We start from the raw sequence: 144,179 nt of genomic DNA on the forward strand, positions 1-144,179 counted from the left end.
TGAGGAAGGTCATACTCTTGCCCGCCCCAAGTATTTGTCAACAGACTGCAAGTTGCAAGGAGATTTAATTTTATCTACATTTCTTCACGTCACTATGACTAGATATATACAAGACCTAACTAGTATAAATGGAGCATATCATCAACAAGTAAAAATGGTAAATGCGAAGCTTTGCCATTAGAGGAAAGCACATATTATCACCTCACTGAGAAGACTTTTATGAAGTACTGCTAACCACTCACACTGCTATCAAAATAAAGGGAAAATCCTCCTGGAATTACACAAGTCTTGCCAACATATACACCATGATCAGCACTCCCAGGACAAATAGAAGACCATTCCTAAGATGACCTTAAAGTAAAGATTTCCCAGGCAAATTCCCAAGTCCCAGAAGCAGACAACATCATGAGATAGATAGCTTTTCCCAAGATCACAGATCAAGAACCTTCACTTCCACCTATTTTCTCCCCCACTGGGTCTCCCTACTCCCAGTGGGAACTAAGAAAGAGGGAAAAAAAATCTTCCTTTTAACAAAGCCTCCCCTTTCTTTAGCCACTTATTAAAAGGGTGATTGGAGGGGTGCCTGGCTGGCTCAGTTGGTGGAGTATATGGGACTCCTGATCTCCAGGTTGTGAGTTTGTACAGAGATTACTTAAAAATAAAATCTTCGAGGAGATTGCTTGTCTCAATCTATCCTACTCTCCCTCTGATCCTCTGCTATGGACTTTCAAACTGTGTCTCACTTAACTCTTGTTTTCTCAGCAGGTTATGCAGAACTGACACCCCATTAAATCACTTTTCCAAACCCTGGCCACATTAACTAATCAATCTGATTGTTGGTTATGCCAACATCTAGATCTTGCAAAAGAACCTGAAATTAATTTTTATTCCTGCGAATATGACCAACTGGTGGACCAATTTGGGAAAATGGATATATGACAGGGTATGGCATCCATGACCAAAAATACACATCATTCTTCAGTTTTTGGTGAGTCAATTGTACACGGAAAAACCTCTATGGAAGCTCAAGGACTGTCCTTTGCTCAAAGACATTAGAAGGGAGTTTTTTTCCTTTTTATTGAAAATCTCGATGGTACTGGACTTTTCCCACATGACATATCAAGTCAATACTACAATCAAACTTTTTGGTCTGATTCCACAGGTGGCATTCTCAAGCTTCTCATGAAGGTCAGAAATCATTTCATTACTGACTCTTATGGTACAGACACTTACCAAACCACCAGATTTTACAGCAGGTTCCCAGTGTAACCTGGGAGCAGCTGAGTTGCCAAAGGCCAAAGATCACATATGGGGAAACCAAAAATTTGCGCTAACCTAATCATATAACAAAACCATGCCTTATTGCTGCTGAGGCCTAATTGCAGGCCTCCTATATCCGATTATTTCACAACCTGTTCTTCTAGAGACTGACAGGAATACACAGAAGATGGAGATGTGCAGATGCCAATAAGGCAAGTGACAGGATACATCAGACCCCAACTTAGTAGGTCAAAAGTTTCATTCTGATCTCATCCATGAATGGTACTGGTCTTTTTTTTTTTTTTTAAGATTTTATTTATTTACTCATGAGAGACACACACACAGAGAGAGAGAGAGAGAGAGAGAGAGAGAGAGAGGCAGAGACACAGGTAGAGGGAGAAAGCAGGTTCCATGCAGGGAGCTGGATGTGGGGCTGGATCCTGGGACCCCAGGACCCCAGGATCACACCCTGGGCTGAAGGCGGCGCTAAACCGCTGGGCCACCCAGGCATCCCGGTACTGGTCTTTTTATCTTATGTGATGATAAGGTATACAAAGAGTTCCACCTAGATGGTCAGGATGATGCGGACTCAGATTCCTGATACTCTCTGTCCTGGTACTCCACCTTAACTGCCAGCCCAATTACAAACTTCGGGTCCTTTGGTCTTAAAGTAGTGCCACATGAATACACTAAACAAGATGTAACAGAAAACTGGCTTGTGCATCACAATTCTAAGTTCTTTTTCAATATTGGGCTCCCTTTTCCCAGGCTTTCAAACTTTTGAGTTGGAAAAGGCAGTTCTAAATCTTTCCACAGAAATATAACAGGATTTCAGTATCATTACACACACATTGGAAGCCCTTCTATCATCAGTTAATAGTTTAGGCTTTCTGTTATACTCCAAAGTTACCTCTCCCTAGACACACTGACAGCCCCAAAGGAGGAGTTCAGGCAATCACTGGTGAAGAATGCTACTTCTATGTAAATTGCTTGAAACAAATAGTGTTTAACCTGCACCTTTTGAAAGACCAGATAAACACTCTCCATCAGATAAATGAGGTTCAGCCATTCTGTTGGGCTGACCTATTTCTAGGGATAGGAGGCTGATTTAACAGGATATGAGGAAATGTGCTTCGACTTATTTCCTATGTATTCTTATCCTAACCTATTCTTTCCCTTTGCAGATAGATCCATTGCCACTTGGCTGCTAACTTAATTCTTTTTTTTTTTTTTTCTCCACAGCCACCAATTCAGCTTTCATGTAAAACTTCTAAGGAACTTTCAGACAGAGGAAATGAAGGAGTTCAGAGTGTGTCACCCCAAAATACACTGCTTTGGCATATTGATTAAGTTAAAGGAGCCTGAGAAACAGCAGGTGCAAGAGGGCCACTCCGACCTTCCTCAATTCTTCCCGACAGGAGATCAAACTCCCATGTGAAAGGTGCCTTCCCTCTATGAGGAGGAAGAAAAACATTCTTATCACCAGAGATGGGGAATCAGGCTGAGAAATCTGTACAAACAAACCTTGGTACCCTAATGCTTATCTCCCTGTCATTCTTCACAATTTACCACCCCTGACCCAAACCCCTTTACCTGGTTTGACTCTTTATCTAAAAGGAGTAAAGCTTTCTGTTCTGGTCACTTCTTTTATCTTCATTCTCTTGTGAAGGTTCTCATGTGCACATAAAAACCAAAAATTAATAGACCTTGAGTGCTTTTCCCCTGAAGTCTCATCTTATGTCAGTTTAATGCCTAGGCCCTGCTGGAGACCCAAAGAAGGTAGGTAGAGGGGAATTTTTCCTCACTTACAATGGCCATTTTCTTTCTGCTAGCACTCTAATCTCATAGGGGGTCACATTCCCAAAACCTTGGGGTTACCCTTAAATTCACTCCCATGAGGTACATGCCACAGTCTCAGGATTTGCTCTCGGGCCTCCTTAGAAGCCCCGGCTCTTAGTTACGACGTCCACCTCATTATAACTGCTTCAGGAATAAATAGGTGTAACGTGCCATATACACAACACAAACCCTATCAGAGGGGGCCCTAAACCCTTGGCAATAAGGACCCGAAAGAAATACAGGGATAAGGAAAGGTGACCGTGGGCAGTTCCTGGGTGGGATCCAGCACCTGACGTCCGCGGGACTTGAGGGTGACTTCCTTTTCTTCCAGTGAAACCTGTCTAACCAGCTTTCCCTCAGGGCGCAGCAGAGCCGAGGGGGCGGCCCCGCGCACGCCGCGGCCGGGAGGAGGCCGAGCTGCCTGCCGAGCTGCCTGCCGACCGTCACGGAGACAGCAAAGCGCCGGAAGGCGCCTGCGCGCCGGAAGGAGAGGGGACCAGGCCCGTTTCCGGGGAGGGGAGCGCGCATGCGTAGGCGGCACGCTGTGGCCGTTTGAGGGCAAGGCGAACCCGGAAGTGCGGGACCTGAGGGATTTCTGGCTGCGGCGGGACGACGACTGGTGGGTGATGGAGGCGGGCGCGGCAGCAGAAGATGGTCGGGACGGCCCCCGGGAGCGGCTACGCTTGGGCGAAGCTGGGAGGCAGCAGCAGAACCACGAAGTGCGGCCTCAATCCACAGCCGACCGGTTTCCGAAACATTCCTACTGGCTGGATCTGTGGCTCTTCATCCTCTTCGACGTGGTGTTGTTCATCTTCGTGTATCTTTTACCGTAGTGAGTACTCTGAATGCGGAGTTGAACGGGTAGGGAGCCAGCCACTACAGTGTGGGCGTAGGCCAGGTAACTGAATTCCAGAGAACAGGGTATGCCCAAAATAATAAGTCAGCTGGCCAAGTGGCAGAGTCGACTGGGGGTGCTGGGGGTCGGGATGAGACTGGAAGTAAAGTGTTCTTCCTGGGCACCTTAGGGTCTTCAAAGAGGTGTGGAAGGAACTTGGCTTCATAATTTCTTCTTCTTATGTTTTGGAATGAAACCACCTGGAGTTGGGGGCACCTGGGTAGCTCAGGTCATGATCCCCAGGGCCTGGGATCCGCGACAGACTCCCTGCGGAGCGGGGAGCCGGCTGCTCCCTCTCCCTCTGCCCCTCCCTTCCACTTGTGCTCTCTCTTAAAAAAATAAAATCTTACAAAAGAAAAAAAAAAAAAAAGAAACCAGCTGGGTTTGAGTTCCTCTAGTACCGCAAAATTAGAGATACTATTTAGCTTTTCTGAGCTTCATTTTTCCCATTTACCACTTGGGACCGGTAGTAACCAGGTCATAGGGGTGTAGTGAGGATTAAATGACATAGTACTTGATCCAAAAGCGATGTGCATGTTTGCCTGGCAGCAGTAAGCGCTCAACGAAAGGTGTTGGTGGCTGTACTACACAGTTTGACGTCCCGTAGGCCAGGTAGAGATCTCAAACAGGTCCAGATATGAACGCTTAATAACGTCTTACTAAGACGTTATTTTTCAGGGTCCCCATTTCGGTAAATGTTAACTCACTCTGAAAAGACAGTTTTGGAAAGGGTAAGGGAAGGAAGGATAAAGAAACGGCAGGGGAGCAGAACAAGAAGAGGGAGACAGGACTGAAATGATGAGGGAAAATTCAGGAGAAGCTGAAGAGAGAACCTGTGGAAAAGCAGCGCCGCTCATTTGGTTGGACATTAGGGAGCTCGCTTGGACTCCAGGGTTGTTTGCTTAACCATAAGTTAACTTTTCTCCATCATTATGCTTAAGAATTTGTAATCCTTGATAGGCAATTGTATCTTCCTTCCCCACCTCCAAAATTTTGGCAAAGATTTGGGCCTAAACTCATTGTATCTAAGGCCCCATTGTTGCTGGTCTCTTGGCTAGTGTGACAGATTGGAAGGCAGAAGGTTGAGTGGGTGAATGGAAGAGATGGGGATTTCTATAAAACCCTCTGCCCAACCATTAGAGTCTCCACTCTCCTCTGCTTCGCCTTTTTTTTGCTAAAGACTGATATCTCAAATATGTTTTCTTTCCTTTTTCTTTTTTTAAATGACACAAGTTTTAAGTTTTGGGTAGAAAATGGAAGCCTTAGGAGGTATACTCCAGGCTTTCTCTCTCTCTCTCTTATCAACATATAAATCATTTAGGAATAGGTAAATGACTGAGACAACCTGGATTTTCAGATATTGGGGTAAAGTATTAAAATGAGGAGACATTGTTGACAAATATTTGGTTTTTACAGAATGGTTTGCCTGATGTCTAGATTAAGAAGTTGGTTCCTGGAGTGGATTCTGAGAATGACTACAAACCTCTTGAACAAAGAAGACAGGATTGTGCAACAGAATCTCAAACTGAGGGACTTTTCTTTCATTTTACAAACTCTTATTATTCCTTTTGGGGACTATATTAAATGGGTAATGATCTCACCCATTCACAGCTAAATTCTTAAAACTAGACTCTGATTCATGTTTAAAAACTTTTCAAAATCTGATGGCTTTACAGGGGCTGAATATTAAAACATTTCTATGTAAAGGTTTAGTGTATTCATTAAGAAATATAGTAATGTCTTGCCTTTAACATTTTAAGGATTAGCCAGATTAGTATAATACAAAAATGTAAAATATTAAAGTGAAATATTTAAAAACAAATTACTCAAAAGGGAAGGATTTTGAGAAAAGGGAGTTAAGAGCTATACAGAAAATATAGGCCCACAATGTCCTAACCGTAAGTACCAGTTTGTTAGATTAAGTGGGCCTCTGTGATGGCTGCCAGATTGTTAATAATCTCAGAGAAAGTATATAAATATAATATCCAAATATCCAACATGGGAAATCTAGTGTGCATGTCCTCTTACCTTTGTTTTCTTTTCAGTTCTTGAACTCCCCTAAAATAAGAATATGTCTGAAACCTATTTATTGTGATTGCATTAAGAATGCTTGTGGCCAAAATGTGTTTTTTTATATAATGGTTATATACCTTAAATACTTCAGCAGAGTCATTTCAACAAATATTTGAGCACTTACTCTGGGCCAGGTACAGTACTGAGCAAAAAAGACAAAAATCCTTGCCTTTATGGAGCTTACATTCTTTATCTAAATGTTAGTAAGAATTTACATTCTAGGAGTGATCAACTAGTGTTTAATCAGAAAGTTAACACTCCCAAAGCAGCTACTAAAAGCCGTCAGAAGCTATTCCTATTACATAACAGATACTCCTTTAAGTAACAGATGTTAGAAATGGGCTCTTTTTGAAATTGGTGACATTTGATACATGTGAATTGCCTAAATATTTTGAAGACATTCCCCTCCCTTAGAAACAGGGCATAGATCTGGTAAACTTTATATCCTTTCCCTCTTAGAATAGCATTTACAGTGAAATGTGGGACTGATTTTGGTAGATTTTAATTGCCTATTGCCCACTACAAGGTAACAGTAATGCCTATGGGGTATTGTTGCATCTGTCTGGAGTGAACCTTTTATGCAAAAATTGAAGCACCTAAAGAAACACAAAACTGAAATTACATTGAGTATACCAAACAGTGCAAACTTTTTCTGCTGATTGCTAATAATTTTGTCCAATAAATGTTTATTGCCTAGCTAACTTTGGTCTCATTTGGATTTTGCACTTGTTTAAACTACTTGGTAGGTAGCAGGGTTGTGAAAGGATCAGCAGTTCTCATGTAGCTTAATGTTGGTTACACACAAAGATTTATAGTCTGTACTACCTTTCTGAGCCTAAAATCAGCCCACCACCACCACTAAATATTAAATATTCTGAAAATGATCTTAGTGTTATGACATAACTATAAATGATGCCAGTATAAGGGTTGAATCTTTTCTACAGCTGATGAATAAGAAATCATACCTATCACCTGTGCCATCTCAAGTAGTGACTGCTTATAGAAACCACACTTGAAGGCTAAATGGGTAAAAGGCCACTGGGTCAAAGGGTGAGGGACACCAAGAAAAGTTGGCAAACTTGCTATGACAAAAATAAAGAATAACAGAAGTGTGATTTTAATCTGATAAATTCTGTTGTAAATTTCAAAAACTTAATTTCATATAAATGAAATGATTTTTTTAAAAAGATTTTATTTATTTATTCATGAGAGACACAAAGAGACAGAGACACAGGCAGAGGGAGAAGCAGGTTCCCTGTGGGGAGCCTGATGTTGGCTCCTGCCCTGAGCCAAAGGCAGGTGCTCAACCGCTGAGTCACCCAGGCATCCCGAAATGATTATTTTAATAACCATTTGAAATGAACTGGCTGACTAGTAATTGTGATGAAGTTTTCAGGAGTCTGTTAATCTGAAAGTTTAGAATAGAAACCTCTCCACATATCTAGTCCCTAAATGGCATGGGAATACATTCAGAGACTACAGGATATTTTATTTAAGGTCATTAAGGTTACTTATTGTAGGGCAGCCCGGGTGGCTCAGTGGTTAGCGCCGTCTTTGGGCCAGGTTGTGATCCTGGAGACCTGGGATCAAGTCCCACATCAGGCTCCCTGCATGGACCCTGCTTCTCCCTCTGCCTGTGTTTCTGCCTTTTTGTGTCTCTCATGAATAAATAAATAAAATCTTTTTTTTTTTTAAAAAGGTTATTTATTGTAAATTACGTTCTAGGATAAGAGTCATCAAACTATGGCCAATGGGCCAAATATAGCCCACTATCTCTTTTGATCAGGCCCATGGGCTAAGGATGATTTTTACATTTTAAAGTAGTTGAAAAAAAAAGACTATTTGATGCCATGTGATGAAAATTGTATGAAATCCAAATTTTTTAAGTTTATTTATTATTTATTTATTTAATTTATTTATTTATTCATTCATTCATTCATTCATTCATTCATGAGAGACAGAGAGAGAGAGAGAGAGGGAGGCAGAGACACAGGCAGAGGGAGGAGGCTCCATGCAGGGAGCCCGCCGTGGGACTCAATCCCGGGTCTCCAGGATCAGGCCCTGGGCTGAAGGCAGTGCTAAACCGCTGAGCCACCTGGGCTGCCTGAAATCCAAATTTCAACGTCAGTAAAGTTTTATTGGAAAGCAAATATGCCATTCTTTTGCATACCGTTTATGGCTTCATTCATTATAGTGGCAGAATTGAGTAGTTGTTTGTTACAAAGACCGTATGGTCCACCAAGACCAGATTTTTTACTATCTGGCTCTATAAAAGTTTGCCAACTCCCAAAGGAGCCCTGCTTTGGACCTCATGACAATTATGTACTTAGGAGCCTTTAGTGAGTGATAACATTTTATGATTAGTGATACTCCCAAGCACCCTTGAACTTTAAGTCGACTTAATTTCTCATAAAATGCGTAACTGACGTGGGGAGAAGTCACAGTTCATGAATGCACAGAGAAGTCCAACCATGTTAACTTAAAAATCAGTTTATCTTAAAAAAGAAATTCTGAACCAGAAGAAACTGATTTCACAGAAAAATAGAAGACAAGTATTTTAAACATTACAACAATTATTGGTTGCATTATTTCAGAAGTTACCATAATTTTATAATCAGAAGAAAACAGCTATAAAAATTAGGTATCCTAGGAATAAAAATTTTACATGTGAATGATTAGTTAGTAATTATGCATTCAAATCTATATTTGGAGTGTTGAATCTACAAAAACAGTTTCTAGTCTGTTAGTACTCTTACATGATTTGGGTGGTTACGACTGGATAGTACTTAAATTAGATCTATTTGATGTTACAACTCACCCATGAGTTGAAAATACAAATCTATTGAGACTGCTGTTAAATATAAGAAATTAGTTTATATGTTTCAAATAATACATTTTTAACTGGACATCTTGACCAAATAGAAATTTTTAAAAAGTTACACAGAAAGTTGTTAAAAATACTTGAACCCATTTTCTAGTATTTTACAATGTTATAAAAGCAGTCATTAAATACACTGATATTTCAAATACAATTTTAAAAATTTTACAGTATTTACAAACCTTCCATACTAAAAGTTATGTTAAAAATGAGCTTTCTTAAAAGATAGTTTAATATAGTTCATATTCAAGTATTTCTAAATTAAGAGAATATAAAGTGATAATTACCTACTGTTACAGTTAGAAAAGGCTAGTAAAAGCTTCTCTAGGTGGAAGACAATAATTGACCAAGATTTCATAACTGGGTGAGATTAGGTTTTTACAAGCAATTATTTTACTTATTTAAGTAAATTATTTTACTTAGGAATACTAATTTTAAATGATTTACATTTTAGAATATTTTAACAATGTATCAAGTTGGTAAAAATATCAAATTTACTAATTTATAGAGTTGAGTTATATGTATGAAGTTTATTAATGTAAACAAATTTTTAATTCTGTAATTTTCCATTTTTTTAAGTGCAATACAAAACTTAGCCATATCTAGTTTACCAACTTAATACAAAATAAAATGACAACTAATGAAAAAAGGCAACTAATATAACTTAATTTCATTTATAAGGTCATCATGATAATGGAAATTTCATTTAAAAAAAAAAAAGCCCTCTCCATGAAAGGGTGAAAGGACTTTTTGTTTAGAGTAGAAAAATGGGAAGTATGCTCAAATTAATATATTTCATTAAAATTAAACCCTCTATATGAAAGTAGAAATTGAATCTGGAAACATATTTGTAGTCTCAAGAATCTGAGTATCACTAAAATGGGTTGACAATCTATAAAGAGGTAAGATGATAGCAGGGAAAATTTAGGCAGTCACAGTGAGATCCCCCTGAAGGCCCTAAGTTAATTCCTAACACTGGTTATTAGCAGCCCAAAGTGAACCAAACCAAAATAAAACTTTTCACATTTCATATAAAATTAGAAAAAATGTAACATAAATATACTAGTGTTAAGAATTTCACTTATTTTTAGCTTACGTGTCTGAAGTAAGCTTATCCATACATATGACAGTCAAAGGCCTAATTTATGTTAACCAGGCATTCTGAAGATAAAAGTTCTAGGGACAAAATTGAGTTTCTTCTATTCTGACCCTAATTTAATTTAAAAACTGTTTTATTATTAAGGCTTTTGTTTTCTTCCCCAAATGCTATCAATTTCATGGGTTGATAATTCTAAGACACTTAAAGGGATCATATGTAGTAGACTATCACAGAAGTCAAAAACAAATGGGTGAAGCCCTCTTTTGGTTGGTTACCCATTAGAAAGTGCTTCTTCATAAAGCAAATACTGGTTTGACTACACAAACTTGTATTGACTGGTATTTTTCAATTAGCATAGTTTATCAATCTACATACGTGAGTATTGGTTAGTTTAATACTTATGGGTCTGCTAGCCACACATAAAGGAACAAATTACAGTTTTATTCAACTACAGCAGTGACTTCTTGCATACCCTCTGGATTTTCTATTTTGCAGGCAAACCAAGACTATTCAAAGGGAATTTCTAAAATCTCCAATAAGTTGATCATCACAAAACAATATATATAGAAAGTTAAAGTAATTAAAACTTTAAAAATGCCACAGTTTTAGTTTCATGTATCACCAGGTTGGGTCAGTCAATTCCTATTATATTTTCATGGCCTCTGAAAAGTATCAGCTTACCATTTTCATCGCTCATCTATTACAATGTATACTAGGTTTGTATCTCTGCTCAGAAGGACAGTTTGAACCAAGACTGTTGTGTAACACAGGTGCTATCCTTCTTTCACTCTTAGATAGTACATCATCATTACAAAAGCCACTGCTCTCTGGAACACAGAGCTTGGGTCTCTGATGGTATTTCAGTCTGTATGTATCTGTCATGCAGCTATCAACTGAGAAGTAGGTAGTTAATGAAATGGTCTCATTTGGACAGGTAGAACTAGAGTCTATTTCTGGTTGGCAAAATGCATCAACAACCGTAGCCAAGTCTGCCTGAAAATCTTTAGTTGAAAAGCTGGACAGGTAGTTTGGTGTGTTGCCAACAGGCTCTTTTACTTGAAGTGCTTCCCTAAGTCTTTCATCATTCATATATGTACCCTCTTCTGAACCTGGTTCTGAATCCAGACTTAAACTGTGCTTTGGAAGACTAGAAGAATTAGCTTTAAACATCTCTGTAAGCTTGACATTAGGTGTGGATTCATTTTTCTCTGACTGTGGCACACTGGTTATAGCATATTTCTTTGGTGGCAAAGGAGGCGGTGGATTATGGCTAACAAGTTTTGGCATCTGACAACCATCAGGTCTGCAGGTTGAGTGAACTGTATGTTCCCTGGATAGAGAGTTCTCAGAGCAACATTGTTCCATCGTAGTTTGCTGCTGGATGAGGGGAGCAGTTTCTGGCTTTAACCCAACAGGTCTCATGTGTGAAGACCACAATGATGGTGAGACTATTTCATTACTGTTCATTCTCTTTCCAGAAGCAGAATTGTCGTTGTGAAAAAGTAAACCTGTTCTCTCAGAATTTTCTGTATTAAGCCACTCAGAAAATTTGCATTCACTTGAGGTTTCAAGTTTCTGTTCACCTGACTGGTGGATATGCTCTCTTGCTGCATTGTCCTTGAGTAACTGTGGACCTGATGAAGGGAATAACTTTCCACTGATTTCACGTATATGTGATCTGTAACATAAAAACAAGAACAAAGCTAAAACACCTTATACAAATAGGCAAAAATGGAGGATAAACAAACATTTGTCCTGTAGTTTAATTTCTCAATATACACTCATTTTTATAACATAACAGAAGTGGGAAGATATTTGTAACCATTAGCATTCTACACTCTGAATCCAAAATTTATGCCAAAATATACAAATGCCTGAAACACCTGTCATTACCAAAATTAGATTTCCAATAATTAAAGGCATAATTAAAAAATTTCATTTCAACTTACAAACACTGAAATTACATTTATTTGTGATAAAATGTAGCACAGACCTAAAAAAAAAAGTTATAAGCAAATACATAAATACCCTAAAAATACTTCTACCAACATTACAAAGTTTATACCAATAGAGACAACTTTAATTTTGACATATGCTATAAAAGGATGGTATATTAAAAAGTTTAATCAAAATTACCTTTATTTAGATAATAATTAACTTTTGAGATGAAGATACCACATTGAAAATAATTTTTTGTCATGAAAATAGTTTTTCTCAGATGAATTACACAGAATTCAATCAGAGTGAAATGATGAAAAGAGTTAGAGGCTTTGATAGATAAGTAGATATCCAAATTTCACTCAATGGCTTTAGGCAAATTACTTATAAAAACCCCCAATTTTCTCTTGTAAAATATCATCTACCTCTTAAGAATGCTATGAGGATTACAACAATCATGTAATCATGTATTGTACCCAGTACTCTGTAGGCCCCCACCCTTAGGCCTATATCCTTTTAGTGGTCCTCAATAATACAGGCATCATAATATTGTAGACCCATTGTTTTTAGAGTAGGAATATGGACTTATAACCTTTATGACACACAGAGAGTTCCTATAGTAAATGCATTTAATGCAAAAGATTTTAGTATTTCCAAATATCTTTGATTACCTTTTTATCAAAGGATTTTTCATTTGTAGATGTGACTCTGGGTGGAACTCATGAGATTTATAGCCTACTTCCAAATTCTTGAGTTCTTTTCTAAAGCCTGAGGCTAGGAGAAAAACAAAATTATTTAAATGATCTTTTATAACTTACTGCACTTAATACTCCTCCATAATTTATGTAAAGTTTCCTATAAATAGGCAATTCTCTTACAACAAAAATCAATTCTTCAAGACTCCACTCAAAGAATACCTCTTATCTGAATACTTTATATAAAATGGCTGTTTCTATTATCACTTGAAAATATTAGCAATGCCCAAATAGCAGTATTGCTGTTAAACTTTATGGAGCTGTGTGTTTCCCCTGTTACATAAGACACAGTTTTTGCTAACAAAGGGGCAAGGAAATCCTGCATTTGAAGACTTGTGGATTGGGCTGAAGCCTGGATTCACTACTTATTGTCTACTAACTTTAAGCAAACCTCTCAATCCCTTATGTTTCCTCATTTATATGAGATAATGACACCATTTTACCTTCCTTACAGGAATATTAGGAACATCAAAATTAAAATGTATGGGAGGGTATTATGATTAACATGTAAAATGTTAATACCAGCACTCACTAGCTACCATTCATTGACTGCTGACTCAAGTTGTAAAAGGTTGATAATAATTACTTCATTTAATCTTTGCAACTGAACACCAATTTTACTTGAAAGACAACAGACAAACTCTGGTTACTCAGACTTGTGTTATCTGGCAGAAATTTTCTTGAAAATTAAAGAAGTGTATCTCATTTCAAGGAACACAACTAGCATTATTTATTGCCATTGATAAAAGTCAAGCTTTATTTTTTATTTTATTTTATTTTTTTTTAAATTCAAGCTTTAGATGAAAATAAGAATTTTGGAAAACTTGCATCCACCACCATGAGTTTTTAGCTTCCCAAGAATTATTATAAAGACTTTCTGCAGCCCTGGTGGCTCAGCGGTTTAGCACCACCTACAGCCCAGGGCCTGCCTGATCCTGGAGACCCGGAATCGAATCCCATGTCAGGCTCCCTGAATGGAGCCTGCTTCTCCCTCTGCCTGTGTCTCTGCCTCTCTCTCTCTCTCTCCTCTCTGTGTATTCTCATGAATAAACAAATACAATCTTTAAAAAAAAAAAAAAGACTTTCTGCTAATATTTGTTGCGATGTTTTTTTAAACATCTTTTAAAAAGATTTTTAAAATTTACTTATTCACGAGAGACAGAGAGAGAGGCAGAGACATAGGCAGAGGGAGAAGCAGGCTCCATGCAGGGAGCCTGATGTGGGACTCGATCCTGGACCCCAGGATCACACCATGAGCTGAAGGCAAGACACTCAACCGCTGAGCCACCCAGGCATCCCTAACAAATGTTTTTTTAAAATAATAAATAAATAAATAAATAAATAAATAAATAAATAAATAAATAAATAAATAAATAAATAAATAATAAAATGTATCAACTATACATCAAATAAAAATAAAATATACATCAAATGTATATTTTACATATATATATATAAAGAAATGTATCAACATTTGGAAGATTGCATAATTTAGCAAACCAATATTCTCTAAATGAGGATATATGGATGTTACAAAATCATGCATGAGTAAAGTAAATCATTCTTTAAATAAATACTTTAAATTTTCCATTATAAGACTAAAACAGTGATTATTAACATATATAGCCCATAAAAACAAAAGCTCCTTGAGGTCCTCAGTATTTTTTAATAGTATAAAAGATATCCTGAGGTCAAACCACTGCTCCAGTTGGTTGAAAATAGTCTTTAAAAAGATCCCAGTCCCAAATGTTCTATGAAACAATCCACCTAACCCAAGGAAGTTAGGTGACCCAACTAATGCTATATAACTGGTGACAGCATTTAAACCAATCCAGGGCTAACTCCAAACTCTTTCTACCTGCAAGCTCTCTTTTGCATATGCCACTAAAATCCAAGATCATCATACAGAATCTCCTCCTGACGAAACTAGGCCATTTTTTTGAACATCAAATGACATGATATACTTTATTGTGCTGATACCCACAGAGGATATCAAAATATATGGCTTTAGCTTAAATATTCAATTAATTGCCTATACTTCTATACAGTTCTAGTAAGTTTTCAGTATCCTCTCTTATTTTTAGATGGCATTTTCATCATGTTCATTTACATTTCCTTTCATTGTCATGCTTCTCCCTGTACTCCAAATCTATGACTTGAAGATCTCAAAGAAAACAAAATCAGTTATTAAAGCAGCAACTTTATTTTTTAAACAATAACAAAGTACCTTATCTTACATGACTTCTTATCCCTAAGTCAGTCTTCTGGGTATATTTTTAAAAACTACTCTCACTCAAAATTCAACTAGAATCTATAGTTGACCAAAACATCTAAAGATTATCCAGTGGGGGGATCCCTGGGTGGCGCAGCGGTTTGGCGCCTGCCTTTGGCTCAGGGCGCGATCCTGGAGACCCGGGATCGAATCCCATATCGGGCTCCCCGTGCATGGAGCCTGCTTCTCCCTCTGCCTATGTCTCTGCCTCTCTCTCTCTCTCTCTCTCTCTCTGTGACTATCATAAATAAATAAATTTAAAAAAAAAAAAAAAAAAAAAAAAAAAAGATTATCCAGTGGGAAAAAAAATCTATATTTGATTATCATCAGCCTCTGCAAGTTAAACCTTGAATTTCCAAGAAAGGTTATATAATATATATATGAGAATTTAATACCCTATATGCAATATTGCTCACACAGTAAATAATACCTTCCAATAAAAAGATAGTAGAATGAAGAGAACTACAAGTTTGGCATTCATTTGTTTAAGATTTCATACTCCTACATCCACTAGACTGTAGTAAGCTCTTTATTGTTGTACAGTATGTTCCCCTTTCATTGTTTCCCCTAGCACAATATCTAGCCATAAAAGACATCAATGAAAGTCTGGAGAATGAATAAACAATTACATGAAAAACGCAACTGTTTTTCTTCTTTTAAATCACCCCCACCCTGTCCACAATGTTCTGGACTCTCAAAACCAGGACTAGATAAGTATAAACTGAAACAAATTCTTCCTACCTTTCTCCCTGACCTAACTCAAGACTATCAAGTGCCTCACTTGAGGCTTACAAATTTGTAAGTTGAAGTTACATTATAAAATTTGTAGTTGAAGTTACATTATAATTCTCCACTCACTTTTATTTTATTTTATTATTTTTAAAGATTTTATTTATTTATTCATGAGAGACACAGAGAGAGAGAGGCAGAGACACAGGCAGAAGGAGAAGCAGGCTCCATGCAGGAAGCCGATGTGGGACTCGATCCCAGGACCCCAGGATCACGCCCTGGGCCAGTGGTGGTGCTAAACCACTGAGCCACCCGGGCTGCCCTCATTTTGATTTTAATTTCAGAAATGTTTACTGTACCTATCCATAATTTCAAGTTTATTATTCATAAACACCAGAAAAAATTCTTGCTTTTTAAAAAACTCTTTACTGTTATTACTGTTATTAATGTATCCATATAACAGCAGGAGGCAGCAGAGATCTAATAAACATGTTTGAAATTTTAATATCACTATGGCAGGCATTCAACCAAGTGGTCTGACTTCAGAATTCCAACTAAGTTAAAAATAGATGTGTTATTTTTCTCTTCTGCTGACATAGACATCCATGTGTCTTTACTGGGAATTCTGGCTCCAGGTTCTTTGCAAATCTAAAACAGTCCAATTTTTACACTTGGCACACAAGACACCTCAACATCAAGGCAAGAAGCTTTAAAAGAAGCTTTAATTAATAATGCTAATTTTGATAACTTATTTAAAAACAGGCCCAGTAGTCAAAATATATAAATATAAATCAAAATACATATTTCATCTGAAAAGATGACCTATGTTTAAAACAAGCTCAGGTAGCAATAAAAAACTGCTGGTCTAGACAATGTAATCTTCACTCTTGTTGTATAATGAGATTTCAAACTATAACAATAATACTACAATTACAAAGCCTAAATATTCAACAGCAATAATCTAATCAATGATCTGATTTACAATAAAAAATTTTTAATAAAATTTGAATACTTTGGAAAAATCACAAAACTTTAAATGTCTTCTTTACCTTCTTTGTTTCATTTTCATTTTCATTCCACCTCCAGAGAGATCTTACTCCCATCAATTACTGTTCTGTTCCATTCTTATTTTAGCACCTTTCTCTTCCCTGTACAACATTAGTTCCTTACCTCTACAACATAACTGCAAAACTAAGCTCTTGGTTTCATCTTTCTTCTCTAGGTACTACTTCTTTGAACAGACTTTTTTTTTTTACTTCTCTTTTATTAGCTTTCTATTCTACTGTAGTTTCTTAAGACTTTTTAAGATTTTATTTGAAAATAATTTCAAAAAGTTCAGAAAAACTGAAAGAGTAAAATAAGCACAAAGAATACCTGTATATCCTTTACTCAGATTCACCTATTGTAAATGTTAATCTATAATTAAAATTAAATAATTTTAATTTTATTCCATTTTTTTCTGAACCATTTTAAGTTGCAAACATGGCTCTTCTAAACACTTCAGTCCTACCTTAAGCTTGCTTCTATTTTTTTTTTTTTTAATGACTGGGAGACCATAGTGTTTTGTTTTGTTTTTTTTTTAAGATTTTAGTTATTTATCTGACAGAGCATAAGAAGACAAAGCAGCAGGGAGAGGGAGAAACAGAGAGCCCAACGTGGGGCTTGATCTCAGGACTCTGGGATCATGACCTGAGTGTAAGTAGACGCTTAACCCACTGAGCCACCCAGGCGCCCCAACTTCCTTCTATTTCTATTGTTCCTCTAACACTGCTTTTATTCTATCACTAATGACTTAGTAACTAAATCAAACCTGTACTTTTTAATCCTTATTCTGCTCGATCTGTGGCCACCAGTCTTGAAACTCCCCATTTTCCTGGTTTCCCTGTGATAATCTTATCTCCTGTATTTTCTCATACCTTTTAGCTACTCATCATACTTTCCCAAAACTGCTCCTTCTCTCTATCATTAGCCCATCTCTCTTACTTAACAAACCCTAATGTTTTTCCCTTGTTTATTTTTTGCCCTGAAAATTTTCCTGCATGATGCAATCCATGTCTATGGCATTCAATTCCCGTATATGTGTCAAATACATCATCTCTCTTGAGTTGTAGCCATATATCCCTAACTGCCTAATAAATCTATTTACCTAGATGATAAAACAAATCTAAGAATAAATTTGGCATCTCCTCTCATCCCCCCAATGTTGTTTCTTTTTATATTCTTTAATTTGGTAAATGATGTATCTACTTATTTAAGTCCCAAATACAGTTATCCCCAGCTTCCTCCTTTTCCTCCCTTTTGTACATCTGTCATAAAAACTGACTCTGCTGTCTACACATTCTTATAAATACTCCAATCTTCTTTTGTGATATTGGTACTGCCTTCATTTATGCCCTCACCTTTTCTCTCCAGGCTGGTCAGGTAGTTATCTAACTAATTTTTCTCTCACTGCTCCAAATTCACCCTCTATGTTGCCACCAGAGTCTTTCTAAAATGCAAACTGGTATATATTACTCTCCTTGTCCTCTGGTGCCTTTCCACTTACTGTAGGATTTAAAATAGCTTAAATTTTCATCATGATTTGGCTCTCATAATTTCCACATATGCACTCAGCCTTGCATAGACCAAACTACCCATATTCTTCCAATATATGATACTTTCTCCCAACCATATACTTTTGAATATATAATGTCTTCTGTCTTGAATGTAATTTAAAGCATTTGAAATTCTCCTGATTAGTGACCCATATTAAAAGGAAAGCTATAATAACCTAAATAACACTGTGAAATTTCAACAGCATTCCCAAATAACAGCTTGAAGCTGCAGAACCCATAATGACATAGGCAGAGAAATCTATGTATTATTCTTGTCAATGAAGAAATACCAATACAATTATTACAATAGCACTACTATAGATTTTTAGTTCTCTGACGTCAAATAAGCTTGTTTGGATTGTATTAAAAACTCACTTAAATATCAAAAAAATATGAAAATAAAAAAATTTCTAAAGCTCCTTAACTTTCTAATTTTTAAGTCTTTAGCTATTTATAGAAAGTGATTCTTCAGGTCAATATTATAAGTGTGCCCCCAGTTTATAAATAAATAGGAGAAAGCCAAGAAAATTATATGAAATCACAAAGAATTAAATTGTGCCTTACTTAAAAATCCATGCAGGGCATGTTTTTAGCTTAGGGAAAAAATTCCTATACTACTTTAACATGTTCTCAAAGAGCAGAGGAAGGAAATACATAGAGATACCATAAGGCAGGAGCATTAACAAAGATTTTGAAGGCAAAGACCAGCTTAAAGAACTATGATAGAACAAACTATGGGTGTTATATGTTAGCAAATCGAACTTAAAACAAATATAAAAAAAAAACTATGATAGGCTTTGAAGTTTATTAAATAAGAAATAATTTTAACATAATGCAATTTTTGTAGTTAAGTAAGTGGGTTACATAAAACCACAATAAGAAACCACTTCATACCCATTAGTGATTAGTGATGGCAATGATCAAAACAGGACCCCAGAAAATAACAAGTATTGATGAAAATATGGAAAAGTTGGAACCCTTGTGCACTGCTGGTGGGAATGTAAAATAAAACAGCGCAGCAGCTGTTGAAAACAGTGTAGTGGTCCCTCAAAAAGTTAAACACATAATTACCACAGAATCTAGCAATTGCGCTTCCGGGCATATACTCAAAGAAATGAAAGCAGGAATTCTCAGATATTTGTACACCACTGTTCATAAGAGCATTACTCACTGTAACCGAAAGATAGGAGCAAAGCAAATGTCCAGTAGATGAATGGATAAACAAAATGTGTTATATCATACAACATACATTATTCAGCCTTATAAAGGAATGAAATTCTGACACATGCCACAAACTGGACAATTTTGAAGACATTATGTTAAATGAAGTAAGCCAGTCACAAAAAAACAAGTATTGTATGATTCCACTTATCTGAGGTACCCAGAGTAGTCAAAGGCATAGAGACAGAAAGTAGAATGCTGGTTGCTGGAAGCTGGGAGGGAGGGGGAAATGAAGAGCTGTTTAATGGGAACAGAATTTCAGTCTCAGAAGTTGAAAAGAGTTCTGGAAATGGTAGTGATGGTTGTACAACAACCAGTTCTTAATACCAGTAAATGTTCTTAATACCACTGAGCTGTCGCTTAAAAATGGTTAGAGTCGCAAATTTTGTTATGTGTATTTTACCTCAATAAAAGAATTTTTTTCACGATAAAAAATATTTCTAAGTAGATTACATACATACTCTTTTGTATTAAATGGGAAAGCCACTTGCAAAGCTTTTATAGCAATGCATTCTATCAAAAACTCTATGATGTGTTTTTTTTTTTTTTTTACCATCAGGAAACAAGCATCGTGTTTTAAAAAGTAATGAACCTGTGGTTATTGTTCAATCTCACCAACTTCTGCTGCTGATTTCTGGCCAGCCCTTTACTGTTTCCTGTAATACTTGGTTACCAGACTTTTATCAGATTTTTAAAAGAGGCGAGACATTTTATATAGGAAAGGAAGGTTATTTCCTTAATATAAGTGTTTCCTTCTGATATTATACCACTTGATAAAAACAAAATAATTTAACACTTAATCATATTCAATGCCTATAACCTTAAAATAATCTCCACAAAAGCCTTAAAAATGATAAAAATTAAAAGCAAACTTTAAAATTTGTTCTTCATGGCTACTTTTTATTGTGAAAAATTATATCTCTTTTGATCCTCTGAATTCTAACATTTGAAAATAGTGTTTTTAATTGCAACCTCAATAACCTCCTTGCTCATACTTTTCCTCGATCCTTCTCCCCTAAATCCTTCAGGTATATCCTCTTAGTAGCAACCCTAAATTCTATATACAGTCAAACATCTAATTTTGTTTCTTGGCTGCTATATGTGGGTAACAGATCACCTATAATAATGCTACTCCATTAATACATTTACTATTTCCAAACTGAACTTTTCTAACAGGCTGCTTATTCATTTTTCTATTCTGTCCCTGACTCCTGTGGCAGACATTAGGACTGTCCACAGACATTTCAGTTCACCTTCCAAGCATGGGTAAAGACTGCACTTTTCCACCCTCTTTGAAATTACATTTGGCTATTAAGACTTGCCTTGGCCAATGAGATGTGAGTGGAAGCACATGTATCACTTCTGGGTTGAAGTTATTAAGTGATTGTTATGTCCTCCTTCAATCTCATCTCCCCACAATACTGTAAGGATCAAAGAAGCATCCATGGAGATGGAGTCTCACTAGCCTGAGTGACTTCTAGGAAGAGACTCCATGCTGATCTCCACTGGTCATGTACCATGAGCAAAACACAAACGTGTTGACACACTGAAATTCTGAAGTTGTTACCATTGCATAGCCTAGAACCTAGGCTCTCCTAACTGACACACACCCCTCTTTGTCCGTTCCCTGAAGGAGCTATTCCCAACCTTTCAAAGCCTTTAAGCATGAACCTCCCAACTTCCATCCTCATTACTAATAATCTTATCAGTAATAGGACTGTTCCTAGCTTCTTAACTCTTATTACCACAATTTATTCTTTACAGCTACTATAATCTATAATATAGAATATATTTAAAATAGAATTTTACCTTCTAAGTAGTTTTTGCTCTGTTGGGAGGAACAGTTGACATACTCTACATTTATGTTGCTTGTCCTAACATGCTCACTAGAAAACAGAAGAAAACACACACCAAATCCATTAGCTATTGTGAATTACTATTGTAGTTAGAATCTAAGAAAAAGAAAGGAAATAACATTTGTTAAACAATTATATGCCAGTATTTTTCTAGGGATTACTGTGTATTATTTAATTTGCATCTCCATAACAACACTTAAAATGTTATTAACCTCATTTTATAATAGGATATTAAGGTTGTCAAAGTCAAATCAATTTGCCAATACTTAAAATCAAAGTCTATCTTGTTACAAAGTCCTGATCTTCCTACTACTACCCTAAGCTACCCCTTCCCAAGAAGTGTTATGAAATTACCCTGTCAAATAAAAATGTTTTGGGAAGACTTTATTGATTGCAATGATTATTTTAATAAAATACAAGCAGCTGATTTTTGCAAATCTGTTTTTTTAATAATAAATGTGATAATCATAAATAAAAAAAAAAAAAAAAAAAAAGGGATCCCTGGGTGGCGCAGCAGTTTAGCGCCTGCCTTTGGCCCAGGGCGTGATCCTGGAGACTCGGGATCGAATCCCACGTCAGGCTCCCGGTGCATGGAGCCTGCTTCTCCCTCTGCCTATGTCTCTGCCTCTCTCTCTCTCTGTGTGACTATCATAAATAAAATTAAAAAAAAAAATGTGATAAAACACCAGCTAATAACAAATTAAGATGTTTCATTTAGTTGGATTAAAAGCCAATTAAGCTGTGGACAAAAGGTTTCACAGAAAAGGGCAAATATACTGTTAACAGTAACATACAAATATATTCAGAATTATTATTTTTTAAGGATTTTATTTATTCACCACACACACACACACAGATTGGAGCAGAGACACAGGCAGAGGGAGAAGCAGGGAGCCTGACGTGGGACTGGATCCTGGGTCTCCAGGATCACACCCTGGGCTGAAGGTGGCGCTAAAGCGCTGAGCCACCCAGGCTGCCACAAATATATTCAGAATTAAAAATTAATCGAACACAAACTTCAGTTATTTGGCTGCATTCTTTTATATTTGCTAAAGGAAAAATCTCTCTTCCATGCTGGCTTTGAAAGCAGACAATCTCCCCATCTCTGAGTTTACAGATATTAGAGATAGGATAATGAACATTAAATAGACTGAAGAATTAAATAATTAGCTTAATGACTAAGACACAACCAATTTAAATCTATGCTTTAAAACCTCTAGAATGTATTAATAGTTATCAGTGGCAACAATGACAATGTATTTCTGCACTCCTAAAAATATTTCTGGAATCAGGAAATAACTATTTAAAATAGAAACCTGCATATCAAATAACCTACAATATCCCAGGTCTCTTCCCTCTGAAGTCAAAACCTGTATCCCAGGTCTCTTCCCTCTGAAGTCAAAACCTGAAATATCAAATAACCTGCAATATCCCAGGTCTCTTCCCTCTGAAGTCAAGCTCTTTCCATGACCCTTAGTTGACCCCAGATTTTGAAAATTACTTCACATAACTAGAAAATTATGGGGGGAAATCATTCAATTTGTGTATTACCTGCAGGATACTGTTTCTTTAACACCACTGATATCCATTCCTGTACCATTTCCATCAACAACAGGTGAATCCAAATTAGCAGATCCATTGCTGACATGATCACTACTTTCATATCCAGACTCAGTCCTTTGCATCTGCCAATTGTCACCATGAACTGTAGTCTCTTTGAGGCCTTTATTTTTCTCTGCTCCTTTTCCATTAGATTCAAGGGAACTCCTGCTTCCTATTTCCTGCTTCATTTCATCTTCATAGATAGTCATTAAACATTTTTGCTTTGGGTTCTCTTTTGACCAATTGCTAAAACTCTGATCTTTGCTACATTTAGCTTTGTTACTGATATTTGATTTATGTCTTGGACTATGCTGTCTTTTTTCACTTTCACTAAAAATACTATCAACATTTAGTGTTTCTCTCATAGGTTTCCAACCTCGGGTCCGGCTTTTACTGCTGCCACTATAGGTGCTTCCTTTATCCCTAGAATCTTGGCTGCTGTCTGTATCATATCCAGTGCCACTGTCACTCTTAACTTTGCCAGTTACTTTCTCTCCTGGGGCAAGAATTTGGGATTTACTTGAACTCAGTACTTGTGGAGAAGCTCGGCTCTGATGGGCAACTCGGTCATGTTTACATGGTCCTTTTCCTTGACTATGATATAGATTTGGATTTCCATATTGTCTAAAGCCATTTGGGGCAGGAGGTGATCCAGACTTGAAATGCAGAAGGTCTTCATCAACCAAATCTTTAAATAATTAAAGATACAAATGAATATTCTTCAGAGACATTTTTTAGTTACAAGCCACGTACTTTGAGAAATGTTAAGCAGTAATATGTAAATAATAATTATAAGATTTATATTACATCACACAGTAATATGACATTGAAAAGTGTTTTTTTCATTCTCTATGCTTAATATGCTTAATGAGAGGCATTTATAAGTGGTTCTGTAATAATTTTAAAAAGTGACCTCTAACGTAGATCATAATTAAAGGCTTTTTAAAAGCCAATATTCTATCTCACTCAAATTAATGAAAATTAAATCATCATAATAAAAGTACTTTTCAAAAAAATAAGTAAATAAAAGTATTTTTCATCGTTTATACTAGTAAAAATTTAAAATTTGTTAAACCAAATGATGGTAAGAGTATAAAGAAACATTTAATCACTATTACTGGGAGTGCAGACTGGTTCAGTCTTTTAGGAGAGCAACAGAGCCACATCCATCAAAATTAAGAATAAACACACCTTACTCCCATAATTCTCCTGAAAGAATTTTATGCTGTAGCTATAAACAAAAAAGTACACAAAGGTATATATAAAATGATACATACCACTGCAGCAAAAATCTTAAATCAAGTTTTAAAGTCTAAAAAGTATCATTTAAATTATGGTATGGCCGTAAAGAGAAAACCATAAAGACTAAGACATGCTCATAATGAACCACACACTATTAACAGTGAAATAAAAAAAAAAAAAAAAAAAACGAAAAAACAAAAAAAAAAACAGTGAAATAGAGGGAAGGTGAGGGGCTGTAAGAAAAAAAGCTCTTCTCCCTTAATTTTATAACCTTCCTCTTATTTGAATGTACCATATGGGTGACCTGAATTTATCATTAAAAGGAAAGTTAAAACGTCAAAACAAGCACAAGTATTCCGGGCTAGAATTAAATAAGAATTGGAAAAATTTTATATTTATAGATTTAATAGGTGTATTAAAGAAATCCTATTAAGATATATAACATGTCAACAAATATATATAAGGAAATTATATTAAATTGTATTAAAGTTATAAAATTTATTTTAAAAATAAGATTTTAGCAATTCCTTTTCAAATGAACACTTTAAGTTCTTAACCTACCTCTATGTCGGCCCAAATCTTTTCTTTGTCCCCTCTCCAAATCTTTCCTTTGTGATGAAAGGAAGTTCCTCTGTTCAATGGCTTTTAAAGCACATTCTCTGGAAATGTCTTTTATTTTTTCCCTTTGATCATTGTGAGTTAACGTAACTGTAAAAGAAATCATTCTTAAATGATATAAATCATTTTTTAAACTGCTCAACAAAAGTACAAACTGAACTATATAAAAATCTTAAGATGTTATATATTAAAAACAAAATATAAAGTATACAATGAGCTCATTTTTATGTTTTTTTTAAAGTTTTTTATTTATTTATTTATTTTTTATTTATGATAGTCACAGAGAGAGAGAGAGAGAGAGAGAGAGAGAGAGAGAGAGACAGGCAGAGGGAGAAGCAGGCTCCATGCACCGGGAGCCCGATGTGGGATTCGATCCCGGGTCTCCAGGATCGTGCCCCGGGCCAAAGGCAGGCGCCAAACCGCTGCGCCACCCAGGGATCCCTCATTTTTATGTTTAACCAAAAAACTCAATGTGATTTATCCTGACCCTATAGATGCATGTTGCCTTTTAAAACTTCTTGTATAGCTCCTAAAGCTAGAGTAAAAGGAAAAAAAAAGAGATCTTGTGTTGAAATAATAAAAGTAAAGGTAACTGAGTGGTCGCTGTGTATCAGACATTATTAAAGTCTTAACTCATTTACTTCTTTGAGGTGGTACAATTACTGTCTCCATTGTGGATCAGGAAATAAGGCATGGAGAAGTTAAAAACTTGCCCAAGTTCACATAGCTTGTAAATGTAGAACCAGGATTATGAACCCAAGTTGCCTGGTTCTGATGTTGTGTTTGTAATCACATACATAGTTTCTGAGCTTAAAAGTAGTCAGTCATCTTTTGACAAATAGCTTAATCTAAGAGTATGAACGATATTGACGGTAACAGTAATACTCCATTAAGAACTTTTTTTTTTCCATTAAGAACTTTTAAAAGCACTTACTATAATTCTTTGTTGACAATAATTGTTAATTCTAGATCCTACCCACCTTGATTAAATGGGTCACTTTTATGGTTAGACATTATTTCATTAATGGATTTTAAAGGTGCTCATAAAATCAAAGTTCAATGTATTTCTTTTTTTTTCTTTCTTTTTTTTTTTTTTAGTTCAATGTATTTCTAAACCATAACTATACACATCATGCTGCAATGTCTCATTTTGGACCCAAGTCACAGAACTTGGTTTGTGAAAATCAAAGTTGTGGGATGATGATAACGAGGGAGACTTGAATAAAAATGAGGTTAAGTATCAAGTATGATTATAATAACTTTGAACTACTGTTGCATTCACTAATGGAAAATTTAAATTTAGCTCGTATGCTTGTGTTTTTCCTCTACAAGTTAGTAATTAACTCCTAGAAGGAAAGGCCACATTATGACTTTCTTTGGTAACTGTCCAGATTGCCTCCAGGATGCTGTAGCTCTGAGTGTATGGAGAAACCCAAACAGTAGTCAAGTTCCGGCTGTTCGGATCAAACTACAAGTCTGAGAGAAATGCAGAAGTTAAAAGACAAAATCTTGTTATCTAGCAGTTATTTTTTCTTCATGGTCAAGGTGAAGCACTCTTTTTTTATATGGTACTTAGCAGAAATTACAGATGCAGTAAAAAAAGGAAGGGGGAAGTGTAATTACTCAGGGACAATGTAAAAATGACGATTTAAATACATACCTGGTCCTCCACCACCACTTGTTTGAATATGGCTCCGACTAAATGCTAAAATATTATCTGTTTGAAATTTCTGATTTTCTCTCTGTTTCGCCTGATCACAAAATCCATTTTCTTTTGAATGATCTGGCTTATAAATTGAGGGCTTTTCACACCCTTAAAGGACAAACAAAAATGTATTATTCCTATCCTCCTCCCCACCAGAAGAAAAGAAGTTTGAATCTTTTTTTTTTTTTTTTGGCAATTTCTACACCCAATGTGGGGCTCCAGTGCACAACCCTGAGATCGAGGGTTGCATGTCCAACTGAGTGAGTTGGCCAAGTGCCCCTGAATCACTTTTAATACTGGGGATAATTAGTTATTAACTCAAAGGATTGACATTTTTAAAGGATTTCTACATGCTTTGTAATGCATCCAAAAATGGCCTAGCTCCTTTAGACTTTTTTCAGCATTATAACTCACTTTAATTCCCAATATTTACTACTAGAAAGTTTGCAGTCAAGTATCCCCTTCTGTGCTTGTGTGATCACAGAAGTGGGTAGCTCCTGAGTGTGCTTTAGAGGCCACTGGTAAGGAAAGGCTTCCTTATAAAGATTAACTCAAAGTAAAAGAATTTTCCTGAACTCTTCTTCACTGAAACTGAATTTTAAAATTATCCTCAAAATTCATTTTATCTTCAGTAAATTAATACTTAGTATGACTATGATACTAAAAGAACACTAAAAAGAACTTTTAAAAATTACCCATGTTTTCTGCAACGGATTTATAATGTGACCAGTTGATGACCTGCCTAAGCGCATCTTCAGTAGAAACTGCTGTGCCACCTGGGTTTGCGTAAAACAAAAGCAGTGGCTGGAAATGGCATCGGATACATTTGGAGACCACATCCTTCCATCTAGTTCCAACCTTTAAAAAAAAGCCACGATGAATAAGAACAAAACAAAATATTGTAATCAATGTGCTACACATTTGAATAGCAGAGACTAAATTAATTTGTATATTAAAAATTTTTTTAAGAATTCAGGTACTAGCACTTCAGCTGTTCATATTATATGATTACTTTTATTTTAAACTAGTCTAATGAACATCTTTTAAACCATTATAAAACTGATGGGCAAAATTATACACTTACTATATCAACATTTAGACTATCAAATTTTAAAAAGCTTTTCTACATACATGATAGATTGATTTTTGACAAAGATTTAAAGGCAATTTAATGGAGAAATTTAAGAGTCTACTAAACAATGGTTCTGAAACAACTGGATGGCCATTTTAACCTTGGAGAAGGTAAATATTTCTTAGGACATCAAACAGTGGCTCAGTTGGTCAGGCATCTGACTCTTGATTTCAGCTTACATCATAATCTCAGAGTCATGGAGTTCAGCCCTGAGTAGGGCTCTGCACTGAGTGTGGAGCCTGCTTGAAATTCTCGCTTCCTTTCCCTCTGTCCCTCCTCAACCTTTGCACATGCGCATATGCTCTCTCAAAAAAATAAAATTTAAAAAAAGGCAGGACATGAAACAATCCACGTAAGAAAAAAGTCCTAAAATGAGCTTCATATCAAAATAAATTAGTAACTTCTGCTTATCTTTAAAGGTTACCATTGGGCAGCCCAGGTGGCTCAGCGGTCTAGGGCCACCTTCAGTCCAGGGTGTGATCCTGGAGACCCAGAATCAAGTCCCACGTCAGGCTCCCCACATGGAGCCTGCTTCTCCCTCTGCGTGTGTCTCTGCCTCTATCTCTCTCTCTCTGTGTGTCTCTCATGAATAAATAAATAAAATCTTAAAAAAAAATAATAAAGGTTATCATTAAGAAAATGAAAAAAAAAGCCACACACATCTAATAAAGGATTGGCGTGCAAAATAAAGAACTCTTACAATTCATTAATATGAGGATCCAACTTAAAATGGACAAAATATCTGAAGTCACTTCACCAAAAATATATATATAACAATGGCCAATTAGCACACACAGAGGTACTCAAAACATTATTAATCATAAGGGAAATGCAAATTAAAACATCATTGAGAGAACATTGTACATTCATTAAAAGGGCTAAAATTAAAGACTAAAAACATAAAATACTGCTGAGAATACAGAGCAAATAGAACTCTCATACACTGCTAATAGGAATGTGCATTGGCGTAATCACTTTGAAGATCAATCTCCCAGTTCTTTATAAAGTTTAACATATACTTATACAACCCAGAAGTTCCACTTCTGAGTATTTAATATATATATATATATTTTGTTGTTGTTGTTGTTAATTGAGAGAGAAAAGGGGGGGGAAGGGCAGAGGGAGAAAGAGAGAAGAGAGCAGGTTCCACATCCTGCTCAGAACCCAACGTGGGACTCTATCTCATGGCCCTGAGATCATGACCTGAGCCAAAATAAAGAATCTGATACTTAACTGACTGAGCCACCCAGGCACCTCCACTTCTGAGTACTAGCTAAGAACAACGGGGAAAAAATTATGTTCACACAAAGTAGTCATACTTCAAAGGTAAATGGATAAATTGTTACACAGCCATGTAATAGAACACAACAATTAAGCACTGACATAACATGAAAGAAAAAAATTTTTTTTCTGAACATGAATGAATCTTAAAAGGTATTATGCTTGGTAGAGGAAGCCAAATACAAGGAATAGAGACTGTGAGACACTATTCTTACAAAACGGTAGAATGAGAAAGACTAATCTACAGTGAGATCAGTGATCTCCTAGGGCCCAAGATAGGGTGGGGGTTTGGCAGAGAAGGGATCTTTAAAAGTCCTAAGGAGCTTTTTCAAACCACACATATTTAGCTGTTTACCCTTCTTATCTTGGATTCTGAGATACTTGAGGAACTAAAGTAATTCAAAAACAAAACAAATGTAAAACTCATAGTGACTATACACCCAGTTCTTCCTTCAAATTTTGACCATTTAAACTATGTGGATAGTAAGGAGTGCCAAAATGTTGCTACATACTAACTCAAGATGGAACTTGTTTATAAACTGCTCTATCAAAGTACTAAATAACTTGAGCAAATTGTTTATTTTAGAATATAAATACCCTTTTCTCTGGCTTTGAATATAATTTACATGAAATACAACTACCCAGTTACAGTATACCAATGAATTTTGACAAATATATACATGTATCTCCTTTAATAACTTTCTTTGTACCCCCTTTGCAGTGACTGGCAACCGATGATTTAAATTTGTCACTTTGTTTTTTCTGTTTCATGAATTTTACATAAGCAGAATCAGTTGTTGTTGGTTTTTTTTTTTTAAGATTTTATTTATTTATTCATGAGAGACACAGAGTGGCAGAGACATAGGCAGAGGGAGAAGCAGGCTCCATGCAGGGAGTTTGATATGGGACTCGATCCTGGGACTCCAGGATCACGCTCTGGGCCAAAGGCAGGTACCAAACTCCTGAGCCACCCAGCCACCCCCAAAATCAGCTTTTATGTCTCACTTCTTTCATTTAACATACTGCTTTTCAGATTTTTCCACATTGTTACATGTATCAATAGTTCATTACTTTTTTTTAAAGATTTTATTTATATATTCGTGATAGACACAAAGAAAGAGAGAGAGAGAGAGAGAGGGAGAGAGAGAGAGAGAGAGAGAATAAGAGGCAGAGACACAGGCAGAGGGAGAAGCAGGCTCCATGCAGGGAGCCTGACATGGGACTTGATCCTGGGTCTCCAGGATCACGCCCTGGGCTGAAGGCGGCGCTAAACCACTAAGCCACCAGGGCTGCCCTCTACATGTGGTTGAGTCTGTTTCTTGGTTTGCTTTTTTCCTTTTGCTTGTTTCTTAAATTCCACATGTGAGTTAAATCATGTGGTATTTGTCTTTCTCTGACTTATTTCATTTAGCGTAATACTCTCTAGCTCCATCCATGTCACTGCAAATGGCAAGATTTCATTTTTTATGGCTGGGTAATATTCGTGTGTGTGTGTGTGTGTGTGTGTGTGTGTGTGTATACACCACTTTTTCTTTATCCATTCATCAGTTGATGGACATTTGGGCTGTTTCTATAATTTTGCTATTGTAGACAATGCTGATACAAACACTGTGGTGCATATAGCCTTTTGAATTAGTATTTTTTGGAATCCTTTGGGTAAATACCTCATAGTGCAATTGCTGGATCATTGGGTGGTTGGTTCTATTTTTAACTTTTTGAGGAACCTTCACACTGCTTTCCAAAGTGGCTGCACCAGTTTGCATTTCCACCAACTGTGCAAACCATTCTCTGCATCCTAACATCTGCTGTTTCCTGTGTTATTGATTTTAGCCATTCTAACAGGTGTGGGTGATATCTCATTGTAATTTTGATTTGTATTTCCCTGATGTTCAGTGATGTTGAGTATCTATTCATGTGTCTACTGACCATCTGTAGGTCTTCTTTGGAGAAATGTCTGCTCATGTTTTTGGCCCATTTTTTAATTGTATTATTCATTTTTTTGGGTGGTAAATTCTGTAAGTTCTTTATATATTTTGGATACTAACCCATTATCAGATATGTCATCTCCAAATATTTTCTCCCATCCTGTAAGCTGCCTTTTAGTTTTGTTGACTGTTTCCTTTGCTGTGCAGAAGCTTTTTATTTTGATGAAGCCCTAATAGTTTATTTTTGTTTTTGTTTCCCTTGCCTCAGGAGCCATGTAGAAGGAAGTTGCTATGGCTGTCAAACAGGTTACTGCCTGTGTTTTCCTCTAGGATTTTTATGTTTTCAAGTCTCATATTTAGGTCTTTAATCCATTTTGAATCTATTTTTGTATATCGTGTAAGAAAGTGGTCCAGTTTTCCCAACACCATTTTTTTTTAAAGATTTTATTTATTCATGAGAGACAGAGAGAAAGAGGCAGAGACACAGGCAGAGGGAGAAGCAGGCTCCATGCAGGGAGCCCGACATGGGACTCGATCCTGAGTCTCCAGGATCATGCCCTGGGCTAAAGGCGGCGTTAAACCGGGCTGCCCCCCAACACCATTTAAGTGACTGTCTTTTTCTCATTGCATATTCTTTCCTACTCTGTTGAAGATTAACTGACCATATAGTTGTGAGTTCCAAGTTTTCTATCTTGTTGCATTGATCTATGTCTATTTTTATGCCATTATCATATTGTTTTGATCACTACCGCTTTGTATATAACTTAAAGTCCAGAATTGTGATGTATCCAGCTTTGCTTTTCTTTTTCAAAGTTGCTTTGGCTATTTGGGGTCTTTTGTGGTTTCACACAAATTTTAGAATTATTTGTTCTAGCTCTGGAAAAATGCTGTTGGTATTTTTTTAGGGATTATTATTAAATATGAAAATTGCTTTAGCCAGTATGAACATTGTAACAATATTTGTTCTTTCAATCCATGAGCATGGAATGTTTTTCCATTTCTGTCATCTTCGATTTCTTTCATCAGTGTTTTATAGTTTTCAGAGTACAGGTCTTTCACATCTTTGCTTAGGTTTATTCCTAGGTATCTTATGGTTTTGGATGCAATTGTACATAGGACTGATTCCTTGATTTTTCTTTCTGCTTATTTGGTAATTTTTTACTGAATACGATCTTGAAAGGACATATTGAAATTTAAATTTTGGGGTGACTTTTATTGTGTTCCTTTAAAAAATACTGGACTTCATTCCAGCATTTAAGTTATGTGGGATCATCTTGGTCCTTTGAAGGCTTCATTTTAAGCTTTTTATGTCAGGTCCAGAGCAGTATTCAGTCTAGGTATAACTTAGCCCCACTATTAAGATGATACTTTTCTGAGGATTCTATTTGTTAGCTGTATGCATTACAGTATCTTTCCACTTTTGCTGGTGAGGATGCAAACTATTCCTAGCCCTGTGTGAATCTGAAAATTGTTTGACCTCTTTTCCAGTAATTCTTTCCCCCACCTTGTACAGGTCTGCCCCACATATATCAGATCACTCTTCAGCCAAAGATTCACCACTCTATCAGTCTCCAGAAATTTCCCCCTGTGCAATCTTTCTGGTAAGCTGTCCAGTGAATTTTAGCTATCTTGGCCTCCTTCCTGAATTCCGAGTTTGGTTTCCTCAACTCACTAAGACTTCTAGGGTTTATCTGAATCCTGCCCCCCCTGCACTGTACAAACTACCTGTAGGGAGTAAGCAGTAGGCCCATCTTACTTGTTTCCTTTTTTCTGTTCAACTGCCTGCAATCTATCTAATGTCTAAAGTTGTTTCATCTATTTGGTTTTCTAATTTTTATAATATTCATCCTTCACAGAAAGAATTAGAAATCCACTAAATACTGAATATTTGACCTTCTACTAACTTAGTAATTCATAATGCTGATAAATGGCCCTTTTATATTAAAATGAAAGCAAATGGAATTGTACATTTGCTTATAACAATGAAATAACCTGTACGTTTAAATCCATTTACTGCTTAATGATAGGGTTCTCAAAGCCAATAAACCTAGGAATAGTCTTGACAAGATCAACAGTTTTTAAATGTACAAAATCTGAATCTCTTATAGAACTTTTTTTTAAAAATCGGGTATTGGCCTCTACACCACTGAATTGAGAATTTAAGAGTCCAGGCAGTTCTAAGTTTTTTCAAAAGTTTCAAAGGTAATTCTGATACAAACTCCTTATTATAAACCATTACAAGTTTTCTAAATATTATAATTTTTTAAAAAGATTTTATTTATTTGACGGTAAGAGTGAGAAAGAACGCATAAGGAAGAGGGAGAAACAGACTCACTGCTGAGCAGGGAGCCCAACTCAGGCCTCAGTCCCAGGACCCTGGGATGATGACCTGAGTCGAAGGCAGACACTTAACTGAGCCACCCGGGGACCCTAAAATATTATAATGCTTGAATAAATTATTTACCAAAAGGTATAATAGGGATATCTAATTCTAAATACCACAAAGGTTGAAAAGGCAGTCATAATTTAAAAAACAAGCAGATTTTCATCACTAATTATACAAAACAATTGTGAATCATTCACAAAGAAATACAAAGAGCGACTATGTATCAGACACAAAATGTTTCAGACATACAGATCATCTCATCGATAGTTACATATCTGCATTCTAAGATTTATTAGTCACCTTTTTATTATTCTGGAAATGGACTGGTTTAAAAGTTGGCTTTAAAATAAACCAGATTTCAAAAATCAATAAAAGGAAGTATGAACTTAACAATGCTATTATCATTAAGGTCATTTATTATTTTATATAAGAAGTGTTTGCATATGATCATTATTTCACATATTATGTAATATACATTTTATATATTATTATTTCATTTACTCCTAAAAAGTAAAAGTCCGAATAATTATCCCAGTTAGTGGGATCCCTGGGTGGCTCAGTGATTTAGCGCCTGCCTTTGGCCCAGGGCATGATCCTGGAGTCCCAGGATCGAGTCCCACATCAGGCTCCCTGCATGGAGCTTGCTTCTCCCTCTGCCTGTATCTCTGCTTCTCTCTCTCTCTCTGTGTCTCTCATGAATAAATAAATAAAATCTTTAAAAAAAAACAAAACAAAACAAAAATTATCCCAGTTAGTCAAAGTGTCACTTACCTCTTTCACATTTGCATCATCAAAAAATACCCATTTGGAACTCTTGGTATGAAAGGCAAAGGCACAATAATGTCGGCTGGTGTAGCAGATCATACCAACTAGGTGAAGTTCACTATTTTTGGCATTTTCATCAGTAACTCTATAAAAAAGCTGTTTAAAAAAATAATGTACATTTAATTCTGTATTTTTTAAAAATGAGGAACAGTAACTTGATGAGTCACACATTTGACTACCTATGAAAAATATTTCTCATGACAAGCTTCCCTAATCCAATATTATATTAGTAATATACATACATAAACTGGAAATGTGGGATAAATTCAACAGTTCCTAACAAATTTTGATTAAATCACATATTTGAACATACATTGAACATATTATCTTAAAGTTTAATTGTAATATAAAGCAATTCAAAATATATTGATGTTAATAAGCATATTAAGAAATTGGTGCTATAGATGGTTTTTGAATCTTAAATCTTTCTAGGTTAATAGTCATACGTGTCATTACCATACACACACACACAAATCACTTGTCATTCTAGAATGATAATTAGAACATGAGATAGTTTATAATTGAAAACCATTACTAGTCTATGCAAGAAATACATTGCAGTTAGCCTGATTTGATGAACTTTATCAGCATAACATCCCAATGTTATTTCCTTTAGGAAGAAAATTTAGTTCTGAAAAACAGTGTATTATAGTATATGAGTATGTTTTAAAAGAATTTAAAAACAAAAAGGAAGAGAATGAAAACAGTTGAGATACCCCAGGAAGATAAAGATGTGTTGCCAGATTCCGAACAACATCTTCTGTCAAGTCAGAATGCTCAGAATCCCATACTAAACCGATTGTAACAATCTCTGGGCAATTCATTAAAACACGGCGAATTTTTATTTTTTGGCCACAGTTACTCTAAAGAAAAACACAAAGGGCAAATTTTGAAATTATTGAAAAAGATATATCACAGGTAATAATACCTTGCACAGTTCATATTAAACAGTAACGATCTTTACATTTATCAGAAAATTATTCAGCATATTAAAATTGATTTTTATCAAATCATTTGTCTAATTATTGATTAAACAGGAAGTTTATTTTAAATCAAAGTACTTTTCTTTGGCATTTTTAAAATCTGTTAATACAAGAATTCAATCTAAAAATATGAGAAATAAAACACTGAAGTCATTAATATTACATTAGAAAAGAATGGTACCACTTGTAATGTTTAAATGAAGAAAAGAAACTTTCTCTTTAATCAAATGATAGATTTCAGAACCTAAAAAAATTAATCAGGGGCACTTGGGTGACTCAGTCAGTTAAAGTGCCTGACTTTAGATTTTGGCTCAAGTCATGATCTCAGGGTCATGAGATGGAGCCTCACCTATGGCCTCACATTCAGCAGGGAGCCTGCTTGAGATTTTCTCTCTTGGTCTCCCTCAGCCCCTCCCCCAACCTCTGCTTGCATGCTCTCTCAAAAAAAATTAATCAGCAAACACCAACTTAACTCCTTCACAAAGTTTTTATTTTTTTATTTTTTATTTTTTATTTTTTATTTTTTATTTTTTAAAATTTTTATTTATTTATGATAGTCACACAGAGAGAGAGAGAGGCAGAGACACAGGCAGAGGGAGAAGCAGGCTCCATGCACCGGGAGCCCGATGTGGGATTCAATCCCGGGTCTCCAGGATCGCGCCCTGGGCCAAAGGCAGGCGCCAAACTGCTGCACCACCCAGGGATCCCCTTCACAAAGTTTTTAAATAAAGAGTGCTCAAATAAATAGCTCACATGGTATAAAGAGTTGCTAAAAATAACACTGAAAAAATAAATTCTTAAAATTAATTTCATGTATAATTAATATTGGCAAGGTAATTTCTGAATGTCTATTTTCAAATTTACAAACATAGAAGCACACTAATATTCTCCAAACTCTACTTACAGGACATTTCCTATAGTCATCAGTTGTATTTGCTGCTTGCAGCAATTCTGCAAACATTTCAGGTTTAAAACGTTCGTGCCTTTCCATCATTCTTTCTACTTCATTGCTACAAAAGAAAGAAGCAGTCTCAAATGTGTCCTATGAACTTTAAAAAGATCTAACAAATTATACATGAAAAATACTAAGTTATCAACATGGGAATGATTGCTTTTTCTGTCTTAAAACAGGTTTTGTCTGAAAAATTAAACATAAAGTAAATTTCCATACAGTGAAAAATTATGAAATTTGGCAGGTGTATGATGAAAAAAATTAGGTCAAGAACAAAATAACACTAAATTTTACCATTGTTTGGAACTACATGAATGAGGCCATTAAGATGATCCATCCACAGGTAGTTTTAAGTCAACTGTTTCTTTTACATCATTATTTAACAAGTACGGACTTGAATTTAAACTTTGGCTTAAGAAGAACAACAAAGTGTTGGAAAGGCTTCCTCTCTGATCTAAAGTTCTCAGAAACAAAGTTATCATTTTTAGCTAACAGAAGGGCTCTTTGCTAATTAATGTAGAAATTTTTTTATTCAAATAAGTCTCAATTTTAATAAGATCCTCTACATACACATTTGCTACTAAAAATTGAAATAGCACATCAAAAAAAATTACAATTTCTGAAAACCAGAAAAATCTATGCACACCCTCCCCTAATTATACTCTAAACAAACCACCACAAGTTTTCTGTGTATTCCTTCTGCACAAATTACTTGGCTTCGATTTTTTGATGTTAGGTTTTATCTTAATGACTTTAGGCTTCTCAAACACTTAGGCACACTCAACCTAGTAGTGCTTCCTTAGGTCAAACTGAAAATGGACATAAACTGACACCATTCAAATGCAAACTACAGGAACTGAAGTCATTCAAATGAAAACTACAGGATTCCTCACAAACTAATATCAAACTGGAATAGATACAAGACAGTTTAGGTCCAAACCAAAAAAACCAAAACTATTTAGGTCAGGTTTGTGCCTTATGAGTGCTAACCATTTCATTAGAACCTAGGCAGGATATTTGTGCCACTTTTTGTTTAGTCCACCTTAGAATCAAGTTTTTATATATCAAGGTATTAAGTATCTTTAAACAACTATTTGAATATTTCCAAAAAGAAATGTTATATAAGCTCAAATATCTTTACTACTTTACATTTTAGATGCTCTGGTTCTCCTTAGCAGTAATATTAACTGTCCTAGAGCTGGATATATTTTACAGTTCCACGGTTTAATATACAATATTCAGTAACAACTAAATAACACCCATTCTTCTAAACACTTCACAAGTATGTTGGAAAGCACTAAATCTGACAAGCTCATTCAAACTGTACATTCAAAACAGTGTTTTAGTTCACATTAAAAGTGACAACTTATGTAAAGCCTAGAATTTAGTAATTGGTATTCAATACTTATTACCAATTTGAAAAAGTGATTATAGTAGACCTTTAAATAACATGGGGAAAAGGGATGCCAAACCTTATACAGTCCCAAATCCCCATATAACTTTTGACCCCACCCTCAAAATTAACTTCTAATAGTCTAATATTAACCAGAAGTCTTATCAATAATAGTCAATTAACACTTGTATGTTTTATGTATTATATACTGTATTCTTACAAAAAAGCTAGAGAAAAGAAAATGTTATTAAGATAATCATAAAGGGGGCACCTGGGTGGCTTGGTTGGTTGAGCATCCAACTCTTGATCTCAGTACTGGTATTTATGGGTTTTGAGACTGAGCCTTGCATCGGGCTCCACAAACAGCAGGGAGTCTGCCTGTGATTCTCTCTCTCTCTCTCTCCCTCTCCCTCTGCCCCTGCCTCTACTCATACATGGGTGTGTGTGCGCTTTCTCTCTTTAAAATCTATACATAAATCTTAAAAAAAAAAAAAAAGAAAATCAAAGGAAGACACTATGTTTACAGTACTGTACATACATTTATTGAAAGAAAAATCTGCACCTAAGTGGACGTGTGCAGTTCAAACCTGTATTATCGAAGGGTCAATCACAATTAGAATTGAAAGTCTGGTTTCTTACAATTGGTGGTGTGGAATAGGGAGAGACTGATGGGCTCCAATTCTTGTCACATAAAATACTGCCTCTGAGCGCTGTCATTTTATATGAGAATTTCAGAGTAGACTAAAGTTTTACAGTTTTTAATGTGTGGCCTATCCTTGTTTAAACACCATCCTAATTTTCATATAAAATGAAAAAAAAATGAACATATAATTCCCTAAACCAATGTTCCCCATCTTTGTATATATTAAGACACTAAACACATTCAAATAATCAAATTGCTATTATTCAATAATCTTTAAGAAATACTGTGTCAGATCCAAAAAAGCCAGGAAGTTTAATAATATAATGAAACAGATAAGCAACTGACACCCATTTTGCACAATGATAAAAATATTGGTCACATTTAGTAACTAACTATTGTAGTAATGTATTGATTGACAATTATTGATCCATGTTTTGTTTTATGTATCAAAACATCTGTAAAAATTTATAATTTTATTTGATGTTATCATATATGAAATATTTATATTTTCAAATACCTGTTAGAAACTGTTTAAATAATCCCTATTATGCAACATCTTAGGGAACATTCTAGATCCCTAACTAGCTAATGTTTCTTGGGCAGGGAGGGAGGAGACAGGCAAGCATGGCAAATTTTTATTTTAGGTGAATATTGAGGCCTTAAGTGCACTTTTTTCTTTCTTTTCTGCTTACCCTAGCTTCCATCACCATGAAGGGACATGAAGCTGATTGGAAACAACATCATACACAGCTCCATTTACCACTGAGCTTGTCATTTCAAGATCTTTTTCACAAGTCCAAAAACTTGCTGCAAATATAAAGAGATGCAAACTTTGACTACTATATGGTACATTTCATCAAGTATACATTTTTGGCCAAATCAGAAACAGCCAGCTGAGATAGACATCATTAGTACCTCTGATAGTAGCATATTTCCATGTCTAAGAGAGTAGATATTCACATATATTATGGTTTTATAAAATAAATGTTCAATATGCTTAAATGTGTTATTAACATCTTTGGTAAACATGCTTTAATAGATTCTTACCATAGGGCTGTTGTAGAAATGTACCGCACAAATTCTGTAAAAGGTAGAGGATCTGATGATGCTCCACAGCTACGACACACACACTACAGGTAAAAACATATGTCTAATTTATCAGTCATAAAACATTAATACATATGTTACATATATTTATGTTATATATACTTTATATATGTATAAATGTACACAAATATAGTAATAAATATAATATCTAATAAAGTGGTTAAGATATCTCACCTGTTCATACAGTGTCATAGCAAACTTCTGGTGAGTGATACAAGATTTAGAGGTACACATGTCTGCATCTCTGCTTGGCACTATATGAAAATGAATCCTCTCCAATATATTTTCCTGATTTAAAAAATTAAAAGACAAATGAGTTGTGAATCTTACAGATGACACTTTAGAATATAACTCTTTGTAACTTTACAAAAATCTTTTTACAATTTTCCAAAGTGTTAAATTTAATAGTGCTATATATACTGTCAGTTTTTCAGCTTTCCTCCTTAATCGACCCTTCAAATGCTGTTCAATTATTCATCTTTTGTAGCATTAACTTTTTAAAAAAATGTAATAAAAGAAATATAAGGTCACATATGATTTTAATAAATATTTTTAAAATCCTTTAAAAACCAATTCATGGTAGCTAACACCTAGAATTTAATATTAGAAAACATAAGTTTCCTATGTTACCAGCATTCTCGCATTGAAGAAAAGCAGTTAATCTTTCAAAAATCCTACTTGGAACATTTTTATAGTCTATAAAACTCACATTAAAATAGCAGCAATAAAGGTTTACATATCTACACTAATATCCTAATGCAAGGAATCTGCTCTGCAAACAAATTTCATATGAAATTTCAAATTTGTAATACAGATCAATAAGGAGTAATTATTTCTTTAGCAAATAATCCTTCTTTTTAGCAAAGCTTATCTAATGGATTCTTTAATTAGCTAACTTTCCCCTCCTTTGCCCCAGGAAATTTAAAACCATTCCATTATTTAAACTGAAATTTCTAGATATTCTATAAATTACAATATCATGTATTAGTACACTTCATTTAAGTGAAAATAAACTACAAAGTTTGGTATTGTACAAAATATATTTTAAGTAACGAATCAATTAGGAACTTGAGAAATATGAAAGCATATGACAATGTGTGCTGTTTTTGACACATTTTAATCAACATGGAAAGTATGCTAAGCATTACACTAGTCAGAAAGTTTTCCATCTGTCCAAGGAGACAATAAAGATGCTTATTAGAAAAATGATAACAACAGGGGCACCTGAGTGGCTCAGTTGGTAAAGTGGCCAACTCTTGGTTTCGACTCAGGGAGCAATCTCAGGATCCTGGGACCAAGCCCTGCATCGGGGTCTTTTTGGGGATTATGCTTGGGATTCTCTCTCTCCCTCTACCTCAATCCCTCCCCCAACTCGTGCTGTCTCTCTCTCTCAAATAAATAAATCTTTAAAAATTGATAATAACATATAAATGAAAAATGAATTATTTTTTAAATAATAAATGGGGGAAGGGCAGAGGGGAAAGGGAGACAAGCAGACACCCCACTGAGTGGGGAGCCTGATGAGGGGCAACACCAAATGAATTCTATACATAAGAAATTCTACAGAAATCCAGTGAATTTAAAATGTGTTTGAGGAATATAACCATGTCATTAGGAGGGAAAATTCCAGGAGAAAACGAAGAGGTAAACTGGAGTTAACTGTAAATGGCCTTAAATGTCAGAAGAGAGTTCAGATTTGAATCACAGGAATATCTGAAGGGCAAAGATTAATCTGAAAAAAATTTTATTAACCTGTTGATCATTAAAAAAACACTCTAAGGGGATAGGCTGAAAGGATACGAGTACTCCCTGCTGAGAGCAGGGGTCTGAACTAGTAAGAAGTGGTTTCATGGAAATAATGTGTCAAGGAAAACCTCAAGAGGTTTTCTGATGAAAGAATTTATGGAATTTGCTAAACAGATACAAGACTAAGGAAAAGAAATGACTACCTCTTTAAATATAGGTAATATTGATAACACTGACACATTTAATAATCAACACATATACTGTAGAAGGTATGTGAGGTTTAGTTACTATTCAAAGGAATGCTGTACTTATCAATATTGTGGTAACACAGAGTCTTGGAACATCAACCCCAGTCAGTTATTCTCCACCCAGAATGAGATGTGTATCAGAACTACTGCCCCTGACAGCTGCCCACCAAGATCCTCTTCTCTTCCAAAGAGAATCATTGCATGTCATGAGAAATGCTACTGCTCAGAATACATTGCACATAAACCCTATGGAGGCAGAACACGGACTTAAGTGACATAATTTATATTTAATAAATGTCTGTTCCAATAAATAAATTTTAAAATATTCCAGGAGTCTAATACCCAATAAAAATGACAGTAGCACAAATAACCAAAATCAAAAGTCATGAGACACAGATGGTCTTAAACTGAACTTTGAAGGGCAGGTAAGACATGGATCCATTGAGCAGTTATGATTCTTTCCCACTGTTAGAAATTTATGCTTCATTTGTCTCAAAATTCATATCATCTAAGGAAAAGGAACTAGTATCCTCATTTAAGGATTATCTGAAATACTTACAAAGCATTCTGCAGCATCATCCATAAGACCCAGCTGAAATCGCTGCTCATCTTTGAAGCTTTCCGCTAGAGCGTGCCTTATGTTATCTGAGGGAAGTGCTTTTTCTCGACTGTGTTGAAACTGTGCAAATATTGTCTGGGGATCAACAAGTACATCAGTAAGTTTAAAGCCAACAACTAAAGGAACAGTTCAGTAATTTCATTATAACACAGTGAAACTCGTAACACTATACCGAGAAACTAATAGTCTTTTGCTCTAAAATTCCATATAAATATTATTTATATCAGTAATGTATAGAAATGCATGCCCCAGCCTCGAAATCAAATATTAGTGTGCACAGAATTAAGTGAGTTTTCAGTTCCTATCCTCAGAGATTCTGATTGAGTATGCTGAAGTGAGGGCAATTTTTAAACTGTTCCCAGCTATTCTGACCCAAGTTGTTTTTTTAAAAAGATTTTATGTATGTATGTAAGAGAGAGCATGCACAAGAGAGAGCACAAGTGGAGGAGAGAGGCAGAGGCAGAGAAAGAAGCAGATGCCTTGCTGAGCAGAGAGCCTGATGCGGGGCTCAATCCCAGAACCCTGGGATCATGACCTGAAACTAAGGCAGATGCCAAACGCACTAAGTCATCCAGGTGCCCCTGATCCAAGTTGTTTAATGAAGAATTCTGAGATAAGTTGCTGTAAATCTAAAAGTATGTATAGGAATTAAAGTTATGTTAACCAAAAATAAATATATAATAGCATAAAAATTAGTAGGAACTCACTAGTCTTTTTAAAAAAAAAAAAGTAGCTTAAACGAACTTTTAGAATTTTTTGTTTCTCCCTAAATAAACCTCAGAAAATTACAAATTCTGATTATATAAACAAAAATTGTATAACTTCAATGGAATGACAATTTCCTGCTAATCAAGTTTGCTTTCAAAAACTGACACTACAATTTGCATGAAGTGAGAAAAAAGATTACTTTTGATTTTTAAAAGTTTTTTTTCAAATCATCAGTTTTCCTCACTTAGAACATTATTTCTAACCTAAGCCTAGGAAACAGTGAAAACATTCAGGAACATGTGATTATAGATGTTAATCTGGTTTTCCACTTTCCTTAGACTTTTTTTTTTTAATTTTTATTTATTTATGATAGTCACACAGAGAGAGAGAGGGAGGCAGAGACACAGGCAGAGGGAGAAGCAGGCTCCATGCACCAGGAGCCCGATGTGGGATTCGATCCCGGGTCTCCAGGATCGTGCCCTGGGCCAAAGGCAGGTGCCAAACCGCTGCACCACCCAGGGATCCCCTCCTTAGACTTTAAGCAAGAAAAACTTTCTAATAATTTCCAGTTTTATGACAATCATCTTAGATAGGGGAAAAAGAAGATTTTCGGTGACAACCAACCATATAAGGACTGGCCATATTAAATTCTTAATTAATTAGCTCAAGGGATATGTCATCTCAAAAACATTTTTTTTTCCAGATCAATATATGGCAGGCTAAGAAAATATTTCAAAAAACTGTTCCACTATTGCAAGAAAATCTAATTTGTAAATTAAAAATTTAAGAATAAAGATGACAAATGATATTAGATATCTAGAACTATAATTTTTCAGCTATGATTACAAATATGAAAAAATAAGTATTTTCAGATGTCATTTCTTATTTAGGTAATTAACTTTTCAAGGTAATGTTTAAGATATTAGTCCTACACCTGAGTATCATTCATTTGCCATCTGTTTTTGGTTGTTTTTTTTTTAAAGATTTTTATTTATTTATTCATGAGAGTCAGAGAGATAGAGAGAGAGAGAGAGAGAGAGAGAGAGAGAGAGGCAGAGACAGAGGGAGAAGCAGGCTCCACGCAGGGAACCTGATGCCGTCAATCCCGGGACTCCAGGATCACGCCCTGAGCCAAAAGCAGGCACTAAACTGCTGAGCCACCCAGGGATCCCCCGTCATCTGTTTTTTGACTTAGTATATGTGAGGTATCTTCACTAGAAAACAAAAATCCTGCCCTTATGGGGCATACATTCTAGTTGTAATAAGGAGAAGGCAAGTAAGTAATTATATAGAATGTCAGAATATGATAAACACAATGGAGAAAAATAAATAAAATACAAGAGAGACAAAGTATTACAATAGAAATAAAGATGCTGAGAGTAGGAGGGAGGTTAACTATTACTTAGGGTAGTCAGGAAAGGCCTCATTGATGTCCACATTTGAGGATTAGCATAAAGGAAATAAGGTGTTAGCCACAAAAACATCTAGAAGATAAACATTCTAGACAAAAGGAATAACAAAACAGTCAGAAATGGAAGCCAGCTCTGAGAAACTGCAAGAGTCAGCCAGTCTATCTAAAGAGCAATATGTGAGACAGAGAGTGTGTTTTGGGTAAGTGGTAGGGAGGTAGGCAGGTGATTGTGTAAGGCCATGAAAAGATTTAGGCTAGAAATTTTAACTATACGAGTTTTTACAAATGGACAAAATATCCAAAGTTAACTGTGGCATAAATAAAATGTGATACTGTAATTTGATCTAAGTTTATTCTTTATTCCCTAACAATAACCCTATTTGCCATGTTCTAAAAAAGAGAATATAAAATTGTCTTCTTTGGTGAGTTATATTCAGGAATATAAATCAAAATAAAGCAGAAAAATGGTTTTTATTTTGTTGTAAGTACGTATGCATTTAAGAATATTCAAGAATGTAAAAGAATGAAATGTTTATCTCTGTAACATGTTAATAAAATCTTAAATTCTTGGGCAAACAATGACATAAATGAGATGCTAATATATACATGATTCCCTGCTTCTACCTTTGTCTCTCTTCTATTTATTCTCATCCAAGTAGCCAAAGAGATCTAGTCCAAACATTCTATCTAGTTCAAACAGATTATATCACTCTTCCACTCAAAACAATCTGGAGACTTCCTAAAACACTCAAGAGAAAAAGCCAAGGTTCTCACATAAGTCTTGAAGGATCTATACAATAAGGACTCCCATTCCAGATAACATACAAACCATAACAAACCACCGCAAAACTCAGTTACTAAAAATAACATTTATTTTGATCACAAATCACCAAGTTCGGTGAGGATAGCTCTACTCTGCTCCACTGGGAGTTATCTGGGACATTATGAATGCTGGGACCTAGAATCATCTGACGGTTGCTCACGTCCATCAAGCAGTTGATGCTGGTTGTTGGTGCTGCCTGTCTGCTTAGACTTCTGCTTTAGCTGTGGCCAGCCTGGCTTCCTCACCACATGGTGGCTCACTCCCAAGAATGACACCCTAATTTATAGCCAGGTGGAAATTTTATCACCTTTTCCAATCTACCTTAACCTCAGATGTCTGTGGCATCATTTCTGTCAGTTTATTTGGTGAGCGAATCGTTAAGGCCAGCCTATATTCAAAGAACTAGACTCTACCTTTTGATAGGAAGAGCAGAAGAGGGGTGCCTAGGTGGCTCAGTTGGTTTGGTGTCCAACTCTTGATTTCCACTCAGGTCATGATCTCAGTCTTGTAAGGATCAAGCCCTGTGTCAGGCTCTGCCCTGGGCATGACAGTCTGCCTAGGATTCTCTCTTTTTCTCTGCCTCTCCCCGCTCATGCTCTTTCTTTAAAAAAAAAAAAAAAAGTACAGAAAAATCTGTGGTCATGTTTTATTTTTAAAGTATCTATCTATCTAGAGCTGCAGGAGAGCGGGGATGGGTAGAGGGAGAAAGAGAGAGAACCTCAAGCAGGATCCTCACTAGGTGCAGAGCCCAAGGTGAGCCTTCTCAATGTCACAACACTGAGATCATAACCTGAGCCAAAATCAAGAGTCTGATGCTTAACCAACTGAGCCACCCACACACCCCTGCAGATATGTTTTACAATCACCACAACTTACCTTACTTCTAAGTTCATCTCTTATCACTCTCTGCCTTGCTCACAAAGCTTCTGCCACTGAGATTTCCTTGAATATGTCACCATGTTCACCTCAGGGCCTTTGCAGTTACCATTTCCCTGCTTGCTCAGAATGCATCGCTCCATCACCTTTTCCAGATAATGGTTTAAACTTTCCCAGTGAGGCTTTTCTGGCTATTCAACATTCTATTCCCTTTCCCTGTTTTATTTCCCCCCTCCCCTTTAAATTATTAGCATCTAACACACTTTATATTTTGCTTACTTATTTTCTCCTCCCCTACAAGAATATAAGTTCCATGAGAACAGAGTTTTTATCACATTGTTCACTGCTGTAAACTCAGTAACTACAGCAGTGTACAAAATTCAGTAATAGTTCAAAAAACATTTCATAAAATGAATAAAGAATTCCTCCAGGGCACCCCGGGTGGCTCAGTGTTTTAGTGCCACCTTCAGTCCACGGCGTGATCCTGGAGACCCAGAATTGAGTCCCACATCAGGCTCCCTGCATGGAGCCTGCTTCTCCCTCTGCCTGTGTCTCTGCCTCTCTCTCTCTCTCTCTCTCTCTCTCTTTCTCTCTCTCTCATGAATAAATAAAATCTTAAAAGAAAAAAAAAGAATTGTTCCAAAATAATGAAAAATGTAACATTTCTAATGTTTCTATACTAGAATATTTTTAACTGCCCTTACATAAAAGTGAGGGAAAAAAAACCCATAAACCTGAATAAATCATACTTTAAGAATTCACATTCAAAGCTCTAAGTCACTTGACAATGAACTTTATTTTCAAATAAAGTGGCCAAATATGTCAAACCAAACAATCAAGTAAAGTGAAATTTTTGGCAAAACAATTAATAGTAATTTTCCAGTACTATTAAAAGGTTACCTTTAATGCACAAAATATGCAGGCATCTCCCTGACAAACATGTCCAGTTAGAACCCGCAAGCTTCTTCGAAATATATCCAATTGCCATAAAACCTAAGAAATTATAAGAAAGAAACAATGAAAAAGGAAATACAGTAAAGTGTTTCTCCCTACAATAAAAGATAGATTTGAGTATTTTTTAAATTGCAGAGGGCTAATAACTTCTTTTAATCTCTTGTGCACAATCAGACATATGTAACTACTGAAACTAACAGCAATTATTAAACTGCTATATACATCTAGTGAATATATAAAAGATGGATTTAGAAGATATTCCTATTGATTCACATGTAAAAACTGACAGACATGGAATAAGAAAAAACTAATTCCTCAGTTAAGGATTTTATATGAAGAGGAAACATGGGACACTGAATAGAGGACTTGGCAGTGACATGAAAGAGGAAGTGATTATAATACTTGGAACAGACTGAACTTTAGGAAGGAAATATAATTGGAGTTGAAAGCCAGGGTCTATCAAATAAGGGTCAGTAGGTAACAGCCAGAAAAAGTGAGCAGAGGCCTGTGGTCTCTGTATATTGAATGACAAAGCGCCCAGCTGTGTAGTAAGAGAGGGACAGTATGGTAAAAAGCATCAGTTAAGGAATAATATGAATGTATTTGCTGCAATTATCCATTCATCATTCGCTGCTGAAAGACAAAAACAAATAACACCGTAATAGTTTAAATAAATCAGTCCAGTATTTAAAATCATTCTAAAAAAATTTGAAAACTATACAGTGGGGATAATTTTGCCTGGCTCATGGCATTCTTATAAGGATTAAATGACATGTATTAATATATAAAGTGCTTAGAGGAGTGCCCAGTACATAACTGGCATGCAATGAATGCCAGCTGCTATTTGTTGCTGTAATTACTACTATAAGGAACAGATCTCCAAGTTTCCCTATATCTTTCCATCATTTCCTAAATAATATAACTTAGAAAATCCATTTGTGTTGTCTCATTTCTCCCAACTAGAAACAAAGATTAAGAAAAACAAATAATTTTAATACATATCCTATATTTTCAATTACTCAATAATTGAAAATGGCCTCAATAACTAAAGGCCATTTCAGAATTTCCCTTTGACAGTTTTTTTTCTTAAAGATCACAAATAATTTAGTGTTTTTGCAAAGCACTTGAAAATGTTTAATAATTTTCTTGTAAAGCGCACACCTCTGATCATAACATAAAATACACGACATTGGAATTCATTCATCTGTCAAGATGAAGACCAGGACAGCACAAACTTGGAAAGTAGGCTTAATAAAACAACATCTGAAGGCAGGCTGCCTGGGTATTAATTCTGGATTTACTAATTACCACCTCTTGGGCTGACTTCAGCAAATATTTTCTGAAACTCAATTTTCTTATCAGTAAAATGAAGATAAAAGCAGTACCTACCTCTTAGCATTGTTTTAAGAATTGGAGTACAGAGAACATATAGTGTTCAGGAAATACCAACACAAGTAAGAACACAATAAACATTAGTTATTAAAGATTATGACTTTGCTTTTAGACAATTTAAAACCACACCATATGTCATAACTACTTAATTGTAGTTATGTCATCAGATAAAATCCTAAAATATTCAGCCAAAAGAGAATACCCTCCATAATGTTTATAAGACTAATGAAGTAACTCTTTCAAATATAACTGGAATGTTTTCTGGATTAGCAAAATGTTTAAGTTACACTAGATCCAAACTACAGAAAAAATATTTTATGTGACTTCTCTATACATAATTCAGTATAATCATTTAACCCCTATTTTTATTTATTTATTTTTAATTTTTTTAAATTTTTATTTATTTATGATAGTCACAGAGAGAGAGGGAGAGAGAGAGAGAGAAAGAGAGGCAGAGACACAGGCAGAGGGAGAAGCAGGCTCCATGCACCGGGAGCCCGATGTGGGATTCGATCCCGGGTCTCCAGGATCGTGCCCTGGGCCAAAGGCAGGCGCCAAATCGCTGCGCCACCCAGGGATCCCTAACCCCTATTTTTAAAAAATCTGTATCAAAAGTTATTCTAATTGTAGTTAACCCTTATCCTACTTCATTTTAAAATGTTGATTATAAACAACCAATAGGTAAACAAAGAAATCTTGCTATTTGCCAACAACATGGAAGGAACTGGAAGGCATAATGCTAAGTGAAATAAGTCAAAGAAAGATAAATACCATTATGATTTCACTTATGTATGTAATTTAGGAAACAAATGAACAAACAAGGAAAAAAAGAATCCAACTAAACAAGAGACTTGAAGAGTTTGGGGATGGATTAAATAGTTAAAAGGGATTAAGAGTACACTTATCTTGATGAGCACTGAGAAATGTAGAGAACTGTTGAATCACTCATAGTACATCTGAAACTAAAATAACACCGCATATTATTTACACTTGAATAATAAAAAGACTGGGGTAGGGTTGAGGAGAAGTGCTTAGAAATGTGAAGGGGGTAAAAAAAAAAAAAACAACCCTAGGACAAATGAAAATGGAAACACAACTTTTGAAATAAGAAAAGTCCAAATAAATTAACTTTACATGCAAAGACTCTAGAAAAAGAGAAAGCCCAAAGTTAGTAGAAGGAAGGAAGTAATAAAGATCAGTGTAGAAATAAATGAGAGACTCAAAAGGGAAAATTAGAAGAGACCAATGAAATTAAAAGCTGGTTCTTTGAAAAGATAAAAATCAATAAACCTCTCACCAGACTCATCATGAAAAAAAGAGAAGACCCAAATAAACAAAATCAGAAATGCAGGAGAAGTTACACCTGACACCACAGAAATACAAAGAACCGTTAAGAGACTACTATAGATGATAATAGGCCAACAAACTGAAAAACCTAGAAGGAACAGATAAATTCCTAAAAAAACACAACCTTCTAAGACCAAACCACAAAGAAATAGGAAATCTTAACAGAATGATTACAACTAATGAAATTGAATCAGTAACTTAAAAATTTCCTCAAACAAAAGTCCAGGATCAGATAGTTTCATGGTGAATTCTACTAATCACTAGAAGAGTTGGTTGGGGTGCCTGGGTGACTCAATTAGTTGGGCATCTGCCTTCAGTTCGGGTTGTGATCCTGGGGTCCTGGGATTGAGCCCTGTGTCAAGCACCCTGCTCAGTGGGGAGCCTGCTTCTACCTCTTCCTCTGCCCCTCCCCCATACTCATTCTTTCTCACTCTCTCAAATTTTTAAAATCTTACAAAAAAAAAAAAAAGAGTTGCTAATTATCCTTTTCAAATTATTCCAAAAAAACTAAGGAGGAAGAAATACTTCCAAACTCATATATTACCAATATTACCAATATTGCCAATATTACCCTGGTATTAAAACTAGACAAAGATATGGGAAGGAAGGAAGGAAAGGGGGGAGGGAGGGAGGGAAAAGAGAGGGAATATAATAGGCCAATATCACCAATGAACATAAATACAAAAGTCCTCAACAAAATATTAGCAAATGGAATTCAACAGTACATGAAGAGGATCATATGCCATTATCAAGTGAGATTTATTCTAGGGATGCAAAGATGGTTCAACATCTATAAATCAATGTATTACACATTAAAAACCAGAATAATCATATAATCATCTTTATACAGAAACAGCATTTGATAAAAATTCAACATCATTTATGATAAAAACTCCCAACAAAATGAGTATAAAAGAAACATACCTCAATATAATAAAGGTCATATATGACAAACCCATAGTGAATATCATACTCAACAGCGAAAAGCTGAAAGCTTTTCCTCTAAGATCAGGAACAAGACAAAAACACCCACTCTCATCACAGCTATTCAAGAAGTCCTAGCCACAGCAATTAGGCAAGAAAAAGAAATGAGGCATCCAAATTGAAAAGAAGTAAAACTGTCACTATTTGCAGATGACATGATACTATATATAGAAAACCCTAAAGACTCCACCAAAAAACTATTAAGTCACAGAATACAAAATTAACATAAAGAAATTAGTTGTGGGGGGAGGGGCAAGATGGCGGAAGAGCAGGGTCCCCGAGTCACCTATCCCCACCAAATTACCTAGATAACCTTCAAACCATCCTGAAAATCTACGAATTCGGCCTGAGATGTAAAGAGAGACCAGCTGGAACGCTACAGTGAGAGGAGTTCACGCTTCTATCAAGGTAGGAAGACGGGGAAAAAGAAATAAACAAAAGGCCTCCGAGGGGGAGGGGCCCCGCGAGGATCCGGGCTGAGGCCGGGGCGAGTGTCCCCAGGACAGGAGAGCCCCGTCCCGGAGGAGCAGGAGCTGCACCGACCTTCCCGGGCGGAAAGGGGCCCGCAGGGAGGTGGAGCAGGACCCAGGAGGGCGGGGATGCCCTCGGGCTCCCTGGGACACTAACAGACACCTGCGCCCCGGGAGAGTGCGCCGAGCTCCCTAAGGGCTGCAGCGCGCACGGGAGCAGCTCGGAGGGGCTCAGGCGGCGGCTCCGCGGAGGGGGCTGCGGGGCGGGAGCGCGAATCCCACAGCGCAGGCCCCGGAGCACAGGGCGCCGGGACACAGCCCAGGATCCGGCCTCCCCCCGGACCAGGCAGAGGCCGGGAGGGCCCAGGACAGCGAGGACGCTCCTGCCCGGAGCTGAGCAGATCAGCAGCCCCGCCCCGGAGCCTCCAGGCCCTGCAGACGGAGAACCAGAGCCCGGAGCCCCGTAGTTCCTGTGGAGGCTGAATCCAGGCTTCCAGAGTTGCCATAGCAACTGCGGCTGCTCCTCCAGGGGCCCCACGGGGTAAACAACCCCCGCGGAGCCCTGCAGCAGGCAGGGGCAGAGCAGCTCCCCCAAGTGCTAACACCTGAAAATCAGCGCAACAGGCCCCTCCCCCAGAAGACCAGCTAGACGGACCAGTGATACTCCCCCGTGTTCCAATACAACTTGTTTTTGGCCACTCTGCACTGAGCAAAATGACTAGAAGGAAAACCTCACTTCAAAAGAAAGAATCAGAAACAGCCCTCTCTCCCACAGGGTTACAAAATCTGGATTACACTTCAATGTCAGAAAGCCAATTCAGAAGCACTATTCTACAGCTACTGGTGGCTCTAGAAAAAAGCATTAAGGACTCACGAGACTTCATGACTGCAGAATTTAGATCCAATCAGGCAGAAATTAAAAATCAATTGAATGAGATGCAATCCAAACTAGAAGTCCTAACGACGAGGGTTAACGAGGTGGAAGAACGAGTGAGTGACATAGAAGACAAGTTAATGGCAAAGAGGGAAACTGAGGAAAAAAGAGATAAACAATTAAAGAACCATGAAGACAGATTAAGGGAAATAAATGACACTCTAAGGAAGAAAAACCTACGTTTAATTGGGGTTCCCGAGGGCGCCGAAAGGGCCAGAGGGCCAGAATATGTATTTGAACAAATCCTAGCTGAAAACTTTCCCAATCTGGGAAGGGAAACAGGCATTCAGATCCAGGAAATAGAGAGATCCCCCCCTAAAATCAATAAAAACCGTTCAACACCTCGACATCTAATAGTGAAGCTTGCAAATTCCAAAGATAAAGAGAAGATCATTAAAGCAGCAAGAGACAAGAAGTCCCTGACTTTCATGGGGAGGAATATTAGGGTAGCAGCAGACCTCTCCACAGAGACCTGGCAGGCCAGAAAGGGCTGGCAGGATATATTCAGGGTCCTAAATGAGAAGAACATGCAACCAAGAATACTTTATCCAGCAAGGCTCTCATTCAAAATGGAAGGAGAGATAAAGAGCTTCCAAGACAGGCAGGAACTGAAAGAATATGTGACCTCCAAACCAGCTCTGCAAGAAATTTTAAGGGGGACTCTTAAAATTCCCCTTTAAGAAGAAGTTCAGTGGAACAATCCACAAAAACAAGGACTAAATAGATATCATGATGACACTAAACTCATATCTGTCAATAGTAACTCTGAACGTGAATGGGCTTAATGACCCCATCAAAAGGCGCAGGGTTTCAGACTGGATAAAAAAACAGGACCCATCTATTTGCTGTCTACAAGAGACTCATTTTAGACAGAAAGACACCTACAACCTGAAAATAAAAGGTTGGAGAACCATTTACCATTCAAATGGTTCTTAAAATATATCCTAAAAACTATAGAACACTTCTGAAAGAAATTGAGGAAGACACAAAGAGATGGAAAAATATTCCACGCTCATGGATTGGCAGAATTAATATTGTGAAAATGTCAATGTTACCCAGGGCAATTTACACGTATAATGCAATCCCTATCAAAATACCATGGACTTTCTTCAGAGACTTAGAACAAGTTATTTTAAGATTTGTGTGGAATCAGAAAAGACCCCGAACAGCCAGGGGAATTTTAAAAAAGAAAACCATATCTGGGGGCATCACAATGCCAGATTTCAGGTTGTACTACAAAGCTGTGTTCATCAAGACAGTGTGGTACTGGCACAAAAACAGACATATAGATCAATGGAACAGAATAGAGAACCCAGAAGTGGACCCTGAACTTTATGGTCAACTAATATACGATAAAGGAGGAAAGACGATCCACTGGAAGAAAGACAGTCTCTTCAATAAATGGTGTTGGGAAAATTGGACATCCACATGCAGAAGAATGAAACTGGACCACTCTCTTGCACCATACACAAAGATAAAATAGATGAAAGATCTAAATGTGAGACAAGATTCCATCAAAATCCCAGAGGAGAACTCAGGCAACACCCTTTTTGAACTTGGCCACAGTAACCGGAGAAGGACAAACAGTGTATGTTCTCATTCATTTGGGGAATATGAATAATAGTGAAAGGGAATATAAGGGAAGGGAGAAGAAATGTGTGAGAAATATCAGAAAGGGAGACAAAACATAAAGACTTCTAACTCTGGGAAATGAACTAGGGGTGGTGGAGGGGGAGGAGGGCGGGGGGTGGGGGTGAATGGGTGACGGGCACTGAGGGGGACACTTGACGGGATGAGCACTGGGTGTTATTCTGTATGTTGGTAAATTGAACACCAATAAAAATTAATTTATATATATATATAAAAAAAAAGAAATTAGTTGTGTTTCTACAAACTAATAACGAGCCATCAGAAAGAGAAATTAAGAAAACAATCCTATTTATAATTACACCAAAAAGAATAAAATACCTAGGAATAAATTTAACAAAGGAGGTTTAAGACTTGTACAGGCATACTTCCGATATATTGCAAGTTCAATTCCAGGCCATCACACTAAAGCTAATACTGCAAATAGCCAGTCAAACTTTTTAGTTTCCCAGTGCATATACATAAGCTATGTTGATACTATATTGTTGCTCGTTAAACATGCAAGAGCTGTATGACTAAAACACAACGTACATACCTTAATTTAAAAATATTTAATTGCTAAAAATGTTAACCATTATCTGAGCTTTCAGAGTTGTAATCATTTTGTTGGAAGAAGATCCTGCCTTGATGTTGATGGCTGCTAACTGATCAGGGTAGTGGTTGTAGAAAGCTGGATGGCTGTCACAATTTCTTAAAATAAGACAATAATGAAGTTTGATTCACTCTTCTTTTCATCAGCTATTTTTATATAGCATGCAATGTTTGGTAGAATTTTACTCACGGAACTTTCAAAATTGGACTCAATCCTCTTAAACTCTGCAACTGCTTTATTAACTAAGTTTATTGCAATGTTCTAAATCCTTTGTTGTCATTTCATCAATGTACACAGCATCTTCACAAAGTAGATTCCATCTCAAGAAACCACTTTCTTTGCTCATTCATAAGATATTCTTACCCATTACAGTTTTATCATGAGATTGCAGCAATTCAATCACATTCTCAGGCTCTATTTCTAATTCTAGTTCTCTTACTTTTTCCACCATATCTGTAGTTACTTCCTCCACTGGTCTTAAACCCCTCAAAGTCATCCATGAACCTTGGAAGTAACTTCTTCCAAATTCCTATGAATGTTGATATTTTGGCCTTTTTCCATGAAGCCTAAATATTTCAGTAACATCTAGATTCACATTCTTCAAGAACATTTTCAATTTACTTTGCCCAGATCCATCAGAGAAATCACTACCTATGGAACCTATAGCCTTATGAAAACTATAGCTTTATGAAATTTCTTAAATAGTAAGACTTAAAAGTAAAATTACTCCTTGATCTATGAGCTGCAGAATGGACATTGTGTTAGCAGGCATAAAAACAACATTACTCGCATTGTCCATTTCTATCAGAGCTCTTGGGTGACCAGGTACATTGTCAATCAACAGTAATATTTTGAGAGGATTTTTTTTTTTTTCTGAACAGTAAATTTCATCAGCAGGATGATTCAGTAAACCATGTTGTAAACAGTGTGCTGCCATCCAGGCCTTGTTGTTCCATTTATAGAGCATGAGCAGAGTAGATTTAGCTTAATTTTTAAGGGCTCTAGAAATTTCAAAATGGCAAATAAGTATTGGCTTCAATTTAAAGTCACCACCTAGGGATCCCTGGGTGGCGCAACGGTTTGGCGCCTGCCTTTGGCCCAGGGCGCGATCCTGGAGACCCGGGATCGAATCCCACGTCGGGCTCCCGGTGCATGGAGCCTGCTTCTCCCTCTGCCTGTGTCTCTGCCTCTCTCTCTCTCTCTGTGTGACTATCATAAATAAATAAAAATTAAAAAAAAAATAAAGTCACCACCTACATTATCTCACAACAAGAGAGCCAGCCTGTCCTTTGAAACTTTGAAGCCAGGCATTGACTTCTCCTCTCTAGCTATGAAAGCCCTAGATGGTATCTTCTTTCAATCAAAGGCTGTTTTGTCTACACTGAAAATCTATTGCTTAGTGTCAGTCACCTTCATGAATTATCCTAGCTAGATCTTCTGGATGGCTTGCTGCACCTTGTACATCAGCACTTGCTGCTTTGCCTTGCACTTTCTGTTACAGAGATGGCTTCTTTCCTTAAATCTCATGAACCAATCTCTGCTAACTTTGAACTTCTCTTCTGCAGATTCCTTACCTCTCTCTGCATTCATAGAATTGAAGAGAGTTCAGGCTTTTCTCTGAATTAGGCTTTGACTTAAGGGAATGTTATGGCTGTTTTGATCTTCTATCCAGATGAGTAATACTTTTTCCATATCAGAAAAGGCTGTTTCACTTTCTTATCATTTGTGTTTTCACTGGAGTAGCACTTTTAATTTCCTTCAAGATATTTTTCTTTGTATTCACAACTTGGTTAACTGTTTGGCACAAGAGGCCTCACTTTCAGCCTATCTTGACTTTTGATATGCCTTACTTACTAAGCTTAATCATTTCTAGCTTTTGCTTTAAAGTGAGAGGACATGAAGTGCCTGGGTAGCTGAGTTGGTTGGGTATCCAACTCTTGATTTTGCCTCAGTTCATGGTCTCAGGGTTGTAAGATCAAGCCACACAGAGGCCAAGTTAGGCTCTGTGCTCAGCACAGAGTCTGCTTCAGATTCTTATCCTCTCTCTCTCCCCCCATTGATGCTCATGCACACTCTCTCAGTAATAAAAAAATAAAATATTTTAAAAAACATAAATTAATAAGTAAGAGGACATGAACTCTTCCTTTCACTTGAACACTTATAGGGCACTGTAGGGTTACTAACTGGCCTATTTTCAATGTTGTTATGTCTCAGAGAATACAGAGGCCTAAGGAGAGGGAGAGAGATGGGGGAACAACGGGTCAATTGGAGCAGTTAGAACACATATAACATTTATCAATTAAGTCTGCCATCATATACAGGTGTAGTTTGTGGTGCCCCAAAACAATTACAATAGTAACATCAAGATCAGCAGTCACAGACCACCATCACAAATACAGTACCAATAACAAAGTTTGAAATATTGCAAGAATTACAAAAATGTGACAAAACCACACAAAGTGAGAAAATGCTATTAGAAAAACAGTGACATGTTTGACAAAGAGTTGCCACAAACCATTAAAATGTAAAAAAAAAAAATACAGTATCTGCAAAGTGTAATAAAGTGGAGCACAATAAAACGAAGTCTGACTGTACTCTAAAAGCTGTAAAGCATTGTTTAAAGAAATAAAAAATGACACAAATAGATATTTCACGGATTGGAAGAGTATTAAAATATCCATACTACCCAAAGTAATCTACAGATTCAATGCAATGCCTATCAAAATAGCAATGACACTTTTCACAGAACAAATAATCCCAAAATTTGTATAGCACCACAAAAGATCTTGAATAGCCTAAATAATCTTGAGAAAGAAGAAGATGGCTGGAGGCATCATGCCTCCTGATTTCAAAATACACTACAAAGCTAAAGTAATCAAAATGGTATGGTATTGTCAGAAAAACAGATACATAAGTCAATGGAACAGAATAGAGAGCCCAGAAATAAACCCATGCTTATATGGCCAATTCATTTTTGACAAAGGAAGCCAAGACTATATAATGGAGAAAATACAGTCTCTTCAATAAATGGTGTTGGGAAAACTGGACAGCTATGTGTGAAAGAATGAAACTGAACCACATTTACGTGACACACAAAAATAACTTCAAAATGGATTAGAGACTTGAATGTAAAACCTGAAACCATAAAATTCCTAGAAGAAAAGAAACAGAGTATGCTCTCTGACATCAGCCTTAGTAACAGTAATATTTTTTTGGACCAGTCTCTTCAGGTAAGGGCAAAAAAGCTTTAAAAAAAAAAATGGGATTACATTAAAGTAAAAGCTTTTACACAGCAAAGGAAACCATCAACAAAACAAAAAGGTGACTTATTTGATGGGGGAAGATATTTGCAATTCATACACACCAATAAGGGGTTGTTATCCAAAATATATAAAGAACTTATAGAATTTAATATCAATATCAACAACCAACAACCTAATTTAAAAAATGGGCAAAGGACTTGAAGAGACATTTTTCCAAAGAAGACATACAGATAGATAGCCAACAGACACATGAAAATATGTTCAGGAGGGAAATACAAATCAAAACCACAATAAATAACAAGGGTTGGTAAAGATGTAGATTAAAGGGAATCTTCATGCACTGTTGTTGGGAATGTAAATTAGTGCAGCTACTATTCAAAACAGTGCACTTTAATGATGTCCACTTTTAGTAATTTCTTACTAGATATATTCTATAATTTATTTCTCAGCAGTTTTTAAAACTATTCAATCAAATTGCAGAATAATATTTATAGTCTGCATTTTATAAAATGAAGTCAGGCCTTTTTTTTTTTTTTTTTTTTTTTAGTCAGGGCTTTTCTAACAGAAAATCTATATTTGAATAGTTGTTTGTTAGTGAAGACTGGCTTTGCAAATTTGTTTTTATGGCAGACACTTTAACATCTGGGCCAGCAGATCTCCTGAGTTGAAGAGAGAGAAGTGGAAGTTCGGGGATGGCAAAGCAGCTAGAGTTGGCAGGGAGGAGTGCTGCTAAGGAGAGAGCTACACAAAGAGTGAACATCACATCTCTCCAAAAGGTCCCTCTCGAGTATTCAGGCAAATACTGTGAGGAAACTACCTGAGGCTGGTCCCAAAATTAAAGGGAATAGTGCCAAGAGCTCATACCTGCGGGACTGTGCCTGCTCCTAAGAGCCAATGTAAAATGCTTCATAATTCACAGAGCACTGGCTAAAGAAGGGTCTTACTCAGGAGTAGACAAATTAATCTTGGAAGAAACACAACTCTGGGACTGTCTAACAAAGCTTAAAAGTAAAGTGATCAAACTGTTTCCAAATAAAGCAACCCTATCCCCAGAACAAAGTTAAAGAATATTTCTAGGAATATAAAAATATCCACTGTCCAGTAAGATAAACTCAAAACCATCTGCCATCCAATAAAAAATCACCAGGCATTAAAAGAAACAAGAAAATATATCCCAAATTAGGAAAAAAATCATTTAAAACTCAGAATTTGTAGAATGACAGACTTAGTAGACAAGACAATTAGAGCAATCATTAGAACTGTATTTTATGTTCAAAATTCCATAGAAGAGTCCAAACATGTTAAGTATAGACTTGAAAGAGATTTTTAAAAGACCCAGATCAAACTTCTAGAGGTTAAAATTACAATGTCTGAAATTAAAATACACTGGATGGGACTAACAGCAGATTAGACATCGCAAAGGAAAAGATTAATGAAGTTGAAAACACAGTAATAGGAACCATACAAAATGAAATGGAGGGAAAGAAAAAAAGACTGAAAATGAAAATTAAGAGAGCATCAGTGAGCTGGAGGACAACCTCAGGCAACCAACTTTATATAACTGCAGTCCCTCAAAGGAGGCAAGAAACAGAAAAATTTGAAGAAAGAATGGCCAAAGACTTTCCAAATTTGATTAAAATTATAAACCCCACAGTTCTAAGATGCTCAATAAACCCAAACACAAAAAAGATGAAGAAAACTATGTTAAGGCACATCAATATCAAATTGCTTTACAGTAATGAAAAGGGGAATTCTTAAAAGGACCCAAAGAAAAAGGACACGTTACACACAGAAGTACAAAGAATGACAACAGTTTTTCATTAGAAATAATGCAAGCTAAGACAAAAGGACCAGATTTGTTAAAGTACTGAACAAGTAAAACTACCAACTTAGACTTCTTTAATGAGTAAAAATATCTTTCAAAAACAAAAGTGAAACAGATTTTTTCCAGAAACACAAAAGCTGAAAGAATTCACCAATAGACCTGATGTACAAGAAATGTTAAAAGAGGTCCTTGAAGGAGAATAAGTGATACCAGATGGAATGCTGAGTCTACACAAAGGAGTGGTGAACAGCAGAAATGATCATAACTATGTAGAAGAACATAAATAACCTTCATGGTAAAGATCAATGGAATGTTCATTTAAAAAAAAAAAATATATATATATATTATATATTATATATATATTTAATCATTGGAATACTTCTTCATTTTCCTTACCAAGTAAGTGTCCTTCTTTACTCAGAATTTTCTGTTACAACATTCTTTTCATCTCACTAACTACACACAGCATTTTGGGAGCCAAAGAGACAGAAATAGAGGGAAATATATAAATGTAAAAAAAGAACTGGAAAAGGGTTAATAGAAAAAGATTTAAAGTGATAAAGCCCTTTCTCACAGCCTGATTTAAACAAAAGCATTTAATTCTAAGTCTTTTGGTATACAGTATTTCCCTAAATCCAATGCTATTCAATAAATATTTGTTTGCAATTCTCATAGCACTTAATGCCAGTAGGATCTTTTGGCCAGGGTAGAACAGTGACCACCATTTAAGGGTCTCAGTGTGTATTATTAGAATGCTGCCCTAATACCAATTAGGTCTCTTTCCCTGAGTGCCTTATAGAACTTTCAAATTTGACATCTGACAGAGGACAATTGAGAAAACAAATCTGAGTCAGCTGTCTGAGCACCTGATGCATTCTAGGTATGTTCACTTATCATATGAGTTAATTAACCAATATTTCTCTTTCTACTCTGTTTTCAGAAGGGGGGGAAACCAGTGGAAAATGTATAAGTGATTTATTTTATTTATTTATTTATTTATTTATTTATTTATTTATTTATTTATTTATTTATTTATTTATTTATTTATTTATGATAGGCACACAGTGAGAGAGAGAGAGAGGCAGAGACACAGGCAGAGGGAGAAGCAGGCTCCATGCACCGGGAGCCCGACGTGGGATTCGATCCCGGGTCTCCAGGATCGCGCCCTAGGCCAAAGGCAGGCGCCAAACCGCTGCGCCACCCAGGGGTCCCCTAAGTGATTTATTTTAAATAAATTCTTTTAAGGTATAATCTATGGTCAATAGAATAACACTCCACTATTCTAAATCTTCCTCCTCTTTAGTACTATAAAGTCAATGGTCAGAAAGATATAGGATCCCACAAAATCTGGAACTACTGAATAAAGACTACATCTTACATAAGAAAGGATATTTATCTAAAGAAGAAAAGCAGGTTAGTACATACTTGTTAATTAAAAGAATTTCAACAAGGACTGAAGCAAAATGGATTAATCTTCAATTCCACTAAAACAGTGGTGTCCAAATTATGATTCCAGAGAATCAATTTAAGGCCATAGTGGATGGAGGCTGAAAGAGTTTGAGTCCTGAGAATTAAAACTGCATTCTTATTTCAACCCAAGCTCTCTATGGGGATTAAAAAAAAAAAAAAAAAAAGAGGGTGGGGGGAGGAAAGGAAGATGAGCTCATTCAAAAATATTACTTTAGAAACAGAATTTTAATTTACTAAGTAAACATTTTAAGTCAAAAGATATTTTTATATCACAGTAATACATTATTCTATTGCAAAAATCATTCCCATTTATATTAAATAAATATCTAATCCTATTTATAATTTAAAAAAAAACAAAATTCCAAGTCAAAATATTTTTGATACCATTAAAAGTGATATTAAAAAGTCATTCCAGGCAATAATAACTTTATTCTTACAATATAAGAAACACTAAACAAAGGACTTCCTGAAAACCATTTTTGTAAATTTAACAAGAAATTATGGTCTCACCTGTACAGCACTATTAAGAAAGCAGCTGTTTTGTCCTGGTTCATTTAACAAGCCTTTGGTAGGGGCTAGGGATAGCATACTTCCAGGTTGATAAACTTTTCCAAGATTGCCACTAGGTTTCCGTAAGAATTTTACCCATGCCATTTTCAAGAAAATTTGTTTACATCAAAGCTAAGAATTATATATTTATGTGATATTTCTGATGATAAAAGGGATGATGTCTTGAAGTGTCCACTTAAATTCACTGCAGTCAATTACAGTAACATAAGGTTCCAAGTCCATATCCTTCCTGATGGTATAAATTTCTGAGGACTTTGTCAAGCAAAAATGGGGTAAACATCCAAGTTCTAAAAAAGGAAGCTATTTATAAACAGGAATTTAAAGATTTTTATATGTATTAAATTTTATAAGAGAGTTGTATATTTATGGTAAAAAATATTTTTTTAAATTGCTAAAAATAATGTTGATGAAGAAATAATTTTCCTTAAAACACAAGCCATTTGTCTTGATGGTTTAAAAAACAGATGATAAAAAAGATGTTGAGTTCGCATCTGGCATAATTCCTTTGGTCATTGTTTTCCTTATGTTTTTTTAGTAAGAAAGAAGACTCTCTCTTTCACAGGTGAAGTTATCAAAGGTGACTCCATATTTCTTATCAATGTGACCTCAAAGCAAATCTACAAGAAAGAAAATAAATGTTTAGATAAAAGTAAAGGCTAATCAAGAATGGCTGAACAAAATTCCTACTTTACTATACAAACACAAATATTGAATATGTAATCACAAAAGGATTATAACTAATAATGTTCTAAAATATAAAGATAAAAGCATTATTCTTCATTAAAATTTTTTAAAATACCAATGTACATTAATTGCTACCTACTTCAAAATTTCAGTGGCCATTGGTTTCATAAGGAAAATATTCTAGAGAAAACTGTAAATTAGATCTCAGGTAGTATTTTCAAAAGTACCAACATTGTTGTCAACACTAAATTGCTTTTTTATTAAAACAAATACATGTACAGAGACTCTATGTTGTTGCCTGTCTTACACAGAATCATGGTATTTTTCAAAAAAACTGTAGATTTTACATAAATTGGTATACATTAAAATTCAGAAGAAACCATATATGGGTAAACAAATACTAGTGAGCTAAAGTACATTTCTACATTAATCACAAATGCATGTTCCTGACGAAAAGGACTTTAAACTTCATTAAAAGCAAGTATTACTAACAAAGTCTTGTTTAACCAATTAAATTTCTTTCCTATGTTCATTCACTCAACAAACATTTACTGAGCCAGGTACGGTGCCAGATCCTGGACTAATTTAATGAGGAAAGGCAGACATTAATATAATGAATAACAAATTGTAACTTGTACTAGCAGAGTTATGTGCTGAGCGCTAACAGAAAAATAATGCAAGGAAAGAGGATGGGAAATGCATATAATGTGAGAGAGTTTGCACTTTTAAATAAGATAGTCATGGAAAGTCTAATTGACCAGGTTACCTTTGCATAAACATTTGAAGGAGGCAAAGATGCCACCTGGGAGAAGACATTTCTAAGAGAGGGAATAGCATGCTTGGCATGTTGGAAAAATAGTAATCAGTCCAATATGGTAGGAGAAATATAAACAAAGAAAAGAAGATAAAAAGGAAGGATGGGAAACAGATCTGTCAGGTACTGAAAATCCCGTGTAAGGACTTTGGCTTTAAATTCTTTTAAAGTCAGCAAGTTTCATTTTCACAGCACGAAAAGACAGAATGGCATAGATCAGTTCAATACCATTTGTCAAATACCCACTAAAACAGGAAAGCACTAGGAATAAAGAAGCATCTTATCTAAAGAATTAAAGTCAAGGCTTGTTTCCAGCCCCACATATTAATTAGCTCATCACTTATTACTTGTTTGGTTTTAAACAAATCCTTGTCCTCTCTGATGTATAGCTACTTTATCTATAAAATGGGGACAACAGTAATAGCCTGGATTAAAATAGGTTAAATGTTTCAAAAATTCTAAAACACTATACGATGTTAAATGTTTTCTTTTTAACTGTAAGTTGCAACCTTCTCTAAAGTGATCTGAATGATCTCCAAATCTTACATACAAATTAAGTTTTTAACAAATGCATAATTTTACAACATTAAGGGAGCTCTATATTGGTAGTAATTTTTTTTTTTAAGATTTTATTTATCCATGAGAGACACAGAGAGAGAGGCAGAGACATAATGCAGAGGGAAAAGCAGGCTCCCTGGGGAGCCTGATGTGGGACTTGATCCCAGGAGTCCAGGATCACAACCTAAGCCAAAGGCAGATGCTCAACCAATGTGCCACCCAGGCGTCCCATAAATTCGTATTTTTAATCAAAGAATCCTTTTGGGATGCCTGGGTGGCTCAGTGGTTGAGTGTCTGCCTTTGGCTTGGGTGGTGATCCCGGGCTCCTAGAATCAAGTCCCACATCAGGCTCCCCACAGGAGCCTGCTTCTCTCCCTCTGCCTATGTCTCTGCCTCTCTCTGTGTGTCTCTTATGAGTAAATAATTTTTTTTTAAAAAAAAGAATCCTTTTGAGATGATATTCTTTCATCATTTACTAGGCACCAGGTTTATACCATGAACTGTCCTAAGGTAAATAAAACAATCCCTACCTTTACTGAGCTTAGTTTGGTGAAGAGCAAAACACGAACCGGTAATTTAAAAATACTGCAGCTTGCATTCTTGTGCAAGATGTCAAACTAGTATATGCTCCTGGTTCCCTATCTCCATCCCAAGTCTGGAGATTACACAAAAGCAAGAGGTAGCCTAATGAGAAGCAGGGAGAAAAGGACACCAAAAATAACTGGTTTCTAAAGTGGGAGGGAAACAGTAGCTAAGAAATAGAGAGGGCCAAGTGTTACAGACTGGAAAAGTCTTTCTGGTTCAAGATCTTTTCCATTCCTCACATTTCTCTAGGCAGAGAATTCCCACCCCACACAATGCAACAAAATAGGAAAGTTCAGCTACCACCTATTGCCTTCTGGAGGGTAAGGGAGATTATAACAGTAGAAAAGCACTAGAGCACAGCCCACAGTCAGTTTGAGAAATGGTAACAAGCGTGGGTACCTGCAAGGCCCCTGTGTGTTCTGCACTCACCCTTACTTCACAAATAGAACAGAGAACAGTACAATCTGGAGAAGATCATGCCACTAGGCACAGCAACAGAAAGTTCTTTTTGGAACTAATTCTCAAGCTGTATCATTCTAATAGCCCACCTCTACTCACTGAAACATCCCACCTCTACTCACTGAAATCATCCGAAGAAACACAAATAAGAGCCTTGTGTTTTTACCCTTCTCATGTAAATATTACTAGTTTGTAACTTGGTACTTCAGGTAAAAGAGAACCAGATACTTGAAGAGGACCAGCATTGTGAAAGGCAGGCACAAACTGAACACTGTATAACACGAAAAACAGGGTGAACAGACCAAAGGAAATAGAGATTTGAAGTAATAAATATCCACGAATTGAATATGACAATTTAAAAAAAATTACCAAAGTTTTGTAAAAAGAGTGAGTTAACTAGCAAAATGAATAGAAGTGAAAACCATATTAATGAGAAGTAAGTTCAGGTCAGGAAATTTTCCTACAAAGCACTAAAAATTGAATAAAGAAGTAGAATATATAAACATTCTGAAAAAGCTAAGAGGCATGGATGAAATCCATACTATCTAAAAGGATTCCCAGAAAGATAAAGTAAATTGGGTTAATACCTTCAGAAATGACTAAGACTTTTCCAGAATTAAAGACCAAAAAAACTCAGAGAAACAAAGAAAATAGACAACTCAAAAAATCCAAACATGATATGGGGAAGAAAGCAGGATGAAAATTATGAAGTTTTAAACCGAAAAGAGAAAGAGAAAAAAGAGATTTTCAAGCCATTTATAGGCAAACAACAGGGAAAAAAAATAAACTAAACTTTTGTAAAAACTAATATAACAGATAAAATCTTCACAAGCCTGATTAAGGAAAGAAATGAAAACAGGTATATAAACACTAAAGAGATAGATAAATGAGAAATAACCAGAGATACATAAGCAACCAAAAGAACTGTAAAAGAGTATCACATAAGTCTTATGGCAAGGACTTTTAAAATCTAAAGGAATAGGTAATTTCCCAGCAAAACACATATTAACAAAATTAATCCAAGAAAAAATGGAAAACATTTTTACAAACTAGAATAACGTGTAAACAAAAGTTCTCCCATTGAAAAAGGCATCTAGATCAGATGGATTCAAAGTTCAATTTTATCTAAACATTAAAGAATTGTTAATTCTAATGTTATACTATTGCAGACCACAGAGAATATACAAAATTTCCCAAATCATTTCATGAAGCCAACACAACCTTAATATCAAAACTATATAAACCTCAGACTAATGTGACTTGGATACAAAACTTATAAATAAAGCACTAGCAAACATAATCTATCAGTGTCAAAAGAATAATGTACACTATTCAAAAGAATAATAATCAAGGAGGCTTTATTCCAGGAATGCAAATGTGATTCTATATTTATTCTTTCAATAAATATTTGGGAGGTTATGCAGAAAAGAGCTAACACAGCAAAGTTCCTAACAGCCAAAAGGTGGAAACAACCTAAATGTTCATCAACTAATGAATGGATAAACAATATGTGGTGTAAGTGTGTATGTGTGCATACATATTCATACAATGGAATATTATTCAGCTGTAAAGAGAAATGAAATACTTTCACATGCTACAATATGGATGAACATTGAAAACATTTTGCTAAGTGAAAGAAGCCAATCAGGAAGGACCATGTGTTACATTTCCATGCATTCAAAATGTCCAGAACAGAGAAATCTACAGAGACAGCCCGTAGATTAGTGGTTGCTTACACTGGACAAGTAGGGCTATAGAGATAAGAAAGGAAGAGTGAGAGCTAAAGGGTACAAAGATTCTTTCTGAGGTGATGAAAATGTTCTAAAATTGTGGTGATGGGTTTACCTTCCTGTAAATATACTGAAAATGAAACTGTACTCTTTCAATGAGTGAATTGTGTGACATGTGAATTATATTTCAATAGAGCTACTTAAGAAAAAAAAGAAAAACACAATATAGCAGCTCAAAGATTGCTATCCTTAGAAAAGCCTGCTCACAAGGTTTTAGGCTTTTGGAATTTAAATTTTTGGGAGGATTCCCACTACAAAAACAAGTGAGAGTTGGTCACTGTGCCTAAACTGTGCAAACAATGTGGTTTATCCTGAACACCTGCTTTCCTTCTGGAAGTCTGGAATTCTGATAACAAATGAGGTAGAGGATAACTATGTGAACCACTTCACAATAAAAACTCTACCACTGAGTCTCTAAACAGCTTTCTGGTAGATGACATTTTACATATGTCACCACAATTTGTTGCTGGAGGAACTCATGTGACTCCACTGGAAAAAAATTATGAAAAACTTGTGCCTGATTTTCACCAGATTTCATCCCATGATCCTTTTCCATTTGCTGATTTTGCTTTATCTCCTTTCGCTGTAATTTAAAAAAAGCATAGAAGTATAACTACATGTCGAGGCCTCGTAATTCTACAAAATAAGCAAACCTGGGAATGCCAGAGACCTTGGAGACCTCCACACAGGGGTATAATCAAAATAATTAAGAGGCACTTTGTTTCTTTCAATCAGCTGGCAAAAACTTAAAAGAAACAGTCTTGGTGGAGATAAATGGAAAGAGCTACTTTCCCTTATTGCTGACTAATTAAAAAATGTAATTATACTACAATACCCTTGTAGCACTATTATATCAACCTAGCAACAACTAAAATTAAAAATAAACACTTTAATATAAAATCTGAGAATCTATGCCTTCTCCCCAAAAAGCACTACCTTATTGAGATATATATAGTTGGTCAGTGCAATAAATAAGAAACAAAATGAATGTCCAGGGGATCCCTGGGTGGCTTAGCAGTTTGGCACCTGCCTTTGGCCCAGGGCACGGTCCTGGAGTCCCGGGATCGAGTCCTGCGTCGGGCTCCCTGCATGGAGCCTGCTTCTCCTCTGAGTCTCTGCCTCTCTCTCTGTCTCTAATGAATAAATAAATAAAATCTTTAATAAAATAAAAATTGTTTACAAAACGAATATCCATAAATAGGGACATAATTATATAACAGGTGTTTTGAATGACAAAGGCAAAATACAGAAATGTACTATCATCCTATTTTGGTAAAATAATATATGCAAAAATATATATGCTTCGTATGAACATCTGAGCAAGAAGGAATGTGTAGGGATCCCTGGGTGGCGCAGCGGTTTAGCGCCTGCCTTTGGCTCAGGGCGCGATCCTGGAGACCCGGGATCGAATCCCACGTCGGGCTCCCGGTGCATGGAGCCTGCTTCTCCCTCTGCCTATGTCTGCCTCTCTCTCTGTGTGTGTGTGACTATCGTAAATAAATAAAAATTAAAAAAAAAACTTTAAAAAAAAAAAGAAGGAATGTGTATACATCTTATTAAAATGGGGATGGACAGCCAAGCTTGAAAATAAAAGTGAAAAAAAAAAGCATGTACTAAAAAAACCTGTAGTATGTATATTATAGTTATATTTATGCATTATGTATATATACACACAAAAATAAAATTAAAATGATATACCAGAAACATATACACCAAAAGAAATTTGATGTAGCAATTTTAGGGTCAGATAAAATTGAACAAAAATGTAACTGATCTCTTTATGTTGATTTTGTATCCTGCAACTTACTGAATTCAAGTATTAGTTCTAAGTTTTAGGTAGAGTCTCTGGGTTTTCCACATATATGTCATCTGCGAATAACCACAGTTTTACTTCTTCCTTTCCTATTTCGATGCCATTTATTTCTTTTTCTTAACTAGTTGCACTGTTCCAGTGCTACATCAAATAGATATGGTGAGAGTGGGCACCTTTTTTTTTTTTTCTGATCCTAGACGAAAGGCTTTTGACTTTTCACAGCTGGGAATAATGTTAGCTGTGGGCTTGTCATATATTGCTTTTATTATACTGAGACATATTCCCTACGTATCAATTTTGTTCAGAATTTCCATATTGAAAAGATATTGAATTTTGTTAAATGCTTTTTCTGCATCTTATCTTTCCTGCTCTTAATGTGGTTTATGACTTTTACTGATTTGCAAATGTTCAACCATTCTTGCATGCCAGGTATAAATCCAACTTGATCATGGTATGTGATACTTTCAATGTGCTACTGAATTTGGTTTGCTAATATTTTGTTGGGAATTTTTCCATCTATATTCATCAGGGATATTGGCCTGTATTTTCTAATAGTATCCTTATTTATATTTGGCATCAGGGTAAAGTTGGCCTCATAAAATGAGTTTGGAAGTATTCCCTTCTCTTCATTTGCAAAGTGAATATTAAACTATAAAAACAAGTTGAATTGTGTACACCAAAGTCCTAACCTCCAGAGTCTGTGAACATTCGGAAATAGGGCTTTTGCAGATGTAATTGGGTTAAGATGAGGTCATCAGGGTGGGCCCTAATCCAGTAAGACTAGCAGTTATTATTAAAAGAGAAACACACAGAGAATATACTGTTTAATGACAGTCAGGGATTGGAGCAATACAGCTACAAGTCAGGGAACAGCAAGGATTGACAACAACCACCAGAAACTAGAAAGGGGACAAAAGACTTCTTCTCAGAGCCCTTAAAAGAAACAAACTCTGCCAAACCTTGATTTTGGACTTCTAAGCCTCCAGAGCTATGGGAGAATAAAATTCTATTGTTTTATGCCATCCAGCTGGTTGTACTTTGTTATAGCAGCCCTAGAAAACTAATATAATAGCTGAAAAAGCCACAAAACTCTTTTGCTCTTTTACATTTATTGGGTTTTGATTATAAAATAGAATATTATATAGATTTCTAAAACAACATAGAAGTACTGCATAAATAAAATTAGAAATACCCATAATCCTACAGAAGTATAGAACTGCTGCTAATAAAGCCATGGAAACTATTCTGGCCTAGCCATCAAATTGTAATGTAAAATTTCATTTTAACATATTTTCACTAATAAGAAATACAGCAACTCAAGGATATACTGAAGACTTTTTACAGATATACTACAACTGTTCATTTAGCTAGTAAAAGTACTTAAGGTTTAATTTTCAATAACTAGATAGAAAGGTAAAGATGCATAGCAAGTTGAAGCAATTAAAAAATCTAACTTATTATAGAAATACCTTCACTTTTATAAGATGAAGGATTAAAGAAGATATAATTGAAGAATAGATGTCCTTTGATGTACAAAACCACTGTCAGTCTGCAATTGGAGGTACTGGAGAAAAGCATACCAGAAAATGTATAAAACAAAGACAGGAAATGAGGTTAAAGTAGTAAGAATACACTGTACCACCACCAACAAAACCAGCAAATTTTAAGTAATCTCCAATGTTCTTCATTTTTTTTGCTTTATTTCTTTTTGTTCAAAAAAAGAAACATGTTTTGTCTTCTGGTTTTTACCTACTCATTAGTTTCCAGTGGTAACTAATGAGAGAAAGATATGAGTTCATGTATATCCAGAATATAGAGCATGAACATTAAAAACAATGGGTTTTAACAATCTGTTCTGAGATACATCTCCTGAAGAGAATTATGCCAAAGCATGCATAATCTAACATTTCTTTGCCTTAACAAAGCGCAAAAGTGAATTCTAGCTTTATCTATACCTTCCTTCCCCATCTCAGTTGATGGTAACTTTGTCTTTCCAGTTGCTCAGAACAAGTATCTTGGCATGATCTCTGACTCTTCTTTCTCACATATTTCTATTAGAATGTGACCAATTCTCATCACCTCCACTTCTATGCTCATCTTACCCATCTTCAAATCTTACCTAGATTGCTAGAATAGCCTAATTATCTCCTAGCTTCTACCCTTACCCTTCAAAATCTATCTTTAGGAATAGACAAAAAAGTCCTTCTAAAATTAAATCATAATGTCATACCTCTCCCTATAACCTTTCAATGGGTTTTTATTACATTCATATTAAAGCCCAAAAAGTCTTTATAATGGTCTCCAAGACCCTGCACTGCTTGCTAAAGTAAAAATAATTTTCTTCTATACTCTCACAGCACTTGAGACCAGACGGGTTTTTCCACAACAAGCCATTCTCCGATTCTCAGTCAATACCAACAGGGTACCCTGTCCTACTATATAACTCAGTTTTCACACTATCTAATTGAAGGTAGTGTCAGAACCCAAGTCAAGGGCTAATTCCCACAAAACCACCCCTCCCACTTTAGACACTGATCACATGTCCCAATTACCACTTGTACTTCTGGTCAATTGCCTATAATTTGGGGGTTCCCACAACCTTCTCCATGGATGATTAATTTGGTTGATTTGTTAGCATGGCTCACAGAACTCAGCTTACTGACTAGACTTCAGGTTTATTTTTAAAAAATACTCAGAAACAGCCAGATGGAAGAGATGCATAGGCAAAGTATGTGGGAAGGGCCATGGAGTGTTCATGCCCCCTCCAAACATAGTGATTAGCTCAACCTCCACCAGACTCACCTCCCTGGAGGTGAAGGAAGGTGGGAAAGCTGAAAGCTCAATTTCTCTAATCACACAGTTGGTTCCCCTGGCAACCAGCCCCCATCCTCAGGCTATCCAGGAGCTCCTAACCACAGTCATTAGGACGCAAAAAACCATCACTTCCAAAAATGTTCCTAAGGTTTTAGGAGCTGTACGTCAAGAAACAGGGCCAGAGGGATGCCTGGGTGGCTCAGTGGTTAAGCGTCAGCCTTAGGCTCAGGACATGATCCAGGAGTCTCAGGATCGAGTCCCACATTGGGCTCCCTGCATGGAGCCTGCTTCTCCCTCTGCCTATGTCTCTCTGCCTCCCTTTCTCTGTGTTTCTCATGAATAAATAAATAAAATCTTAAAAAAAAAACAAAAAAAAGAAATGGCCAGAGAGCAAATATAAGTCTCTTACTATGTCACACCTGCCCATCCCCTCACCTCCGTCTCTAACTACTTTGCCTTTACTTGTTCTATTGCTGTTGAATCAGACTCCTTATTTCTGAATATGCCATGCAAACACCTGCTGTAAAGCCCTTACTCTGGCTATTCATCTGCCGGGAATACACTTCTCCTTGATGCACACATGGCTTCTCCCTGGCTCCACCCTCATGACTGCTTTGTTCAAAATCACTTTCTAAATGAGGTCTAACTTGCAATCCATCACAACCTCCACTCCACACTCCCAATCTCCATTACCCTGCTTGACCTTTTCTTTTCTCCTTGGCATTCATCATCATCTTATATGCTATATAATTGACTTATTAGGATTATTATTATTTTGCCTCCCAAACACCTTAGTATGTAAAGTGAATTCCAGGCACGTAAACGAGTGCACAATACACAGTAAGTACTCATTAAATATTTAGTGAAGGGGATGCCTGGGTGGCTCAGCAGCTGAGCGTCTGCCTTCAGCCCAGGGCGTGATCCTGGAGTCCCAGGATCGAGTCTACATCAGGATCCCTGCATGGAGCCTGCTTTTCTCTCTGCCTATATCTTTGCCTCTCTCTGTGTGTGTCTCTCATGAATAAATAAATAAAATCTTAAAAAAATATATTTAGTGAAGGAAGCTCAGGAAATAAAGTGAAACCTTAACCAACAAACCAGTGTTCCTAACAAAAATGACCTAGGCAGTCAGAGTTCAGGACAATTTCCCACCGTCTGGCAGCTAGGTCAAGACTATTGATGAAGAGGTAAGATTATTTCAGGCCTATACACCATACTATACAGGAGGAAAAAATCTTAGGGTTCAAAGAGTCTGCTTGCCTAAAAACAGGGAAGGTCACCATGAGAGGGGGAGTTTATTACCCAGGCTAAGAAGTCTAGAAGAAGCCAAGGCACAAAGCATCTAAAGAATGCCCTGATAGGTTCTTGACAAAGACAGAATCTATGGTCTGATTCTGATCTCATGTGCCCCACAATTACTTATTCCATCTGATAAAACTTCCAGTAGCAGAGAACATTAGTCAACTATTCAATCATTAAAATCCTATAAGTTACATAATCTATAATTACATAAAAGGTTCATAGTTATAGGTATCATAAACGTTGTATGTAACACCTAATAAATGCCCAAAACATAGTAGCATTCATAAATGTAAGCTAATTATGATAGCAACAACACTATCTTTGAGGTAAAATTATTTTTAATAATATAAACAAACATTTGAATAGAAAGTAAAAGCTGTATCATGATATTTTATACCTCATTTTGCTATCTTTCCCCATTTCCTTAAACTGATTTATCAATCCTGACTATAGTCTTAGTTAGGTCAGATATATTGTACAATAAAGTAACCAATTTCTAAATTTTAATATGTAAGTCATTCTTAGTAGAATATAAGTGATTTCATTTACAGAGCTATCCTACTTTAAGAAAACATGAAAAATTCTAATTTATATGAAAATGTTTGGGAATGCTTCATTTTACAAGTGGATTCATCACAGTATTATTTTAAGCATACATTTATAAACTTTTGGACTAGAGAAGGAGAAACTGAGTTAAAACGTTAGAAGGCAATGTATCAAAAATAAATGGAAAGTAACTGATATAACAATGTAAACAACAGAGATTTAATTTTAAAAAATTCAACCTATGTACAACTTTTCAGAAAATAACTACAAACTTCCTTAACGACAGTTTTAATTCATAAATAACATAATCCATCGAGCTATAAAAAATAGCTAGAGTACCCAAAATGTATCTGAATATTGCTCTCATCCAGTCTCTGGGTCCCCTAGAAAGCTCCTCTGCCTGCCTACCGTCCTTTGTGCTGTCCATATGGTACTTTCTTTACACTTAGATGATGGTACATGTACCATAATCTCCACATTCCCTTATTCTGTCTTCCTGCTACAGCAACACAGTATAGATCTTCCTATGATACAGATCAAAGAACAGTGGCAACACAAAGTAATAATCTGTCTTTTGATGGATTAGAAAAATACAGGTGTAGCATGGGTGACTGGGAAGTTGAAAGGGAAATGGGAAGAGGAGAAGAGAAGCAGCTTCTTGCAAAGGCAAGGGTACAAGAGAAAAAAAAAGACTGTTTTATCTTTGGAAACTCAGTTCGGTTGGGGGAAAACTGGGAACAGCCAGAGATAAAGCTCAGATAAGGAAGAACTCAAATTTTTTACTAATGTCTTATTAATTTTTGAATCTCTAGTGTCTAGCATAACAATAGATCAATAAATGTTCATTGAATAAATTTGCTAAATCAGAAAATCACAAAAAGTAAAAAGGTTTCCAAATTTCAAAGGAACAATATTTCTTCAAACTGATTTTTGCAGGTCAGTATTTACAAAATAGAAGTAAACAGAAGTTACATTTACAAAATGTATTCAAAAATATCAAACTGATTCAAAACTACAACTCAGATAACTGAAATGATAGCTAAGAGACTGAAATATGGTTTACATTGCATAATATTTTATTTTCTGATGAATTACAAATATGAATATATGCAGCAACTTATCTGAAGTGACTTATCAAAAACAAAAATTCTTCAACCAGATGCAATGGTGTGAAGTATTCTGAATGTCAGAGACCTTTTGGTGGCTCTTGTAATGAGGCCTATGGGCTCCTCAGACTGATGTTTGTAAATGCATAAAATAAAATTCATAGGATTGAAAGAAAGAAAAAAATCATAAGATCACAAAGAAAACCAATTATATTAAAATTCAGTTCTAATCACAGACCACAGCTCTAATCATGGACCCTGCTTTAAGAACTCCTGATAGAAGATATGGGTTAACTTAGAAAAGCAAAGACTAGACACTTCTTCCCTAAATGGTCTCTCTCTATATATATAATATTCCCATTATCTTAAAAGAAACTCATAATAACTTGCCAAGATTAGGATATCATATAAAATTATTTAAAATTTAAATAACCTTTGGAAATTTTATCTGTGGTAGAACGAACAGGTTGCATTCATTTCTTGTTGCCACTATGTGCATCTTTTGTAACACAAAAATTTCTAAAATCCTTACATCTGTATAAAATTAGTAACAACATATTAATGCTTCATTTGTATCATCACTAATCTCTAGCTAGTTCTCCAAAGATGACATAAATTAGTACACTTCTCTTAATCCAAGAACTCATGAGAACCAGTAGGCTAGATTGACAATCTTTTGGATCCTAGCAGACCTAGCACACTCTGGATTCAATTTTTTTTTTTTAAGATTTATTTATTTATTCATGAGAGACACAGAAAGAGAGAGGCAGAGACATAGACAGAGGGAGAAGCAGACGCCTCACAGGGAGTCTGATGTGGGACTTGATCCCGGGACCCGGAGATTATGCCCCAAGCCAAAGGCAGACGCTCAACCGCTGAGCCACCTGGGAATCCCTCAAAATACTTTCAGATGCACTACATAAACGACCTTGTGGTAGATTGTCTTTGAGGTTTATAATTAAGAAACACCTTATAGTTAAAGCTGTCAAATAACAAGATCTGCTAAGTATTGTTATAAGTAAACGTCTTGGTAGGTTAGCTTAATCTACCACTTTATGGATTTCAAACACACTTTTGGAAAATTGTAGGGTAAAGCAAGCAACATCCTCCCTGGCATCATAAGTGAGTGAGTTCGTTTCAACAGAAAAAATAACTCTGATTTTGACTTTTTAATGTGTACATCATCCTAAAATAAATCAGAATTTTCATTTTTTAAGGAATAGAACTAGGTGGAATAGGGTACCCCCTCACATTAAAATAGCTATCTTTTTAAAAAAAAAAAGATATCTTCTAGAGAAAATATTAATAATAATAATAAAATATTAATAATATTAATGAAGTGACTATTAGTGTCAATTTCTATGAACACTACACATTTATAAAAAGGTTTTAAATTGATAGAGAAAAAGGTCTGTTCTTGGTCACTTATTTTTACACTGTAGGAAAAAATACACATAGTAACCACCAATGGGTTTAATTTATGAACAAATTCAAATAAATCATTTTCATGGTTTATTACCACTGATCATGAACGTAGGCAAATTGTTTAAGAAGCTCATTTTAAGAGTCTCTAAAATGTAAAACAAGAACAAAAACTGTATTTTTTCCAGACTATAATTAACTCTTACCTACAGTGAGTGTGTCTATTTGGAATTCTTAGGACAACGGCGGATAAATCACAAATCACTTTTGCAAAATAAGTTTTGTTCTTTAATTTCTCTTCCACAGGATGGAGGAGCCTAGGCCATCAGCAGGGAACTGAAAATAGAAAACTAAACTAACAAGCAAGCACCTCAGTTTAGCCAAAAGTACATTCGATCAGAATTTTGTGTTAGCATTCGCTACTCCTTTTAAATACTGAGAACTAACGATGCTTTTCTTTAAAGAAACAGAATTTTAAAGAACAGAATTTAATTTAATTCATTAAAGTAATTTAATTCTGTTTAAAGAACAGAATTAAAAGCGAATCTGAGTCTAATCACCCAGAACTTCCCAAGTTCAAACATCCTTCACAAGCAGCCTTGAAAATCCTTTGATATATATATATATATATATATATATATATATATATATATATACACACACACACACACATACATATATTTTTCCCCCAGATAAGGAAACATTTTGGCATACTCTACTAACAAATAAAGCCTTGCAGTACATTTTGCAAGCATTAATCAGACTTCTGCATTGATACAGAAAACCCTGTTAGCAGGATAACAAAACCTCAGAACATGCTCGGATTGCAGGCTTCAGAAAGCCTCCCCAGCACACCTGTACAAGTACTTCCTGTTACCAACGATGTTTAAAAGTAGTTTGATAAACGTCCCATAAGTCGCCGTTTAGAAGCTAAACATTAACTTTGTAAATTACAACTACCACCCAGAAACCACCAGCCCAAAGATTCTCACGAATCCAGTCCTCTCCCTTCTCCCCCCAGGAGCGCCACATAACCATCCGGACCCCTTTCAAAAGCTGCAGCTCGGGCGAGGCAGTGGCTGCTCCGCAGGTGACGGGCAGGGGCCAAGCCAAAGTAATGTGCACAACCCCAACGCCTAAGCGACCCAGCAGCCGGACTCCGGGTTCTGCTCGAGCAGCGGTCAGACACGCCTGCAAAGAACCGCCACGACCCGGTAAACACGGCACCTCCTCCCGCCTCCCGCACGCCTCCAGCCCGGCCGCGGGCATCTCCTCCGGGGCCGGGACCCGGCGAGAAGGAGACGGGAATGCGGCGTGACCTCGGGTGACTGAACCCAGGTAAAAAAAAAAAAAAAAAAAAAAAAGAGTCCTCGGAGCTGGGGGCAGAGGATGTCGCAGGGCTGCCAGGAGAGAAACAAGGTCTGGGGCTGGAACGACGGTCTCCCACTCGGGCCCGGAGCGGGGGTCGCAGGTCTCGATCCAGGGACTAGTTTTGGAGACTCACCTGGAGCTCTGCCCTCCTCACGAGAGTAGCGTGTGCGATCCAGGTACAGAAATACGGGGCCTTCCACTTCCGCAGGGCTACCTCCCGCTGGCAGCTCCGCCTCAAGCCAGCACCCGGCGGACACCAACAGCTGCCACCGCCGCCGACGTTCACCGGGAACTGAAGCGGAGGCGTCTGGTCTCGCCTTCCAGAGCTCGACCCTGCGCAAGGAGCATGCGCACACGCCCCAACACCCAGGGGCCAGTCAGGCCAGTGACACCTGCGATCAACAGGTCCGGGGAGACCCGCCCCGCTCTCCGCCCGGCGCCCGCCCCGCCTCCTCGGGGAAGGCCCCGCCTCCACGCTCACCGACCGAGCTGACCTCGCCCCGCCCTCGATTTCCCGGCTTTCCGGACCTGGCGAGCTGTATTCCCGCGGGGGTTGGATGGGGCGCGCGATCCACTTGACTTACTCCAAGGCGCGAGATCCCGCGAGAGCGGGAGCTTGCCCGTTTCCCCCCGGGCGAGAGCGGAGGGCTGCGCTCGTGGGAAAGGTTCGCGCAGGTTGGCCGTCTCGTGGTGGAAGGAGGGAGGGGCTGGTTCTCCAGAAGTGGCTTCTTGGTCAGTATGTAAGGTATTTCCTAAGCTCAGGAAGGCGGACCCACCGAGGGCTGGGTTAGGTATTGTTACCTGAGACAAAACCCTCTGTGGTGCCTGGCGCCCAAACGGCGTGTGGATACGCAGTTCCTTTAGCTTTCTGCGAACCCCTGCGGTCGGCTTGCACTTGAATGGCTTCCATGGATGGGCTTGAGTATATATTCCCCAACTGGTGGTTCCGTGACTAGTAATAAAACGAAAGCTTTAGTAAGCGTGTTGACTCGGTTAATAGTCAATTGTGGTTAAGAAACATTTGGCTGCCTCCTTACTCTGCTTTAGAACAGGTCTTAAGTTACAAGCTACTGCCTGGGAATTGGGCTGAGCTTTGTTTTGTGATACATTGTTTTTGTTTTTTTTTTTAAGAATAGATTTAAAAAAAAAAAACAAAAAACAGAAACAAAACAAACCCCACTGCCATCTTTAGTAGCAAAGATCTCTCCGTAAGTAGGAAACACAATTTCGGAACTCATTTCAAAGCTGGTACAGGTAGAACGTACAGGTTGTGACGATTTAAGTAAGCTTATAGGTCACTAAAAGTTTATTTGAAGAATTAGAAAGAGGAAACATTTTACATTGATACGGGTGCATTTTGCTTGAGACTGAATAGATGAGTATTTATTGAGCATTTGCTATATTCCCTTCACTGAATTAAGCGCTAAAGGAAATACAGTGAAAGTTAAGGCACAGTTACGCCTTCAAGAAATTTTAAACTTCTGGAGGAGGAGCATTTAAACAAACTGCATTAAAAAATAGTAACACTTAGGCAGCCCCAGTGGCTCAGCGGTTTAGCGCCGCCTTCAGCCCAGGGAGTGATCCTGGAGACCCGGGATCGAGTCCCACATCTGGCTCCCTGCGTGGAACCTGCTCCCTCTGCCTGTGTCTCTGCCTCACTCTGTCTCTCATGAATAAATAAATAAAATCTTCAAAAAAAGAAAAAGTAACACCATTAACTCTCCTCTTGGTTTCCCTGATACCATTATTTCTTGGTTCTGCGGTTACATCTGTTAACATTTTAAATGTTTTTAAGGCCTTGGCTGTTCCCAAGCTCTCCATTTTCTTTTGCTGTCTGACTTTACTGTTGTATCCTTCAGCAACCTCTTTTCCATCATGAACTTAGCTACTAGGTATGGCAGTGCACCAAGGACTCCCAGATGTATATCTTAAGGTTAGACTATTTTAAGCAACAGTATCTTCGTTTGGATATCACACAGATACCTTACATAGGTCTCAAATTTACATTGCTGTCTTTGACATTCTTTATTCCTGATACCATGACTCTCTCCACCCATCTGGAAACTAGCCCATTTTCGTTCCCTATTTCAGATAATGGCACGTAGTTACCCAAATCCAGAAATCCATGAGTACCCTTATGTTACATTTCCTTCACTTCCTCTAACCTAATATCAAATTCTGTTGACACTTATCTCCTTAAGTATCCCTCAAATCCAGGCTTCTTCAATCTTCACTCTCACTGTCTTGGTCCATCTAGTAATTAACACCTCTCCTGACTCATCTCCCTTGGACAATTGCAGTAGCCTCTTGTTATTTCCCACTGCAGTGCAACCTACTACATTCTATTAATAATTTGTCTAACATGAAAATATGATCGCAATATTCCTTTGCCAAGAATTTTTCAGGAACTTCCTTCACCAGCAGGGCCTTTCATGATCTGGCCTCAGACTGTTAACATCATCTGCCATTCTTGCCCGTCTACTCCACACTAGCCATTCTGAACTCCTTGCTTTTCTGTGATCCTATCACATTCTTTCCAGATCCTTTGGTTCTCAGTTGAATTAAATACCTACCTCCTTGATAGAACCTTTCATAACTTTCTAAGACAGACTTGCCTTTCTTTCACCCTTTTTGGGACTTATTTCTATTATAACAATTGTATTGTACTCTATTTATTTACAAATGTAGTTGACTAGTCAACCCCTATCTCTACTCTTGAAAAATTTGAACTGTGGATGATAAAGACTCATAGTATCTCCTTTCCTCATTTAGGGATTACAGAAGAATGCCCTTTAGTTCACCCTGCTTGAGAATGACTAAACCCCGACTGAACACTTTGTTAATCCTCGAAGTTCAGACTTTCTGGGGATCCCTGGGTGGCTCAGTGGTTTAGCCCCCCCCCCCCCCCCCCCCCCGCCTTCGGCCCAGGGCGTGATACTGCATGGAGCCTGCTTCTCCCTCTGCCTATGTCTCTGCCTCTCTCTTTCTGGGTCTCTCATGAATAAATAAATAAAATATTAAAAAAAAAACTCTACCAGTTTTTGATATATCCAAGTACTGAGTCTTAAATGATAGGCATGTAAAGGTCACAAGTTAAGCATCAAGAGGGCAGTCTGAAGCAAACAGATGGGAAAAAGGAAAATTGATATTGCTCTACATAACCCACCCAGAAAACTTTGTAGGTAGGAATGTGTTTTCCTGCTTTTAATAATAACACAACCACAAGTTTTAATAATAATTTAGCCACATGGTGGGAATAACTCCAAGTGGGATATTTCACCCTTTACTAGCCCAGTGGTTGATGTATGGGTGATTTAGGCTAATCAGCATCCTTTCACAGGAGCTTCAAATTGGATCTTTTCTCTGGTTACAAAAGTAAAGATGGGAGCTAGCTCAGAGCTGCTTGTGGCAGTTTATGTTGCTATTTGGAGTAGGTGGTCTGAAAGAATAATATAGATAGGGGAGGAAGTGCAAGAGAGAAGAGAGTCCCTGAAAGTTCTCTATCCTCTTATAAAATAGGAAATTCGTGAGTTGAGTGCTCACTAGACTCCTCAAAATGTTTAACATTTTGTTAAACAACAGAAGGTCAAATTCAATATCCTTAGCATCTTAGCCAGCTCTTCCTTAGCCAAAACTTGACTAGCCATACATCCCAATCCTTCTAAGCCTCATCTATACCAGTGTTAACATTTGTTAGTTAACCACAGTTGGTTAGGCAGTGGCCTCCTTAATTTTTGCTGAGTTATTGTCAGCTTAGGCACTTTTATTACCCTTATATGTTATTTCACTTTGAAACATTCTAATTTTCTTATCTGTAAAACTCTGATGAGAAATAATACTTATATATGCTGTCTTTTGATACTGCCCCAGATAAAAGCAAGTAAAGTCCTATACTGTGTTATTATGGCCATTAGTGCTATTATTATGATTACCAATAATACTGTTGCCATCAATGATAATGTAATGCTGTAAGAACTTATGTATTGTTTTTCTTGCTGTACTATGTATTTTATTACAATCTCAAAGATGTGGGAAGTTTTAGATTACATCTGGCCCATCCTCCCACTCACTCAAGGGACGTCTCCATCAGTGGTTGTTTAAGTTCTGTTCAAATATATTGACATGATAGAAAACTTGATGCTTTGTGAGGCAGCCTATTCCTTTTTAACAATAGCCTATTGCTTTTTAACAATAACTCTTAAGAAATTTTCATCACAGTGAATTGAAATCTATTGGTAATTTCCACATGCTGATCTTATTTCTGTCCTTTGTAGCAACAGAAATCTATATTCTCTTCCATAAGACACTGTTTGACTATGAAAATAGTTTTTGTTTTTTGTTTTTTCAAGCTAAAATTATTCAGATCTCAATTCTTTGAAGGCATCGTCCTACAAAGAATTTAATATTTTATTTATTTATTTATTTATTTATTTATTTATTTATTTATTTATTTATGACAGAGAGAGAGAGAACACAAGGGAGGAGGAGGGTCAGAGGAAGAGGGAGAAGCAGACTCCCCACTCATCAGGGAACCTGACTTGGGGCTCAGTCCCAGAAAGAGGTCTCTGATCGCAGGTCTGTGATCATGACCTGAGGCAAAGGCAGATAGACGCTTAACTGACTGAGTCTCCCAGGCACCCCTTAAAGTGAATTTTCTAAAGAATAATGATAATAAAATGAATTCAAACATATAGTGTAAAGTAGTGCTGAAATATAAATGAGTCAGAGCTATGAAAAATTAAAATACAAGTAGAATGTAAATGATAAGAGCCAAAGAACAAAAATATGCATGAGCCTGTAGCTTAAACTTGTTGAACTCTGATCTAAAATCAAAAATGGATATAATATTTAAGGTACCAGTAATAGGAAAACATTTTTCTGTCATCATCTAAAATATTTTTTTCCCATGTGGGCCTTCCTCTCATCTAAGGAGGCTCCACTGGCCATGGACTCATCAACATGTCCCTGGAAAATGCAGTAACAGGCTTCATATACCTCCATGAAACTGAACTCAGGATGTACTTTTCCTGTCAACTTTTGAAAAAATATGACACCAAAAAATATTTTTTTTCAATTAGCCCAATTTCCGTTTATGCATAAATATCCTTTCTCCATGGGGCACCTAGGTGGCTCAGTGGTTGAACATCCCCAGGTCTGATCCTGGGGTCCTAGGATCAAGTCCTGCTTCAGGCTCCCAGCAGGGAGCCTGCTTCTCCCTCTGCCTATATCTCTGATTCTTTCTGTGTCTCTCATGAATAAATAAATAAAATCTTAAAAAAAAAATCTTTTCTCCTTAATTTTTTATAAAACAAGTTTTATGAAATGTTTTACATACAAGGTTCTTTAGAATCTTAGAAAGGATCTTAGAAATTAAAGTCTCTCAGGACACCTGGGTGGCTCAACGGTTGGGCGTCTGCCTTTGCCCCTGGGCATGGTCCTGAAGTCCTGGGATCCAGTCCCATATTGGGCTCCCTGAGTGGAGCCTGTTTCTCGCTCTGCCTGTGTCTCTGCCCCCCGCCCACCTTGTGTCTTTCATGAATAAATAAAATCTTAAAAAAAAAAAAGAAATTAGTCTCTCATTGTACAGATGAGAAAACTTAAGTTCAGGGAAGTAAAGTTACCTAAGCTTGTGCTGGACACTAGTAGAACCAGAATTGAAACCCAATTCTGAAACACTTGGAATTGGCCTGTGTGAAATATTTTCCTTGAAATATTCTGAGGTTTCTTTAATATTTTTATTTATTTTTAATTTTTTTATTTATTTATGATAGTCATACAGAGAGAGAGAGAGAGGCAGAGACACAGGCAGAGGGAGAAGCAGGCTCCATGCACCGGGAGCCCGAAGTGGGATTCGATCCCGGGTCTCCAGGATCGCGCCCTGGGCCAAAGGCAGGTGCCAAACCGCTGCGCCACCCAGGGATCCCTATTCTGAGGTTTCATAGAAGACAGTACTCTTTTGTTTCTTCAAGTGCAATGAGGGGCGCCTGGGTGGTTCAGATGATCAGGTGTCCACCTTCAGCTCAGGTCATGATCCCAGGATTGAGCCCCACAACAGGCTCCCTGTTCTCTAAAGAGCTTGCTTCTCCCTCTCCCTCTGCATGCTGCTCTCCCTGCTTGTGTTCTCTTTCTGTCAAATAAATAAAATATTTTTAAAAAATAAAGAATTAAAGTTTTTCTATATTCAAGGATTGGTGATAAACATACTTGTCATCTTTGTGTCCTTTTGTTGTTTTTTTTTTAATTTTTTAAAGATTTTATTTATTCATGAGAGACACAGAGAGAGAGAGAGAGGCAGAGACACAGGCAGAGGGAGAAGCAGGCTCCATGCAGGGAGCCTGATGTGGGACTCGATCCCCGGTTTCCATGATCACGCCCTGGGCTGAAGGTGGCACTAAACCGCTGAGCCACCCAGGCTGCCCCTTTGTGTTCTTTTGAAAGACGAGAAGGGGAATATAAGAAGGAAGTCCAGAGCATTTCACAAGTAAAGATTTTCTTTTTCTAAATTGTGATACCTATGGTTGTACTTTGACTTTATGAAAAATACTAAGATATTTGGAAATTTACCAAACTTATTTTCTCACCCCTGGGAATCTAACAAATCTAAGCCGCATGCGTGTACGCATAAACACGTGCGTGTGCACACATACACACAACTTTACATCTTGGACTGACTTGTTTTTAAAATAGTTCTTTAAGAAATACAATAGTAGAATAACACCATATCTTTTGCTCCTAGCATATTGGCTGAAGCACTGAATCCAAAGGAAGTTGCCCTGGAGAGCACTTTTCTTTGTAAAGATGACAAAAATATTCAGGGCACCAATGTTTTCAAGTTGAACTTCCTTCTTGAAATTCACTTCACAGTCAAAAGACATACAACATTTTAAAAAATTGAGTGATAAAATTGTTGTAAAATATTCAGTGGTAGAAATACTTAAAAGAATTATAGGTACATATAAAGCCGAAATTCTAAAGGACTAATTTTATTTTTATTTCTCAAATATTAGTGTTCTTGAGTCATTCATTTTCTTATCTATAAGACAAGCCCTAAAGCTGAAATTGTTCTTGGGGAAAACAATCAAACTCTTGGCAAATAATATCCCAGGAATATTAATATGTTAAAGACTTTGTACATTTTATTTTATTTTTTTAAAGGTTTTGTTTATTTATTTGACAAAGAGCACAAGCAGGGGGAGGAGCAGAGGGAGAGGGAAAAGCAGACCTCCCCTGCTGAGTGCGGAGCTAGACTCAGGACTCCAACCCAAAGTCCTGGGATCATAACCTGACCCAAAGGCAGACACTCAACTGACTGAGCTACCCAGGCGCCCTACACTTTGTACATTTTAAAATCAAAGTTTTCTGATTAAATTGTGTTCTACAAGTTTTGTTCTGTTGCTGTTTCAAATTCTTTTATTCTGAGTAACTCTATGGAATTAGTTGTAATAGTTTTAACATAATGAAGAAAAGCCATTTCAGTTGCTAAAAACTGTGCTGACATTTAAATTTCAAACAGCAGCTAGCAGTAGGTAGTACAATAGCTTTCAAACATCACAGACTGCAACCTAGAGAAAGCAGTATATTTTATATTATGATTCTGTTCTCATGGACATGTATAAAGCAAAATCAGTTTCTTAAAACAATATTACAGTGAGTAATACACTCTGATATTTTATTCTTTTCTATTTCATTTGAAAATGTTCTGATCATAACCAATGAAATTGATTTCTAGACCCCTTAACAGAACATAACTATAGTTTGAAAGATGTGAGCAGGAGGTTTGTAATAGAAGGAGCAGTTTACCCTTCAGTACAATGTGGAAATTTACTGCCTTCCAGTTAGAAAAAATATTCTTTTGGTTTGACATTATCATATTAACTATTTTTCACTGATTAAAAACTTCCTAACATTATAAAAAGGCTGTTATTCTTTAGCCCCACAGTTTACTAACATTACCCCTATTCACAGTTTTAATTCTCTATGGTTAATGATAAGATGTACAAATTTATGTAAGTCTGTATCCATATAGTTCTAGATAAATATGAAATCATTTCCAGTATAACATCAGAAGTATGTGAATAGATGTGAATGACTATGCTCTCAACTGAGATAGGAGAGAGAGAATAAGATAGGAGGAGGAATATGAGATCAGAAGCAGAATTCTTGGGTCCTACTTTTAGATATGCAATGTGAGATTGGGCTAGTTTCTTAACTTCTCTAAGTTTCCATTCTGTAAATGAGGGAACTGATCTAGAATACTTGAAGATAGTATCTAAAGTTCTTTAATTCTTTGATGGTTGTTTATTTAAACCAAAGAGAATGTTTTATTATCCTATTAACATAGTACTAGTAGATTATATTTGGCAATATAATAACTTGTTCTGTGCTTATTATGTTTAAAATATTAATGTCCTTTGCTATGCTAACAAGAGAACGATTAAGTAAACATCAGGGTATGGAATTGTACAAATTGCATAGTCTAATAATTCGATAATTAACCATAACTGATATATTTATACATACATGCATCTGAGAATATGATGATTTTTCTGTGTTGCTATGTGTCTTCATCTGTCTGGACTACTATAACAATATCATAAACTGGGTAGTTTATAAACAATAGAAGTTTATAACAATCTATGTATCAGAAGTAAAGAATATTTTTCTTAAAGAAGTGTGGCCATTGTTCACATTTGACTTTATGTTCCAAAATAGGTGCTGATCCTGGAGTGCTGTATGGCCCAGAACAGAGCCTTGCCCAGGAGGCCTGGGACCTAAGGCAAACCAGCTATGTTGTAGAATTTTCATTAGCCCCGATTTTTCACATAGGTAGAATTAAGGTAAAATGGATATTAGAAAGTGAGTTTTAAAGTTAAGCTTGAGAGTGAAAATTGGGAAGTATTCCCACCTGCTTTTACAAGGTAACGTGGAAAAGAAAAAAGATTATTTCCCGTACATTGCATTTAGGTGAATTTTTCAGTATTTTAGCATCGGCTCATAGAGGAATCAAATCCTTCCTCTGGTTATAAACTCCAGATGCCTGATTTATTTAAGCAAGGCAGGGGTTTCCCCCACTTTCCCACTGTCCCACCTCATTCCCCCCCCCCAAAGGGAATGGGAGTGATTGTTTTTATTCACCATACTCTAGAGATAATTCACCAAAACATTAGAATCCAGGGGCAAGTGGTGCCTGGGTGGCTCAGTTGGCTAAGCGTCTGTCTTTGGCTGAGGTCATGATCCCATAGTTCTGGGATGGAGTCCAACATGGAGCTCCCTGCTTGGTGGGGAGTCAGCTTCTCCCTGCGCCCCTCATCTTGCTTGTGCTCTCTCTCTCTCTTTCAAATAAATAAATAAAATCTTAAAAAGTCTAGGGGCAATATGACTTTTTTTTTAAATTTCATTTTTAAGTAATCTCTACACCAACATGGGGCTCAAACTCACAACCCCGCAATCAAGAGATGCAGGCTCCAATGACTGAACCAGTCAGGTGCCCCAGAGGCAATATGCTCCTTGATTTGAAACTGTCCAAACAGGTCTATCATGAATAAATAAATAAATAAATCTTTAACCAAAAAAAAAAAAAAGAATTTAAATGAAAATCATTTTAGTTGGAAAAAAAAGAAAGGCTTATATAGCCATCAGTTCCATGGGAACCCCATTCTGATTGTGTGATGTGTTTTCTGAAGAGTACACTGATCAAGGAAAAGTATCCACCATATTGATTTTTAAAAATGCTTAAGTGACAGGCTGCCTGGGGCACAATGGCCTCACTATCCAAACAGGAATTTTTTCCCTCCTTTCTTCAGCAACTTCACTGATGCCAGCTCTCAGCTTACCCCCAATCCGGAGCGGTAGGATGGCGCGCAGCAGGGTCTCAAGATTCTGCCAAGAACATCTTGCCATGACTGGATAGGAATCCCAGATAAAAATGCAAACCTTTGATTTGTTCACTTTGACATCTCAGAAAGTTGAATCACCATTGGAACAAAAGCTAAGAGAATTAAGAAACAGAAGGATGGAACCAACAGTTCTGTGCAAAACAGAATTTGACTTTTCATAAGACAAAATAATTTGTCCATGCCAGACCACAAGCTAAAGGCCTGGGAACTGAAGTGGAATGAGGCCCAAAATCGGCACTGAATGAGGAAGAAATGGCTGACTTTTACAAGGCATTTTTAAGTAAAAATTTTCAGAAGCACATGTTTTATAACAGACTGGCACAACCTAATTTTGCCATCACCTTCTCTATGGGGAGAATGGCCCTGGAGAGGATTTGGAACAAGCTTAGATTGAAACAAAAGAAGATTAGAGCCCACCTGATCCACCCACCATGATGTCTGAGTTTCCATGAGAAGCGGTTGGTTTGGGAGCTCATTTAAGGAGGGCTCAAAAACCTGTAAGTGATCAGTGAAAACCTCTAGGTCCCCCACCTTTGTTATGCAGGCCCCTTGTCTTATACCTGCACAGAGGCAGGCTAGGAGAATGTGGGCCCTGGTGAGCCATGGGCCATGTGGCTCTGTCCTGACTGTGGATTCCGAGCTGGCTCTCCTTCTGGCAGTGATAGAAAATAGAGCCCACACACTAGGAAAAAAAATTCTTAAGTGACATACAAAATATGTGAAGGCTCACAGGAAGTAAGACTATTCTATCAAGATCCAAAAAAGGCTATCTTACTGGGTGTTATTCTGTATGTTGGTAAATTGAACACCAATAAAAATTAATTTATAAAAAAAAAAAAAGAACACAGATACAAACAACCATGAATAAAATAATAGTTAAAATAATAAAAAAAAAGGCTATCTTAACTGCAATGTTGAGTCTGGAGAACGGAGCTAATGCTAATGCTTATCCTAAAAAAGTAGACCACTTCAATGTTTCTGACTATGTCTATATTTAATAAATTCCTTGCTCCAACATATATTAGTTCCAAATCAGATCCAAGTATATTTATCCCAAAGGATTTCAACATAACCTTTCATCTAACTTAGTTCTAAATGCCTTTGATTTCTTACTGAGTGATGTTGATAAATTTTTATTATATTCATAACAATCGCTAACATTTATTGAGCACTTACCATGTATGGGGTAGTATACTTTATAGTGCATTTTATTTTTAAGATACTAATATATCCCCATAATTCAGATACATTTATTATCCCATAATTCAGATACATTTATTCATTTAACAACATTTTGTTGTTCTTTACTATGTACCAGGCACAAAAGGGAGAGCAATTAATAAAAAAGGCAAAGTTTATGCCCTGGGAGAATATTTATTCTGGTGGGCAAGATAAACAATAAAGAAACAAATACATATGTTTGGTGGGCAATAAGAGTGCACCTTGCTGATGTCCAACAACATTACTGCCCAAGGGCCCCAGTTCTGGTGCACAGACCTCCATCACTGCGTTCATGCCTAGGTTGCCTTCCAGTCTGCTCCCAGCCAGTGACTGACTGTGACAGTGACACAAAGCCAGAACCGTTTCAGGGAAACACAGGGCCTCTCCTGCAGGTGACTTTGGCTCAAGGATCCTCCAGTAGCTTTGCTGTATCTTTCCTCGACTGCATGGCAGTGTGGAACAAGTCCATGCACCTCCATTTGAAGTCTCTTGGCTCTCCCAGCCCTCTAGACTCTTTCCCCATATCACTTTGGAGGGCATTTTTCCTAATAAAATTTTTTCACATTTAACCCCATCTTGGCATCTGCTTCTCAGAAGATCCAGACCAACGTATTATGTCAGAGAGTAATAAGTGCTATTTAAGAAAGCACAATAATGGGGCACCTGGGTGGCTCAGTTGGTTAAGTGTGTGACTCTTGATTTCTGCTTGGAAATCTTAGGGTCTTGAGACCAAGCCCCATTCAGGCTCCACACTGGACGTGGAGCCTGCTTGGAATCCCCCTCCCTCTCAACTCATGTGCACTCTCTCTCAAATAAATAAACAAAATCTTTTTTAAAAAAGCACAATAAGGTGTTAGAAATATATGTTCTGAAATAAGGGTGGTTAGGGAAGGTCTCAGGCAGAGGTAGCACTTGAGCCACATGAAGAATTGGGGAAAACTGACTTACAGAGTGAAGTAAATTGCTTGAGATTACATGATTACCATGTAACCATGATTACATTTCGTGGTAGATCAGCAGTCAGCTGGCACCTTCAAAACAATTGCTTTTATGTTATCTGTAAGTAAGTGATAGAGAAAATGCTCTGAGAGGGATCCCTGGGTGGCGCAGCGGTTTGGCGCCTGCCTTTGGCCCAGGGCGTGATCCTGGGGACCTGGGATCAAATCCCACGTCGGGCTCCCAGTGCATGGAGCCTGCTTCTCCCTCTGCCTATGTCTCTGCCTCTCTCTATCATAATAAATTTTAAAAAAATTTTTAAAAAATGTTCTGAGAGTAACTGGGTGATAATTCACATTAGACAATTGTGTACATGTAGAATCAGAACTACTCCAAAAGATATGCCGAAAAGCCTGCAGAAAGTGTTGAATAACACAATTAATTCCTATCCAGGAAAACCTGTATTTCCCTTCAGCCTGCTTCATTCTGGCATTCCTTTTTTGCCTCATTCTTTTATATTTATTTTGCTAGTGCTGCAGCTTCTATACTTGTTCTTTAATCAGCATTTTTAAAATAGGGTATGGCATTGAGTTTATCTCTTTTCCTTCTGACTTTTTCCGGCCCTATTTCCTGAAACATCTCCATCCCCTACAGTGCCTATGCTGTCACTGAAGTGTGTTTCAAAATATAATACAGAAAAATAAGCACATTCTTTTTTAGATCTGAACTATAACCTCTTAAAATTAGCATTTCCCCCCTTTCTGTCCATATATACCAAATCTTCCTACTGATATCACATTATATTGAGAAAGCAGAAAAAAATTCTATCCTGGGTTAAAATGTAGCCCTTCTATCTAAATTCAAATAGACACACCCTGTTCTTTATCTAATAACACCCAGCTTAAGCTCTGGAAATCTTTACACAACTTTACATATTTTTTTCTTAGTTCTGGGAAGTTTAATGTTTTTAAGTATTATAAATTTCCAAAGATTCTTTGATATATTTGTGAAGTGCTTTGATCAGTAGATTCCCTTTGCTTGTTCTTTGGGCAAAAGCTGGCACTCTTCCACCTTTCATAGAAAGCAAACAGCCCTTCTTCCTACAGAATAGAGCATGAGGAGGTCGAAAGTATTTTTCGAAAGAAAAGAAGCATTCAAAGCAATACTTTCCTAAGCTTAATAAAAAGCAGTTGTGGCTGAGAAACTGCAATGATGTCATGTAAGTTTTATCTTGCATAAGCAGCAGAGTGAGGAAATTCCAGAATTAATAAGTCTGCTGGTACAGCTGTGCCCGGAGTTGGAAAGTTCAGGATGTTCTTTTCATACTCACGACTGGACATTGTGCTCCACATTAGCCTTTGCAAGAATAATTGGCTCCCTCCATTTCCAAGCTGCTAAAACATTTATAAATGGATCTATTTAGAAAATGTAAAAGTTTAAATGGATTCATTAAATGGCCACTTGGGCTCAAAATTATTGTTTATATTTGTCTTGATTCTGTAATGGCCAGTAATTAGTTATTTTTAATTATCAAGTGCTTTTCAATAGTGAATTAAGAAATGGAAAATCCTAACTTTGAGAAATTGTTGAAGGGAGTAGAGTTAAAAGCCATGGTTTTTAACCATAGCTCTAGTTACTAATGTAACTCTAGTTATTATCAAGAGAACAATTGGCCAACTGATCATCAGGAAATTGGCTTACATAAAATAAGGGGATATAATTTCATGATCCGGAAGTTTGTTGAACAGTATAATGGAAATTGAGAGACTACCCTCTAAAGTTTTGAAAAGTAGAAAATATTTTTCTTTAAAGGAATGGCTTTGGTGTATTATCACACTAGATGACTTCTTTCAATCTTGTGGTTTCTTAGTGTCATGCATTTCTTTCCTTTCTTTCCTGTTGGTTCTTCCTTTGCCTCTACAGGGGAAAGAAAAGAAAGATTACACAGATCAAAAGAATGCATGATGCTGAGCTGAAATGAAAAAATTTAATCAGAGTTTGCTTTTGTGTTTCTCAAATTTCAAAATTAAACATGCATGTTGCTTGCTTTATTGAGTTCATATTCAACACAGCCTAAAAGCACAGCCTCCTTTGATCATGAGTGCCTGAGTGACTTTAAAGGATGACTCTGAAATTATTTAGTTTATAGCTGTATTTACCCCAAATTAAGATAATGGAGATTTATTATTATTTTGTCTAATGTAATAAAATAGCTTAAGGCTGAATTTTATTCAGAAAGAGAAGATAAACAATGACTAGAGCATATATTTTTTAGATCCAGACTTACCGAGTTCTTCCCCTTCTGAGCTAGAATTAAGCAAATCACTTTAGTTCTCTAAGGCTCAGTTTTCCTATATAAAGTTGAGATTATTTATAATACCTTCCTCGAAGGATAATTAATAAGAATACTTATTACAAATGTTTGTTGAGTATCCTTTCTAAAACCATGATTACAGTGCCTGGCATTTAGAAGTCCATCAACAAAAGTTATTTTTATTCTTTTACTTTTTCTTTTAGTTTTCTTTCTCCTTTATTCCATTTTTCATGTACACAAATGTGGCTGGAAAAGATGCTGCAGTCTGTCTGCTGTTCTAAATAGACTATCACATTTCTTCAGACTTTGAGAGATTTAGCTGTTTTTCAGGTCAATGGAAACCTATTCAGAATTCCTTTCAAATTCTTGATTGTGTAGCAACCAGAGTGTGAAATTTTGGCATTTCTAAAGGTGTCAGACAGCTGAGCTAGAATTAATAGACACTCCCAGGAAAGGAATAAATATAATAGTGAACAGAGAGTTATTCCATCATTTTCTACCCAATCTTAAAAAAAAAATAACACTTAAGATTTTCCCTTTATAAATACTCCTTTATGGTGCTGGGGAGTGGTGGTGAGTATTATTCTTTAGCTAGCATATTTAATTGCTGGGCCCCCTTTCGGTGTTTGATTGAATGGTGACATTGAGCATACAGTTTAATTATTTGGAGATAGTTGAAATCATGCAATAAAATTTAATTTAATGAGAAATAGTAACTTGTTTCAAATTGCTAATTAAAACTAAATCAGGGGTGCCTGGGTGGCTAAGTGGTTGAGTGTCTGCCTTTGGCTCTGATTGGGATCCCAGGGTCCTGGGATGGAGTCCCTCATCAGGCTCCCTGCAGGGAGCCTGCTTCTTGGTCTGTCGATGTCTCTGCCTCTCTGTGGGTCTCTCATGAATACATAAATAAAGTCTTTTAAAAAAAACCTAAATCATTTCATCATAATGCATAATAGAATATGACTAATTTTCATTTTTTAAAACATTAAAAATGGACCCAAAATGGCATATTATTATTTTAAAACAGATAAACATCAAACTTAAATAAAACTAAGTTATCTTAAAGATATATTTTAAGTTATACAAATTCTCTATAATTTCAGTATGTATTAATGCAATATTTTGATATTACTACTTTCTAGGGATTGCATTGTTTCATTAGCAATTAAAAAATTAAAAATTTCTCTGCTTACAAGACTAGAGGATGATTAAAACAACCACCAATTCCAACACTACATATACAGATTCTTTTGTAAGTATGTAATGTTGTTATGTGTCATTTTCCTTACTATCTACTCTCCTTCCTGAACTTATTCTGGTGCCTAGTTTTCTATGGATGAAACACTCCTTCTCTGGCATTAACATCTATCACAGAACTCTTAACTGAATTGAAATAGGAAAAAGTGATACTTATTTTTACTAGCTCTAATGAGATCTACTCCCTCAATCATATTTCAAGACATATCTAAAACTTTATATTAGTTTGAGTCTTTTATATCAAAATGTTCACATATCTCATGATTGTTGTATGCTACATAGCTTTCAGATGCTTTTGTGCTCTTTCATTTTTTTGTTTTTGTTTATATCTTAAAGCATATACTCCATAGTATTTAAGGACTAAGTAGAATTTAAAGATTCAGCAAAATAAAAAAAAGCTACTAATTCAAATTATACATCTCTCTCATGTACATACATATGTACATGTATATGTATGTTAGCATATATTTTGTTATTACTGCTCAAAAAATGCATACATAAGGTTGAACCTGATCAACACGCCGCTTTGGGATTTATGGAGCTTAAATTCCAGGTACACCCTGGAGATTAAGACTAATTTGACGTTCATTGAGTCATTGTCTCCCTGTCTCCTTGACTTAATACCAAATGAATACAGTAACCCAACTATCTTTGGAGAATGTCATCTGGAATAGCTATCTAGTGATTCAATGCTGGTCAAAGAATACAAAGCAGTTTAGAAATTCTAAGAATGGCTGATGAAAAGGCTTTATCCAGACATGCTGTTTTATCTTTGTCACCAGAAAGGAACTCTTTCCAACTCTTTTCTCCATCAATAATGTTTGTACATTGTCTTCCATAGCTTTTACCCCTTAAAGAGAACTCCAAATGAGTCTAAATATCTTGCACTGCACTTTAATTCTAGATTCCATTTGAAAAACTTATTCAAGAATAGTTCATATTAAAGGAAAAGAAGATGCAACCTTTTGTTGTCAGTTACTCTTCTAGACTTTCTCAGTGAAGAGACTGGATTATTTAGACCAGGTGAAAACAAAATTATGAATAAAGACGAGTTGAAAGTTTTTAAAACAAGATTTCAAATTGTTTATTAGTATATGATCTGAGATAGAATTTATTTATTTTTTTGAGATAGAATTTAAATGCCATAAAAGGAGAATTGCTAAATTGCTACAAAATTATTGCTACTAATGAAGAGTGTAAATGACTGTGCCAGTAAATAGAATAATAAAACAGCAACATTTATGTTTAGAGGTTTTTGTGGCACATACAACTTTCTTTTCATAGGTCTTCTGTTTCTGGTACAGTGGTATCCTCTGTAGGCTCGGTTGTTATAACTATAGGAATATTCTCAGATATCCATCCCTTTGGAGTCCTATTAAAGGACCGTCTGCCAGAAAGAGGATTGGTAAAAGCCATAAATCGGGGATCTGTTAAAAGTAGTAGCTCAAAATCTGGAACCTTGAATTTAACCATTTTTGATGCTTTTTCAAAACCTCCAAATGGAGTGGCAACTCTGTGGGAAGTGAAAAGAAAAAGAATATATTAATTAATTTTCAAATTCATTTGCTAGAAAATAGAAAACAATTTAATTCATGATTTTATGGGCATGTTGTTATCTTATGTTCTTAGTACAATTTTCAGTTTTTGATCTCTGAGGCAAGTATTATTTAAGGACCATGCTTTTAAAATAAAACAGATAATTGTTAATACATTGGTATAAAATCCCTTTGTGTGTACTCTTTGTTTGGGACTAAATTAATCTATTCTATATCCTGAGCTCATTGAAAACATTTCTTGCCTTTGTGTCTTTGCTAACAATGTTTCCCTTGCTTAGATATTTCCTCCATGCCTTCTCTCCACCTGTGTATGTGTTATGGCCTTTACATATCAGCTTCCTCTCAATTATCCCAGCCTGCATACTGTTCTTTAGCCAAATTCCTGTAGCATGCACTGTTTTGTATCAGTCATTTGGGTTCTTATGATATGGTACTTTGTCTTATTAGCTTTTAATTTTTCATAATCTGATTTGGTTCAAGTTTGTTTTTTTGTAATATGGTTTGGTATAATGTATGAATTATAAACTCTTTGAAGGCAAGAAGTGTGTCTTTTGCATCTTTCTATCTCCACCTCAAAAACCTCACAGTTCAGGACACCTGGGTGATTCAGTGGTTGAGCATCTGCCTCATGATCCCAGAGTCCTAGGATTGAGTCCTGCATCAGGCTCCCTGCTGGGAAACTGCTTCTCTCTCTATGTTTCTGCCTCTCTCTGTGTCTCTCATGAAAAAAATAAATAAAATAGTCTTAAAAAAAAAAAAACCTCACAACTCACAATTCTATTTTTCTTTTGAATAATCCAACTTCTTATCTTGGCATTCAAGGCCCCACATAGCATTCTAGCTTTCTTTGAGTTAGCCATTTGTTTATTTATTTAGTGCCAGGCATTTCTAAATGTTAGGGATGTAACAGTGAACAATAGTGTCAAAGTTTGAGCTCTTATATTCCTTTTTTTTTTTTTTTTAAGAGAGAGAAAGCATACATGCATGGGGTCGGGGGTTGGGGGCAGAAGGAGAGGGAGAATCTTAAGCAGACGCTACGCTCAGTCTCACAACTTTGAGATGATGACCTGAGCTGAAATCAAGAGTCAGATGCCTAGCCAACTGAGCCACCCAGGCCCCCAAGCTCTTATATTCTAATGAAGAAGATAGGTGACAAAAAAAAAAAAAACCCAACATATAAATAAAACATCCAATAGTAATGAGAGCTATGCAGAAAATTAAAGTGGTATAATTTACTAGGGGTTAAAGGAATGACTAGAGAGGGAAAACTTCTCTGAAGAAGTGACATTTTTTAAAAATTATTTATTTATTTGACAGAAGAACAAGCAGGGGAGCAACAGAGGGAGAAGGACCGCACAAGCTTAGCAGGGAGCCCAATGTGTGGCTTGATCCCAGGACCCTGGGATCATAACTTGAGCCAAAGACAGATGTTTAACTGACTGAGCCACCCAGGCACCCCAAGAGGTGACATTTAAACTGTCATTTGAAGGCAAGAAGTTAGCCATGGGCAGTACAGCTGAAGCACATCACTATTTCAGGCATGAGGAGTAGGTAATACAAAGAATACGAGGCAGAAATAATGTTGATATGTTCAGGAAAAGAAAGAAGGCCTGTGTTGGTAGACAAGGAGATGAAGGTTGGTAGAGGGAAGAGAAGACAGAGAGATGGCTTGTACAGGACTCTGTCCAAATGAGGAGCATGAATTTCATTCTAAGTGTGAAGCGAAACACTGTAAAATGTTAAGCAGGAAAGTAGTGTAATCTGATTAAATTTTTGTAAGGGTTACTCTCGTTGTTGTTGGCTCTGTGATAAGAGGACAAGAATGGAAGGAGAGAAGATACTGGTAGCAGTTCAGCTGATAAATGATGGTGGCCTGAATTTTAGGTGTTTTCCATGAAGACGGAAAGATGTGGGTGGTTTCAGGATGTGTTTTAGAGTCCACAGGATTTTCTGATAAAATGGATAAAAATTGTGGAGGAAATCTAGAAATCAAGGATTAGTTGTACCTTTAGAGTTTTAGCAACTGGCTGGTGGAAGACAGAGAGGAACAGGTTTGGTGCGTGGGTGGAAAGGTCTCTTATGTCTGTTTACCCTGTTCTCTTTTTATGCCCCCTTTGTTCCAGCCAAATTGAATGCACTGCTTACTCTTCCCCTGTATGCTCTCCTACCTTTAGATATACTCTTTTTTTCTCTGGTGGAGCACTCTGACACTTACTACTACATTTCTAAGTATCCTTTAGGTTATAACTTACAGTTCTAATTTGCAATTCCAAATCACGTTCAAATTCTTTAAGTTCCACAGATGTTATTTAAATCATGTATTTCTTTCTTCTTGAAGCTTTCCGTGATCTCCCACAGCCAGAAGTAGCTGTTTCTCCTCTAAATTTCCGTGGATTCTGTTTTTACCTCCCCTGAAACCCCATTTCCTATGTTCCATTATATCCATTGGTGTATCTGCCATTTTGTTTTGTTTTTTTTTTGTTTGTTTGTTTTTTTGTTTTTGTTTTTGTTTTTGTTTTGCCACACTGTCCCTCAGGAGGACTGGAATTCTTTCTGATCTTTGTTAATTCATTACGGTATACTTGTGTCATGCTTTGTACCTAGAAGATCTCCATACACATTTGGACAATGGAACTGGGGAGACTACATGGATTATCCAGTATTGTGGAGATTATTTTAAAGCCTGGAAGAGATCTGATTTTCTTTGTAGCTCAGTCGCTCTCTTCTCTCATACAACAGAAAAGATATCAACCCAGTTTGTACCTGGAAATCATTTTAATCTCTTAAATTACTGGAATGTGTTCTAGACTAATTCAAAGAATGGCTTGTATCACATCTAGCTTATAATCACCCAGATACCTACTGAGATTATTTTACCAATGTGATTTTTAAATTTAACTGAAGTGTAAGATACATTATAAAAGTATTACACATCATAAGGTAAAACTTGATGAATATTGTTTATTTTCTAATTATTTGTTGTTAGTATATTAAAATATCATTAATTTTTATGTTGGCCTTGTGCTCTGTGATTGTGCTAAATTTACTTACTAATTCTAATTACTAAGCTGCTGCTTTTGAATTTCATATGGACATAATCCAGCCATTTGTGAATGAGGATAGTTCTATTTTTCCTTTCCTATACTTACACCTTTTGCTTATTATTGTTTCATTATCTAGCATGGGTCAGAAAACTTTTTTGTCTGAAAATGTGTAAGAATATTTAATTTTGACTTTTACCTGTAAAAAATATTTTCACTGGATATAGAATTACAGGCTGGCAGTTATTTATTTAATTTTTAAAGGTGTTATTCCATTGTCTTCTATAAATTCTAGTTGTCTTATTTTTACCCTTTTAAAATGGTTGTCTTTTATTCCTTGGCTTTAAGATTTTCTCATTCTCTTTGGTTCAGCAGATTTCCAGTCATGTGCCTTTGTATGGCCTACTTTATGTTATCCTTCTTGGGCTGTGTAGGACTTCTTGAACCTAAGGTTTGATATCTTTTGTCACTTTTGAAAAATTCTTAGTCATTAACTCCTCAGATATAGCTTCTGGCTAATTTTCTCTCTTATTCCCTCATAAGACTCTAATCAAACATGTATATTGGCATTTTTTACACTTTTAAATTACTGTTCCAGATGCATCTTCCTCCATTTTACTGCATTTTGAATCCTTTTTTTCTTTCTGCTTCAATTGATCATTTTCTGTATCAGTTTATAAATCCTCTCTTCAGCTATGTTTAATCTGCTATGAAATCTATTTATTTAATTTTTAAAGACATTTTAATCATTAAATATAACAAAAGTACAGAAAACCTGATCAAAATGGACAACAGCTTATTATAAAGTGAACAACTTTGTGGGCAGCCTGAGTGGCTCAGCGGTTTCAGCCCAGGGTGTCATCCTGGAGACCCGGGATTGAGTCCCATGTTGGGTTCCCTGCTTTGCTTTGTTGGGAGCCTGCTTTGCTTCTCCCTCTGCCTGTGTCTCTGCCTCTCTCTGTCTCTCTCATGAATAAATAAAATATTTTAAAAACAAAACAAAACAAAAACCCTTGTAACTACTACACATATCAAGTGTTACTCCAGAAGCCCTAAACATGTCCGTGCTCAATCCCAGCCCTCTCCTGACCCTAGTAGTTAATATTTTGACTTTTATGGTAATACCAATTTGTAAAATATTTAAAAACCTTTCCTTATATGGTAATAATTCTATATCTCTAAATACTTTGGTTTACTTTTGCCTGTCTTTTTAAATTGTCTTTTAAAACATTTTTACATTATGGAGTTTCCTTTAATCTCTTCCTCCCATTTATTTATTGAAAATCCTGGATTATTTGTCCTATAGAGTTTCCCACAGACTGAATTTTACTGATTGCATTCCCTTGGTGTTTTTAACATGTTTCTCTGTTCTTTATGTTTCTTGTAAATTTCATATGGCTCCAACCACATAATCCTTTGACTTCTAAATTTCAGTTATTACATGAATATTCCATTTTATTGTGCTTTACTTTATTGGGTTTGGCAGATGTTGCATTTTTTTACAAATTGAAGTTTTGTGGCAACCTTGTGTCAAGAAAGTGTATCGGCACCATTTTTACAAAAGAATTTGTTCGCTTCAGGGATCCCTTGGTGACTCAGTGGTTGGGCACCTGTCTTTGGCCCAGGGCGTGATCCTAGAGTCCTGGGATCGAGTCCCGCATCGGGCTCCCTGCATGGAGCCTGCTTCTCCCTCTGCCTGTGTTTCTGCCTCTGTGTGTGTGTGTGTGTGTGTGTGTGTGTGTGTGTCTCATGAATAAATAAATAAAATCTTTTTAAAAAATTTTTGTTCATTTCATGTTTCTGTGTCACATTTTCATGATTCTCACAGTATTTCAAACTTTTCATAATTATTAAACGTGGTATTGTGATCTATGATCAGTGATTATGACTTGTTGAAAGCTTAGATGAGAGTTAGCATTTTTTATCAATAAAGTACAGGGATCCCTGGGTGGTGCAGCGATTTGGCGCCTGCCTTTGGCCCAGGGCGCAATCCTGGAGACCCGGGATCGAATCCCACATCGGGCTCCCGGTGCATGGAGCCTGCTTCTCCCTCTGCCTATGTCTCTGCCTCTCTCTCTCTCTCTGTGACTATCATAAATAAATAAATATTAATATATAAATATAAATAAATAAATAAAAAAATAATAAAGTATATTTTAATTAAGGTAGTACATGCTTAATATTCTATGGTATAGTGTAAATATAACTTTTATATGCACTAGGAAGCAAAAAAATTCATCTGACTCACTTTATTATATATTTATTTCATTACAGTGGTCTAGAACTGAACCCATGATATCTCCTCGTTATATCTGTATATTTTTCACTTTTGTACAATTTCCATTTGATTATTTTAAAAAATATATTTTATTAAATAAATTAATTAAAATTAAAATTAAAAATATTTTATTCATTTATTAGAGAGAGCATGAGAGGGAAGGAGCAGAGAGAGAGGGAGAAGCAGGATCCCCGCTGAGCAAGGAGCTTCACACGGGGCTTAATACCACTCCCCTGAGTTCATGACTTGAGCTGAAGGCAGATGCTTAACTGACCGAGACACCCAAGTGCCCCTCCATTTGATTCTTTCTTAAAACATATTTCCAATCTGCTAAAATTCTTCATCTTGTTATCTATTTTCTTGAACCTATTTATCATAATTATTTTATTTTTTTTTTAAATTTTTTTTATTTATTTATGATAGTCACAGAGAGAGAGAGAGAGAGGCAGAGACACAGGCAGAGGGAGAAGCAGGCTCCATGCACCGGGAGCCCGACGTGGGACTCGATCCCGGGTCTCCAGGATCGCGCCCTGGGCCAAAGGCAGGCGCCAAACCGCTGCGCCACCCAGGGATCCCCATAATTATTTTAGAGTAGCCAACATTCCAATAATTTGATCTTTTATATGTCTGTTTCTTTTGTTTATTTTTTTTCTCTTTGTTTTTAGTCATTTGGTCTTGTCTTATAGTATGCTTGGTAATTTTTAATTGACTGATGAGCATTATGTTAAAATACTCTAGAAATAATTTGAGTCTCTGAATGGTGTTCTATTCCTTCCAGAAAGGATTTACTTTTGTCTGTGGCAGGCAGTTTGTCATAAAGGAGGTGATTTTTATCCAACCTAGGATTGTGTTGATTAGGGCCAGCATTTATTTTCATGAAAGCTGGTCTATTACTTGTTCACCTTTATTCCAATGGTATAGCCTGTAGGAATCCCAACTAAAGACTTAGAATATCTGGGTCTTTCCTCCTAGCAGACCATATATTCCTGTCTTTGGCCTTCTCAGATTCAAGACTGTTGAAAAGTTCACTCACTTTCTCTGCTTCTTATTAGAATCAACAAATGCCTTAATAGGGAAAAGTGACACCAAATGTTGGGTTTACATCTCTAAATTTCGCTCATGTCTAGGTGGCCCTTAAGTCCTTATTTCCTTGATGGCTTTTCAAACACTTATAATAACTAGCTTTTCTAGTTATTTTTGTGAAGTTCTGATATAAAATGGTCTTCCATAGCTAGAAATGGATTTCCATTTCCTAGCTATGTAACTTTTTATAGACTATTTATTTAGCAAACATTCAAAGCAAAAATATGGTTATACTGTACTGTTTGTTGAGTAGGCTTTTAGAGCAATGTATAAGCAACAAATAAGGCCTCAGATTTTGTGTAGCGAGGAACATATACTTTAAGGGCAAAAAGACTCTTAAAGCTACCTGTTTGGGATTGCCTATGTATCATCATATTTTGTTTCATCTACTATTTAGCAATGATAAAGAATCTAAGAATCTTGCAGCATTATTTACAATAGCCAAGATACGGAAGCAGCCCAGTGTCCCTCAATAGATGAATGCATAAAGAAGATGTGGTATATATATTCCATTCGAATATACACAACAGAGTATTACTCAGCCATAAGAAAAAAAGGATAAGATCTTGTAATTTGTGACAATATAGATGGACCTAAAGTGAATTTCACTTATATTTTGCTTATGCTAAGTAAGATAAATCAGAGAAAAATACCATGATTTCATTTATATGTGGAATCTAAAAAACCAAAATCAATGAACAAACAAAAAGCAGAATCAGACCTACAAATACTGAGAACAAACTGATGATTGTCAGAGAGTAGGGGAGTTGGGAGCATGGGCAAAGTAGGTGAAGAAGAGCAGGAGATACAGGCTTCTAGTTATAGAATGAATGTTATGTGAATAAAGGTACAGCACAGGGAATATAGTCAATGGTATTATAATAGCATTACATGGTGATATGATAGCTATACTTGTGATGAGCATAGCATAATGTAGAGTGGTTGAAGTACTATGTTGTACACCTGAAATTCATGTAACATCATGCGGTAACCATACGCAAATTTTCTTTAAAAGTCGAGCATTACTTATGTACTGTCTCATAAAATCAGTGACTATGACTAAATAAACATTGGCATATTTGTGTGAAATGACATTTGAATGCATTAAAATAATAATGAAATGTACATTTACTTATATCAATTTATGTTCATAAAAAAGAACCTAAGAATAAAATGTAATATTAACATTAAGCTCTGATATTGATGTATATATAAAAAGAAATAAAAATTTCTCAAGTAAAGGGGAGGTATTAACAGGTTAACTTTTCTTTTTCTTTCTCTCACTGAAATAGCACTCACTTGGTATTTATACAATCAATAGGCATCTCTTTATAGCCAACCCAAATATATCAATGTGTTTGTAAAACTAGAAGCAAGCTGCTCAGCAGGTATGGGGTAATAAAGCCACAAGATACACAAGAAGTCACATAGCATCTCTAAAGCGTTAATCTAAAAAACAAGCCCCAAGTATTCTGTTATTTTCTATTTTTCCTTAGTGTTTTACTTTTTATAATTTTTTACACTTTCATTTTGGAAAAAAGTTAGAACATTGATTAAAATGACCCTCCAACCTCCTTTCCCTGACACTCTTCAATCCCTCCTTAAATTCTTGTATACCTCATTTATGCAATAGATGTAGTACTAATACTATTAGTATTACTACTAATTCTAATAGTATTAGGTGTAATCCTAGTAGATCTATTACTAATAATAGGCATAATATTAATACCACTATTATGGTAGTGTGTGAAAACTAACATTCTAATAGTACAATAATTTTAAAAGCACTAAAGAAGATCACTATTTAAATGCAGGCTTTGTGGTATTCTTTTGTAAATCAAAGACTTTCATTTATTAATTTTCAAATGAATAGTGATTAGGCAGACTAAAAATTAGGTCTAGTTTTCTGTGGGTGCAAAAGAGCATTATGGAGGTAGTTTTATTTATTTATTTATTCGAGAGAGAGAGAGAGAGAGAGAGAGAGAGAGAGAGAGGAGTGTGAGCGAGGGTGGGAGGGCAGGGACATGGAGGAGGAACAGAGACAAAGAGAGAGAGAGAATCTTAAGCAGACTCCATCCTCAGCAAAAGCCTGACATGGGGCCCGATTTCACAACCCTGAGATCATGACCTGAACTGAAATTGAGAGCCGCTTGAGCCACCCAGGTGCTCGCATACAAGTGATACTTTACTCTAAAATGAAAATCAAATGATCAAAGAATGGCTTATGAGACCATTAAAAATATATCTGAAATACTCCTGGGAACAATTAAAATTGGATAACAAGGAGAAATAAATATCTATTATGAATACTATCATGGAGATATTATTTGGCAATATTTTTAGTAACATAAATTTTGCTTTGTACATATACTGGAGTCTTGGGCCACAAATCCTTAAATTGCCTTTAATCTGGTTTAAAAAATGTAAGTTGGAACCTAGGCTTACAGAGTAATCCTCATAGTTGTATACATAAATTATTTCTGAAATTCTTGAATAGCACTGTCATTTGAATCAACACAAAAATTAATATCAGCCTTTGAATGAGAAATTATTACTTATTTTTTTTATTACTGATTTTTTTAAACATTAAATAATATGGGAGATTATCTTGATGCTATAACAGTGATAGTTTCTGAATCATTTCCTTCATTTTTGTACTAAAAAATACAAGGCTTGCCATATTAGTAATATTGCAACAATGAGACCTTGCCTAGGCTTGTGTAAGTTATCCTATATTGCTATTTTGAATCTATTCTTAAAAGAAAATTTCTGGGGATCCCTGGGTGGCTCAGTGGTTTAGCTCCTGCCTTTGGCCCATGGCGTGATCCTGGAGACCCAGGATTGAGTCCCACATGTGGAGCCTGCTTCTCCCTCTGCCTGTGTCTCTGCCTCTCTCTCTCTCTCTCTCTCTGTCTTTCTCCCTCTGTGTGTGTGTGTGTGTGTGTGTGTGTGTAGTCTCTCATGAATAAATAAATAAAATCTTTAAAAAAATTTTTTTTTCTACCAGAGAATTTAGTTCTCCATACCACTATATAGAAGCCTCAGTATTACATGCCAACAGTATCACCCAAGATAATTGGATTACCTGTTAAAGCTCCTGTAATCAGGCAGTTCTGCTTTTCCTTCAGGCATGAAAAATTTAGGGTATAAAGCCTCTAAAAGCTCCGGATCACCGCTAATGGCCTGTTCCCAGGGCGACTGATAGTACTTAGGAACAGCCGTGGTGTTGAACTTTTCAGGAGGAATCTCCTTCAGTGGTCCAGAATATCCTTTAGAAAAATAGAGCAAGAATAAATACAGAGTGCCTGGGAGTCACTGAACTCCACCTAACAGTTTACCATGTTTAATTTTTCAAGCAAGAGGGAATCTATGAAGAATGCATCCTTTTTATGGTCTCTCAGAAGACAGTAGTCTGAAACTGTAAGACATTTTTAACCCCTTTCAACTTATGGAATTTTCAAAAGAAACCACTTCTCTCAGTGTTTAATTATACCAAATCATACAGTTATTTCTTCCTTGATCATCTTCGTATGCATTTGTTCCGTGAAGCTACTCACGTAATTTTGAAAAATTGTTTCCCTTACGTTAATTTAGAGAAGGCTTTGGATACCATGGAGAATGAATTAAGTTAAAAATATATATTTGGTGTCTACTGTGATCTAGGTGATGGGGAGGAAGCAATGAAGACAAAATCTCCCTCTTCTGGGAGCTGATTCATTAGAGATAATACTTAGGTATTATCTATCTTAAACTGCTGAGTGATCTGCAAACCGTTTAAGCTTCAATATGGTGAAGAGCCTTATTTCCACACTGATCTTCCCTGATGTGCTCATCCTATGTTTACTTTGTTCTTAAAGATTTCTTACCTAACTTTCCTGCTTCTGGTCTCACCTCAACTTCTTGTGGGAGCTGGAAATTTTTTGTAAGTGCCATTTAAAAATACAAATTTTGGCATAAACTTTAAACCATTTTCATATGCATCAAGTGACATTCTTCAAGTATTCAAAGGCAGCTGTGTACTCTCTACACCACCATACTGCCTCATAGTGTCCTTTGTATAATTCTCTTTTCCACTATGTCAAAACCCTTTACCATTTGATTATTCTTACTTTTACATTCTTCTGATCTTCTGTGTTTTCTATTTTCTCCTGTCAAATCATGCCTATCCTTCCTTTATACTAAAGAGTTTATCTCCTCCAAAATATCTTGCTGATAATTAAATTTTCTTTCGATTACCTCCAGGATCTCATGGTAATCTCTTCTGACAGACTTCTTTTTTCTGCTGTCCACTTACTTAGTCAAAGCTCTTTTCTTATACTATACATTCTGCCTAGAAAATTCCATTTATATTCATGGTTTTAATTGTGACCTACATATTGATGACTCTTTTTTTTTTTTTAAATCTCCAGGCCCTTCTGTTCAACCACCCATGTATTTGTCCAAATGAATATTCCTCTTAATAATCTGTCTAGACCTATATGTAGCCATTCTCTACTACCTCTTGCTTCTTCTATATTGGTTATCTTGGTCAATGTTATCCGTCTACTCTTAGATGCCCAAGACAGAACATTATCCTAAATATCCCCTCATTCCCACAACAAATCATTAAGTATTACCAGCTGTGCTTCTTAGGGATCCTAAAATAGTGGCTATCAACCTTTGTTTCTGAGTCACTTTGGGCTCTATTTAAAATGTGTATAATGGGTTCTTCCCTCCAGAGATTTGGCTTCCGTAAGTCTCAGATATGGTCTCCAAATCTCAGGCAAGGGATTTGTAAACAGAACATTGGGAAAACTTGCTCTAGAAAATTCCTTCTTTCCTCTTCATTTCTGTTACTACTGCCTTGGCTCAGGCCTTGGCCAACTCTTGCCTGGGCTTTCACAATAGCCTTCATACTAAACCTTTAGCTCCCAACCCCTTCCCTGTACCCTCCACACTGCTGCTTGAGTGACCTTTCTAACTGGAAGACTGGATCACATCACTGACCTCCCTTTCTCAAGGTGCCATGATGGCTCCCCGTGACAAAAACCTAGATTACTCAACATGGCACACGTGGCCATATCCCCATCCTACCTCATCTCCTGTCATTCTCCTTTCACATATTTATGCTCCAGAACTTAGACCTACTTGGTACTTGTGTCCCGTTATGCTTCTCTGCTTCCTTGTTCCATTAGTTCCCTGTGCCTGGAATGCCCTTTCTAATTCTTGCCACCTGCAAATTCCTACTTTTAAGCCTTAGCTTGAGGTTCCATCTTCTACTTAGCCTTTCCTGTCTCCCCTAGGGGCGCTTTCCATTTGTTTTGTTTTGTTTTTCCATTTGTATAGTATACATAACTCCATTATCATAACTTGCACATTTTATTTCCCATTCCTTTCCTAAAAGTGATCAGATGTCAGTCATCTAAAAACTGGAAATTTTAAAATTTTATATTTTAAAAAATTCCTTGAAATCCCACCATCCTAATACAATTATGTTACCTTTGTGTATTTTTTCAGTATTTTTCACCCATAAACATAATGATCGCATAACTATAATTCTAGTATATATTCGAGTGTATTTTATTTCTAACCAACTTTGCTTGGAATACTTTTTAAAAAATTTTTTTATTGGAGTTCAATGTGCCAACATATAGCATAACATCCAGTGCTCATCCCACCAAGTGCCCCCCTCAGTGCTCATCACCCAGTCACCCCAACCCCCCGCCCACCTCCCTTTCCACCACCCCTAGTTCGTTTCCTAGAGGTGCCTCTCATGCTTTGTCACCCTCACTGATATTTTCACTCATTTTTCTCTCCTTTCCCTTTATTCCCTTTCACTAATTTTTATATTCCCCAAATGAATGAGACCATATAATGTTTGTCCTTCTCCGATTGACTTATTTCACTCAGCATAATACCCTCCAGTTCCATCCACGTCAAAGCAAATGGTGGGTATTTGTCGTTTCTAATGGCTGAGTAATATTCCATTGTATACATAGACCACATCTTCTTTATCCATTCATCTTTCGATGGACACCGAGGCTCCTTCCACAGTTTGGCTATTGTGGACATTGCTGCTAGAAACCTCAGGGTGCAGGTGTCCCGGCATTTCATTGCATCTGTATCTTTGGAGTAAATCCCCAGCAGTGCAATTGCTGGGTCGTAGGGCAGATCTATTTTTAACTCCTTGAGGAACCTCCACACAGTTTTCCAGAGTGGCTGCACCAGTTCACATTCCCACCAACAGTGTAAGAGGGTTCCCTTTTCTCCACATCCTCTCCAACATTTGTGGTTTCCTGCTTTGTTAATTTTCACCATTCTCACTGGTGTGAGGTGGTATCTCATTGTGGTTTTGATTTGTATTTCCCTGATGGCCAGTGATGCGGAACATTTTCTCATGTGCTTGTTGGCCATGTCTATGTCTTCCTCTGTGAGATTTCTGTTCATGTCTTTTGCCCATTTCATGATTGGATTGTTTGTTTTATTGCTGTTGAGTTTAATAAGTTCTTTATAGATCTTAGATACTAGCCCTTTATCTGATAGGTCATTTACAAATATCTTATCCCCTTCTATAGGTTGTCTTTTAGTTTTGTTGACTATTTCTTTTGCTGTGCAGAAGCTTTTTATCTTGATGAAGTCCCAATAATTCATTTTTGCTTTTGTCTCTCTTTTTGAATACTTTTGGATGTTTCTACATCATGTTTATAATCACTTTAAGAGTTTCATAATTGCCTATTGCATTGAAAGATGATAAGAGGTCTAATCTTTTCACTTTCTTTTTTAATATTCCAGGTTTTCCAATTGCTTTTTATAGATAGAATCAACTAACTCTTTTCTTTTTCTGATATGCTGAATTATGTACAGGAAAAAATGTGCATATGTTCAAGCCTTCAGGTATATTATGGTTCAGCAATGCTACATAATAAAACTTCTTGCTTGATTTCAAAATAATGCCCTTAACACAACTGATTTAAATTCAGAGGAACTTAATTCCTGTAATATTATGGCATCATAATACTCTTCTTGATTCATGTTTAAGAAAAGTTAGCTTTTGGATACATAGCATGTTAACCAATAAAAATTTTTGCTAAATTAGGAGAAGCTAAAGTTTGCTTCCTCAATTTGCTATACTTTCCAACTTATCAACCAAGAAGGAAGGATCCGTTACTCTTGTTTCAGGACAAGCTATTTGATAACCTCTAAACTCCCCCTTTTTTTAGTCTATGTTATGTAGACATTTCTGAATATTTAATAGTTGGGTATTTAGATTTAAAGAGCTGTATCAGTTTATACTTTTAAACCTTCTCTTTATATATATATATAAATATTTATATATGTGTGTATATATATATTTCTGAGAGGAAAAAAATACATGCATGATATTAAATTATGTATGCAGAGAGTAAGTGAGATAACAAATGCAACATGAACTTTTGTACTGTCTCCTTATGTATAAATTGTTGAGGGTAGACATCATTTTTTTATTCCTTTTGCAATTACATAGTTTATAATGATGACTATATAATAAAAGTTCTAACTTAGTGTTGAGAGTACCAGATTGACCAACACAAACTTTCTATATGTCTTCTCTTAATTGTTGAAAGAAACAAACAAGAACACTCCAAACATTAGAAAAGCAAGAGGTTGTCTAATAGTAGTTGGAGATAAAAGAGTATGCACAGTATTGTCTTTTAAGGTTATAAAGTTGATACGGAAAGAATTAACTTTAGCTAAGTACAGTAGTTTCCCTCATATCTATGGTTTTGCTTTCTGTGGCTTCAGTTAAAAGCAGTTTTCCTAGTCCAGTCCTGTCCCAAAGCAGATGCTCCTCCTTTCGATGCATGGTCAGAAAGTCAATAGTTGCCTAATGCTAGGTCACAGTGCCTATGTCATTCGCCTCATTTCATCTCACCACACAGGCATTTTATCATCTTACACCATCACAGGAGAAAGAGTAAATACAGTACAATAAGATATTTTGAAAGAGAGAGAGAGACCACATAAGCTTTATTAGAGCATATTATAATTGTTATATTTTATTATTGTTATTATTGATCTCTTCCTGTGCCTAACTGATAAATTCAATTTTATCATAAGTGTGTATGGCTGGAAAAAAAATGTTGTGTACATAGAATTAAATACTACCCACAATTTCAGGCACCCTTTGGGGTTTTGGGTGTATCCTCTGTGGATAAGGAGGACTACAATATTTTATTATGTATGGGCCTATACTTACCACACTTAATTTTCACAACCCTGTACAGTGAGATTTGTTTTCCTTATTTTACCAATTAGGAAAACAGAGACTCAAAGAAAATTACTTTCCTTCCCAACACAGTAGTAAAATGGGCAGAGGTGGAAAAAGCCAGAAGGTTGAACCCAGATCTGTCTAATTTTAAAGCTTGTTTTTCTTCTGTGTACTTAATGCTATACATGTAGAATCTATTACCTGCTTTTCTGCCACGAAAAAGGCTACTTGAAAGCTATTTGCAAACTTTACTACAATGCTTCACTTCAAAGCTCTATGCATTCTAAGTGTCTACTTGGTCTCCTTCGGTGCCATTTTGTTATATCTATCAATACATTTTTTCATCGTGTTCAATAAGAATGTCCTAATAAACCTAAGCTCATCAATGACTGACAATTTATTTTTAAGTAACATTTAATATGATGTAGTTGCTTTACATACATATTTTCAAAAACTATTGCAGTTTGAGAAGAATTCTAGAATTGCTTTTGCTAAATTTACTATTTTACAAAAATATGACATAGACTGCTAATTTCAAGATAGAAGTATTTGAACCTTTAAAAAATCTACTTTGTACATTACTCTTGAGGACATACTTGAAGTACTCACTGTCAGTTATTTTGAAAAGGTATTGTCTAATAGATCATGCTTGTGACATAGTTAATATTTCAAAATCTAACAATATTTCTGAACAACACATACTGACTGAATAAGGATATGCTTCTCTTTGATGTTAATAAACAAATATGCAGCCTTGAAGAATTGCATTTAAATCCTTTAAGGAAGCAGAGAATAATGAAAATAATCTCCACAAGTTCACTTTTGTGAGGCATCTGTAAATTTGGTATCTGGATTTAATTCTTGATCAGTCAATATAAGTTTATTGCCATTTATGACCTCAGTTTCTTAATTCATAAAAATGAGGATTGTGATAAATATATTAGAGTTATTTTTGAAATTAAAGACCATCTACGTCACAGCACTTCACAAATGGTAGTCCTATACAAATAGAATTTCAATATAACTGCAAATGACTCAACTTTTAAAAAGAAGATGATTGCCAACACATACAGTGAACCATCTGAAAAAACATGGTAAATGTTTTATATGACTCCTTAGATCTACATATCTATACTTATCTTGAACTTAACCACAAAATAGATATAAAATGGGTAAAGCCATGTCATTTAGATGCCATTTACTAAAAATCCAAATGACACGAGTGATATAGTTAAGGGCATAGCAATTTCTTTCTATTTATTGTTTATTTATTGTTTGTAAGGAGAAAGTTACCTGGTGCGATGTTTTCTGGGTTTGGGGGACTCCGCGGATCTGGGGTGTTGGGAGGAGTAGACGGGGCTTGTTGTGAGCCACCTTCCAGGTTGCTTCCATCCAGTTTCCCATTCTGCATGGCAATGCTGTGCTGTATGTGACCAAGAGTAAACGCTGCTGAAAACTCAAAAATATTAGATGCACTAATAGGAGATACCATATGTGCAAAACTCGATTTGTATCTAAAATTTAAGTACAGTGCCACTTCCTTGTTTCTTGGGGCCTCAATAATTTATACATAGTTGATTGAGCTATTGAATGAGAAATTTTACTGATATTAACCTAAGATATGTTTAATGATGACACTCCAGTTAATAATAATTCATTGAACCTTACTATGTACCAGACACTATGTCTAGGGCTTTGTATCAATTATTTAATGTACTGTTCACAAAGTCCCTGTAAAGGTGAAACTATTAAATTTGTAATTCTTTATTAATCTAATAATATAGAGCATACTGGCCAAACATTTGGCTTTGCCATTGTTACATTACTATTTTGTTTATAGTGGGATTTAATTATATTCTTTAATTTGTCTTGTTTAAAATTTTTTTTAAGATTTATTTATTCAGAGAGAGAGGGAGAGAGAGGCAGAGACACAGGCAGAAGGAGAAGCAGGCTCCGTGCAGGGAGCCTGATGTGGGACTCCGTCCCAGGTCTCCAGGATCACACCCCGGGCTGCAGGCGGTGCTAAACCGCTGCGCCACCGGGGCTGCCCTTGTTTTAAAATTTAATCTGAAATGTGGACACTAGTTGTGTATAAAAAATATTTATTTTAAAATATTTTATTTATTTATTTATTCATGAGAGACACAGAGAGAAAGAGAGAGATAGAGACACAGGCAGAGGGAGAAGCAGGCTCCATGCAGGGAACCCGACATGGGACTTGATCCCGGTCTCCAGGATCATACCCTGGACTGAAGGCAGTGCTAAACCACTGAGCCACCCAGGCTACCCATAAAAAATATTTATACTTGAAGCTGCATAGGTGTGTAAAAGGAAAAACTTGAGATTTCTAGGAAATCAAATGCTTAAAAGAGATGTTTGTCTTCCAAGCTATAGGTGAATTTGTTTTACTATTATAATTTAGGATTTATTCTATGACGATAATACAGCACTTTTAAAAACAATTTGAATTTTAATGGAGAAAAAAGACATTGTAATAGGTGTTATCCTCAGAAGCATGACTAAGCCTTATCTCTATAATAAAGCATTGTTTTAATTATATTGAGAAATGTGTGTTTTAAAAAGAAGCCAATGTATCTAAAAAGTATATAGAATCAATTTTTTTAACTTCAGAAAGAAAAATTTAGTGAATAAAAACCAATTTTGACTTCTCTCTGTGTGACATAAACACAAAATATTTTCAGATGCTTTTTCACTTCTGCATTTATTTATAACATGATATGGTGAAAAATAATTTTTACATTTTATTACTTAAAGATAGTTTATCCTTATTCTCAGGCTTCCCCCCCCCCCCCACAGCCACTCTCCAGGTGCCTTTTACATTTGGCTTATTCTTTGTGGCACCATGGGGAAAGCTGCTATGGAAATGATTAGGGCACATGTTAGCAATGGTGAGCTGGCTTGTAGAAAGGGGCAAAAAAGCATGAGAGGTCATGTTTATTCGGTGAGCGCAAGGTCTTGATTACTGGGCAGAAGAGTTTACACTTTACTCCACAAGCAATATGGTACAATTTCCTTTTTTTTTTCTTAAAGATTTTATTTGTTTCTTTGAGAGAGAGACAGAGACAGAGACAGAGAGACAGTGACAGAGATAGTGACAGAGAGCACAAGCCCAGGAGGAGAGGGAGAAGCAGATAATTTGCTTATTAGCAGGGAGCTCGACTCAGCTCTTGATCACAGGACCCTGGGATCATGACCTGAGTAGAAGGCAGATGTTTAATGAACTGAGCCACCCAAGGTTCCTCAAAATTTAGAACAATTCCTAAAGACTGGTGTAATACTGGACTCAGAAACATTAGTAGTTAGCATTTTGAAAAGAGCCATTATCCTAAGTGTTAGACTTATTTGACTAGATTAGTATCTTTTCTCACTCTGAACTGACACCACCGCATAAAACATTAGTTATAAATAAAAAGCCAGTTGAGATAAATATAGGAATATCATGCATTTGAAATTCTTTTTCAGGCAGCCCCAGTGGCGCAGCGGTTTGGCGCCACCTGAAGCCCAGGACATGATCCTGGAGACCTGGGATCGAGTCCCACGTCGGGCATGGAGCCTGCTTCTCCCTCTGCCTGTGTCTCTGCCTCTCTCTCTCTCTCTCTCTCTCTCTCTCTCTCTCTGTTGCTCATGAATAAATAAATAAAATCTTTAAAAAGAAATTCTTTTTCTAAGTTACTGAAATGCGTCCATGAAATGCATTGCACCTAAACTTACAAATCATCCTGTCTATGGTAATTTAAGATTTGTATTACTGACTTCTTTGGAGACTTTTCCTTGGGAACTGGGGACCAGGACAATCAACTGCTTCTAGCTAGTCATTAATTATCAGGAGACACCCAGTACCTCTATTGTCATCGTTAAGTATACAAACAAAATCTAATAATAGTTGGGGAGCAGCTTACTTTAGTTATGACATTAAGCCTTAAATTACAGAGTTCCATCATGTGTGATTCCCTTCAGAAAAAGTTGAAATATAAATGAGAATGTATTTCTTTTTAATTTCGGTTAGGTTGACCCTAAACAAAATAAAACTAGAGCAGCATCTTATAGGTAATAGCCATAGAAGTTATAAACACATGGATAATGTCTATTACATGATTTCTATTGAAATATCAATAGAAATAAAAGGATTTTCTAAAAACCCTGTTCTATAATTTGTGCCAAATACATAGTAGAAGTTATTTTTTGCACAAAATAAATCTATTTTGAGAACTCAGTATATTTAATTTAGTACTATTTTAGAATAACTATTTATAGTATACTTTCCCTTTCCCCAGTATTATTTAAGATTTCAAAGGATTTCAAAAAGCCCATAGTTACATAGATACATATGTAGTCTTTATTATAAAATGTGGATTATTTTCCTCAATATCATTTCATAATGATTTATAGATGATAATTTTAATTATCATGAATCATGATTCATAATTATCTTCTATTTTATCTATAAGATGATTTATCTTCTATTTTATCTATAAGATGATAATTATCTTCTATTTTATTATTTTTTTAATGCTCATTTTCTTCATCCATTTTATTTTTTGCCCGTTGATGTAAGAATTTCATCACTTAAGGGCACCTGTGTGGCTCAGTCAGTTAAGCATCCAACTCTAGATCTCAACCCAGGTCGTGATCTCAGAGTCATGAGTTCAAGCCCTGCATTGGGCTCCATGCTGGGCATGGAGCCTACTTTAAAAAAAGATTTTAAAAAAAGAATTTAATCAATTCATGAACTAGGGCTTCAAAATTAGCTTGTGTGGAAATGAAGAAATGTATCTTAATTTAAGAAAGCACATTTCCTATTATTATTTATGTCATAAGGTTTGTGTGGCTTGAATTTGCCAGTTTCTCAGCAGTGGGGTATGACCAAAGCTGCCCTTATTTTTTTTTTAATTTTTAAAATGATAATATTTCAAAAAAATGGCATTAAATTACCAGGGAGTTGGCTTATATTTTCATCTAATGATGTCCTAAACATTTTAATAAAATAAGAAACATATATAGAGTTAAATAATTATTTTGAGGGAAGCAGAAAAAGCTCATTTCAAAAAATGTAGTCAATAAATTAGGAAAATATGACATAAATCATTTTAAGATGATTCAAGAAGTAGACTATAAGTAATATTTTTTTCTATCTTTCAGTGTTATTTTGTTTCTCTTTCACTACACAAAAGCTGTATTTATTTATCTTTGACCAACCAGTATTGTATCTAGAACACAGTAGGCACCCAATAAATATTTGTCAAAAGTATAAATAAATGAATGGAAATAGATCTGAACCAAACATTGTTTTTAAAAATCCTATCCTATTAATAAGACTTGCTCCAAGTTGTAATCTAGTGCCTTGATAAAGCAAATAATATTATTATATAACGTGACTCACTATTTTCCTCAATGATCATTTGAGGTCATTTTTAGAATTAAACACAAATTGTTAAAGAAGGCACTTTAGAGAACATTTGAGTCCATTTCCTTATTTTCTAAATATAAAAAGAGGTCCATGAAACCAAAGAAACTTTTAAATTGACTCAAAATTGCATGACTATCCTGGTTTCCAGCCCAGTTTCCTTTAATTACACCATGGTAAGGTCAGTGCCAAGAATTCTAGAATTCTGAGATCTGGATTTCAGTCTTCCTCATTATGTGTTGCTTAAGACAAACCAATATACTTCCTTGAACACTACTTTCCTCATTTCTAGAGAGTAGATCTCATCAGATTTTAGAGTATGTTATGTAACTTAATGCCATACTAGTTCATTGCATACATTATTATTGTTTATTGCTCTGAGTTGCTTATCAGCATTTAATTGTTTATTTCAATATGCCTGTTTTGGACTATTTTATCTATTTAGTGTTCAACCTTCTAGCAATATCGAAGGCATATTCTCACATTCTTTGTTTAATCAGAACATTTGGCCACAGGTTATTGTCAATAACATGAGATACTGGTGATGACGGAATATGTTGTGTTCACAAGGATATTTAAAAACTCATTGTGCCTTCCCCAGAACTGTAGTTAAAGTGCAGATTAGAGATGTAAGTATATGTTATGAAAACTGGATTTATTCATTTATTCAGAAGTCTAGACTTGAAGATGACTTCTCAAAGAATTTCCTTAAGCCACCTTATTCTATACTACTCCTTAAAGCTGCTCCTCTGTTGTCATTATTAAAAGAGTATGATTATATAATTAGACTCTATCAGCCAGGATAAGGATTATTTTAGGCTTATACCATATTAGCTACAGACATTTTTGATAAGTAGATATTAGACATAATTATAGGGTAATATAACATCATATTTATCCATGACTTGAAGTGAAAAATCATCCCTCACAAATATAAATACTATATTTCAGTAAGATTTGATGTCTAACTGAATTAATATTTATAACTAGACTTTATCTATGGATGTTGAAGGATGCTTATTAGTGTAAAAAAGAAATTACTTAAGTTATCCCCTTGTATTTATTGTTAACCAGAAAAACAGATATTTTTAATGACTAACAGTGTTTGTGGGTGTGGATGTTAGTTCTGTAATGTATTTTAGTAATTGTGATGAGAGATCTCGGAGAAGCTAGTCTGTTTGTTGTAAAGAAATGAGATGTCCACTTAAAACAACATATTAGTGATGGCAGCTGGCAAATGTTTGAGTTTAAATTCACAAGTAATCTTACAGACTTCCCATAGCTATAGAAATAAACCCTCAGTAAATAAAACCAAAATTTATTGTAGTCACCACCACCTCTTCAAATTTAGAATCAATGCTTTATTCCTTTTTGATTCTTCATGCCTGGTATTTTATTTTTAAAGCCAATTCCCCAAAGTTAGTTGTTTTCCTACTATGAGCTTCTTCCTCTACAATGTCTCTACATGACAGTTTAAAAGAATATCGTATTAATGCAATTTGTAAACTATAATGTAATTAATTTGTTCATTTGTTTATTAATTTGGAGCTGAGAAAAACTTTTATCTAAAGAGTTTTGTCCACCTTGGTTTTGTTGTTAATAGCAATCAGACTTCCCTACACGATGTGGAATAAATGCCTTGAGTGAGAGAAGCTCAGCTATGTAGATCTCAGGCACGTTTCAGTGCCAGGATGTACTCAGCCAATAAAATGCTTATGCTTACTTTGTGGAGTGCTGTGTGCTTTGGAAGTGTTTCACCCCAAACATTTAACTAGTAGAGATAAGACCATGGAAACTTTTAGTTCCACCAATCTCCACTCCCTCCCCCTCCTCTTAGCAGAGCAGACCAGCTTTTCAGTGCCAAATTTATGGGTTTGCAATGTCCCTACTGAACTAAAAAGATACTCATAACATATATATTACTTCTTTTGTTTATTCATCTAAACTATTTATTATCATGAAAGAAAAGTCTAACAGAATTAACAGAAAAAATATGTTAAATAAATATGTAGAATACTTGTTTGGGAATGTGGTGACACATATACACTTAGAAATGCTACCCATTTATTTAGATACCACATAGTCAACTTATACCTACATTAATTTGTGCTTTAGATTCATACTGGAAATTTTCAAATGTGTACTTATCAGATCTTCTTTGTCGCATCTTAAATAGTCTGGCGCCACGGTTACTGAGATGGGATAATTCTTCCAACATGATATCTCTGGGGATGCTGACTTTTTTGCCCAGGTGCATGCCATCTACATCTGTAAAACAACATTCATGTGCATGAAACCCCAAGGTAAGCATTTTTAAATGCTTAGCTAAATTCCATAATTTATTGCCTGCTATATTCTAGTGTATTAGGTAGATAGAGACTCTTTACTCAGACTGGGTTGAATCCTAGCTTCCTTACTTTCTAACTGTATGATTATAGATATGATACTTATTTTTCTAAGCCTGAGGCTTCTCATATTTACAATGTGGATAATTCCTACTGAATATGCTTGATATGAAGATTAAATAAAATGTTACATATATAAATCACTTAGCTATGATACCTGGCACATAAAAAGAGCGAATGAAAATTAGCTAATAAGGCTATTAGTATAATTTAGTGTTCCCAAATTTAATGAATTTTCAAACAGCACAGCTTATAACTGTTTTAATATGTTCTATTTGACACCCCACATTTTTATGTGTGTTTGAGCTATCTCTATTACTCAAGTACCTACCCTCCGTCCAGGCCACTCCATTTCCCTGTCTCTGTCAAAATACCATTCATTCTGCAGCTACCACCAAGGAGCCCAGTATATAGTAGGCAGGTGGTAAATATTGAATGAACAAGTCCTTCTCAATCCAGCTTAAGTGCTATTTCTGTGAATCCCTTCACTAAATCTCTATTCATAATTATTTATGCCTTTTTCGTACTCCCATAGCACTGAATCACAATTACTTGATTCCATTTTACTTATTTAATGGTTTGCATTTCTTTTTCATGTTTTAGCATTTGTGTCTCCCATGCACTAAATATAGGAGATATCCAGCAAATGACTCTTATTTTCTGTTTCTAGTACTAAAGGACTTTTTTTAAATTGAAAAGAATGAACTCTCTATTTTCTCCCTTAATCAGGAATATATTTCTGTGTAACCCACAGAATCTCTTGCCACTGTAGACTGCTAGTAAATACACAGGAAAAAAATTGGGCCTTTAGTAAAATAAATAATTATTCAGATCGATTGAGGCAATATTCTTTGATGATGTGACAAGTTAACCCTAATAATTAGGTTTTTGGAGGTATTAGGGATGAAATAACAGAATTACTTGAATTTTCTTCTTATTTCTCTTTGGAAAAAAGCTATTTGTTTACATATTTTGATGGTACATGGAGAGGACCTCCACTAATATCAAGACTTCTGCTTCTGGGAAAATAGAGTAGATATCTTTTCCCTGTACTTCTACTAAACACAATTATAAGTCCTGGATGATATGTATAAAACAAACATAAGAAGACTCTGGAAGGTGAAGAGAAAAAGGCAACTAGCTAGGAACCTCAGGACTCAAGGAATAACATGGAAGTGAATTCTCTAGGTTTTCTTTTAACTTTATAAATCCCAGACTTGGTGCTAAGATGCTAGCAGCTCAGGCACGCCAACAAGGGCAGACAAAACAAAAAAACAAAAAAAAAAAACAAACAAAAAAATGCCCTAACAAAAGACTGATCATTAGCCGAAAGACTAGGAAAAGAGCAGCCTAGAAAAACAGAAAACTTTTGGACAATAGCCATGCTACTTCAGCAAAATACCAAAGAAAAAGCATGGGTCCTATCCATATCAACAAAGCCTAAGTGAGGACCCCAGAATTTTACCCTTCTGAGGCTGTAACAAGGTGCCCCCAAATTCCCACAGGGATGGTATCAGAAAAGCCAAGGAAGCTGGGACTTTCATCCCTGTCAGCCAGTAACAACCTTCCCTCCCTGCAGTGTTAGTGAAGACCACGTGGTGATTTCAAACTACCACCCCCTTCTGTAAGTAATTAAGAACTCTTCCCCTCAAATTCCAGTGGAAGACAAGTGAAGAACTTGCACTTCTACTTCCACCTGACAGTGATGAGGTGGCACTCTTTCCCTGCCTCCTGCTGAAGCAGTGTCAGACTAGGATAGATGAAAAAGAAGGCTTAAATAAGAGCAAGAGTCTTAGAGCAGAATATGAAAATTTCCAAGCTCCAGTAAAGAATCTTTTCATACCAGGAACAAGGAAGATCTCAAACCAAATGAAAAAAGATACCAACATGAGATGACTGAAATATTAAAATTATACAATTAAGATTTTAAAGCAGCCACGATAAAAATGCTTCAAGTAGCAATTACAAAGCTCCTAGAAACAAATGAAAACATAGAAATCTTCAGCAAAGAAAAAGTTATGGCAGGGAAATAAAAGATATAAAGACCCAATGGAAACTTTAGAACTGAAAATATATAACCAAAATAAAAGTTCAGTGGATGGAGTCACTAGCAGAATAGAGGGGAGAAAGGGAAAAAGAAATATGTGAACTGGGAGATAAACTAATAGAAATCACTCAATAAGAACAACTGAGAAAAAAATAAACTGAAAAAAAATGAAGAAAGGCTTAGGGAATAGTAGGACTAGAACAAAAGACACAGCATTTGTGTTGCTGAAGGTCCAGGAGAATAGAAGCAAGTGAGGCTAGAAAAGTACTCAAAGAAATAATGGTTAAAAACTCCTCAAATCAGGCAAGAAAGAGAAATCTGCAGATTCAAGAAGCTAAGTGTCTTGTACAAGATAAATCAATAGAACGTCACAAGACATATTAAAACCTCCTAAAAATTAAAGATGAGAAACCTTGAAAGCAGCCAGAGAAAAATGACAGCTTACCTATAGGGAGAAAAAGAAATGAAAATGATAGTGAATTTCTCACTAGAAACCATGAAAATCAGGAAAAAGTGGCACAAAGTTACTGAAAGAAAAAGGAAAAAAAACCTGTCAACCCAGAATCTGATATCCAGTCAAAATATCCTTTAGAAATGGGAGAATTTGAAATATTTTCAAATAAAGGGAAACTAGGAGAATTTGTTTCCTGGAAACCTATCCTAAGACAATGGTCAGGCAGCTATAAAAAAATACCAAAGATCGGTAGCTTCTAAACAACAGAAATTTCTCACAGTTCTGGAGACTAGAAGTCTGGGATCTAGGTGCCAGCATAGTTGGGGTTCTGGTGAAAGCCCTCTTCTAGATTCCAGATTGCTGATTTCTTACTGTGTTGTCACATGGTGGAAGGGACAAGGTAGCTCTCTTGGACCTCTTTTATAAGGGCATTAATGCACTTTCATGAGGACGCCACTGTCATGACCTAATCACCTCCAAAGATTCTATATCTTAATACCACCACAAGGGGCATTAGGGTTGCAGTATATGAATTTGGCGGGGACATAAACACTCAGATCATAGCAAACAGCTAAGGGAAGTTCTTTAAACAGAAGGGAAACAATAAAATACGGAGCAAGGAAAGAATAGAGTAAGCAACAGTGTGGGTAAATACAATAACCTTCCCCTCTCCTCTTGAGTTTTCTAAACTATGTTTGCTGTTAGAAGCAAAAATTGTAACAGTCTCTGATATAATTATAAATGAATGTAGAAGAAATAGTTAAGATAATTATATTATTAACAAAAGAGAATAAAGGGACATGAAAGTAGGTAAGTTTTCTATACTTCACTTGAATTGATAAAGTGACAATATTAGTAGACCTTGATAAGTTATGTATATGTAATGTAATCCTTATAGCAACTACTAAAAAAGTTATTACAGATGGACTTGAAATTACTATAGATAAATAGAAATGGAAATCTTAAAAATGTTCAAGTAATCCATAGAAAAATGGGAAAAAGAAAACAGAAATGAAAAACAGAGACAATGAACAGAAAACAAATAAAATAGTTAAGCCCTAACACATCAATAATCACATTAAATATACATGCTCTAAATATATCAATTAAAGGACAAAGACTGCAGACTATATTTAAAAATGTGACCCATCTATATGCTATCTATAAGATACTCACTTCAAATAAGTGAGTTGAACAATATAGGCAAGTTGAAAGTAACAGGGTGATGGCCACCTGGTTGACTCAGATGGATAAATGTCGGACTTTTTATTTTGGCTCTGGTCATGAGTAAAATAAACCTCAACAAATTTAAGAGTTAAAATTGTACAGAATATGCTTTCTGGTTACAATGGAATCACATTAGAAATCAAGAACAGAAAGATAATAGGAAAATCTCTAAACATTTTGAAACTAAACAATAATATACTTCTAAATAATCCATGGGTCAAAGAGGAAGTATCAAGGGAAATTTAAAAAAGTCATTGATCTGAAAATAAATAAATAATAAATAAATAAATAAATATTCATTGATCTAAATGAAAATAAAAATAGAGCATATCAAAATTCATGGGACACAGTTAATACAGTGCTGAGCAAGACATTTGTAGCACTAAATGCATACATTAAAAAAAAAGAAAGAAAAAGTCTCAAATGAATAATCTAAGCTTCCACCTTAAAAACCTAGAAAAAGGGGGCAACTAGGTGCTCAGTCAGTTAATTGTCCCATTCTTGATTTCTGCTCAGGTCATGATCCCAGGGTCCTAAGATCAAGCCCCACAAAGGGCTCCACACTGAGCAGGAAGTCTGCTTAAGAGTCTCTCCTTCTTCCTCTATCCCTCACCCTCCACCCACACCCCCACCAGTTTGCACACATATGCACATGCATTCTTTCTATTAAAAAAAAAAACCTAGAAAAAGAAGAGTAAAATCAACCCAAAGCAAGCAGAAGGAAAAAAATAATAAAAATAGCAGCAGAAATTAAAAACCAGTTAAGCATGGAGTTAGATTTTGAAAGATCAATAAAATTGACAAGTCCCTAGCTAGACTGACACAGACAAAAATGTAAAAGATACAAATTACCAATGTTAGGAACAAAAGAAGGAACTACAGGAACTACAGATACTGTAGATAGCAAATGAAAAATAAGAGAATACTGTGAACAACTTTATACATAAATTCACATAAATTTGAAAACTTAAAAAAACTGAACAATTTTTGAAAAGCACAAAGTATCACATTTCAAATAGATAATTGATTAATCTTAGACTATAAAGCAATCAAATTTACAATTTTAAAATCTCCCAAAAAAGAAATCTTCAAATTTAGATAATTTCACTCGAGAAGTCTACCAAACATGTCAAGAATTAGCACCCAGTTCATAATCACTCATATGTTGCTGTTGGAAATTAGAATGGTAAAGCCACTCTAGAAAGTAATTTAGTAGTTTCCGTTAAAAACCTACCATAGAACTAACAGGAATACTGGGCATTTATCCTAATAAAATGAAAGCTTACATTCACGCAAAAAGCTATGTACAAATGTTCATAGCATGTTTTTTTAATTGAAAGCAAAACAAGGGCAGCCTGGATGGCTCAGTGGTTTAGTGCCACCTTTAGCCCAGGGCGTGATCCTGGAGCCCCAGGATCAAGTCCCACGTCAGGCTCCCTGCATGAAGCCTGTTTCTCCCTTCGCCTGTGTCTCTGCCATGTGCTTGCTCACGCGCTCTCTCTCTCTCATTAATAAATAAATTTAAAAAATTTTTTTTAAAATCTTAAAAAAAAAATCCAGACATTCTTCAATGGGTAAATGGTTAAAAATACTGTGGTCCATCCATATCATGGTACTCAGCAATAAAAAGTACCAAAACTATTGAAACATACATCATCCAGATCTATCTCCAGAGAATTCCACTGAGTGAAGAAAGCCATTCCCAAAGGTTACACACACACACACACACACACACACTATATGTGTGTATATATATATATATATATATATATATATATATATATATGGCTATATGTATAAGGCTATATGTATATATAAAAGCTATATGTGTATAAGTGTATATATGTGTGTGTGTGTGTGTATATATATATATATATATACACACATATTCTTGAAATGGAAAAATATATACCGAGCAGAATAGTGATTGGCAGGAGTCTCTTGACTGTATTAGTGACAATATTCTGGTTGTGATAGTGTAGTATAGCTTTATAAGACATTACCTTGGGGGAAATTAGGAAAATGTACATGATGGGACAGCTATGTATTATTTCTTACAATTACATATGAACTACAATTAACTCAAAAAAAAAAAAAAGGCTACGAAGCCATAAAAAGACATGAATAATACTTAAGTGTAAACTGCTAAATGAAAAAAGCCAGTCTGTAAAGGCTACATGCTAATGTCATTCCAACTACATGATATTCTGGAAAAGGTAAAAGTCCAAAAGACAGTAAAAGTGGTGCCAGGGAGTTGTGGGGTGGGGAATGAGGATAAACAGATAGAGTACAAGGGATTTTTAGGACAGTGAGACTGTTCTGTATGATACTATAATGGGAGATACATGACATTATGCATTCATGAAAGTCCAAAGATCGCTACATAGAGTGATCCCTAGTGTAAACTATGGACTACAGTGCTTGTTTTTGTTTTTGTTTTTGTTTTTTTAAGATTTTATTTATTTATTTGAGAGAGAGCATGCGCAAGCAGGGGAGGAGCAGAGTGAGGGGGAGACAATCTCCAGTGGACTCTGCACTGAGCAAAGAACCCGATGAGGGTCTCCATTCCCAGGACCCTGAGATCATGACCCCAGCTGAAACCGAGAGTTGGACATTTAACCAACTGAGCCACTCAGGTACCCCTGAACTTTAGCTTTTAATAGTGTATCAGTATTTGTTCATCAACCATAACAAGTATATCACACTATGGCAGGATGTTAATAATAGGGGAAACTATGTGTTGGGAGGAGAAGGGGTATATGGGAACACTCCATACTTTCTCCTTGTTTTTTTTTCTGTAAACCTAAAACTGCTCTAAAAAATCAAGTGTATTATTTTAAAAATTTAATTAAAACAATTCATAGCCCCTCCTAATGCAATGCAAAGCAGCTTTGTCTGCTCTCTAGTATGAAAAAAAGAAGAAGAAGCTATGCTTTACAATCCCCAGGGATGACACAGATTGCCTACTGAGAAGGAATAGGAGGAGGAACAGAGCAAAGCAAAGGGGAGGGTGTTTTATAATAGTTCCCTGGGATTTGCTTGCCAGCCCTGCTGAGCTCTACAGGGAATATTCACCTTCGGTTATTTGCAAGTGTTTGGAATCTTTGTTACTGTGTGCTTGGAACATGGAAGAAGAAGCTAGGTTATTTTTCATCATATCTGTGAATATATACCTCAATATTATAGAGACAATGACAGAGTGGGCTCTCTCAACTTTTTTATTCTATAATCAAAATAGCAGGTTCCCTTTAGATCACAAAGGATAGAAGAAACAGTATTCCTTCTACTTAGTGCAGTTATAGGAGGGGGGAATCTCCTTTTTTAAATGCTTTTCAAAACAATTTAGTTAGCAATGAGAGAGAGAGAGAGAATGAAATAGTAACACAAAAAAATAAAAAATCTACAGATTTTTTCCATTTAACCTTTTCTAGAAATACATATTTGATAAAATGTAATTATATATTACAAATAATTTTTTAAAAGATTTTATTTATTTATTCATGAGAGACAGAGAGAGGCAGAGACACAGGAAGAGGGAGAAGCTGGCTTCCTGTGGGGAACTGGATGTGGAATTCAATCTCAGGACCCCAGGATCAATAACCTGAGCTGAAGGCAGATGCTCAACCATTGAGCCACCCAGGTGAACCTACAAATGTTTTTTTTTTTTTTTTAATTAGGTTTTTCCTGAAAAACTTTTCTAGTATGAAATTTTCAGGAAATGGAAAATGTCCCAAAGCAGGCATCCACTAGAAAATGCCCAGTTAGCAATCTTTATAGTTATGGAATCTTTCTCCTTACAGTTAAAGCTACAAAGTTTTTCCATAAAGAAACCATAACAGAAAAGCAACTTTTTTCTTCCTCCCCATTTCTAATACTAACTTGAGTCATTACCAAGGGTTAAATGAAAATAGAGATGTTAGAAAAGGAATAGCACATTATTATGTTAATTTCAATATCTTCTAAATTCCAAGCTATGTTGTAAGTTTAATTCTGTGACTCTAGACAGATATTTGAGAAAATGTTTTTATTTCATTTCCCTCTTCCTAATAGTTCCCCAATATTAGCTGATTCCACCAACATTTCTGAAATAGCCATATGACTTAAGTAGATTCCATCCTGTTGGCCCCTGTGATTTACAGTAGTCTTCTGGGTTGTGTTTGACTGGAATTGATCAGCTTTGTGATTGATTCAGAAACAAGTACAAGACCTAATCCAGGCCAATGAGAATGAATATCATGACTTTTCTCTGCAAATGCTGTGCCAAAGATGCTTTCTTTACCTTGTTGCATGTAAGCACAACATGGTGAGTGGCCATCTGAAAGTATTAAAGACCCCTGGGGCCAGAAGTACTAGATGATAAGTCAGCACTAGAGCAAGCTTCTACTGGCTCACAAGAATTGGCTGGTAAATTTGCAAGAATTCTGTGAGCCAGTAGTTAACTTCAGTAAACACAGCCCTAATTAAAATTAAATTATATAAATTTAATAATTAGATAAAGTATTTAAAATCAAAGGAGGGATCCCTGGGTGGCGCAGCGGTTTGGCGCTTGCCTTTGGCCCAGGGCGCGATCCTGGAGACCCGGGATCGAATCCCACGTCGGGCTCCCGGTGCATGGAGCCTGCTTCTCCCTCTGCCTCTGTCTCTGCCTCTCTCTATCTCTCTGTGACTATCATAAATAAATAAAAATTAAAAAAAATTAAAAAAAATAAATAAAATCAAAGGAACACTCAAAATATCACTTTCTTGGTCTTTTTACTATGTTTTGCTATTATCTGTGTTTCTGATGTTACTTATATCTGTTTGCATGTGTATGTGTATGGTGGAAATACTATATAATGTATTACTGCACATATTTTCCTAATTCTGCATTCAGTGCCTTCTTGACAGTAGCTTGAAATCAGCTATGGTGAGTGTATTTAAACCATTGAAATTGGCAAACTCTAGAAACCAAGGCATTTCTCCCCCAGAGAACCAGTTGTTAAGTATTTACTAGCCAAGCACTAGACAGGGGAATATGTTAAGTCAACATATTTTGCATAAACAAACAAACAACAAAAGACATATCTAAAATCTCTAAGATTTTCTTCCCTTCCCTTCTAATAGTTAAATTTATGATGTAACTAGAGCAGGAGTTGCAAACCATCCATGAGGGGAATCTAATGTATAAACACTTTCATTACTTAAACTTTCAGAGTGAAGAACAAAGTCAACTGAGCACATAGAATCCAAGTTCAGCTGTTCCCTGCCCTTTATTGCAAACCCCTCTGCAGGGTCTTAACACTGTATTTAATCTGGATGCCTGATAAATGATACAACTTATTCAGGATACATATCCTTGCCTTGATGGATTAAAGGTTGTCTTTGTGGCATTAGGTCATCTATTGAAAATAATATTGCTAGACATACTTTCCTGTTGATGTCATTTATAGTGATCCAGCATTTTTCCTTTATTCTTTAAAGACTTTATAGATTTGATATATCATATTTTGCTACTATTTCAAGAATCGGTGATTATTTATGAACAGTCGAATACCTTAATTATAAATTGATATAGACATATAAGCTAAGGGTCTGGCCCATAACCAAATTAATTTCCACAAAAAGCCCACAAATTTTCATCTACTAGAAATAACAAATAATTGTTAACCAATATTCTTCCTCTGTAGTGTCCTCATTACACTACTACTAGCCACTACTAGTGGCTTTTGTAGTTAAATTAATATTTAAAATCTCACATTAAAATGTTCAAATATTTTGATTCTTGAGTATACTTTCCTTCTACCTTTCATATTGTGGAGCCCTATTACTCTGAGTATTAGAAACCAAATGGAAAATTGCATTTCCTTGAGACATGTGATCTTTGAAAATTCAATCAGCTCCTTTTTCAAAGCTTACTTGGATGCATAGTCTTATGAACAAACACTGGACTTAAGTTCCTCCAAAAGGAAATATTCTTTTTTTTTTTTTGCACTCATTTCAGACATTAATGTTCTGAAACTTGATCAAATGACTTATGTGTGCGTAGGTAGTTCTACATATTTAATGTGAAATTTTGATCCTACCAAAATTAAAGTTAGATCAGTGAATCTAATTCAGTTTGTAAAGATATTCATTTACACATAATTGTAGTAAGACAAAAGATCTTTTTAAAAACGCTTTCCCCCTGATACCTTGGCAGCTGCAGTTCTGGTGGACTGGGCAAAAGCAGTGCAGGGGAGTTAACTGAAACAGACTTGCTCTAGCATGGTCCTGTTGATTTACTTAGAAGCCTGAGGCCAAGAGATTTTCTCTGTACTTGTATCTGTCCCTTCTGCCTGTTGGCCTTTGCGGATTGAATAATGGTCCATAAAATATGCTTTATTGCAAAATGTAACATACATATATACATATTACATAAAAGATAATAGTCCACACTGTGATTCTGAATAATGCCTGAAAAGACTACAATTGATAATAGGGTCATAAATAACTTTTTTTACATTAAAAAGTGGATTTTGAAATCCATTTAAGATTCTTTAATTTCCTGTTTAATATCTCTTTGCCTTGATTTGAGTCCTATGGCTGTTTTATAAAGTTTTCAAAAACTTACTATTAAAATATTATCATTTATATTTGCAAATGACATATCAGATAAAGGGCTAGTTTCCAAGATCTATAATGAACTTATTAAACTCAACAGCAATGAAACAATCCAATCATGAAATGGGCAAAAGACATGAACAGAAATCTCACAGAGGAAGACAGACATGGCCAACAAGCACATGAGGAAATGCTCCACATCACTTGCCATCAGGGAAATACAAATTAAAACCACAATGAGATACCACCTCACACCAGTGAGAATGGTGAAAATTAACAAAGCAGGAAACCACAAATGTTGGAGAGGATGTGGAGAAAGAGGAACCCTACTGCACTGTTGGTGGGAATGTGAACTGGTGCAGCCACTCTGGAAAACTGTGTGGAGGTTCCTCAAGGAGTTAAAAATAGATCTGCCCTACGACCCAGCAATTGCACTGCTGGGGATTTACCCCAAAGATACAGATGCAATGAAATGCCGGGACACCTGCACCCCGAGGTTTCTAGCAGCAATGTCCACAATAGCCAAACTGTGGAAGGAGCCTCGTGTCCCTCAAAAGATGAATGGATAAAGAAGATGTGGTCTATGTATACAGTGGAATATTACTCAGCCATTAGAAACGACAAATACCCACCATTTGCTTTGACGTGGATGGAACTGGAGGGTATTATGCTGAGTGAAATAAGTCAATCGGAGAAGGACAAACATTATATGGTCTCATTCATTTGGGGAATATAAAAAATAGTGACAGAGAATAAAGGGGAAAGGAGAAAAAAAAAGTGGGAAATATCAGAAAGGGAGACAGAATATGAAAGACTCCTAACTCTGGGAAACGAACTAGGGGTGGTGGAAAGGGAGGTGGGCAGGTGGTGGGGGTGACTGGGTGACGGGCACTGAGGTGGGCACTTCACAGGATGAGCGCTGGGTGTTATTCTATATGTTGGCAAATTGAACACCAATAAAAAATAAATTTATAAAAAAATATTACCATTTAATAACTGGAATTTTATAAACATTTAAGAAATGAGATTACCATTATATTGAATTACACAATTTGAATTACCCATCTACTACTGTTTATAAAATGTATATGTACAGCATATTAGAGTGAAAAAGGCCACAAAGAAACTAGCATGATAGAATAATATTGTTGGACTTAAATACTGTGATTTCTACTTGGGTGGTAACAAAAATTTAACCTAGCTCTCTGCTACTACTTTTCTGATGGATTTTATTAGAAGCTTAGAAACCTCTGGCATGCTCAGAAAATCTATGAATTCACAAGATGTTACTGCACACCAACTTCCAAAACAAAACATACTTTTTTCCTTGGGGTTATGGAATGCTAATGTATGAATTTAAACCAAGAAAAACTAATAAACTTGTACACTGAAGCATTAGGTTAAGTTCTTTTTCTCCCCCAACTTTTTATGTTTGATCTGTGGTATTTAAGGCCTTCTCGGTGTCTTAATTTTAACACTGATGGCTTGACTTGTTACAGTTTAAGATATGCTGATACAGGAGAAACAAAAGGGGTCCTCACATAATCTTTCATCTGAATTTCTAGATTTTATACTCTGTACTTTTCAAAGTGCCCATGTAATTTATTATCATTGTCTTTGTTATTAGAGAAACTCAAATACACTGATGTCTGACTTCAGCACATAGCTCAATATATTAGAATCATGGAATTTTAGAATTAGATGTATCAGCAAATCCAACCTTCTCATGCTCAGATGAAGAATCTGATGTCTGGTCTGGAACCCAGGGCTCCTGGTACCATATCAACAACAGCGCTCCATTTAGAACCTGGACTTCCTGTTTTCAGACCACAAAGCTAAACTCTTTCCTGAAGTCACAAAAACAGTCTGCTCAATCCTCTTCTGTGTGCTGGGAAAAGCTGTTCACCAGTCATGTGTGGAAAAATAAAAAAACATAAACAAGAAACATACCAAAAAAGCCTTCTCTGAGCCCCAGTGAAAAAAAACTGTAGGGAGACTGAAGCAGTCTTTCGAGGCACTTGGTTTTCCCTGTTTCTGAAGTTCTTCTAAATTGTCAGTTTTATCTGTGTAAAACCAACGGACAGCTTATGCCCGGTTCTTCTTATGGTTATTTTAGTTCCAATTCCTTTTTTCCACCATTTCTGGACAAATGCCAATTGCTCCAGAGCGCATCCCCTTCTATTCTTACTCCCCCTCCTCTTTCTTTGTCAATTTATGACTCCCTATCATTTTGTGCTTTCCTATCTCCTTCCCTCCTCCTCTGGTATTCAAGTCTGAAAGAGTTACTGAGAGAGAAACAGGATTAATACTAGAGAATATGTACCAATTGGGAGTAAACAGCACAGGGCTGATGGGTATGAAACTTTTATAAGCCAACTTTTCATGCCCCAACAACTAGCTCATGCACAGATAATGGCAAAACATTTCTATATTTTTGTCTGTCTTTTAGAATAGCACTTGTTAGATGGCAGCAACATGACTCTCATACTTCTGTATAAAGCACAGTTTTGTATCACAGCAGTAATACAAGACAACTACTACCATCAGCTCTACTCCTTCTAATACTAATGATGATCATCATGCTGATGATCGTGATATCATGATATAAGAGATGTAAAAGTATTGAGCCTTAGTGTCAGGGGATACTTTCTATTAATTATTTGTTGGGAGTGTGGTATATTTGCTGCTGGGACATAAGTTGATACCGCAAACATAATGGATCCATAATGAGTAACAATTTGGGGCATAGTTAGTAGAGGTTGAAAGTTACCTACATTTTTACTTATTCTATCCAATTCTATATATTTTAGCCTATATAGATAGGATTTCTCATTAATTCTTTGAGGTTATTTCTCCTTCAGATGGAATGAGTTTTCTGATGTAAAACCCTCCTTTTTTGATTCTTATATTTTCCTACCAATTGATTTCAGAGGCTCACCAGTATAGTGTCTCTCCCAGACTCAAGAACTGGAGTGAACTTCCTTCCAGTTCATGTTAAGAGACAACCGACTTAGGCAGATTATTGTCACATTTCATTCTTCTCCAGGCTAAATGTTTTTGAAAAGTGATATAAAAAGTAAAGGAGTTATAACATACCAAAAAAAAATTTTGATACACAATATTTTGTGCATCAAGGGAGAAGGGCTTTGAAAACATCCTTCTCTGTTCAGTTTTATAAAGGAAAATCCAATCCAAGTTTGATTCACTTAGTGTTATAGTTAAGATCAAAATAGTTGCATGCTCTATCTTAAGTTATCCAGATTTTTTACTGCTGTGAAGTATGTGAAAGTTTGGAGGATTATTCCCAAAAAGGCTTCTCTGCAGTCTGTCTCATCTCTGCATCCATGATACTTCCCAAGCTTCAGATCTCTAGACACCATGTCATATACAAATAGTAAAATTCCATATAAAATGTCAGAAGAAATAAGAAAGGGAAATTATTTAAGTTGTTTCATAAAGTACTACAGCTATTTTATCTGAGATGAGTTAAGAAAGTCTGCGATCATCCTGCATTATCTGGATACTTGACCTCCAAACAAAGGCAGAGCATGTGACTCCACTTAGGGGGCTGGAAATCTACCCGTGACTTGGGAAGAAGGCTTCAGCAGACTTTACATGGCCAGGACCTGCTGGTGGTAAGATAATAATTTGGAGGGTTTTTTCCCCTTGAGAGAATAGTATTTTTTTTTTAATATTTCACAAACACATAAGTTATAAGAAAAAGAAAAAGATATTCTTACCCTTGTAGGTCTATGTCAGGACTAACATAGAGTAGAATCCAACACATGATTTAAACTGGGAATACATTAAATGGATCAATTGATTAATGATTATAATACAATTAGAAAATAATTTATCTCAAGTCCAATTTTAAGGTAAATAATTTATTCTCAAACTCAAGTGTCCATCTAGTTTTTCCTTATTGATCAGGAAAACTAAAAGAAACAATTTCAAGTAAACTGCCTGAAGCAGGAAATATAAAGAAGCATAAAAATGTAAAAGATGTGTGAAGTTTTGAACTTTGGACTGGTACAAGTTTAGTTCTAGAATCTGATTCAGAACTATTTTCACTTTATTCCAAGCTAGTCTGACATCATAGTAAAACGTGGAAACTAAGTTGAATACAGCATGCTAATTTTATGTTGCAAAAAATAGAAAATAAAACTTAATAATAGGACTCTTTAGATATGACTACATTGTATGGGAGGGCCTAAAACAATCCTTGATTTGTTCTATGCAGTGTGCTTTATGGAAGGTGAAATATGAAAACACCATACTTACCCCTGTTCCTGGCTGCCCCCACCAGATCTCATGCCTTTAGGTCTCAATAGTGTTCAGGTGAAAGTTTACATTCCTTGTCAATGGAGGGGAAATAAGGAGGCACTCTGAAAACTCCACAGATATATCTGGAATGGCTCAAACCAGCCCTTAAAAACATTTGGATATTCTACTCGTTCACTTTTAAAATTGATGCTATCCTTTGCTCATAGAGTTCACTTTCCTTTATAACAATCAAAATGCAATTTTGAAAGTATTGCTTTCTAGAGTTATTTGCTAGAACTTAAGGAAGGAAAAGGAGAGTGGAGTGGAATATCATCTTGCCTCTAATTTATATTAAATTTTTTTGAGTTACATACTTTGAGACTACATAAACTTTATATTTCCTTAGACATTATAAACAAAAGTACATCTCTACAGAAAATATTGTATTAAACCAATTACTAAATATGAAGACTGGTTTCAGGGTTAAAGAATATTCATAATATGAACTCTAACTCAACAGCTTTTGTCCAAAAAAGGATGATAGAGTATATTTTTAATGTTTTATGTAATGTAAGTAAAAGAAATCAAGATATGCCATGTGGTTGGACCATGGAGACAAGTATGAGACCTGTCCAAAAAAAGGAATTGAGAGTGATATTAACTTATAATGTGAAATGTGAAAGGCAAGCCAGGCAGAATGTACATCAGCTGTCAGATTGCTTCATTCCTTTAGAGCAGTTGTTCATCTGAAAATAGCTTTCAGATGAGAAAGGATGACTACAAAAGGATTAGTTACCATAGGCTTTTCTACACCCCCTAGAGCTCCAGGTTTATTATGACACAATAGCAAGAATTTAAAGGAAGTAATCTATAGAATACTAAATAACGTCAGGAAGGATCTTCATTAATGCTGAGCTATATTAATGCTAAAGAATGATGTTTATTGATACCATTTCCATGGATTTCCTTCATGATGGCTGATGCTTGCTGTTTTCTCTGCTTCACCATGGTATTATGTGAAAGCATGTTTTTTTTGTTCCCTGTAGAAAATAAAGGAACGTTATTGAGGCAACATGAAGAACTCATTTGGAGTGTCTTATAATCATCCTTTTGAAAGAGAACATCTTTGTTCCCTACTAGGAATTTATTATTGCTTTCTACTGAGTGATTTAATATGCATTCTCTATCTGGTGACAGGGCATGTTATTCATTGACAGGCAATGTCACAGTGAACAGAAGATAATACTCAGGGTTTCAGGCCCAGTCTTATCTGCACACTTGTACATTGGTCACCAGGCAATCAGAAACAATGAAAGAGCTGCCTCCTTTCCCTTCCCTCTTGCTTTTCCATGGTTTATTTTAATCTGTCATTGTTTCCTTATTGGTCTTAATTTGTGCCAGCATCAGAGTACATCAATTCCAGCAAACTCTAAGAATGAAAAAGGACACTAGATTAAACCAGAACTCATTGGTGGCCTTTTAATATTAGCATCAACAGCTGCCCTTTAAAGCAAAGAATGCCCATTTATGAGTCATAACTCTGAACCTCCTTGGACAAACTGACTAATAAAACATTTTAGGAAACAATATACTCACCTTGCTCTTAGACTGTGCTTTTCAGCAGGGATGAATCCCAATTTGTGGAGGAAAGAGTGGAGATGGAATATGGATGGCACTTGGGCCCGATGGTTTTTATCCCTGAGCCTGAGACGGCATGGTCCCTAGCTCTGACTCAAACTGGGGACTGAGCCTTTCTGAAGAGACTGGCATCCAGCTGACATCAACTGACTATATATAGCACCAAATACTTCAGCTACTCATATCTTCCTGGCTAAAGGGAGGAACAGAGAAAGATTAGGTTCTCTCCATTGTGTTTCTAGTTTGGGAGGTGGTTGAATGAACATACAGAAAGTTTTTATGGAGCACCTTCTCTTTGAGGAGATAGTGGCCAAAAGGGATTTTTAAAACTTTTTAAGATGGATCTTATGCTGCATCTTAATTAAGGTGGCAAGACACATACATGAATTAGAACAGAATGATAGATCATTAACCATTAAAATGAAAGTATGGGAAATAATACCTATGGAGTTTCAAGAATGAGGAAAGCGATGTGGGGTGGATCAGTAGAGCCATCCCTTAAGCAGAAGTGAGTGAGAACTTATGCTAGGTTCAAAAAAAGTGGCTCATATTTGAATGATGAAGTGGGGGAGCACTTGGAAATGATGTTCAAGGTTGAACCACGGAGCTATTTGAGTAAAAGCTTAGATGCATAACTACGTCATACTTTTTGAAGAGACCCCGTAAAGAAAGAACAGTGCCTATAAGGTTGGCTAATCTTTGCAAGATCTGGTGTCAAGGATTCCTGTTTGGAAGTATGATAGAATAACAGGTTTGGAAGGCAGGCTTTGTTGGCCTCCTTGCTGGTCTTTGAACACAGAAGAAAGATGTTCCCATTTCTGGGTTTTTGCTTTTATTATTTCTTGCTTGCTGTAACATGCTCTTTCTCTACCCATATGGCTCACTCTCTCATGCAATCAGGACTCCACTCAACTATTGATTCCTCATAAAGCACTTCCCCAGTCACGTTGTCTAAAATATCACATGATGCCACTCTCTGGTCCTAAATTTGCTTCATTTTTCTTTATAGTTTTCATTAAGATTTTTTTTAATTTTTGTTTATTTTATGATAGTCACAGAGAGAGAGAGAGAGAGAGGCAGAGAGAGAAGCTCCATGCACCGGGAGCCTGACGTGGGATTCGATCCGGAGTCTCCAGATCGCGCCCTGGGCCAAAGGCAGGCGCCAAACCGCTGCGCCACCCAGGGATCCCAGTTTTCATTATGATTAAAGTCGAATGGATGGGACACTTGGGTGGCTCAGGGGTTGAGCATAGTGATTCCGTATTTTTTATACATTATGAAATGATCCCCTGGGACGCCTGGGTGGCTTAGAGGTTGAGCACCTGCTTTCGGCCCAGGGCGTGATCCTGGGGTCCCGGGATCAAGTCCCACATCAGGCTCTCTGCATGGAGCCTGCTTCCTTCTCTTCCCTCTACCTGTGTCTCTGCCTCTCTGTGTGTCTCTCATGAATAAATAAAATCTTAAAAAAAAATAAAGTCGAATGGAAGTGTAAGAAAAATCCCCAAAAGAAATTTTAAAAAGATAGAAGTTTGTTTTTCTCACATATAAACTTATTCCAGAGATAAATAATCTAGGATTGGTGTGATTGACATAATCATCAGGGGTTCAGTTACCTTGTAACTTTTTGCACTGTTATCCCTAAAATGCAGTCCCCTTAGGCATAGGTAGCTACTCCAGCTCTAGGCAGCACATTCATATTTCAGTTAGCAGAAAAAGGAAAAAATCATGAGAAAAGCATACCATCTCTTATTCAAAACGTGTTCTGATATTGCTCAGACCTCTTTTGTTTACATCCCTCTGTCCAGAACTTAGTCAAATACCCATACAGAGCTCAAGAGAGGTTGAGAAATGTAGATTTTATTCTGTAAATGTATTCTTTTATTCTGTGGGCCCAGATAAAATTCATAGGTTAACTTCCAGACGAGGGAGATAAATGGTAACTGTGTGACAACTCCCAGATTTTGACACAGGAACATGTTGACATTATTTTGTCTATCTAGTATCTCTTTTTCCTACCAAAATAAAAGGCACTCCATAAAGGCTTGGGCATCAAGAATTGTGACTAGTATGTGGTGGGCACTCAGTATTCATTGAATGAATGAATAAATGAGTAGGTGGGAGATTAATGTGGAACACATTAAGGGTCTGGCATAATTTTGGAATTCTCTTCCTGTTATGTCAGACACTTGGGGAAAAATTGTAATAAATGGAATTATTTCATTTATTGTAATAAATGAAAAGTAACTTGAATATCGGAAGATGGTGGCCACTTACAAGACAAGTTGTTTTGAATGAGAAACAGGTTATTTTTTGGTGCCCATCATGGCTCAAGATGTAGAGAATAAGTTTAAGCTAACCTATTACAATTGCATTGAAGATACTAATTAGGTACCAATGAAAAACCATTATGCCAAAGCCAAATAAATTTAAATTCTCTCCTAAGCCTCTCCAGTTGCCCTTAAGTTCCTGGCTCTAGCATTTACTATAGCATGCTGTAGTTAAGTCTCCTACACTCTTAGTTTTCTTATCTATAAGATGGAAAGTATAGTTTCTACCACATTGTGTCATGAACATTTTACTTGCAATAATTTTAGAAATTTTTGATACTTAATGAAAGTTCATGAATATTAATTTTTATTTTACTATTGTCATTCCTGCAATATGAAATGATTAGGTTACAATCAACTGCATTATTCAGTAAAAAATGAAAATATATTCAGAACACCCCAATTTTCCTAAGTGGTCACCCTCACAGGTTTCCAATTTTGTGTTTTATAGTTCCCCAGGTTGAACTGATATCCTCAGCAGATAACAATTGTTATGTTAACTTTGATTTCTAAAATGAAAGGGAATTTTAAAACATTTATTTATTTATTTATTTATTTGAGGAGGGGAGGGGCAGAGGGAAGAGAAACCCAAGCAGACTCCACACTGAGAATGGAGCCTGATGCAGGGCTTGATGCTGGACTCAATGCAGGGCTCGATCACACAACCCTGAGAGCATGACCAGAGCCAAAACCAAGAAGCAGATGTTTAACCGACTATGCCACCCAGGGGCCCCTGTAGGTGAAAGGAAATATTTTAAACAATCATAAACGTTATAAAGACTATAATACCTTACTTGTTTTTATCAATTATGCTTAAAATTGTTTGCCTTATTTTTTAAGCTCATTCGCACATATCTATGATAGCTTTCTGGTTTCTGAGTTATCATTTGTTCTGAAAAGAAGAAAGAACGAATCATTGATATTGTAACTTTCAAGCAGTGTGTCCTATCCATGTGCTTCATGGCAAGGCTAAATTTTAGAAAAGTACTTTAGTGGTTTTTATAAAGCATTTTCAGATGGTCCATTCTGAAAGCAAATGCATTTAAATTTTAAATCGAGTCACAGTTAACATATTTCTATTTCATCTGCACAGAGATCTGGCTCTAGATTAAACATCCCTCAGGTTTGTCATATTTCAATCTCCCTTTGTCCTCAGGCCCCACCCTCCCATCCCCAAGATCCAGGACCCCCCTCTCACCTCCGTACCACACACACACTCTATACCAGAAGAGGATCTCTCCCACCCCACCCTCACCCCCAGGATCTCAGTACCTACACTTGTCTTGCCCTATTAATTATTCTTGTCCTTGATACTTCTTCCTAAGCCTAATATAAGCAGGGCAGTACTTTAGGTTTTCCTCAAGGCCCTAAGTGTTTTAAATTAAATGGCACTAACAATGAAAGATGAGATATTTTCTTGTAGGCAAAATAATGGATTCTAATGGTAGAATTTGGTGCCTTGGGAGGCTAATGAGGAAGAAAGTTTTGGCAGGACTTGTCAGTATCCTTGTAACCAAACTATTTCCAGTGCTGGGGCTTCCACAGTGTGTTTCCAAATCCTTCAACACTTTCTTAAAGAAAGAAAGAGACTTAATAAGGTGAATTTCATTGCCAAGGTACCACCTCACAAAAATCCACACCATGAAGACCATGAAAAGCAACTTTATGTAGTGAGTGTGGTAAACATGAACCCCTTAGCCAAGTGGTAAACAAGGTCTACATTGATCTTCCTCTGACTGAGCACTTGTTTTTAAATTCTATGTTTCTTCTTGTCCCATTTCCAGTTTATATTAGGTGACTGTGGGCAGTTAGAGATTAGGACAGGATCTGGGGGTGGAGGAGCCCGGATATGGGAACTGACTGTCTGCTAGTTGGGTAGACAACCCATCATTATTGAGGCTCAGCTCTGAAAGGATGCACACATAACCCAAATAGGGCAGCTGCCAGGCTAATGTTACATGACAAATCTGATACGATGATCAGTTATTTACCAGCCTTCAGGGTATCATACTTGGTACTAACCCTGGGAGGAAAGAAAGGATAACAAGGATGTAGAAACTTACAGCCAGTGAGGCTGTCTAAGGATGCATGAGTTTTGGTTTGTGTAAAAGGCCTATTTATTCTCCTTAGGGCTAATTGGCTTGCTGTATCTTCCATGGTTTCTATTTTTCTACATTGAGGAAGATCCAGCTTATAATCAATCTCTTTACCTAGACATAGCAATGCCAGAATTGTTATGGCCTAGCAGTGCTGTGCTAATCATCCCACTGGCCAAAGTGAGACAATACAAGACAAACAGGTAAGTTTGCAACCAGTCTCACTATAGCAAAGGCTAAGGGCACCTACAGTGGTAGGAGAAACTATTACCATTTAGTTAACGTTTCCTAGCTGGGGCAGTTAGTCATGCATCTTCTATGCATTTGTAACCTGCTCTGTCTATAAATCAAAGGTGAAGTGTTTTAATCTGAAAGGAAAAACCAAGTCCCCCAAATTGTGTGTATAGATGTATTAAACAGTGTCATGTAAATACAAACATTCAATGCTTGGTCCAAATCAAAATTAAAGTAAGTAGAAGAGAGAGGAAGAAGTTAAATTGTATGACACTAAAAAAATATGATGTCTAAAGTGGACAAAGAGCTTTTTCTTAAAAAAAAAAAAACTATTTACTTCATCATAGTTTTTTAGCCTTGCTCTTGTTCTACAGAGGAGGAAACTGACATTCTGAGAGATTAAGTAATATCCCCCACGCACCATCATCTTTGTCAATTACAGAGACAGAATTAACAATTTTTTTGTCTGATCCACATGCTTTTGTATTTTTCACTAGATTGTGCAGAAATGTATCTTCCTAATCTCTGAATATCTCTGTATTGATATCTTCATAAGAAAAATAAAGAAGCAGAGTTGAGAATTGTCAGAATAATTATTTCAATGTGCTTCTTATCGATTCCCTTTAGAATGGAGCATCCCAACACGTGGTTTATTTTGGCTGAGGCATTTTTTACTTAATACATCTGTGGCTCTTTTCCAATTCATGTTTTTCTTGTTTGCAAGCTTCTAGAGTTCCTCATGGTGTCTATTCTCAGGGTACTTTCCTTTCCTTCAGCTGTGCAAATACTAAAGTTATTAAAATGCTGAACATAAACAAATGGAAACATGTGCCATTTGCTGTGCAGACCTCTCCTTCCTTTCCTGGCCAGTGTACCACACACACAAACACACTTACCACCTTCAGGGCCAAAAATAAGAATCAAATCCAACTCTATCAAAATAATCCATTTATAGGCAAACCCAGGGTTTTATCTGTCTTCCTCTGCAAATTTATTTCTCTTGCTTAAGCATTTCCTCCTAGGCTCTTAAATTAAGCCTTAAGGTAAACTGGGGTGAACAGGAGAGTTAAACAGAACCCACTGACCAGCTTGTCAAAGATGGCTCACATAATAGGGTTGGGAACTTGGAAAGAAAGAAAGTTTCATATACAGGAATATTAAGAAACAAGTTGCCAAAGCAAACCCGCAAATCATTTTTTTTCCTCTGCTTGCATAATCCCAGCATTTATCCAGAACTTTGTCACATTTCCTTTCATGATTCTAGCCAGCCTGTATTTTTCCTACAGTCTATGGAAGCATTTTCTTTGACAATTTTCTTACCTGCAAGAAAATGTACCCTTGCTTTTATATACAAATCTACCATGACCTAGTTAAAGTTCATTAAAGAAAATATGAAGTTTTTTAAAGAATGTATGGTCAACAAAGTTTTGTGACAGAATCTGGATTTCACAGCTCTGTATCACATGCTAGAGTATCAGCAGCATTGACTATAAGATAAGGACAACCATAGAATCGATGTCATAAAGCAGTTCCAGGGCATGATGCTTACACAACGCCTGGCTCATATTGTGTAATAAATGTTAATCATTATTATTATTATCATCAAATGTTTAACTGTAGCATAAACATGTGAAAAGATGACAAACAAAATATGTGAAGTCACCTTAAATAACAATTGCTTAATTCCCATTTGCCAGTGAAACACAGAAAGGTTAAATCACATACTGATGGTCACACAGATAGAAAAAACAGAATGACTCCTTAACTGGGAAAGATGGATATGACTTGAGCTGTGGTATTAATGTAAGTAATTGAAGCATGTGTAGATCAGAAGAGGGGTTGATAAGAAATAAAGCATCAGAAATGAACAGTGAAGGTCCTGGTGTACTTGATAGGTACATATCCTATGTGAGAGCAATTTATCAATATATCACAACTTAATGGCATTAATGAATGAATGGGAATAACTCTCCATATTCTGAATCTGCTAACCATCCAAGCGTCCACTAATTTGCTGGTTTCCCATGTTAGTTTGCCTAAATCCAGCCCATCTACTACTTTTTCTCTATGACACATTTTAAGAGTAAAAAATTCAGTACCTAATAGATGTTGAATGAATAAGAGAGTAAAAAAAAAAAGAAAAGAAAAGAAAAAACGAATAGGAAAAAGTTAAAAGAAATTAGATAAGAACCAGGAGAGCAAAGTTCAAAAGAAAAGAGAATTTCCAGGCACTGACAATTTCTACAGAGAAATCACAGAGAAGGACATATGAGAAAAGGTCATTGGATTTGGCAAGAATTCAGTCTTTGGCAGAATAGAGACATCTTTTTAATGTGGTAGTCACAGAACCCAAATAGAAAGGATTTAAGGCAATAATAAGTGGATAGGAAGTGTAAGCTGCCAATAGAAACTATTTATTTGAAAGGACTGGCCATAGCTCAAGGGGAAAGAGCGTTCAGTTGCTAAAAGGAAAGCAAGTTGCACATGTACGTGTGTGCATGCATGTTTTGGAAGAGAAAACTTGAACATGTTTGGAGATAAAAGGGAAACAAATATTCATTTGTGAAGCAATAAGAGTTTTAATAATTTGAGATTTGGAGTGGTACACATCATGGTAGATGTAGGTCTATGGTGGTTGATCATTGGAGAGAAATCCCAGTAGGAGGAAAGAAGTATATGACATGCAACATTTAAAAGGAAATGTGCTGTGAGGTTTGGTATCAGGGCTGAGTGATGCCATCAGGAGGGTTTCCAGCATGCCATCACCAAGACAAATTTGCAAGGGACCAGGTTCTGAGCAGGTCTAGACATGCCAACTACTGAATTTCATTAGTCTTAGTAAGGCTGTGCCCCATCAGTTCATGAAATTATGTTCACATAATTTACTAAGTGGGCCAATCCTGACCTATCTCCCAGCCTTCTCACCTGTATTTCCAAACTGTAATTATAGCCCCCATTTTGTGTCCTGCAAATAGCATAACATTAACATATCTCAAACTGAACGCATTGCCTTTCCTCTCAAATGAGTCCCTTTTCCTGAATCTCCAATAGACATATAGAGAAGGTAGACATCACTACCTACACCACAGACTGACTCAGGAATCATCATAGAATCCTCTTTTTTCCCTTTCCCCCTACAATCTAGTCAAGGACTTTAATCACTTTTAGACTGGGGAAAAGTCTACCTTTACCCCAGTCTTCACCCAAAGGAAGAGAGGTGATAATAACCTGAGTATTGTCTCCCAAGACACAAATCTGGCCTGTTTAGGTGGTGACTATAGTCACAATGTGTTGATATGACAAACAACAAGGCATTGTTCCGTTACTTGCTCTCTATTCCAAGCATGCAGCAACAGTTGCAAGGTAACTGCAGTCCCAGCCTTCTTGCTCTTCTCTCCTATTTTTCATTTCATATGATTGACAAAATTATATAAATATTATGTTTGGGCTTGTGTTGTTAGGCTCTTAGGTCTCTACTCATGTTCCTTATTTTGGAACTTGAAGGTCTGCTAACGATAGGTTTTTCCATCTACTTAATGAGCTCTTTCGGTGAGTTTCCACTGATTTTTTGATTGCCTCCATCTAAAATAGTTTCACCTCCTTGTAACATTTTCTGACCTTCTCAAGTAGTTTGTGCTTGCTCTTGGATCACTTGATCTGCTCGGTTATGTTGTATTATGTCTAAATGTCCAATACATCTATTATGTGTTCAATTTCTTTGTTCTAACAAGACTCTAATGTTTTATTCCCAAATAGATTAAGTCACTTTGCAATCCTAGTGCTTAAGATCATGATGGCATATGGTAGTCATGTGGCAAATATTGATTGGATAACATAGTACAATGCATGACACAAAGCAGGAATGTTACAGATTTTAGTTCCTTTCACCACTGTTGTTCACTCTGCATTCTTATCTCCTGATTCCATGATATGCAGTGGTGATGCTGGTTAGGAGAACTTTAGCTCCCTTATTTTGTATCAAAACTCATGAAGCTGAAATTGTGTGCATGCCTGCAAACACAACCTCAATCCATCTCAAATGTATGCATATATCATCAGTCAAAAATGCGTCTTGAGGGACACCTGGGTGGCTCAGTGGTTAAGCGTCTGCCTTCAGCTCAGGGCATGATCCCAGGGTCCCGGGATTGACTCCCACATTGGGCTCCTTGCATGGAGCCTGCTTCTCCCTCTGCCTCTCTCTCTCTCTCTCTCCACGCCCCCCACCCCCGTCTCTCATGAATAAATAAATAAAATCTTTTTTAAAAATACATCTTGAGTATTAGAAAGACTTTATTCTTTTTTATTGAAGTATAGTTGACACATAATGTTACAGTAGTTTCAGGTGTTCAGTACAGTGATTTGACAACTCTATGCATTATACTGTGCTCATAAGTGTACTACCACCTATCACTATATGATACTATTATAATACAAGAAGCTTTGTCTCAATTCCAGGAAACCATATACTCCTGGTTTTCCTCCTCTGTTTCTTCTTAGTTTATTCATTCAACAAATATGGATTGAGCAACTGGCATGTATTAGGTACTATTCTAGGCACTGAGTAGTAAATAAAATTTTTAAAATTCCCATCTTCATGGAGCTTACATTCCAGTGGAAAGGGTAGGCATAGGGCAAGATAAACAAGTAAAATATACCATATGCTAGGTAATGATTACTAAGAAAAACAATAAAGTAGAGAAAGCAGGCAGCATTGTTGGCAGGAGGGATTGTGATTTTAGGATGACCAAAGAAGGCCTCATTGAAAAGGTGACATTCGAATAAAGACCCAAAGGAAGGACAAGAAGAAGCTATGTGGATATATAAGAGGAAGAACATTCCAGGAAGAAGGAGCAAGTACCTCAAGGTGTTAACATGTCTGGCATATTTGAGAAAAGTGAAGAGTAAGGGAGAAAGAAGTCAGGAGATTGACCAGAGGTAGATCGGTCTTCTGTTTCTCCATGTATCTTACTTACATGTCTTCTCAAAAGGTAGCTAGAACCTTCTAAAAATTAAAACCAGGGCAGCCCGGGTGGCTCAGCAGTTTAGCACCGCCTGCAGCCCGGGGTATGATCCTGGAGACCGGGGATCAAGTCCCCTGTCGGGCTCCCTGCATGGAGCCTGCTTCTCCCTCTGCCTGTGTCTTTGCCTCTCTTTCTCTCTCTCTCTCTCTCTCTGTATGTTTCTCATGAATGAATAAATAAATAAAATCTTTTAAAAAATAAAATAAAAAAATCAAAATTAAAACCAAATTTCACTCCTCTGCTCAAACATGCTCTAATGGCTTCGTATCCTAGAGTAAATCCAGTCCTAAGAATAGCCTAAAAATATCCTCCATGTTCTTACCATCTGATAATTCTATGACCACATCTTCTGTTCTCTTCTGCTCTTACTGTTCTAGACCTCCAGGCTTCTTTGCTTTGCTCAAACATTCCACACTGTTCCTTCTGTCAGGACCACTTTCTTTTGGCTTTCTGTGTGGTTCTCCCAAGTCACCTTCTCAGTAAAGCATTCTTTGTCTACCCTGTTATAGAATACACTTCCTCCCTCTAGAATTCCCCAACCTCCGAGTTAATTTTCTCCATAATACTCTTCACTATCTACCATATTTATGTAAATGCCACAAAGGCACAAACTATTATCTGTTTTGTTCTCTGCTGTATTCCTAACACCTAGAATAGTATCTGACACATTGTTGGCACTTAATATATTTTAATAAATGGATGGATGGGATGAATGAATGCAATAAGCATACAATCTAAGCAAAAAGCCTGCTTGCTATGCAAATGTTGTTTCAAACTGATTTCCCATACCCTCTTCCCTCAAAATTCCCTCACTTAGCCTCCTCCTAAGTGAAATGCTGAAACACCCATAGATGGTACAGTAGAAAATATATGTGGTTAGGGCTCAAGAGTCATACTGTGGCTTCATTAGGTTATGCCTATTTCAGGCATTTATAAAAATGGGTAATATGTGGTTTTTGTCTTTTGAGGATGTCATAGTCCCTTTGGGGAGAAAGTTGTATACTATGTGACTTGCATAAGAAGAAAGTTTTAATGTAAATATTGACAACTTTCCCTTTGGGTGGCATTTCCTAAATAATTTTTTGAGCTAAGGCAGCAGGGAACAGCAAATTTGAAACTTGCCTGATTTACAAGACAGAGGAAGAGGAGTATTTCAAGAAAATTTTTCTTCTGCAGAAGAAAGGCCATATTGGAAGTGAAAGAATTAGATGGTGATAGTAAGATGGATGGAGTATGATCAAGCATACTTATATGTGCTGAGATTTTAGCAACAGAGTGCATGGAGAGGAATGAAAAAGAAAGATTTTGGAACTGCTTTCATAAGAATTGGAGGAACCAAGTGGATAAAGAAAAGTTTTAGATATTTATGGGTCAAGCAGAGGAATTTTCCTTTCCTTCCTCTAGAATATTTCAGTTTTATGGCTATTTTTTCTTTGTAAGAGCACCCAAATGACTTAGTTGCAAATATACCTCAAAGAAGCTGAATCAGTTTTTTATGCAGGGACTTATTAACTGATTGATGAACTGGTCCAAACAAGGACCAGAAAGACCCTTTTCTATCTTCCCTGTTAAGAGATTATCATTGGATTAATTGGATGAGGATTTTTTTTATAAAAAAACTCAACTCATTCTTATAATTTCCAAATTGAACATTAAAACTTACTTGAATTGGCTAGAATACTAGGACTCTGAGACTACTGGGGGAATAACTAGAAGTTCCCAGGTGATGCATTTATAGAGGGAATCATTGCCACCACCACCATCACCACCACCATAACCATTTATAACAACTATCTTTTCTATACCCCTTATGGTGTATCACATACTGTTCTAGGTGTTTTATGTAAATTACCTTATTAATCAGCTCTTTTTTTACAGGTAAAGAAACAGAAACATAGAAGCCTAAATAACCTACCCTAGCTCAGAAGCATTGTTGCAAGGATTCAAACCCAGATTGTTTGGCTTCATAATAGATGTTCTTTACACTGTCTTTAATGGTAATGATGGTCCAAACCATCACAATTCATATCTCCCCATTAAACTTAAAATATTTAAGGTAGGCATGTCTTTTACTCCTAGTGAGATGCTTACTGTCTTATGTATACCTGTTGCTGTAAAAACTTGATGTTTTAGGAATAAAGCTGTTAGCAAGAGAAAGACCTTGAATAACCAATTTTGCTGCTTCTGGGATAGATTCTATTTCCTGTGTGCAGAAAATTTATAAGGTAGCCATGATTTGGAACTACTTTGCAAACCTAGGAGCCAAACAGAAATCCGTAGGTACCATCTTTCCACTCCTCCAAACAAA

The 144,179-nt window shown here is 36.2% G+C and overlaps 3 protein-coding genes across 9 annotated transcripts; 1 reads left to right on the top strand and 2 right to left on the bottom strand.

The window, feature by feature from the left end:
- The first annotated feature begins 2,993 nt into the window (after positions 1 to 2,993).
- On the top strand, positions 2,994 to 6,768 carry CUNH4orf3 (chromosome unknown C4orf3 homolog). The gene is made up of 3 exons (XM_055342441.1): positions 2,994 to 3,039; positions 3,460 to 3,931; positions 5,411 to 6,768. Coding segments are annotated over exons 1-3 (504 nt in total). The 5' UTR covers positions 2,994 to 3,008; the 3' UTR covers positions 5,412 to 6,768.
- Positions 6,769 to 8,053: 1,285 nt separating this feature from the next.
- Positions 8,054 to 76,630, bottom strand: USP53 (ubiquitin specific peptidase 53). Of its 7 annotated transcripts, XM_055342456.1 has the most exons (17): positions 76,480 to 76,630; positions 75,182 to 75,311; positions 61,023 to 61,699; positions 46,535 to 46,627; positions 41,757 to 41,891; positions 39,378 to 39,491; positions 39,144 to 39,226; positions 36,013 to 36,118; positions 34,842 to 34,988; positions 34,072 to 34,221; positions 27,272 to 27,434; positions 26,532 to 26,684; positions 24,815 to 24,961; positions 22,961 to 23,699; positions 21,363 to 21,439; positions 12,654 to 12,756; positions 8,054 to 11,722 (listed from the first exon to the last, which is right to left on the bottom strand). In XM_055342456.1, the coding sequence occupies exons 3-17, from the start codon at positions 61,164 to 61,166 to the stop codon at positions 10,738 to 10,740; spliced, it is 3,339 nt and encodes a 1,112-aa protein (XP_055198431.1). In that variant the 5' UTR covers positions 61,167 to 61,699; positions 75,182 to 75,311; positions 76,480 to 76,630; the 3' UTR covers positions 8,054 to 10,737. The 7 variants fall into 7 exon arrangements, with proteins under 7 accessions (XP_055198431.1, XP_055198430.1, XP_055198432.1 ...); XM_055342455.1 differs by lacking the exon at positions 75,182 to 75,311 and having other exon boundaries at positions 76,480 to 76,628; XM_055342457.1 differs by lacking the exons at positions 75,182 to 75,311; positions 76,480 to 76,630 and adding an exon at positions 66,909 to 66,982.
- Positions 76,631 to 93,037: 16,407 nt separating this feature from the next.
- Positions 93,038 to 132,304, bottom strand: MYOZ2 (myozenin 2). Its single transcript, XM_055342451.1, has 6 exons — positions 132,152 to 132,304; positions 131,506 to 131,595; positions 115,679 to 115,848; positions 109,449 to 109,578; positions 103,014 to 103,197; positions 93,038 to 93,483 (listed from the first exon to the last, which is right to left on the bottom strand). Exons 2-6 carry the CDS (start codon positions 131,579 to 131,581, stop codon positions 93,249 to 93,251), a joined length of 795 nt encoding a protein of 264 aa, XP_055198426.1. The 5' UTR covers positions 131,582 to 131,595; positions 132,152 to 132,304; the 3' UTR covers positions 93,038 to 93,248.
- Positions 132,305 to 144,179: the final 11,875 nt, after the last annotated feature.

Source organism: Nyctereutes procyonoides, unplaced genomic scaffold (assembly GCF_905146905.1).
Source record: "Nyctereutes procyonoides isolate TBG_1078 unplaced genomic scaffold, NYPRO_anot_genome, whole genome shotgun sequence".
Classification (NCBI taxonomy): domain Eukaryota; kingdom Metazoa; phylum Chordata; class Mammalia; order Carnivora; family Canidae; genus Nyctereutes; species Nyctereutes procyonoides.

Coding starts and splice junctions, on each gene's coding strand:
- USP53 (XM_055342456.1), bottom strand. CDS start 61,166: ATGGCATGGGTAAAATTCTTACGGAAACCTAGTGGCAATCTTGGAAAA. Junction 34,989..36,012: donor ATGACTATAGGAAATGTCCT/GTAAGTAGAGTT, acceptor GTTTTTCTTTAG/AGTAACTGTGGCCAAAAAAT. Junction 27,435..34,071: donor ATGATGCAAATGTGAAAGAG/GTAAGTGACACT, acceptor TTTTTTTTAAAG/GTTGGAACTAGATGGAAGGA.
- CUNH4orf3 (XM_055342441.1), top strand. CDS start 3,009: ATGCCTAGGCCCTGCTGGAGACCCAAAGAAG. Junction 3,040..3,459: donor CTGCTGGAGACCCAAAGAAG/GTAGGTAGAGGG, acceptor GCTTTCCCTCAG/GGCGCAGCAGAGCCGAGGGG.
- MYOZ2 (XM_055342451.1), bottom strand. CDS start 131,581: ATGCTTTCACATAATACCATGGTGAAGCAGAGAAAACAGCAAGCATCA. Junction 109,579..115,678: donor AATCTAAAGCACAAATTAAT/GTAGGTATAAGT, acceptor GGTCACATACAG/CACAGCATTGCCATGCAGAA. Junction 93,484..103,013: donor GATTACAGGAGCTTTAACAG/GTAATCCAATTA, acceptor CACTTCCCACAG/AGTTGCCACTCCATTTGGAG.